We start from the raw sequence: 112,026 nt of genomic DNA on the forward strand, positions 1-112,026 counted from the left end.
AGTGGGTGGAGGAAGCAGGACTCACAGACTTTTCTATGACTAGCTGGGAAAAGCAAGACTCACAGGCTTACACTATGACTAGCTGGGAAAAGAAAGACTCACTGTCTTTCTCTATGAGTGGGTGTGGGAAGCAGGACTCGCAGGCTTTCTCTATGATTAGATTGGAAAAGCAGGACTCACAGGCTTTCTCTATGAGTGGGGGGAGGAAGCAGGACTAACAGGCTTTATGACTAGCTGTAAAAAACAAGACTCCCAGGCTTACACTCTGACTAGCTGGGAAAAGCAGGACTCACTGGCTTTCTCTATAAGTGAGTGTGGGAAGCAGGATTCATAGGCTTTTTTTATGATTAGCTCGGAAAAGCAGGACTCACAGGCTTTCTCTATGAGTGGGTGGAGGAAGCAGTACTCACAGGCTTTATGACTAGCTAGAAAAACAAGACTCACAGGCTTATACTCTGACTAGCTGGGAAAAGCAGGACTCAAATGCTTTCTCTATGAGTGGGTTTGGGAAGCAGGACTCACAGGCTTTCTCTATGAGTGGATGGGAAAAAGACGACTCACAGGATTTCTCTGTGAGTACGCAGGACTCACAGGCTTAGTGGGAAAAGCAGGACTCACATGCTTTCTCCCTGAGTGGGACTTAGTCGGTGGAACAAGACTCATAGGCTTTCTCTATGTGTGAGCAAGGGAAGCAGGACTCATAGGCTTTCTCTATGTAAGTGGATGGGAAAAGCATGACTCACAGGCAGAAAAGCAGGACCCAAAAGCCTTCTCTATGAGTTTTCGGTGGAAGCAGGACTTACAGAATTTCTCTATGAATGGGTTGGAAAAGTAGTACTAACAGGCTTTCTCTATGAGTGGGTGGGAAAAGCAGGACTTGCGTGCTTTCTTTATGAGTAAGTGTGGGAAGCAGGACTTACAGGCATTCTCTATGAGTGGGTGGAGGAAGCAGGACTCACAGGCCTTCTACAGGATTGGGGGAGAAATCTCTCTCTCTACGAGTGGATGGAAAAAGTGGGACAGGATTTCTCCATGAGTAGGTGGGAAAAGCAGGAATCTCAGGCTTACTGTATGAGTGGGTGGGGTAAGCAGCACTTACAGGCTTTCTCCCGGAGTTGGGGATAAATGTAGAACTCACAGGCTTTCTCTATGAATGGGTGGGGGAAGCAGGACTCACAGGATTTCTCTATGAGTGAGCGGGAAAAGCAGGACTCACTGGCCTTCTACAGGAGTGAGGGAGAAAAGCAGGACTCTCAGGCTTTCTGCATTAGTGCATGAGAAAGCAGGACTCTCAGGATTTCTCCATGAGTAGGTGGGAAAAGCAGGACTCAGAGGCTTTCTCTATGAGTAGCTGGGAAAAGCAGGACTCACAGGCTTTCTCTATGAGTAGGTGGGAAAAGCAGGACTCCCAGGTTTCTGTATGAGTGGGCAGGGGAAGCAGGACTCACAGGCTTTCTATATGAGTGGGTGAGGGAAACACGACTCTCTGGCTTTCTCTATGAGGGGGTAGGGGAAGCAGGACCCACAGGCTTTCTCTATGAGTGAGTGGAGGAAGAAGAACTCACAGACTTTTTCCATCAAGTAGCATTGATAGGCATTCCCGAAGGCTAGCTGGAAAAAGCAGGACTCACAGGCTTTCTCTATGTGTGAGTGGGGAAAGCAGTACTCACAGGCTTTCTCCATGAGTGAGAAAAGCAGGACTCACAGGTTTTCTCTAGGCATGGGCAGGGAAAGCAGGGCTCACAAGCTTTCTCTAGGAGTGGGTAGGAAAAGCAGGGCTCACAAGCTTTCTCTAGGAGTGGGTAGGAAAAGAGGGCTCACAAGCTTTCTCTAGGAGTGGGCAGGAAAAGCAGGACTGACAGGCTTTCTCCATGAGTGAGAAAAGCAGGACTCACAGGTTTTCTCTAGGAGTGGGTAGGAAAAGCAGGGCTCACAAGCTTTCTCTAGGAGTGGGTAGGAAAAGCAGGGTTCACAAGCTTTCTCTAGGAGTGGGTAGGAAAAGCAGGGCTCACAATCTTTCTCTAGGAGTGGGCAGGGAAAGCAGGGCTCACAAGCTTTCTCTAGGAGTGGGTGGGAAAAGCAGGGCTCACAAGCTTTCTCTAGGAGTGGGTAGGAAAAGCAGGGCTCACAAGCTTTCTCTAGGAGTGGGCAGGAAAAGCAGGACCCAAAAGCCTTCTCTATGAGTTTTCGGTGGAAGCAGGACTTACAGAATTTCTCTATGAATGGGTTGGAAAAGTAGTACTAACAGGCTTTCTCTATGAGTGGGTGGGAAAAGCAGGACTCACAAGCTTTCTCTAGGAGTGGGTAGGAAAAGCAGGGCTCACAAGCTTTTTCTAGGAGTGGGCAGGAAAAGCAGGACTGACAGGCTTTCTCCATGAGTGAGAAAAGCAGGACTCACAGGTTTTCTCTAGGAGTAGGTAGGAAAAGCAGGGCTCACAAGCTTTCTCTAGGAGTGGGTAGGAAAAGCAGGGCTCACAAGCTTTCTCTAGGAGTGTGCAGGAAAAGCAGGACTGACAGGCTTTCTCCATGAGTGAGAAAAGCAGGACTCACACGTTTTCTCTAGGAGTGGGTAGGAAAAGCAGGGCTCACAAGCTTTCTCTAGGAGTGGGTAGGAAAAGCAGGGCTCACAATCTTTCTCTAGGAGTGGGCAGGGAAAGCAGGGCTCACAAGCTTTCTCTAGGAGTGGGTAGGAAAAGCAGGGCTCACAAGCTTTCTGTAGGAGTGGGTAGGAAAAGCAGGGCTCACAAGCTTTCTCTAGGAGTGGGCAGGAAAAGCAGGACTCCCAGGCTTTCTCTAGGAGTGGGCAGGGAAAGCAGGGCTCACAAGCTTTTTCTAGGAGTGGGTAGGAAAAGAAGGGCTCACAAGCTTTCTCTAGGAGTGGGTAGGAAAAGCAGGACTCACAAGCTTTCTCTAGGAGTGGGTAGGAAAAGCAGGACTCGCAGGCTTTCTCTAGGAGTGGGTAGAAAAAGCAGGACTCACAGACTTTCTCTAGGAGTGGGCAGGGGAGCAGGACTCACAGACTTTCATTATGAATGAGCAGGAAAAGCAAGACTCATAGGCTTTCGTTATGAGTGGGCGAGAAAAGCAAGACTTTCAGGCTTTTCTATTAGTACAGTAAGTGGGGGAAACAGAACTCATGGGGAAGATTTACTGATCCTATAGATGGCATAAACTTTCTAGATATGCAACAGATTTGTCACAGTGCCCAGGGGCATACACAGATCTCCTAGAGCCGCATAGCAAAACTTAGTATGCCCCCCTGACCCACCCTGTTTCCCAGCATACATGTGTCAGACAGTCCCAGACAATGTGGAATGCTAAGTGTGACACCCTAGATTACTGACGAATTTTATATATTTTTTTATTAGGCAGAAGAAATTTTAATGAAGAAAAAAGTGATAAAAAAATATTGTCTTCTGTATAAAAAAAATGAAATAAGTGCTTCACAAATATGGCACTCATTCTGAACACCATATTTCTCAATCTATTTACATCAGACAACTGGCAAAAAATACATCGACAAATCTGCTTGCATTCACACAGTATATTATAAAACTGTCCGCCTGCAGCCACCACTAGGGGGAACCCAATGCATTTAATTTATACAGCTACCATTGACTGCAATGAAAGCTGTAAAATCTTAATTGCACTGAAATGCCATTTATGGAAGCTACATGAAAATTCTGTATTTTTATGGCGGGAACAGAAGAAGGAGTCCAGCGCTGGGCCCACCTTCCCCGGGCCTATGACAGTAGTATAGCCTGCCTCCATGAACTTTACAACACTGACATGTGGTGCATGGATGGACACTTTTGTCTATCTCTGTACCAACTATTATAGCACAATTAAATGTCACATATTAAGCCACACCCCTTTCCAATGAAGCTATTCCCCTTTTCTGGTAAGCCACACACCTTGTTGAGCTAGGTGCAGAGGATTTCTCAAGAACTACATGTGGCAAATGCCCCAGAGTGCACCAAATCACACCATATTTGGATGCAGTTTACAACAGTGTCTATATGCACTGACATTAGTGAATGGGGGAAGCAGGACTCACAGGCCTTCTCTATAAGTTGGTGGAGGAAGCAGGACTCAAAGCCTTCTCTCTATTACTAATACACTACACTCACAAAAAATATACCATTACTAATACACCGCAATGATAATAAATATACCATTACTAATATATTACACTCATGATAAATATACCATTACTAATACACTGCACTCATAATAAATATACCATTACTAATACACCGCACTGATAATAAATATACCATTACTAATACACTGCACTCATAATAAATATACCATTACTAATACACCGCAATGATAATAAATATACCATTACTAATACACTGCACTCATAATAAATATACAATTACTAATACACCGCACTTATAATAAATATACCATTACTAATACACCGCAATGATAATAAATATACCATTACTAATATATTACACTCATGATAAATATACCATTACTAATACACTACACTCATAATAAATATACCATTACTAATACACCGCACTGATAATAAATATACCATTACTAATACACTGCACTCATAATAAATATACAATTACTAATACACCGCACTTATAATAAATATACCATTACTAATACACTGCACTGATAATAAATATACCATTACTAATACACTGCACTCATAATAAATATACCATTACTAATACACTGCACTGATAATAAATATACCATTACTAATACACCGCACTTATAAAAAATATACCATTACTAATACACTACACTCATAATAAATATACCATTACTAATACACTGCACTCATAATAAATATACAATTACTAATACACCGCACTTATAATAAATATACCATTACTAATACACTACACTGATAATAAATATACCATTACTAATACACTGCACTGATAATAAATATACCATTACTAATACACTGCACTCATAATAAATATACCATTACTAATACACTGCACTGATAATAAATATACCATTACTAATACACCGCACTTATAAAAAATATACCATTACTAATACACTACACTCATAATAAATATACCATTACTAATACACTGCACTGATAATAAATATACCATTACTAATACACCGCGCTTATAAAAAATATACCATTACTAATACACTACACTCATAATAAATATACCATTACTAATACACTGCACTGATAATAAATATACCATTACTAATACACTGCACTCATAATAAATATACAATTACTAATACACCGCACTTATAATAAATATACCATTACTAATACACCGCACTGATAATAAATATACCATTACTAATACACTGCACTGATAATAAATATACCATTACTAATACACTGCACTCATAATAAATATACCATTACTAATACACCGCACTTATAATAAATATACCATTACTAATACACTACACTCATAATAAATATACAATTACTAAGACACTGAATTCACAGTAAATATACCATTACTAATACACCGCACTTATAATAAATATACCATTACTAATACACCGCACTTATAATAAATATACCATTACTAATACACTACACTCATAATAAATATACCATTACTAATACACTACACTGATAATAAATATACCATTACTAATACACCGCACTTATAATAAATATACCATTACTAATACACCGCACTGATAATAAATATACAATTACTAAGACACTGAATTCACAGTAAATATACCATTACTAATACACCGCACTTATAATAAATATACCATTACTAATACACTACACTCATAATAAATATACTATTACTAATACACCGCACTTATAATAAATATACCATTACTAATACACTGCACTGATAATAAATATACCATTACTAATACACTGCACTTATAATAAATATACCATTACTAATACACTACACTCATAATAAATATACCATTACTAATACACCGCACTTATAATAAATATACCATTACTAATACACTGCACTCACAGTAAATACACCATTACTAGCACACTGTTCTCACTGTAGATATATTCAGTACACTGCACTCAGAGTAAGTATAGCATTACTACTGTACAGTGTTGCTAAGGTCTCAAAAGATCTGGGGCCCAAACCCCAATAGATATGTGTCATATTCTCGAAGTATCCGCCCTAAATACACACAAGCTCGCCCTAGGACTAAAGACATATTTTACTTGCTGCATGGACACTACCAAACATACAGCACCACATACCTCTCACAGGTGATGTCTCCTCTGGCGTCGTTTTCTTTCCCCATCTTCTCCATTCGGGCCAAAGAACTTCTTTCAGCCGTCTCTTGTCTCTCAGAGTTTACCAAACAGACATCTTAGGTTCCTCACTTTTCTATTATCATCCTCCTCACCCTGCTACTGCCCCAACAGTATTATCCTGGTCCTGCCCGGAATACTGTGCCCACCTTGCTCTGAAATGCGCCTAAATACTATACCGCTAAATCATACTGCCATACAGATTAGTCCACCTAAAGTAATATACAAGTCCTACTAATAGCAATAATTCTCTCCCAGAGTGCCCTTATTAGTAATACTGACCCCTACAATGCACCCAATAATGATACTGCTCCCCAAGAGTGCCCCTGTTAGTGATAGTGCCCAATAACAATGGCCACCATAGTGCCCCAGCAGTAATAAGATTCTATATAATATTAATAAGGCCCCTTGTAGTACTTATACACCATTATAGGGTCCCCAGTAGTTAAGATGTTCCCTAAAAGACCCCCAGTGATTACTGTCTAATGCCCCCTATAGTTCCCCTGTATTTATAATGCCCCCCATAATGTTCTAGTAGTTAAAATGTCTGCTATAGTGTTCCACTAGTTATAGTTCTCCCCTGTAGTGCCGCAGTAGTTTAATGCCCTCTTGTGGTGCCCCAATAGGTATAATACCCTGCTGTAGTGCCCCAGCCGTAATAAGGCCCTTCTATGGTGCCACTATAGGTATAATCCCCTCCTGTAGTGTCCCAGTACTAATAAGGATCTCCAGTGGTGCCCCCAAATAGGTATAATACCCTCCTGTAGTGCACCAGTAGCAATATTGCCCATCTGTGGTGACCCCTATAGGTATAATGCCCCAGTAGTAATAAGGCTTTCCTGTGGTGCCCCTATAGCTATAATGCCCTCCTGTAGTGCCCCCTTATAGGTATAATGCCCCAGTAGTAATAAGGCTTTCCTGTGGTGCCCCTATAGCTATAATGCCCTCCTGTAGTGCCCCCTTATAGGTATAATGCCCCAGTAGTAATAAGGCTTTCCTGTGGTGCCCCTATAGGTATAATGCCCTCCCCAAATGAAAAAATAAAATAAAAACAAAAACAGTGCTGGCTACCTTCTCTTCCACCTACAACGCCACGTCCATTGCATCCTCGACCTCCAACTCCACTTGGACCTCTGCCTCCTGCTTCAAGTTTATCATTTATTTATTTTTCTATTTTATGTTATTTTAAGTCGTTTCCCTATTCACATTTGTTTGCAGGGCAGCTGTCCTGCTTTTATCCCCATTTTGCTTCCTTTTGCAGCCCTCTAGCCCTTACTAAGACTATTTTATAGCCATTTTACTGCACCAAAGGTCAGGTCCCCATTAACTTCTATGGGGTTCGGGGTCAAGTTCGGGTACCCGAACTAAACTTTCTCCCAAACTCGTCGAACCTGAACATCCACGGGTCCGCTCATCCCTAATCATTACTAATACACGGCACTCAGAGTACTCACAGTAAATATATTAGAATACATTTACGTACATGCGATGATACACGGTACTTCCCTTTGGCTCCTTTGCATTCAGCATTGCTCTTGAAATCAGATCAGATCAACACAAGTATGTGTAGTATGGAGAGGCAGTCTACTGTTTAGTGTTGCTCACCATCACATCAGAACTACCCTAGAAATACTCTCAGTCACGCATATCCCTATTTGTAATGACTTCCTTGAATATAAGAGTACCTTGCATCTCCAGCCCCGGAGGCAGGGGTAGCACCTCCAGTATCTTCTGGGACTTACATTGTATCAATACTAATTATGGATTACTTCTGTAATATTTTATACATGCGGCATGCTTACAGACAGCACCGTCCTCAACAAATCCTCAAAGATGGAAACCAGAGCAGGACCCCTGAGGTAAGTCATGTGACCGGGACCCCTGAGGCTAGCCATGTGTCCCCCTTGCAGGTAAACCTTTGACAGCACATTCCATGAATGCATTTTGCCGACATGAACATGAGGTGCCATGACTGATGCTTTTATGGCTTTGACACCTGGATAATGGACCTGTGAATTCCAGAGAACGATCCGTCACACTTCATTACTGAGTTTTCTTGGGATTATTAATAAGATCTTGTTTCTGAACTATAGAAATTATGTTTTTTACTTATTGAACCATCCACTTGGGCAGGAACGTATCTAGATGGGGTGCAAAGGCTAATTTCTTTCTCAGGTGCTGGTGCTTGAGGGGACCCTCTGTCACATAAGAAGTATTTGCACACTTGGAAGCGATCAGTAAGCTGATGTATTTAGTATTTTAACTGCAAAATGATGTCTTTAGTCAAAATAATTTATTGACATTTCGAAGCTGTCAGTGTCTGTGGAAATAAAGGAATTCCCAGGATCATTCACTGGCCTCACTGTATCAGATTTTGTATCCATTTATGAAATAAACAATGTTTCAAAATATAAACATATATAAAACAAACTGTTTATCTGCCATAACCCCCCCAAAATACCCCCTTGCTGTACAGATGTCCATACCGTCTTGCTATTATAAATTTCCCCCGGTAGTCCTGTCTTCCCAGCATGCACAGTAGGGCACCACCATTATACTGTCCGTTATAATGTGCGGCATCTCACTTTCTCCACTTGCACCGGGTGAGTATGCGCAGTCCACAGCACAAACCACCAAGTGCTTGTAGGAACTGTAGTATAATACTGCTCAATCACTGCATAAGTGGCGACCCACCTCAGTCTGTGGTCGGCTAAGGGGGCTTTAACTGGCATTTCCAGCATATTGAGACTAGCAGCAGAGACGAGAGCAGCTTTAGAACAGGGGCAGGGGAAATCAGTTGGGGGAAGTAATGATTTTATTTAGTTTTAACAGTTTCTTAGGGCTCATGCACACAAACGTATTTTTGGTCCGCATCTGATCCGCATTTTTTGCAGGTCGGATGCAGACTCATTCACTTCAATGGGACCGCAAAAGATGTGTGCTGTTTGCATCCGTATGTCCGTTCTGCAGCCCCGCAAAAAAAATAGAACATGTCCTATTCTTGTCTGTTTTACGGACAAGGATGGGACAGTTCTTTAGAGGGCAGGACGTTCCGTTCCACAAAATGTGGAATACACACAGCCGGTATCCGTGTTTTGCGTATCCTCAGTTTGTGGACCGGAAAACAGGCAACGGTCGTGTGCATGAGCTCTTGAAGGGATTGTCCAGGATTTTCTTACCTGCTGTCTAGGGATCGACCGATTATCGGTTTGGCCGATATTATCGGCCGATATTGAGGATTTTGAACGTTATCGGTATCGGCATCTATTTTGCCGATATTCCGATAACGTATTGGGAACACAGAACGCGCTGCTCTCAGCGCGTTCTGTGTTCCCTCCGCAGCACAGGGGAGAAGGAAGCAGTGTCTCCCTCCCCCTGTGATGCTGCTGCCGCTGCCGCCAATGAGAGGAAGAAGTACAAGAGAAGGGGAGGGGCTGTGGCCGCTGCGCCACCAATGAAGATGAGTCTTTCATTCATTCATACACAGGAGGCGGGAGCTGGCTGCAGAATCACATAGCCGTCTCCCGACCTCTATGAGCGGTAGCTGCGATCCGCGGCACCTGAGGAGTTAACTACCGCGGACCGCAGCTACTTGTCATAGAGGTCGGGAGCCGGCTATGTGATTCTGCAGCCAGCTCCCGCCTCCTGTGTATGAATGAATTAAAGACTCATCTTCATTGGTGGCGCAGTGCGCCCCCCCAAGCCCCCCAGTATTAATCATTGGTGGCGCAGTGCGCCCCCCACCCCAATCCCGGCCAATAGTAAAAACATTGGTGGCGCAGTGCGCCCCCCCCCCCCCACCCAGTATTACTCATTGGTGGCAGTGGCCACAGGATCCCCTCTCCCCTCCTCCTCCGATCGGAGCCCCAGCAGTGTAAGCCTGGGGCTCCGATCGGTTACCATGGCAGCCAGGACGCTATTGAAGCCCTGGCTGCCATGGTAAGCTCCATGCTGCTGTGTGCACAAAGCACAGAGCAGCAGGGACAGTGTGAGATCCTATTAACCCTGATAGAGATCTATCAGGGGGAATAGGACAAGGGTTCTAGTCCCTAAGGGGGCTAAAAGTTAGTAAAAAAAAAAAAAACACACAAAAATATTAAGTATAAATGAAAAAGATTTATAAAAAAAAATACACATTAACAATAAACAAAAAAATACACATTAACAATAAAGAAAAAAATACACATTAACAATAAACATATTAATTTTCAGCAGATTTGTGTAGGAATTTTTTTTTTCTCAAAAATGAAAATTCCCAGAATATCGGTATAAATTATCGGCTATCGGCCTGAAAGTTCACAAATTATCGGTATCGGTATCGGTCCTAAAAAATCAATATCGGTCGATCCCTACTGCTGTCCATCCATGGCTCCTGGCCTGTCTTCACCAGACTTCCGATCCCTGCATGGAAACATCTTGCATGGATTGGGTTACATGTGCCACTGCAGCCAATGATTGGCCTTACTGGTGATGTCTCCTCAAGCACCACATTACCCAGGTGCAGGTGACCTCATCCATGCAGTAGGCTTACATGCAGGGACCAGAAGTCCCATGTACACAGACCAGGGCCAAGGAGCACGAACGGAGCAGCAGGGAGCAGGAAACAACAGGTCTCTACACAGATGCTGCTGGGGAGAGAGAAAGGGGTTTAAAAAAAAAAATCCTGGATTTTAGACTGCAATATTTATTTGTTGAATTGTGTTTTGCTGATTTTATTTCCTGAACTTGCTTTTCTATGATGCTTATGAAGCTCAGAGATCAATGGCTGTTCCCTGCTTCTGAAGCTGCAAGTTCAGAGCTCAGTGGGTATTCCCAGTAAAGTTGTCCTTTCCTTTCCCCTCTTTTGCACTGTACCAGCTGTGATGTCTGAGGAAAGAAATTTAGCTCCTAAGGGTTATAATAACCTGTTGAGTGCAAATAGTACTAAGCAGGTCTGATCAGAGAGGCCAACACAGAGCTCAGGAGGAGGTCAGAGAGAAGCAGCATATGATTGCAGGATCAGACCACACACAGGGATTCTTTGTAGCCTGTCTCGGTGTTGCAGTAGCTGTATCCTCCTGCTGCACTCAGTACACACAAAAGCATGATTTTTTTTAATGCAAAATTTCACTGTCACTAGTGGAGTACCTTAGGGGTCAGTACTGGAGAGGTTACTGTCACTAGCGGGGTACCTCAGGGGTCAGTATTGGAGGGGTCACTGTCACTAGTGGGGTACCCCAAGTACAGTACTGGAGGGGTCACTGTCACTAGCGGGGTACCTCAGGGGTCAGTATTGGAGGGGTCACTGTCACTAGTGGGGTACCCCAGGGGTCAGTATTGGGCCCTATTCTCTTCAATATATTTATTAATGATCTTATAGAAGGCTTGCATAGTAAAGTATCAATTTTTACAGATGACACTAAACTGTGTAAAGTAATTAACACGGAAGAGCACAGTATACTGTATATATACTACAGAAGACAGTATACTGTATATATACTACAGAGGACAGTATACTGTATATATACTACAGAGGACAGTATACTGTGTATATACTACAGAGGACAGTATACTGTATATATACTACAGAGGACAGTATACTGTATATATACTACAGAGGACAATATACTGTATATATACTACAGAGGACAGTATACTGTATATATACTACAGAGGACAGTACACTGTATATATACTACAGAGAACAGTATACTGTATATATACACTACAGAGGACAGTATACTGTATATATACTACAGAGGACAGTATACTGTATATATACTACAGAGAACAGTTACTGTATATATACACTACAGAGGACAGTATACTGTATATTACTACAGGGACAGTATACTGTATATATACTACAGAGGACAGTATCACTGTAATATATACTACAGAAGACAGTATACTGTATATATACTACAGAGAACAGTATACTGTATATATACTACAGAGGACAGTATACTGTATATATACTACAGAGGACAGTATACTGTATATACACTACAGAGGACAATATACTGTATATATACTACAGAGGACAGTATACTGTATATATACTACAGAGGACAGTATACTGTATATATACTACAGAGAACAGTATACTGTATATATACTACAGAGGACAGTATACTGTATATATACTACAGAGGATAGTATAGTGTGTATATATACTACAGAGAACAGTATATTGTATATATACTACAGAGGACAGTATACTGTATATATACTACAGAGGACAGTATACTGTGTATATATACTACAGAGGACAGTATACTGTATATATACTACAGAGAACAGTATACTGTATATATACTACAGAGGACAGTATACTGTATATATACTACAGAGGATAGTATAGTGTGTATATATACTACAGAGAACAGTATATTGTATATATACTACAGAGGACAGTATACTGTATATATATACTACAGAGGACAGTATAGTGTATATATACTACATAGGACAGTATACTGTATATATACTACAGAGAACAGTATACTGTATATATACTACAGAGGACAGTATACTGTATATATACTACAGAGGATAGTATACTGTATATACACTACAGAGGACAATATACTGTATATATACTACAGAGGGCAGTATACTGTATATATACACTACAGAGGACAGTATACTGTGTACATACTACATAGGACAGTATACTGTATATATACTACAGAGGACAGTATACTGTATATATACTACAGAGGACAGTATACTGTGTATATATACTACAGAGGACAGTATACTGTATAGATATACTACAGAGGGCAGTATACTGTATATATACACTACAGAGGACAGTATACTGTATATATGTACCACAGAGGACAGTATGCTGTATATATACTACAGTGGACAGTATACTGTATATATACTACAGAGGACAGTATACTGTATATATATACTACAGAGGACAGTATACTGTATATATACTACAGAGGACAATATACTGTATATATACTACAGAGGACAGTATACTGTATATATACTACAGAGGACAGTATACTGTATATATACTACAGAGGACAGTATACTGTATATACACTACAGAGGACAATATACTGTATATATACTACAGAGGACAGTATACTGTATATATACTACAGAGGACAGTATACTGTGTATATATACTACAGAGGACAGTATACTGTATAGATATACTACAGAGGGCAGTATACTGTATATATACACTACAGAGGACAGTATACTGTATATATGTACCACAGAGGACAGTATGCTGTATATATACTACAGTGGACAGTATACTGTATATATACTACAGAGGACAGTATACTGTATATGTATACTACAGAGGACAGTATACTGTATATATACTACAGAGGACAATATACTGTATATATACTACAGAGGACAGTATACTGTATATATACTACAGAGGACAGTATACTGTGTATACACTACAGAGGACAATATACTGTATATATACTACAGAGGACAGTATACTGTATATATATACTACAGAGGACAGTATACTGTGTATACACTACAGAGGACAGTATACTGTGTATATACTACAGAGGACAGTATACTGTATATATACTACAGAGGACAGTATACTGTATATATACTACAGAGGACAGTATACTGTATATATATACTACAGAGGACAGTATACTGAATATATACTACAGAGGACAGTATACTGTATATATACTACAGAGGACAGTACACTGTACATATACTACAGAGGACAGTATACTGTATATACTACAGAGGACAGTATACTGTGTATATATATTACAGAGGACAGTATACTGTATATATACTACAGAGGACAGTATACTGTATATACTACAGAGGACTGTATACTGTATATATACTACAGAGGACAGTATACTGTGTATATATACTACAGAGGACAGTATACTGTATATATACAACAGAGGACAGTATACTGTGTATATATACTACAGAGGACAGTATATTGTATATATACTACAGAGGACAGTATACTGTGTATATATATATACACTTCAGAGGGCAGTATACTGTATATATACTACAGAGGACAGTATATGGTATATATACTACAGAGGACAGTATACTGTATATATACTACAGAGGACAGTATATGGTATATATACTACAGAGGACAGTATACTGTATATATACACTAAAGAGGACAGTATACTGTATATATACAACAGAGGACAGTATATTGTGTATATATACTACAGAGGACAGTATATTGTGTATATATACTACAGAGGACAGTATACTGAATATACACTACAGAGGACAGTATATTGTGTATATATACAAATCATTAGTCAGACCACACATGGAGTACTGTGTACAGTTCTGGGCTCCTGTGAACAAGGCAGACATAGCAGAGCTGGAGAGGGTCCAGAGGAGGGCAACTAAAGTAATAACTGGAATGGGGCAACTACAGTACCCTGAAAGATTATCAACATTAGGGTTATTCACTTTAGAAAAAGAGACGACTGAGGGGAGATCTAATTACTATGTATAAATATATCAGGGGTCAGTACAGAGATCACTCCCATCATCTATTTATCTCCAGGACTGTGACTGTGACGAGGGGACATCCTCTGCGTCTGGAGGAAAGAAGGTTTGTACACAAACATAGAAGAGGATTCTTTACGGTAAGAGCAGTGAGACTATGGAGCTCTCTGCCTGAGGAGGTGGTGATGGTGAGTACAATAAAGGAATTCAAGAGGGGCCTGGACGTATTTCTGGAGTGTAATAATATTACAGGCTATAGCAACTAGAGAGGGGTCGCTGATCCAGGGAGTTATTCTGATTGCCTGATTGGAGTCGGGAAGGAATTTTTTTCCCTTAAGTGAGGAAAATTGGCTTCTACCTCACAGGGTTCTTTTTACCTTCCTCTGGATCAACTTGCAGGATAACAGGCCGAACTAGATGGACAGAGGTTTTTTTCGGCCTTATAAACTATGGTACTAAAATTGCAGCATATTTTATTTCCTTTGGTCATTTTACTATGTATGATTAAATCCACTGCTGTTTTGCAGATTTTTCCAGTGAAAAACAAGCCTGGGTTCTTGACCTCTTGGTCTGAGCGTCCTCTGCAAGGTGTGCGATAACAGGATCCCTGTAGAGCGTACATACTTTATGATATCCGGTGTTACTATGTGGCCGTCCAGCCTCCTTCTCTCTCACCTAAGACTTTATTTTTACTATTAATTCTCAATCCCAGCCATTACAATTTCCTCTGTCGGTCTTTCATCTTTCTCCTTTCATCACACCATCACCGTCCACTTTCCAGCCGGCACAGTTTTCTCACCTTCTACTTTTCCCTCTTATTTTTCTGCCCTTGGACTATTTTCTCAGCTGTCTCCCTGCACACAGTCATTATCTTGCTTCGTTCAAAATAAAAAATTACATAACCGCTTCATTGCCTTAGTATCCAGTCCACTGGCTGGTGATTGGGAGAGATCGCACCTGGATCCGGTGGAACGTGAAATTCCAACACAAACCGCCATCTCAAGGGATACAAATAGCATCGCGCCTCATAGCGGCAATGTTAGGGAGCAGTGATGGGCCAACCTGGACTTTTTCACTGAAGTCCGGGTTCGGTGCTCAGGTGATTTTATTATTTTCCGTTATAACATGGTTAGGGTGGGTTCACACTAGCGCTATGGCTGTCCGTTATAACGGAACATAACAGAATCCATAGGATGGAATGCAAAACGGAAGCCTTTAAGAGGCATTCAGTTTGGCTCCGTCCTAATGGAAGTCTATGGGAAAACATAACGGATCCATCTGGGTCCCGTTATGCAAGACGGAAAACAAAGTCCTGTCGACAGGGAACCAGACGGATCCGTTTTGGTTCCCATAGACTTCTATTAGGACGGAGAGCAAACGAAATGCCTTTTAACGGCCCTTCCGTCTTATGTATCCCATTATGTTCCGTTATAACCCTGTTATAACGGACTCCATAACGCTAGTGTGAACCCACCCTAATATCGTTAAATAATAGCATTCTTAAGACAGAATGCAAAACAATATGGCTGTTTAGGGGTTAAAAAAAACTCCCCTCATCCACTTGATCGCGCTACAGCAGCTTCTTCTATCTTCCCTGAACAGGACCTGCCAAAGAACCTGCGATGTGCGCGATGACGTCACAGCGCTCTCCCACGTGACATTGAAGACAGAAGAAGCTGCTGTAGATGAGGTGAGGTTTTTTTTTAACCCCTAAATGGCCATATTGTTTTGCATTCTGTCTTAAGAATGCTATTATTTATCGATATAACCATGTTATAACGGAAAAAAATAATAAAGTTAAGTTCAGGTCCCCATTGACTTCAATGGGGTTCGGGTCCCGAACACGGCGAACCTGAACTTCCGCGGGTTCGCTCATCCCTATTAGGATCCCTGTTAGTTGTTGTCTTACAGTCCAAAGGATTGAAATATGTGTGCATCTATTTTCTGGCTGTTTGTACATTTTTAATGGCCGCTTTGCAGGCGGTTTAAATAAAATAAAAAAACGGCCATTAGCCAGTGTTAAATGCGGCCATGAAAAACAGATACATTTCCATTGATTAGTTTTTTTGTTGCAACCTCTGCAGTGCCCTCAGTACATTGCTCCCAGTATCTATAATGGCCCCTTGTTGTGCCCGCAGTGTCTATGCCCCCCATAGTAGACCCAGTATATATAAAGCACCCACACTGCCCTCTGTATATAAAATGCCCCCACAGTACCCCTGTATATAACATACAACCCAATAGTTAACACCCTGTATTAAAATCCCCCAATAGTGCTCCAGGTATATAAAACGTGCCCAAGTAGTGTTCCTACTAGTATAAAAAGCCCACAATAGTGCACCCAATATGAATAAGGCCACCCCATACTGGCATCCACTTGAACACGCTGACACTCCACTCTGCGTGGAAGGACCTGATGCTCCCAGCATCATGATGTCACCTTTGGCATCATATAGCCTGGTAACTTAAGGTCCTTCCAGTTCAGAGCTCCACTGCAGACAAGTGTTAGCGCTTGTAAGTTGATGAGATGAGTATTTTTTTATTTTAACCCCTGAAAGGTACTTCAACTGTTTCAGATGGGTGCACTCTTGTCTATATGGCCCATTACAAACGGGGTACATTGATTTAAGCCGGGGTCTGTCTGGTTGTACAAATGGCCAAAAATAGGAGGTCCTATTTTTTGCAAACATTTCTATTAATCCCTGTAGAATATGTTGTGACTTATAACAGGCACAGGAATTGACAGGGAAGATAACACAGCATGTTCCAGTGAGCTACATGTACTATAATGCATTGTTAACTTCTAAACAGCAACAGAGATGATGGAACTCATGACCCAGACTACTATTTACATGAGCAATGACATCACCAAGGATTGTTGGGTACCTGCTGTATAATAGCTGGTGGGGGGGATTTACAGTCGATACTTCCAAGGCTGCGTTTTATATCACCAACCCACATGTGTGTAGTAGAGGCCAAAAGGTTTACCAACATAGTGATTCTACATTAGGGAAATTGCAGTTTTGCGATTGTGTTTACACTGGGCAAGATAATAGAACAAACAGTCCAAAGATACATTGTTAAAGAATTATCTTTAAATAAGTTACTCTGTGAAAAATACTGACCACAGGAGGACTGGATAGCAACATAAAAACCCTGACACCAAGCAGATAATGGCTAACACTACTTCCTATACACTATAGTATTACTATAATACCACTCCTGTGTACAATGATATACTACTATAATACTACCTCATATGTACAAGAATATAACTACTATAATACTGCCTCCTATGTACAAGAATATAACTAATATAATACTGCTCCTATGTACAAGAATATAACTACTATAATACTGCTCCTATATACAAGAATATAACTACTATAATACCGCTCCTATGTACAATAATATAACTACTATAATACTTCCTCCTATGTACAAGAATATAACTAATATAATACTGCTCCTATGTACAAGAATATAACTACTATAATACTGCTCCTATATACAAGAATATAACTACTATAATACCGCTCCTATGTACAATAATATAACTACTATAATACTGCCTCCTTATGTATAAGAATATAACTACTATAATACCTGCTCCTCTGTACAAGAAATATAACTACTATAATACTGCTCCTATGTACAAGAATATAACTTAATGATTTTCCTATTTCATGACGTAAAGTCATAGTTTTATTAAAGACACGGAGGCGAGTATTGCTTACTCCCTTCTTTACTTCACCAATAGCAGCAAAGGAGAAATTTAACATAATCAAAACAATAAGGACCCTCCCCTAAACATATCCACTAATAAGCAGTGTCTCTTTATATCTTCCTCTTTCTTTGAATCCACGACACCAACTGCCAAACAATAACCGAAAACGAACCGAACTGGAACTGGTTCCGACACCGACCATTCTTGTCCCTCCAACTGAAGAACTCAAGCCAACATGGCTAACATCTCAGGAAACCTGGAACAACACGGAATTCCATCTGCCAAGGAGTTTTCAACCTGAAACAGAACAAATAATATAGCCAGTGTAAACACATGGGTACAAATACTCAATCTCGACTATAACGGTCGTACATTAAAAAGGTCGCTGAAACAGAACCATAATAAACCTTAATGGTAAAAACGTCATAAATAACCACAGAGACAGTGTAATAGTCAATAATAATACAATAACAGTATAATAATAATAGGTGGGGGCAGGAGAAAACCTAGGGCGGGCAATACTCGCCTCCGTGTCTTTAATAAAACTATGACTTTACGTCATGAAATAGGAAAATCATTAAGTTTTACATCAAGACACGTGAGGCTTCGTATGCAAGTTCAAAGCTGCTCAATAATAGCAGAAAACACATGAGGGGGCGGACGGAAATAAAACTCTTGGAACGTCGTGGCCCTAGACCAGTCAGCCAGACGCAGAATGTCCTCCAAACGAGCCCCCGAAACTGCAAGGGCAGTAGCAGCCCGCGCCCCTGGCGAGTGAGCGGTAAAGATTGTCGTATCAATCCGGAAAGGGACATGACCCACTTCATCCAACGCGCCAAAGTGGGACTGGTAAACCGGGCCAAAGGGATGGCGAATAGAGAGGAAAAGCTGCGGAATGTCCGCAGAACGGTCGAGACCGAGTGCGCAACTCATATTCCCGTAGACCAAGCTACAGGACAGAGTGCCGGCGAAGGGAACGGAAAACTGGGATAGGACACAGACCGAATATTGGTCTTGGTGCGCCGCGTGATGTTAAAAGTAACCCCCTCGGGAGTAAAGGATCTGGCATCATGATCCAGAGCCCTGACATCAGAGACCCTCTTACAGGAAATCAAGCAAAAAAGGGTCAGCAACTTGGCTGACAGTTGACGGAGGGAAAGAGCCGCGTTGTCGGGCCAGAAGAGAGGAAAGACAGGACCAGGGAAACATCCCACGTAGTGGTGAAACGTGGCCGAGGAGGACGAGCCAAGCGTGAGCCCCGTAAAAGTCGGGACACCAAAGGGTGTTGACCAGCAGGAAGCACCATCAAAGCCCTGATGAGCAGGAAATCGCAGAACGGAACAAATTGATGTCCGATAAGCTTTCCCTGCTTCAAAAAGAGATGTCAGGAATTGCAATAAATGGGTTACAGATGCCGAAACGGGATCCAGGTCCCGTTCCATGCACCAGCTAACCCAAGATCCCCAAGCTGCCCGGTAAGATTTTCGGGTGCCGGGCGCCCAAGCGTTGTCCAGGAGGCGTCTAGTTGCCTCCGAAATTCCCTTGACCTCTCCTGGAGTCCTGAGATTCGGCACGCAAGAAGTTGAAGGGAGCCTTCGACCAGCAGGGATGTGGGGCACCAGAGGGTCCTGGAGGAGATCCGTCCGCGTCGGGAGTAGAAGAGGCACATCGACCAGAGTTCTAGGAGGATCGGGTTAACCAGGCTTGAGATCCCCAAAGGGAATCACCACCACCAGTTCCGCCACCTGACGCTGAGTCTGTAGCAACATCCTCGAATCATGGCAAACGGAGGAGAAAAAGAGGAAAGCGTAATGTAGGGCTGAGGGACCAGTCCTGTAGAAAACGCATTCCACCGCTTCTGCTTCCCACCCCCCCCGGGTCCGCGCCAGCTGAAGAAACCTGGGCAGGTGAGTATTGAGCCGGGGAGGCAAAAAGGTCTATGGAGCAAGGACCCCAGATGTCCGAGATTGAGGAGAACATTTCCGGATTCAGCCCTCCAGTCGCTGCCGTCCGTGAAGCATCGGGAACTCGATCCGCTTTGTAGTTGTGGAAGACCCGGCAGGTACTCCGCTTGAATCATGATGTCCTGGACAGACAGTAGGACCAGAATTCCTTCGCCAGTCGGGCTAAGGTGGCCGATTGAGTGCCGCCTAGGTGATTGACGTAACGGACCGCCGACACATTGTCCATGCGTAGACGGATGCATGCATGAGCTATGCCCTTGGTGAAACTCCTGATGGCAAACGAACCCGCTAGAAGCTTCCAGAGCGTTGATGTGCAGATGGGTCTCGGACTCCGACCATCGATCCCCAGTGGAGATACCCTCGCAGTGGGCACCCCAGCCTTGGAGACTCGCGTCCGACTCTACCGTGAATTCCGGTTGGAATCCGAAGATTGCTCTGCCGTTCCAGGCTTCCAAATTGCTCAACCACCAACGAAGTTCTCTGAGCTTCCTGATCCAGAATCACCGCGTCTGCAAACGAGGCCCCGGCACGAGGTGGGCGATCTTCAGGGCTGTAAAGCCCGATAATGAGCGGAGCGGGGAAGACTGCCTGGATAGAGGAGGCTAGTAGCCCAATGATGCGAGCCAGGTGGCGTAGGGATAGGGAGGGAGTTGAGAGAGCATGTCTCAACTCCTTGCGTATCGTCCGCAATTTCTCTGAGGAAGACTGAGGAGATTCCGCAACAGAGTCCACCGTGAAGCCCAGAAACTCCATACGTCAAGTCGGTGAGAGGCAGGATTTTCTCGAGGTTGAGTAGAAACCCAGACCCGTCAGAAGATCCGAGGTCCACTGGAGGTGTTGTAGCAGGGACGACTGACATTGGTGCATAATGAGGATGTCGTCCAGGTAAATGACAAGACGAACCCCACGGCTCCGCAGCCAGGGCCATGACTGGGCGCAGTAACTTGGTGAAGCACCAAGGCGCTGAGGAAAGACCGAACGGTAGGCAAGTGAAGCGCCATACTTCGCCCTTCCACAGGAAACGAAGAAGATCCCTGGAGGAGGAGGCAATCGGGACCGTTAGATAGGCATCTTTGAGGTCCAGCTTCACCATCCAGTCCCCCGGAATCAGCAAGTCCCGAAGGAGGTGAATCCCCTCCATCTTGAAGTGGCGGTAGCGCACCACAGAGTTCAGTGCCCGGAGATTTATGACCGGACGAAATTGTCCCCCTTTTTTCTGGACTAGAAAAATGTGGCTGAGAACGCCCCTTTGGGTAGGAGGGGCCCTTTCTATCGCATCCTTGTGCAAGAGGGAAAAAAAAGTTCTACGTCCACTAGCTCCCTGTCCGGTAGTGCCAGGGGAGGGGGAGGAGGGACGAGATCTGGCGAACTCGTAAGTTCTATGTGGAACCCCTGCACAGTGTTCAGCACCCATGGATCTGATGTGATGCTGGACCAAACGTGGGAACATAGACGGAGTCTGCCCCCTACACAAGGAGTGAAATAAGTCCCCACTGGGGAAAGACTTACCGAAAGATTTTCTGTAGTTCGGATTTCCTCTAACCGACCTGGAACGCCATTGGCCGCCTCTGGCCGGGAAGAACGAGGGAGGATTCCTTTGGTCCTGGAAAGGAGGCCTCTGGTTGAAGGAGCCTCTGCCCGAGCTGCGGGCTTGATAACTGGAGCGGCCGGACAGACGGCCCCTACTACTGCCGGCCCTAGTGGAGACCCGTCCCTGAAATACCCTTTTCATGGGGGACTGGGCCTTGTTCCAAAGCGGAAATGCTCCAACGTACCTGCTGAGGTCCTTGATGAAGGAATCCCCGAACAGTTGACCCTGAGCATCCTTCCCTGTCTCAGTAAGTGCCAGGTTGGCCAATTTTGGGTCAAATTTTAAAGAGAATGGCTTTACGCCTTTCAATGGACAGGGAGGAATTGGTGCTGCCCGCAATGCAAATGGCTCTTTGTATCCAGCCAGTAAGCTCCTCCGGGTCAATCGAGAGCCGTCCACTCTGGCCGATTCGGCCATTTCAAAGATTTTGGCGAGGGGGCCAAAAATGTCGAGGAGCTTGTCCTGGCAGCTCTTAATTGCGGAATCTAACCCTTTACGGGGATTCCAGCCGGTTTTGGCCAAAAACTGCGTCATCTTTTGATCCACAGATGGCGTTTCACAGACCTTGTTTGGGATTAATGGTCTCGGGCATTCCGCACGGAGCTTGCTGCGCGCCTCTTTGCTGAGAGGACGACGCACCCAATGCTCCAAGTAGTCGCTCACATGAGCTACCGGCAACCACTCCGCCGACCTAGGGTGGTGGAGGGCATCAGGGTCAAATAGTGGGTTGCCAGAAGGATCCACCAGGGTAGAAGCCGTGTTAGGGGCGGTGGTGGATGCGCCCACGGACCCAGATGTGGAAGGCCTAGGGCCTGAAGTGCTTGGGAACTCAGGTTCCATCTCCAACTCTCCATCAGAGTGGTCACTTGCCTCCGCATAAGCCTCCATATCAGATTCATTATCAGAATCTATGTCATTAGTTTGTGCTCTAGCACATTTCCACGTTCGTGCCCTTTCTGCCTGGCGCGGTAAGGCTCTTTTGCGCGATCTAAGCGCGCTATCATGGGTGGCTTGGATCACACCAGTCAAAGTCTCCTGGGCAGGAGGTTCAATGGTAGGCTGCGGGTTATTGGGTGTAGGCATTAGAATAGAAGGGCCAGGAGTATGGGCAGATAAGGCCTGAGATATGGTCTGAGAGATCATTGAGGACATGGAGCCCATGGCCTCTATAATGGCACTAGACACTGAGCGTTGTAGCTCCAGGGCCTGTGCACTCATTACTGGCAGGCTGGGGTCCCCTGTGGGTGGGGGGGGATTAGGCCCAGAGGGAGAGCGGTCTGAGGACATGATCTCGTCTATATAGATAAAATATCTAAGTGCAGAGTGACTGATGGGGGTACCTAGTCTAATGAAGCCTAAACTGTGGCAGAAGACTAACCTAAGCAGGGGTTAATCACCCCAAGCGCCGCAGTGTAGCAGGAGCCGATCCGGAGCCGAGTGGAGCAGCAAGGCACTGGTGAGCGCTCCGAAATCCCGCGAGAGGACGGGCGGGAGCTCCCAAGATGGCCGCCGAGATCTCGCGAGATCTCGGAGCCGCGGGAGACGACAGAAAATATGCCGCCGAAAACCTATGCCGCCGGGGACCAGCGGGCAGGAATCAGAGCGGCGACGAAGGTAGTGGGAGAGAAGGGGGGTCAACGAATACACCCCAAAAGGAAAGGATTAAACAGGCAAGCGCCGCAGTGGGAAAAAACGCCGATGAAGTCAGGCAGAGGGGAAAGAGGGGGAGGGGGGAACGACCCCCAGATAAAGGCCGCAATAGGTGTATGGGGAATACAGAAGTGCTGTGATAAAATCTCCACAAATGCAGGGAACAGGGAGACCCTGTTAACGGTCAGAACAGTATAAAATGTACTAGGCAAGTCTTAAAACAGCATGCAAAGGCAAAATTGCTTCAAATCTAAATCACATAATCGAATATATAAATAACTTAGCTTTGGTGGAGCAGCAAAGAAAGAGGAAGATATAAAGAGGACACTGCTTATTATAGGATCTGTTAGGGGAGGGGCCTTTATTGTTTTGATTATGTTAATTTCTCCTTTGCTGCTATTGGTGGAAGTAAAGAAGGAGTAAGCAATACGAAGCCTCCGTGTCTTGATGTAAAACTACTATAATACTGCTCCTATGTGCAGGAATATAACTACTATAATACTGCTCCCATGTAGAAGAATATAACTACTATAATACTGCTCCTATGTACAAGAATATAACTACTATAATACTGCTCCTATGTACAAGAATATAACTACTATAATACTGCTCCTATGTACAAGAATATAACTACTATAATACTGCTCCTATGTACAAGAATATAACTACTATAATACTGCTCCTATGTACAAGAATATAACTTCTATAATACTGCTCCTATGTACAAGAATATAACTACTATAATACTGCTCCTATGTACAAGAATATAACTACTATAATACTGCTCCCATGTAGAAGAATATAACTACTATAATACTGCTCCTATGTACAAGACTATAACTACTATAATACTGCTCCTATGTACAAGAATATAACTACTATAATACTGCTCCTATGTACAATAATATAACTACTATAATACTGCCTCCTATGTACAAGAATATATCTACTATAATACTGCTTCTATGTACAAGAATATAACTACTATAATACTGCTCCTATGTACAAGAATATAACTACTATAATACTGCTCCTATGTACAAGAATATAACTACTATAATACTGCTCCTATGTACAAGAATATAACTTCTATAATACTGCTCCTATGTACAAGAATATAACTACTATAATACTGCTCCTATGTACAAGAATATAACTACTATAATACTGCTCCTATGTACAAGAATATAACTACTATAATACTGCTCCTATGTACAAGAATATAACTACTATAATACTGCTCCTATGTACAAGAATACAGGGAGTGCAGAATTATTAGGCAAGTTGTATTTTTTGAGGATTAATTTTATTATTGAACAACAACCATGTTCTCAATGAACCCAAAAAAACTCATTAATATCAAAGCTGAATATTTTTGGAAGTAGTTTTTAGTTTGTTTTTAGTTTTAGCTATTTTAGGGGGATATCTGTGTGTGCAGGTGACTATTACTGTGCATAATTATTAGGCAACTTAACAAAAAACAAATATATACCCATTTCAATTATTTATTTTTACCAGTGAAACCAATATAACATCTCAACATTCACAAATATACATTTCTGACATTCAAAAACAAAACAAAACAAATCAGTGACCAATATAGCCACCTTTCTTTGCAAGGACACTCAAAAGCCTGCCATCCATGGATTCTGTCAGTGTTTTGATCTGTTCACCATCAACATTGCGTGCAGCAGCAACCACAGCCTCCCAGACACTGTTCAGAGAGGTGTACTGTTTTCCCTCCTTGTAAATCTCACATTTGATGATGGACCACAGGTTCTCAATGGGGTTCAGATCAGGTGAACAAGGAGGCCATGTCATTAGATTTTCTTCTTTTATACCCTTTCTTGCCAGCCACGCTGTGGAGTACTTGGACGCGTGTGATGGAGCATTGTCCTGCATGAAAATCATGTTTTTCTTGAAGGATGCAGACTTCTTCCTGTACCACTGCTTGAAGAAGGTGTCTTCCAGAAACTGGCAGTAGGACTAGGAGTTGAGCTTGACTCCATCCTCAACCCGAAAAGGCCCCACAAGCTCATCTTTGATGATACCAGCCCAAACCAGTACTCCACCTCCACCTTGCTGGCGTCTGAGTCGGACTGGAGCTCTCTGCCCTTTACCATCTACTATCCAGCCACGGGCCCATCCATCTGGCCCATCAAGACTCACTCTCATTTCATCAGTCCATAAAACCTTAGAAAAATCAGTCTTGAGATATTTCTTGGCCCAGTCTTGACGTTTCAGCTTGTGTGTCTTGTTCAGTGGTGGTCGTCTTTCAGCCTTTCTTACCTTGGCCATGTCTCTGAGTATTGCACACCTTGTGCTTTTGGGCACTCCAGTGATGTTGCAGCTCTGAAATATGGCCAAACTGGTGGCAAGTGGCATCTTGGCAGCTGCACGCTTGACTTTTCTCAGTTCATGGGCAGTTATTTTGCGCCTTGGTTTTTCCACACGCTTCTTGCGACCCTGTTGACTATTTTGAATGAAACGCTTGATTGTACGAGGATCACGCTTCAGAAGCTTTGCAATTTTAAGAGTGCTGCATCCCTCTGCAAGATATCTCACTATTTTTGACTTTTCTGAGCCTGTCAAGTCCTTCTTTTGACCCATTTTGTCAAAGGAAAGGAAGTTGCCTAATAATTATGCACACCTAATATAGGGTGTTGATGTCATTAGACCACACCCCTTCTCATTACAGAGATGCACATCACCTAATATGCTTAATTGGTAGTAGGCTTTCGAGCCTATACAGCTTGGAGTAAGACAACATGCATAAAGAGGATGATGTGGTCAAAATACTAATTTGCCTAATAATTCTGCACGCAGTGTATAACTGCTATAATACTGCCTCCTATGTACAAGAATATAACTACTATAATACTGATCCTATGTACAAGAATATAACTACTATAATACTGCCTCCTATGTACAAGAATATAACTACTATAATACTGCCTTTTATGTACAAGAATATAATTACTATAATACTGCTCCTATGTACAAGAATATAACTACTATAATACTGCCTCCTATGTACAAGAATATAACTACTATAATACTGATCCTATGTACAAGAATATAACTACTATAATACTGCCTCCTATGTACAAGAATATAACTACTATAATACTGCCTTTTATGTACAAGAATATAATTACTATAATACTGCTCCTATGTACAAGAATATAACTACTATAATACTGCCTCCTATGTACAAGAATATAACTACTATAATACTGCCTCCTATGTACAAGAATATAACTACTATAATACTGCTCCTATGTATAAGAATATAACTACTATAATACTGCCTCCTATGTACAAGAATATAACTACTATAATACTGCTCCTATGTACAAGAATATAACTACTATAATACTGCTCCTATGTACAAGAATATAACTACTATAATGCTGCTCCTATGTACAAGAATATAACTACTATAATACTGCCTCCTATGTACAAGAATATAACTACTATAATACTGCTCCTATGTACAAGAATATAACTACTATAATACTGCTCGTATGTACAAGAATATAACTACTATAATACTGCTGCTATGTACAAGAATATAACTACTATAATACTGCTCTGCTATGTCTGCCTCCATGTGTGGTCTGACTAGCGATTTGTAAAGTGATAGGACTATGTTCTCATCACAGGCATCTATGCCCCTTCTGATGCAACCCATTATCTTATTGGCCTTGGCAGCAGCTGCCTGACACTGGTTTCTACAGCTTAGTTTGCTGTTTATTAAAATTCCTAGGTCCTTGACCATGTTAGTGTTACCCAGTGTTTTACAATTTAGTATGTACGGGTGACTTGCATTATTCCTTCCCATGTGCATACCCTTACATTTGTCAGTGTTAAACCTTATCTGCCACTTCTCTGCCCAAGCCTCCAATCTATTCAGATCCATCTGTAGCAGTATACTATCCTCTGTAGTATATATACAGTATACTGTCCTCTGTAGTATATATACAGTATACTGTCCTCTGTAGTATATATACAGTATACTGTCCTCTGTAGTATATATACAGTATACTGTCCTCTGTAGTGTATATATACACTATACTGTCCTCTGTAGTGTATATACACTATACTGTCCTCTGTAGTATATATTTACAGTGTACTGTCCTCTGTAGTATATATTTAAAGTATACTGTCCTCTGTAGTATATATACAGTATACTATCCTCTGTAGTATATATTTAAAGTATACTGTCCTCTGTAGTATATATACAGTATACTGTCCTCTGTAGTATATATACAGTATACTGTCCTCTGTAGTTTATATATACAGAATACTGTCCTCTGTAGTATATATACAATATACTGTCCTCTGTAGTGTATATAGACAGTATACTTTCCTCTGTAGTATATATACAATATACTGTCCTCTGTAGTATATATATACACAGTATACTGTCCTCTGTAGTATATATACAATATACTGTCCTCTGTAGTGTATATATACAGTATACTGTCCTCTGTAGTATATATTCAGTATACTGTCCTCTGTAGTATATATATACAGTATACTGTCCTCTGTAGTGTATATATACAGTATACTGCCCTCTGTAGTATATATATATATATATATATATATACCATATACTGTCCTCTGTAGTATATATACAGTATACTGTCCTCTGTAGTATATGTATATACAGTATACTGCCCTCTGTAGTATGTCTATACAGTATGCTGTCCTCTGTAGTATATACAGTATGCTCCCACATAGTAGTGCTCCCCCTTAATGCTTCCACATAGTAGTGCCCCAACTTAATGCTCCCACATAGTAGTGCTCCCCCTTAATGCTCCCACATAGTAGTGCCCCCCTTAATGCTCCCACATAGTAGTGCCCCCCCCTTAATGCTCCCACATAGTAGTGCCCCCCTTAATGCTCCCACATAGTAGTAACCCCCTTAATGCTCCCACATAGTAGTGCCCCCCTTAATGCTCTCACATAGTAGTAACCCCCTTAATGCTCCCACATAGTAGTGCCCCCCTTAATGCTCCCACACAGTAGTGCTCCCCCTTAATGCTCCCACATAGTAGTGCCCCCCCTTAATGCTCCCACATAGTAGTGCCCCGCTTAATGCTCCCACATAGTAGTGCTCCCCCTTAATGCTCCCACACAGTAGTGCTCCCCCTTAATGCTCTCACATAGTAGTGCTCCCCCTTAATGCTTCCACATAGTAGTGCTCCCCCTTAATGCTCCCACACAGTAGTGCTCCCCCTTAATGTCCCAACATTGTACTGCTCCCCCTTAATGCTTCCACATAGTAGTGCTCCCGTTTAATGCTCCCACACAGTAGTACTCCCCCTTAATTCTCCCACATAGTACTGCCCCCCCCTTAATGCTTCCACATAGTAGTGCCCCCCCTAATGCCCCCACATAATAGTGCCCCCCTTAATGCTCCCACATAGTAGTGCTCCCCCTAATGCTCCCACATAGTAGTGCCCCCCCTTAATGCTCCCACATAGTAGTGCCCCCCCTTAATGCTCCCACATAGTAGTGCTCCCCCTTAATGCTCCCACATAGTAGTGCCCCCTCTTAATGCTCCCACATAGTAGTGCCCCCCCCTAATGCTCCCACATAGTAGTGCCCCCCCTTAATGCTCCTACATAGTAGTGCCCCCCCTTAATGCTCCCACATAGTAGTGCCCCCCCCCTTAATGCTCCCACATAGTAGTGCCCCTCCTTAATGCTCCCACATAGTAGTAACCCCCTTAATGCTCCCACATAGTAGTGCCCCCCCTTAATGCTCCCACACAGTAGTGCTCCCCCTTAATGCTCCCACATTGTAGTGCCCCTCCTTAATGCTCCCACATAGTAGTGCTCCCCCTTAATGCTCCCACATAGTAGTGCCCCCTCTTAATGCTCCCACATAGTAGTGCCCCCCCCTAATGCTCCCACATAGTAGTGCCCCCCCTTAATGCTCCTAACATAGTAGTGCCCCCCCTAAATGCTCCCACATAGTAGTGCCCCCCCTTAATGCTCCCACATAGTAGTGCCCCTCCTTAATGCTCCCACATAGTAGTAACCCCCTTAATGCTCCCACATAGTAGTGCCCCCCCTTAATGCTCCCACACAGTAGTGCTCCCCCTTAATGCTCCCACATAGTAGTGCCCCCCCTTAATGCTCCCACATAGTAGTCCTCCCCCTTAATGCTCCCACATAGTAGTGCCCCAACTTAATGCTCCCACATAGTAGTGCCCCCCTTAATGCTCCCACATAGTAGTGCCCCCCTTAATTCTCCCACATAGTACTGCCCCCCTTAATGCTCCCACATAGTACTGCCCCCCTTAATGCTCCCACATAGTAGTGCTCCCCCTTAATGCTCCCGCATAGTAGTGCCCCCTTTAATGCTCCCACATAGTAGTGCTCCCCTTAATGCTCACACATAGTAGTGCTCCCCCTTAATGCTCCCACATAGTAGTGCCCCCCTTAATGCTCTCACATAGTAGTGCCCCCCTTAATGCTCCCACATAGTAGTGCCCCCTTAATGCTCCCACATAGTAGTGCCCCCCTTAATTCTCCCACATAGTAGTGCCCCCCCTTAATTCTCCCACATAGTAGTGCCCCCCTTAATGCTCCTACATAGTAGTGCTCCCCCTTAATGCTCCCACATAGTAGTGCCCCCCCTTAATGCTCCCACATAGTAGTGCCCCCCTTAATGCTCCCACATAGTAGTGCTTTCCCTTAATGCTCCCACATAGTAGTGCCCCCCCTTAATGCTCCCACATTGTAGTGCCCCTCCTTAATGCTCCCACATAGTAGTGCTCCCCCTTAATGCTCCCACATAGTAGTGCCCCCCCTTAATGCTCCCACATAGTAGTGCTCCCCCTTAATGCTCCCACATAGTAGTGCCCCCCCTTAATGCTCCCACATAGTAGTGCTCCCCCTTAGTGCTTCCACATAGTAGTGCTCCCCCTTAATGCTCCCACATAGTAGTGCACCCTGTTAATGCTCCCACATAGTAGTGCCCCTCCTTAATGCTCCCACATAGTAGTGCCCCCCTTAATGCTCCCACATAGTAGTGCTCCCCCTTAATGCTCCCACTATAATACTGCTCCTATGTACAAGAATATAACTACTATAATACTGCTCCTATGTACAAGAATATAACTACTATAATACTGCTCCCATGTACAAGAATATAACTACTATAATACTGCTCCTATGTACAAGAATATAACTACTATAATACTGCCTCCTATGTACAAGAATATAACTACTATAATACTGCTCCTATGTACAATAATATAACTACTATAATACTGCTCCTATGTACAAGAATATAACTGCTATAATACTGCCTCCTATGTACAAGAATATAACTGCTATAATACTGCTCCTATATACAAGAATATAACTACTATAATACTGCTCCTATGTACAAGAATATAGCTACTATAATACTGCTCCTATGTACAAGAATATAACTACTATAATACTGCCTACTATGTACAAGAATATAACTACTATAATACTGCTCCTATGTACAAGAATATAACTACTATAATACTGCTTCTATGTATAAGAATATAACTGCTATAATACTGTCTCCTATGTACAGAAATATATTTTCTCCAAAAAGAAGTTATATTTTTAGCATTTTGGTTCCTATAAAATATAAGTTGCAGTAAAGGTATTTGTGTTGTAAAAAAAAATGAAGGAAAATTGCGGAAATGGATTCCCCACCCTAATAGCCTGCAGCCGGTTTGGTTCCACGGCCAAAGTAAAAATTCCCTTTAACCGGGGGCCATAAATATTTTAAATAAACCACAAAATCCAGTGGAGTCTAGAACCTCAGACTGGATCCTCCTTCTTAATGTGGATTCCACACAGGAGAATTCAGCAGCGACTTCATGCTATGAAATGAAACCCCTCGTGTTTTGCCCGCAGCGGGCCCGCAAAATGTTGGCATGAAGGAGGGGAGGACTCCACCTCGGGTAACGCCCAGTGTCCATGGCATGGCCTGAATGTTTAGATACAGGAGGCACGAGGCTTTGGGAATGTATTTTCTAACACTAGCGTCCTGCCCAGACTCACATAACTCCAGCATTAAGTTTCAGGTGGGACGCCAGGCTCATCGCACCCGGTCTGCCCCTTCCTATCTCCTCTATGGACTTTTTTTTATTTTCTGCCCTGCAGTGGTCGGTGCCAAGAGCGTTGCCCTCGCCCCTTCTCCTTTTCGCCTCTGTGCTCCTGAGCAGGTGTTTCGAATCATCAGAATTAACTTGGGCTTTCACTGAATTCTTGTAAAATGTATCAACTAAAAGGGTCTTTTATGATGTGCAGCTATGTACACTTCCCTCCGCGGCAGGAATGTTGGCTACAATGTAACCGGGGACTATAATTAGCCCCAGTGCAGATTGCAGGAGGCGCTGACACCTTGTAACTTCCCCTCAGGGCTCTTCTGCTGCAGAACCTTCCTCTTTTTCGGATTTAGATCCAATGTCGTCAGTGAAGGGATTTTTGGGAGATTTTTATTACCCTGGAGGACGCTCACAATGGTTCCTGCAGAAGTTGTAGCCTCCGGCAGTTTTACTGCACTGTGAGCTCCTGCTCTGGGGTGAGAGACGATGGAAGTGAATGGATGACAGCGGCCACTAATAACGAGGGGGGCGAAAAGACATTAAGGGTTAAACCTGAGGAAGGGAGAAGGTCAGGAATGGGAAAGCAGGTGCAGGCAGTGTCGGACTGGGGTACCTGGGGGCCACCGTACGGATACACTCATATATAATAAATAGTTTAACAAGTTTTTTATATGAACATAGGCTGGTTGTGGGGCTGTACATTGAATATATATATGTAGTGCAGAAAGTCTAATGTGTTCTGTGCTACTTGTGCAGGGGGTGGGAGACAAGGGGCCCATCTTGCTCAGGGGCCGACCGGGGGATTCCCCTGTACCCCTGTGGGCCAGTCCGAGCCTGGGTGCAGGGATTCCACGAAAATATCCAGGGATGGATGGACTAATGGACAGAAGTGTGGATAGATAGATAGATAGATAGATAGATAGATAGATAGATAGATAGATAATAGATAGATAGATAGATAGATAGATAATAGATAGATAGATAGATAGATAATAGATATGAGATAGATAGATAGATAGATAGATAGATAGATAGATAGATAGATAGATAGATAGATAGATAGATAGATAGATATGAGATAGATAGATATGAGATAGATAGATAGATAGATAGATAGATAGATAGATAGATAGATAGATAATAGATAGATAGATAGAGAGATAGATAGATAGATAGATAGATAGATAGATAGATAATAGATAGATAGATAGATAGGAGATAGAATGACGGTATGACAGATATATAAATTAATGAATGGATGGACAGACAGACAATCAGACAGATAGATGGATATGAGATCGATAGATAGATAGTTCCTTCCTTCTGGAGTATAGAGGCCATTCAGTATGAGGTAGGAGGCATCATGGCACCTCGTGGTGTGGAAATGGTTAATATAAGATTGTAGGGTAATGGTTCCCACATGGCCTCAGCAGTGACCACACGTTGCACAGGTTTCTGGGGCTTCTCTCCTGGTATTTTAATGAGTGTGACCGGCCTCAGCCCTTTTATTGCTGAATTCTGGATTTTGTTGGAGATTTTACAGGTATTTCCAGAGTATTGAACATTTCATGATCTGGGTCTAATACAGAGCAGATAGCGGCAGAAAAATCTAGGCTAAAAGTCATCGAGCCGGGATCCCCCTGTGACCATTCCACGACCCTGCACAAATCCGGCAGAAACTGGAGGCAGCGGATCAGGAGATAAGGGGCATACATGTCATGTGGGTGCTTTGGGGGCTCTTGGAGACGGGGGCCAAGACCCCATTATTTGCATCCCCTTTGCTTCTGATTTGGCAAGAAGGTATTGGATCCTTCTTTCTAGAGTTACTACCTTTCTTGAAAAGAAGGTGAGAAATTAGTCCAAGGATTATTAGGGGGAGCACTACTATGTGGGAGCATTAAGGGGGGGCACTACTATGTGGGAGCATTAAGGGGGAGCACTACTATGTGGGAGCATTAAGGGGGGCACTACTATGTGGGAGCATTAAGGGGGAGCACTACTATGTGGGAGCATTAAGGGGGGGGGGCAGTACTATGTGGGAGCATTAAGGGGGGGCACTACTATGTGGGAGCATAAGGGGAGCACTACTATGTGGGAGCATTAAGGGGGGGGCAGTACTATGTGGGAGCATTAAGGGGGAGCACTACTATGTGGGAGCATTAAGGGGGGGCACTACTATGTGGGAGCATTAAGGGGGAGCACTACTATGTGGGAGCATTAAGGGGGGCACTACTATGTGGGAGCATTAAGGGGGAGCACTACTATATGGGAGCATTAAGGGGGGGGCAGTACTATGTGGGAGCATTAAGGGGGGCACTACTATGTGGGAGCATTAAGGAGGGGCACTACTATGTGGGAGCATTAAGGGGGGGGGCAGTACTATGTGGGAGCATTAAGGGGGGGGCACTACTATGTGGGAGCATTAAGGGGGAGCACTACTATGTGGGAGCATTAAGGGGAGCACTACTATGTGGGAGCATTAATGGGGGCACTACTATGTGGGAGCATTAAGGGGAGCACTACTATGTGGGAGCATTAAGGGGGAGCACTACTATGTGGGAGCATTAAGGGGGGGGCAGTACTATGTGGGAGCATTAAGGGGGGCACTACTATGTGGGAGCATTAAGGAGGGGCACTACTATGTGGGAGCATTAAGGGGGGGGCAGTACTATGTGGGAGCATTAAGGGGGGGCACTACTATGTGGGAGCATTAAGGGGGGGCACTACTATGTGGGAGCATTAAGGGGGAGCACTACTATGTAGGAGCATTAAGGGGGGCACTACTATGTGGGAGAATTAAGGGGGGGCACTACTATGTGGGAGCATTAAGGGGGAGCACTACTATGTGGGAGCATTAAGGGGGGCACTACTATGTGGGAGCATTAAGGGGAGCACTACTATGTGGGAGCATTAATGGGGGCACTACTATGTGGGAGCATTAAGGGGAGCACTACTATGTGGGAGCATTAAGGGGGGCAGTACTATGTGGGAGCATTAAGGGGGGGCACTACTATGTGGGAGCATTAAGGGGGAGCACTACTATGTGGGAGCATTAAGGGGGGCACTACTATGTGGGAGCATTAAGGGGGGGCAGTACTATGTGGAAGCATTAAGGGGGGGCACTACTATGTGGGAGCATTAAGGGGGAGCACTACTATGTGGGAGCATTAAGGGGGGCACTACTATGTGGGAGCATTAAGGGGGGCACTACTATGTGGGAGCATTAAGGAGGGGCACTACTATGTGGGAGCATTAAGGGGGGGCACTACTATGTGGGAGCATTAAGGGGGAGCACTACTATGTGGGAGCATTAAGGGGGAGCACTACTATGTGGGAGCATTAAGGGGGGCACTACTATGTGGGAGCATTAAGGGGAGCACTACTATGTGGGAGCATTAAGGGGGGCACTACTATGTGGGAGCATTAAGGGGAGCACTACTATGTGGGAGCATTAAGGGGGAGCACTACTATGTGGGAGCATTAAGGGGGAGCAGTACAATGTCGGAGCATTAGGGGGAGCACTACTGTGTGGGAACATTAAGGGGGAGCACTACTATGTGGGAGAATTAAGGGGGGGGGCACTACTATGTGGGAGCATTAAGGGGGAGCACTACTATGTGGGATCATTAAGGGGGAGCACTACTATGTGGGAGCATTAGGGGAGCACTACTATGTGGGAGCATTAAGGGGGAGCACTACTATGTGGGAGCATTAAGGGGGAGCACTACTATGTGGGAGCATTAAGGGGGGGCACTACTATGTGGGAGCATTAAGGGGGAGCACTACTATGTGGGAGCATTAAGGGGAGCACTACTATGTGGGAGCATTAAGGGGGAGCACTACTATGTGGGAGCATTAAGGGGGAGCACTACTATGTGGGAGCATTAAGGGGGGGCACTACTATGTGGGAGCATTAAGGGGGGCACTACTATGTGGGAGCATTAAGGGGGAGCACTACAATGGGAGCATTAAGGGAGTTACTACTATGTGGGAGCATTAAGGGGGTGCACTACTATGTGGGAGCATTAAGGGGGACACTACTATGTGGGAGAATTAAGGGGGGCACTACTATGTGGGAGCATTAAGGGGGAGCACTACTATGTGGGAGCATTAAGGGGGGTACTACTATGTGGGAGCATTAGGGGGAGCACTACTATGTGGGAGCATTAAGAGGGGCACTACTATGTGGGAGCATTAATGGGGCACTACTATGTGGGAGCATTAAGGGGGCACTACTATGTGGGAGCATTAAGGGGGCACTACTATGTGAGCGCATTAAGGGGGAGCAGTACTATGTGAGAGCATTAAGGGGGAGCACCACTATGTGGGAGCATTAAGGGGGGCACTACTAAGGGGGAGCATTAAGGGGGTGCACTACTATGTGGATAGACTAAGGGGGCATAACTAATGTGTGGGGGCACTAAGAAGGCATAACTGCTGTGTGGGGGGTTTTGAACCCAGATGGGTGTTACCATGTGAGGGTGTGTCCCCGCACAGTCGGACAATATTCAATCAGTGCTGGGAGGAAGTTACTTGGAGAAAATGACTCTAGTTACGCCTCTGCCTGTCACCTCTTCTGGCATCTATTCCTATCTGACCCCTGATTTCCTGTTCCCATGTGTCCATCTATGATGACTTGGATACAATGTAGAGTGTGTGTAAAATATCTCCATCATCCTGGGACCTCTCCCTCTCCTGACCTGCAAATTCCCCACATAATAACAATTCTGGAGCTTCTAATCTTATGACTCCATGTTGTGCAATTCCCCTGTCATTCCTACTAGAGGTTTATGAATGAATTGCCAACAGTTTACAATAAAAATCCAGATGGGTGTTACCATGTGAGGGTGTGTCTGACAATATCCAATCAGGCACTCCCACCTGGTAACATCCATCTGGACCTTCACTACAAACTGCCAATAGTAGAGGACTTGGGCTGGGACCCCCACCGATCACCAGAATGTAGGACCCCATTCTTCCTCAACCACCATTAGAACTGAGCCTCTCTGAGGCATTCCCCATGTTGTAGGGATTCTGGAGCATCTGTTCTTATTACTCTATGTTGTGCCATTCCGTTATTATTCTTGCTAGAAATTACGAATCAATTACTAGAAGTTTTCAATGAAGGTGCAGATGGGTGTTACCAGTTGTGGAAGGGGGAGGGGTGTCCCTGCAGTGCTTGCAGCACTGATTGGATAGTGCAGTGACACACCCCTAACTGGTAACACCCAGCTGGACCTTCACTGCAAATTGCTAGAAATTCATTCAACACTTCTAGCAGGAATAACAGGGGAATAGCACAACAGAGAGTCATAAGAATAGAAGCTCCAGGAGAGGGAGAGGTCCCACGGATGATGGAGATATTTTACACACACTCTACATTGTATCCAAGTCATCATAGATGGACACATGGGAACAGGAAATCAGGGGTCAGTCGGTCTCTCGTTCACCATTACTGGGTCAGGGGAGGGGGGTCACGTCGTCCCCTTTTCCAGCATCACTACTATTATTTCTCAAAGGAGACTTTAAAGGAGAATTTCTCAATTTCAGAAGTTTTCCTGGTAATTAGTTAAATGAAACCAAGATTTCCCCGTTTTTCGTCCCCCCGCTGAATCCTTCTTCCCAGAAGCGCGTTATCACAAATCCTCCATATCGGGAAGAAAAACACAAATTACCGAAAAGAAGGTTATTGTGCGGATCACGGTCACCTGGAATGTGTCAGCGAGGATGTGGCGGGCGCGGCCAGTCTCCAGATGTTGCAGAGGTATCCATTGTTCGCTCTTGGACGCCATGTTTGAGTCATTTTAGAAGGAAGGGACGGAAGACGAGGCAGTAAAAGAAGATTAATGGTTGTTTTACTTGAGCAGCGGAGGGCGGGGGTCAGTGCAGTGTGTAAAGGTGCGCTGCGTCCCTCGCGGTGGCCTCCCGGTTGGGATGTTCTTGCCATAGAAGAGGAAAGTAACAACACGTTATGCAACAGTAGAGCATTACAAAGCTGGGAGGTCAAGCGCAGGTCATCGCGTCCAAATGACCTCTCGCCTGCGGACCAGTTCACACTCGTACTAATAACACACGCTCCACCCCTATTACAGGAAAATGTTCTGAACGTGAACGAACATCAGTACATAATACTGCTGCTTCTAGAGGCAGTATCTGCTCCTTTTCCCCTTTGGAACCACTGGGTCTGTTCCCCGTTCTCTGCTTACATTGTAGAGTCTGAGGGGTCCCAGCGAGGGTCTGAACATTCATGGGCACACAAAAGTCTGAGTCTTGCAGACACCATAATGTAGATGTTCCAGGTACTCTCCTGTTCATGGTTAAGATACCAACCATATGTCCCGTAAGACTCCTGGACAGTCCAGAAAATCTATTGCGTGCCCCATGTACCCACCTCTCCCTGTTTCTGCACTTCCTTCCATTCTTGGGCACAGACACAGAATACATCCTGGCACCAAGTGGCATCAGACAATGTCTGTGGTAGAATAGAGCCTGGGCTGGTCTAAGGTCTGTAAACGGGGGTCTGTACGTATAGGAGGGGTTCTGGTCTGGGGTCTGTATATATAGGAGGAGTTCTGTTCTGGGGTTCTGTATATATAGGAGGGTTCTGGTCCGGGGTCTGTATATATAAGAGGGTTCTGGTCTGGGTATATAGGAGGGTTCTGGTCTGGGGTCTGTATATATAGGAGGGTTCTGGTCTGGGGTCTGGGTATATAGGAGGGTTCTGGTCCGGGGTCTGTATATATAAGAGGGTTCTGGTCTGGGGTCTGTATATATAGGAGGATTCTGTTCTGGGGTTCTGTATATATAGGAGGGTTCTAGTCTGGGGTCTGTGTATATAGGAGGGTTCTGGTCCGGGGTCTGTATATATAAGAGGGTTCTGGTCTGGGTATATAGGAGGGTTCTGGTCTGGGGTCTGTATATATAGGAGGATTCTGTTCTGAGGTCTATATATTTGAGAGGGTTCTGTAAATATAGAAAAGTTCTAGTCTGGGGTCTGTATATATAGGTTTCTGATCTGGGGTCTGTATATATAGGAGGATTCTAGTCTGAAGTCTGTACGTATAGGAGGGGTTCTGATCTGGGGTCTGCATATATAGGAGGGTTCTAGTCTGGAGTCTGTATATATAGGAGGGTTCTAGTCTGGAGTCTGTATATATAGGAGGGTTCTGATCTGGGGTCTGCATATATAGGAGGGTTCTAGTCTGGAGTCTGTATATATAGGAGGGTTCTGATCTGGGGTCTGCATATATAGGAGGGTTCTAGTCTGGAGTCTGTATATATAGGAGGGTTCTGATCCGAGGTCTGTAAATATAAGAGGGTTCTGGTCTTGGGTCTGTATATATAGAGTCTTTATTCTGGGGGTCTAGCCTGTGGTGTGTATTTTTAAGGGGTTTGTAAACAGGGGGCTTCTGGCCCATGGTCTGGTCTGTTGTCGGTAAACTGGAGGCTTGGTAATGAGTCTGCATATAAAGGGTTATGGTCTGGGGCCTGTGTTAGTTGGTGGGCCTGATATTCCTTTAGGGAGTCTGGTCTAGAGCCTTCATATAAAAGGTTCTGGTCTGGGACCTGTGTTATTTATGCTCTGGGATTTGTATATACAGGGGGTGGTCTGGGGTCAGTATTTCTTTAGGGGGTCTGGGTTCTCTATTAGTTTAGGGGATCTACTCTAGGGTCTTCTGTGTGATCTATATTTATTTTGGGGGCCCTGAAGTCGGTCATGTCCTATTTGTGACCCAAATCCCATAGGTTGAGGGGGGGGGGGGGGGGGGCCAATATAAATGGACAAAAATATGAGGTTTCTCTGATGTTCCTCGGTCCAGCAGGCCAGAAGTGGGGTGCAGCGAACCCCCTCTAGCAGGAGGATGCAGCCACCGATTTTCTTTTCTTACTGAGCTAGCACTTTGGAAATGTTTTTTAACATGTTTATACTTTTTGATTGAAGAATGCAAAAAAAAAAGTAACGTGTGCATCCGCGGTATGTGCGACAGTGCGCTGCCGTGTGGAGTGTGAGGGTTTCTCATCATCAGGGACTCCACTATGACAGGTAACATCTGCAGCCTCTCAGGGTCTTCTGCTTGCAAAGGGGTCAAAATAATTTTCCACTTTAATAAATAAAATAAAAACTCATCAGTCCCCGGATCTTTTGATATTCTGTGCAGTCGTCTTTTAGTGTCTCATTTCCTACCCAGGCAGCAGATGATGGGTGCAGCAGATGATGGGTGCAGCAGATGATGGGTGCAGCAGATGATGGGTGCTCATGCAGGTTGGATGCGGACCTATTCACTTCAATGCGGTCACCCGTGTCTTGTCCGCATCTGCACGCCTGTTCTGTGCCGTCCGCAAAATTATAGAACATGTCCTATTCTTGCCCGCATTACGGACAGGGATAGAACTGTTCTATTAGGGGATGATCGTTCCGTTTCACAATGCTGTCCGCTTGACGAAACTGAGCCAAACGGATCCGTCCTGACACACAATATAAGTCAATGGGGACGGATCCGTTTTCTCTGACACAATCTGGCACAATAGAAAAAGGATCCGTCCCCAATTGACTTTCAGTGGAGTTTATGACGGATCCGTCTTGGCTATGTTACAGATAATACAACCGGATCCGTTCATGACGAATGCATGCGGTTGTATTATTGTAACGGATCCGTTTTTGCAGATCCATGACGGATCCGCCCAAAACGCGAGTGTGAAAGTAGCCTGATCTTCTGATCCAACAACTGATGCAACAGGATCATTATTTTTTACTGGATCCTGTAAAAAAACGGATCCTATGCAATCCTATGTAGAAGGGTACTTTCACACTAGCATTTTTCTTTTCTGGTATTGAGTTCCATCCTAGGGGCTCAATACCGGAAAAAAAACTGATCAGTTTTATCCTAATGCATTCTGTATGGAGAGCGATCCGTTCAGGATGCATCGGTTCAGTTCCTCTTCCTTGCTGGAATGCTGGATCCGGCATTAATTTCCATTGAAATGTATTATTAAAATTGCCTCATTGACGGATCCGTTCTTCCTGTTGCGCATGCCTTTAAATCTGTGAAAAAAATATATACCGGATCCGTTTTTCTGGATTACACCAGAGAGACGGATCCGGGATTTCAATGCATTTGTCAGACAGATCCGCATCTGGAACTGTCATGCCGGAATCCTCTGATGCAAATGTGAAAGTAGCACACTAGTGTTTGTTGCGGTTCCGTCATGGATGAAACGCTTCCGTTACAATAATATAACCGCATGCATCCGTCCTGAACGGATCCGGTTGTATTATGTCTTCTATAGCCATGACGGATCATCTTGAACACCATTGAAAGGCAATGGGGGACGGATCCGTTTTCTATTGTGTCAGAGAAAACGGATCCGTCTTGCTCCGCACCACATCGCGGACAGAAAAATGCGGCTTGCAGCGTTATTCTGTCCGCAATGGGAGTGCAACCAAACGGAACGGAATGCATTTTGGAGCATTCCGTTTAGTTCAGTTATGTCCCCATTGACAATGAATGGGGACAAAACTGTAGCTTTTTCATCCGCTATTAAGATCCTATGACGGATATCAATAGCGGAATTGAAAACGCAGGTGTCCTGTTTTTTTTCTCTCTCTTCTTCTGACGGATCAGAAGAATGGAAAGCTAAACGGTGATGTGAATGCACCCTTACTATGTTTTCCCAGTCAGTTCTCCCACATTTCCATCCACTACTGCCCATTTCCATGAGCCTACCTAGAAATAACCCCGTACATCCAGAGCTCCCTGGTTCATATATATAATTCCAGAATGGCAGTAAAGACTGACACACAGGAATTGCTAATTATAAGCTTGGATGCAGCAGACATTACAGCTCCAACCCTGGTGTGTTGTAAAATTGCCCTGAGATCTGGCACATTTCGGGTCCATCCTTCCTGAGTCGACTGTATAAGGTCCTGAGTATGAAGGGGAAAACTCTGTGTACACAGCCCCTGGGCAGAGCTATGTGTCTCAGTGGATTATCTATCAAATAATACATTATTAGGCATAAATTTATGCTGAGTCTATCGGTGGCCCTCTATACCGATCGGTGGCCCTCTATACCTATCGGTGGCCCTCTATACCTATCGGTGGCCCTCTATACCGATCGGTGGCCCTCTATACCTATCGGTGGCCCTCTATACCGATCGGTGGCCCTCTATACCGATCGGTGGCCCTCTATACCTATCGGTGGCCCTCTATACCTATCGGTGGCCCTCTATACCGATCGGTGGCCCTCTATACCTATCGGTGGCCCTCTATACCTATCGGTGGCCCTCTATACCGATCGGTGGCCCTCTACCTATCGGTAGCCCTCTATACTTATCTATAGTCTGTACCCCCAGATCACAGTTCTTGGGGAACATCTTTGCTATCACTCTTCTGGTATTTCTCATTTAAAGGGATGCTCCGTCTTTCATTACCTTCTGCCCTATAGCCCACACATGTGAAGTGCACTAAATTTCAAGGTATCTTTATTATCTGTTACACAGTTTCTTTTATGTTTTAGCTCCGTTTTAGGCCTCATGCACACGACCGTGGTGTGTTTTGCGGTCCGCAAATCGCGGATCCGCAAAACCCGGATGGGGTCCGTGCGCGTTCCGCAATTTGCGGAAAGGCACGGACAGCCTTTAATATAAATGCCTATTCTTGTCCGCAAAGCGCGGACAAGAATAGGACATCTTATATTTTTTTAGCTGGGCCACGGAACGGAGCAACGGATGCGGACAGCACACAGAGTGCTGTCCGCCTCTTTTGCGGCCCAATTGAAGTGAATAGGTTCGCATCCGAGCCGCCAAAACGGCGGCTCGGATGCGGACCAAAACAACGGCCGTGTGCATGAGGCCTTAATCTGTCGAACAATCTCTTATTGGAAACCATCAGCAATGGAATGAATGCTCAGTGTTTGTAATATTGAGAGGACCTTGGGTTTTAGAATCATTGATCTTGGAGGGGGTTCACATCCATTTAAGGCTACTTTCACACTAGCGTTAATATTTTCCAGTATTGAGATCCGTCATAGGGTCTCAATAACGGGAAAAAAAACTTGCCGTTTTGTCCCCAGTCATTGTCAATCGGGAGAAAACGTAACAGAACGGAATGCTCCAAAATGCATTCTGTTCCGTTTGGCTGCGTTCCCATACCGGAGAGCAAACCACAGAATTCCGTCATGGGATGCGGAGCAAATAATAGAAAACAGATCCGTCCCCCATTGACTTTCAATGGAGTTCATGACGGATCCGTCTTGGCTATGTTTTTTGCTGAGCCCTGCCGGATCCAGCAAAAACGCTAGTGTCAAAGTAACCTGGGTTGTTACTTAATATGTCCCACAAAGCGGATGCACAAAAATCATCCTCGGAACCAACATTAAATAAAGGCCATTTTCAGATCACGGATTGTGGGGGTCCGGCTGTTGGGACAGTTTTCGGTTTTGTCCCAGGGGTTTCCATAAATTCCATTCATGTCGGGGGAGACTGATCACACACGTCTTTGCTCCTTTATTTAGAAACCTGCTCAGGGTCTGTGCCTCAGGGTGAATAATAAAGCTGATACAATTTTAAAAAACTTGGGTCTATTATTCTCCAGCAGTTACAGTGAATTCAGAAAATCTTCAGACCCTAAGACTTTCCTCAGGTTTTGTTATGTTCCCCCCTCATTCTGCACTCAGCCCCCCATAATGAGAACAGAAGGTTAGAAATCATTACTAATTTATTGAAAAGGAAAAACGATTATCTCTCATTGACCTAAGTCTTCAGCCCCTTTACTCAGGACTTAGTTGAAGCCCCTTTGGTGATTCCAGCCTCCAGTCTTCTTGGAGATGATGCCACAAGGTTTTCACACCTGGATTTGGGGATTTTCTGCCATTCTTCTCTGCAGATCCTCTCCATCTCTGTCAGGTTGGATGGGAGCCAACAGTGGACAGCCATTTTCAGGTCTCTCCAGAGATGTTCCATTGGGTTCAGAGCTCTGGCTGGGCCGCTCAAGAACATTGACAGAATTGTCCCTAAGCCACTCCTGTCTTGTCTTGCTTAGGGTCATTGTCTTGTTGGAAGGAGAACCTTCGGCCCAGTCTGAGGTCCAGAGCTCTGGAACAGTTTTCATTAAGAATATCTCTGTACTTTGCGCCATTCAGCTTTCCGTCCACCCTGACCCCAGTCTGATGCTGCCACCACCATGCTTCACTGTAGGGATGGTACTGTGCAGGTGATGAGCGGCGCCTGGTTTCCTACAGACATGATGCTTAGAACTGAGACCAAAAACTTCCATCTTCGTTTTATCAAAGCAGATAATCTTGTTTCTCACAGTCTGAGAGTCTTTTACGTTATTTATTTTTTGAAACATTCATCTGTCTTCTACTGGGAAAAGGCTTTTTTCTGCCAGACTGGTGGAGGCTGCAGTGATGACTGACCTTCTGGAAGTTTCTCCCATCTGCACAAAGGATCTTTGGAGCTTAGCCAGTGACCATTGGGTTCTTGGTCACCTCTCTTACCAAGTCCCTTCCTCCGATTACTTAGTTTGGTGGGGCGGCCAACTCCAGGAAGAGTCCTAGTTATTCCAAACTCCTTCAGCTTAAGAAGGTTCTTGTCCTCTTCTCCAGATCTGTTTCCCCACACAATCCTGTCTCTGAGCTCTACAGGCAGCTGTTTCCTTCTCATTCTTCTTGGTTTTGGCTCTGATGCATTGTCAGCTGTGATACCTGATATAGACAGGGCTGTGTCTTTCCAAATCGTGTCCAATCCGCTGAATTTACCATAGGTGACTCCAATCAAGGTGCAGAAACATCTTAGAGATGGTCCAGAGAAATGGCAGACCCCAGAGCGAAATGTCAAGTGTCATAGTAAAGGGTCTGAATACTTATGCCCCGGCAAAATGATTCTTTTTATTTTTAATATATTTGCCAAAATTTCTAAAATTCTGTTTTCATTTTCTCATTTTGGAGGATTGAGAGCAGAATGATTGGGGAAAGCTTTTTATTTCATCAAGAAGAAACATAACAAAATGTGAAAAAAGTGAAAAGGTCTGAAGACTTTCTGAATGCAGTGCATGTCCAAGTTATATTAATTTCCATTCAATTCCGAATAGGAGAAGTTAGCTATGACAGGCAAACAACCTCCACCCTCTGAGTCAAGTATGTGTCTAGTAAGAGGACTGAAAAGAGGAGGACTGATTTCCAGGAAGAGCTGAGGAAGGAGAAGACTAGACTTATATGCCCCAGAGAACTTATATGGCTTAGCTCTAGGATAGGAGGAGGTAGTAACCTCTGGATGACCAGGTGATTGGAAGAACAAACACATGAAAGCTAATATGGCCGACATTGCTAGGTCAAAGATGTGGAACTGAGGAAAGAAGGTGCGAGGAACATGTGGGTGACCAGGAGACACTAAAAAGAGCTCCATGAAAGCTTATATAGCTGAAAACAGGCATATAAAGACAGCTGCTTCCTGTAACAGGGACATCCACCCTTATTGTTTCTCCACAATGTCCTGTCTTCCTTCTAGGTCTTCAAGCTTCTCTGATGGCATCTTAACATTTCTGGTGATTTCATTTATTCATCTTGGTCTTCAGTCATGACTGTTTTTCCACTTTAGCTTTATCTTATGTTGAGGGCATTGGTCCTTCAAGAAGATCATAGTTTGTCTTGGAGCCATGTTTCTCCGCCATACTCAGGATTCTCAAGTCTTCACTAAGCCCAGACTCTGGAGGACTTTGTCTGTCCTGATTCCTTATTTCCAGCCAGAAGGAGGAGTCTTATCTTAGGTTTATAGATTTATTATCTTGGACATGACTGGATGATGACAACAGTGATGAGTGGTCTTATGGGGTGCAGTAGATCCTGGTCAGAGATGTTCCTCGCACCTCCTTTCCTCAGTTCCACATCTTTGACCTAGCAATGTCGGCCATATTAGCTTTCATGTGTTTGTTCTTCCAATCACCTGGTCATCCAGAGGTTACTACCTCCTCCTCCTATCCTAGAGCTAAGCCATCTGGGTTGTCCCTTTATGAAATATCCTTATTTTAAAGATCTCCTTATCTTGCTGTTGATGTGATGCTTCCAGGATATAAATCCATATCTGCTTCCAAAAAATATCAAATCACAGGGTATGAGGTTCATCTTTGGAATGTTAACAGGAATATGGTGGCTCCCGGCACCCCATAAATCACTCCCAACCCCCCATTTCCCAAGACTTTTGCCCCCATTGACTGGAACATGCTCTGTCACTTCCTAAATCTCCCCTTTGTCTACACGGGACATGTAATGTGAGGCCGGAGCTTGGAAGGTGCCCGTGAGGGGCAATGTGTGGGGAAGTGAGAGCTGCAGGAGGATCATAAAATCTGCAGATGTTTTGGCGACATGAGGCACTTTGTAAACCCCAGAATAAGCCGTTTATTCCGTGGAGCCATAGAACGCATTTGCTGGAGAGGACAAAACCCCATCAGTGGAGGATTCTGCTGAGCCTTTAATAACATATCCTTAAGGGGATACTGGAATAGATGGAAACCCGTTAAATATCCGCCCCCGCTACAGTTTAGAGATTCACCTTTCTACCAGACTTGCCTTAAAAGTGTTCTGGATTTGAAGGGATTGTCTACGACAAGCAACTTGCTCCTTTGCAATAACTTTTTTTTGGCCACAAACATAAAGAATAAGTAACTTTGTAAATAATCTAGATTAAGTAAATGTGCACACAGCTCCTAAGCAGACCTATGTGTCTCCATGGTTACAGGCTACAAACAGTAGGTAGTTTGACCTGCAGTCATGCGTCACTCCCCTCCCTCTGCCCCCTGATCAGTAGGATATGAAGAAGGATCAAAAGATGTCAAACAAATCAAGTGTTCAATATAAATATGCAAAGGTCAGTTCGATAACCCAAAATATTCCGACAATACAGAGGCTTCTAGTTCATTTGAATTGTGGACTACATGTATCAGAAGGAATTTACAATTCTGCAGGCTTCAAAGATGATGATATCTCCCAGCATTCCCTTCTTGTTCAGGGTCTGCTCACAGCTCGCTCTGATGCTCTGTATTCTGAGACTTCTGTACATGCGGCTCAGTACAGTCATCTGATCTAGGAAACACAAAGTGATCCCCTGATTATAGGAGCTGGCTGGCTGTGAACAGTGAGTGCAGCTCTGGATTTTCATACACAATATAATTCCTGAACAGCACTGTATGTACACAGTGACTGCACCAGCAGAATAGTGAGTGCAGCTCTGGAGTATAATACAAGATGTAACTGAGGATCAGTACAGGATAAGTAATGTAATGTATGTACACAGTGACACCACCAGCAGAATAGTGAGTGCAGCTCTGGAGTATAATACAGGATGTAACTCAGGATCAGTACAGGATAAGTAATGTAATGTATGTACACAGTGACTGCACCAGCAGAATAGTGAGTGCAGCTCTGGAGTATAACACAGGATGTAACTCAGGATCAGTACAGGATAAGTAATGTATGTACACAGTGACTGCACCAGCAGAATAGTGAGTGCAGCTCTGGAGTATAATACAAGATGTAACTGAGGATCAGTACAGGATAAGTAATGTAATGTATGTACACAGTGACTGCACCAGCAGAATAGTGAGTGCAGCTCTGGAGTATAATACAGGATGTAACTCAGGATCAGTACAGGATAAGTAATGTAATGTATGTACACAGTGACTCCACCAGCAGAATAGTAAGTGCAGCTCTGGAGTATAATACAGGATGTAACTCAGGATCAGTACAGGATAAGTAATGTAATGTATGTACACAGTGACTGCACCAGCAGAATAGTGAGTGCAGCTCTGGAGTATAACACAGGATGTAACTCAGGATAAGTAATGTATGTACACAGCGACTGCACCAGCAGAATAGTGAGTGCAGCTCTGGAGTATAATACAGGATGTAACTCAGGATCAGTACAGGATAAGTAATGTATGTACACAGTGACTTCACTAGCAGAATAGTGAGTGCAGCTCTGGAGTATAATATAGGATGTAACTCAGGATCAGTACAGGATAAGTAATGTATGTACACAGTGACTGCACCAGCAGAATAGTGAGTGCAGCTCTGGAGTATAACACAGGTTGTAACTCAGGATCAGTACAGGATAAGTAATGTATGTACACAGTGACTTTACTAGCAGAATAGTGCATGCAGCTCTGGAGTATAATACAGGATGCAACTCAGGATCAGTACAGGATAAGTAATGTATGTACACAGTGACTCCACCAGCAGAATAGTGAGTGCAGCTCTGGAGTATAATACAGGATGTAACTCAGGATCAGTACAGGATAAGTAATGTATGTACACAGTGACTGCACCAGCAGAATAGTGAGTGCAGCTCTGGAGTATAATACAGGATGTAACTCAGGATCAGTACAGGATAAGTAATGTAATGTATGTACACAGTGACTGCACCAGCAGAATAGTGAGTGCAGCTCTGGAGTATAATACAGGATGTAACTCAGGATCAGTACAGAATAAGTAATGTATGTACACAGTGACTGCACCAGCAGAATAGTGAATGCAGCTCTGGAGTATAATACAGGATGTAACTCAGGATCAGTACAGAATAAGTAATGTATGTACACAGTGACTGCACCAGCAGAATAGTGAGTGCAGCTCTGGAGTATAATACAGGATGTAACTCAGGATCAGTACAGGATAAGTAATGTATGTACACAGTGACTGCACCAGCAGAATAGTGAGTGCAGCTCTGGAGTATAATACAGGATGTAACTCAGGATCAGTACAGGATAAGTAATGTAATGTATGTACACAGTGACTGCACCAGCAGAATAGTGAGTGCAGCTCTGGAGTATAATACAGGATGTAACTCAGGATCAGTACAGAATAAGTAATGTATGTACACAGTGACTGCACCAGCAGAATAGTGAATGCAGCTCTGGAGTATAATACAGGATGTAACTCAGGATCAGTACAGAATAAGTAATGTATGTACACAGTGACTGCACCAGCAGAATAGTGAGTGCAGCTCTGGAGTCTAATACAGGATGTAACTCAGGATCAGTACAGGATAAGTAATGTATGTATGTACACAGTGACTGCACCAGCAGAATAGTAAGTGCAGCTCTGGAGCATAATACAGGATGTAACTCAGGATCAGTACAAGACAAGTGTAATTAACTCAACATATATAAATATTGATCATACTTGAAAATACTGTGTATAAAGGATTTTATATGGTTGCTCCTCTTTAAGGCCCAGGACTTGGCAGGCTTCCCTCAATGCGTACACACCAGTCTCTGCAAGCATTGAGCGCAGTCAGCGCAATGCGTTCCCCGTTAATGTATAAATCTGGATTCAATATTTAAACCAAGTTTCCTGTTGATTATTTACTTAATTATTGAACCGTTTTGCCCTGGAATCCTGGACTGGGCGGCTCAGGTCTCTGCAACCTGGGGCCCCACACCAGTCAGCCTGCCAATGGTGACACTAACAAGTCCACAATGGATCCAGCCCTGATAATCCACAAGGTTGTCAAGTCAGAGCACACACAGCAGCCATTGTGGTGCGCATCAGGGTTGTCACCCATCTTTTCTCACCACCTGAATGGTGCACATTGGAGGGCGTAAATACAGCTGATCCTCTCTCTCCAGCTACCCTGTCTCCGTGTCAGTTTTCACTGTACCTCTGACATTCTATTCATGAACAGAGCTGCCAAATAAATCCTGCACTAAAGACACACAGGGTTTTTTCTTTGGTGGCGTTCTTTTCTTAACACATTTTTTGCATGCATTTTTTTCTGCAAATGAGCAGTTAAGTGCACGAAGGGGGGCGGTATCGAGACACTGTGTGCCCCCTTACTCCTGCCAACCCATCCCTGATTGACAGGACCAGGTGAATGACTATGCAGGAACATAGCCCTGTTAATCAAGAAAGAGAGGGAGGGGCTGGAAGAGGAACCAGGAGGAGCAGGGGTGCACCGAGTGCCTTGCCTCTCCCCTTGGTGCACTTAACCTCCCCTTGGTGCACTTAACTTCTCATTTGCATATGGATTAAAAAGTACCTTTTCTTGCCCATTTCCTTTAGCTGGGCTCGCTAGGGTGTGACAGTGAATTTCCTGAGGACAGTTCCTTGCAGTTTTTTATGATACCAGCCGCAGAATAGACTGCCCGCCGTCCCCGTAATGTGATATCTGTTCTCAGAGAACACGACCTCGTGAGACATGTCACAACGGCTGACACATTGTAACAAACCTTCATCTGTGAGAAGTGTTAGATCTTCACAGGTTTTAACCCACTGAATATAAACAAGGTGGTTCCTATTCACCGACAGGAAACAGAGATCTTAAAAATGACGAGGAATTGAAACCCAAAGCACGTATTTATTGTACGGTGAAATGTTCTCAATTCCTCACGATAGTCGAGATATCTGCTTGCTGTCAAGTTAATGGGGGCATTCCTGTTCACATCCAAAGGCTACAAACCTGTACAGACCTAATGCTTCTCACATCTGGTGGTTTATCACAATGTATTCATTAGAAAAGCCATTAGTCCACACAGTGGTGCGCATACCAAGATGTAGCAGAGCTGAAATTGTGATTGAACTGTTCCTTCTGTGCCGTGTGGTAAGTAGGTAATGCCGTAAGTGTACTGACATCTCTGGTCCTTGGACTTTCCAATGGATTTTGGGATTCACTTCTACTCTTGCCAGGCATGTGGAACCTGCAAACAATCTCAAGATCTAAGCAGAGCCTCTGAATCCATGATCAGGACATCTCCTGAAACCCTCTGTGCTGCTAGACATGATATACTACCCTAGTCACAAACCATCCTGACCCAAGCACAGGTCACTGCTGCCCACAGGATCCCTATCCTGATATCCTCTGTGCTGCTGGGATACCGTCCTTCTCTGACCCCCTATGTAGTTTATAGTCTGTGTGCTTCTGATCAGTCCAATCATCTCCTGAAACACTCTGTGTTGCTGGGAACCCTGTATGTAATACACAGCCTATGGAATTGTCACGAGATCAGCGACCCCCCTACACCCCCCAAAAAAAAATACTCTGTGCTGCTTTGTAGATTCCAAAAGCCATAAGCATTATCTACAGAATGGTAATCAGATGTTTCGTTTTTGCTGACTACACCCCTCATCATCCACTTTCTGGGTGACAGAAGATCCTCAGATTCCTCTAGAGATTAGATGTGATTGAGAGTGACATTTCATTTCCTTCGCTCCCCCGTGCAGGTGTTGGCCTACGGCCGCAGACGTCTCAGCCCGGTTTATATTCTGTATCACGCATAGCAACAGGCCGTGCAAAAATATTACCCTTCGTTACAATGCTTTGCTATGGGTCATACACGTTCTCAGCAGAGGAGAAGCTTTCCTGGACTCCTGAACGGCAGATCTGTGCAGTGACTCATCCTTTGTTCCGGTCCCTGGAAAGCTGAGTGACGCCTGCAGAAGCAGGGAAGGCAGCCGTACTGGTCACTCTTCAACGATCCCAGAAAGAGATGGCGGCGTCAGCACCACCACCCAGATATGGACGCATATAGCCCTTTTATCATTCCTCTGAACACTGTCAAAGTCGCTGCTTGCTGTCAGTGAATGGGAACACTCTTGTTCTCACCAAGAGCTTGTGAAAACCCATCCAGACCTACTTCTTCCTATACCGTTACAACTGTATCCAGTCCTCTGTGAGCTGAATATCCAGGACTGCAGACGGATACATTGCATCAGCGCGGGTAAAAAGGTATCAGTCTAGAGCAGGGGCACTCTAGGTGTTGGGAAACTACAACTCCCAGCATGCATACTTGCTCTGCTCTTCTCATAACCCCAATAGAAATAAATGGAGCATGGTGGGAATTGTAGTTTCACAACAGCTGGAGTGCCGAAGGTTGCTGACCCCTGGCCTCAGATGATGCTCCCACATTAGATTGTCAGGACTGGACGCAAGTATTCGGTTTGGATGGGTTTTCAACTCGTCACAAACCATGTAGCCATGAGTGTTCCCATCCACTGACAGCAAGCAGACATCCTGAAAGTGGAAGAGCTTACCAGCTGAATAAGCTTTATGTACATAAAACGTGACAAGCTTTTCAAAATGCTGGCGCTCGCTGCCCTGTGCCCTCGTAACTGGTGGAATACGCCGCTGACCAGTTTACCCAGGATAGCCGTGTTTACTGCTGAGGACAATGACCGCACATTTCTGAGTAAAACGCTTCATAAATAAACTGTTCTGGTCTGAGCTGGCGGCGGCAGTGACCGACTCATGGTCCTCGGGGACAGTCCAGCCGCGACTTCAGCCACCACAGAATGTGAAATGACCAAAGGCTGAAAAAATGTCTCAGAAAAACAATGTGCAATAAAAAAAAAAAAAGCTCAGACGCTCAGTTATAACATTAAAGGGGCTAGCCACCATCGGGGTTAGGACTCATGCACACGACATCACGGATGCGGACCCATTCACGGGACCCCACAGAAGCACTACGGACCACTTTCTGTCTGTGCCTCCGCACTACAAAAAAATAGAACTTGCTCTATATTTTTTTTGAAGTGCGGGCGGATCACGGACCCATTCAATTGCGGCCCCCAATGCACAGAACGGCCGAACATCGGTCATGTGCATGAGGCCTTAGGTTGGCAAACCTGCAAAGAAAAGCCTACTTACTATCACCCTCTACTTTGACACCGCTGCAGCCAACTGCTGGCTGCAGCGGTGACCTGACCCCTCTCCTCCCCTCTCTTGCGTCAGGTCAACTAGCACAAGGGGAACAGGTCACTGCTGAGGCCGGCATTTGGCTGCAGCGGTGTCAAAGTCGATGTTGACATCGGGGGATCCAAGCGAGGCAGCAAAGGAGCCGGGACCCAGCACTGAAAGCAGGTAAGTATGCTTGACTTTGAAGGTCTGCACAGAAGGGTGGGTTTGCCAAAAGACCCCCCCCCCCCCCCTCACCGAAAGGTGGCTAATAAGTAGTCACCAAAACAGAGGACTCGTCAAGTCATAAACTCCATAAGATCTGGGAAGGTGTCCTGTGGTAGACGGCACCAAGACAGGTTGGTGTTCGCACATACTGTACCTGTAGGGGAGCTGTCCTTGCCTTGTCAGCACTGATTGGACAGTGACAGACTGAGTAGGGACCCCCCCCAACCGGTAACACCCGGGTGCCAACCTATTCATAAATGTCTAGGAGGAATAACAGAGGAACGGCAGATCAATATTATAAAAATCAATGTCTGTCTGCCATTTGTCCTCTATAGGTTTCCAAACGCCTGAACCCTTGGACACCACATTTGGCCCATAGGTACATGGGGGGTCTGGGAAGGTTTTCGTAAAGGTCTCAGCTCTCTAGGATGCACTATTCTTGAGATATTCTCAAAAAATGCAAATATAGCTCCATCACATGACTCGTATTAGCCAATAGAAGCTTCAGGATAGGTCATCAGTATCTGATCTCTGGGGGTCCGACAACCAGGACCCCCGCCAATCAGCTGTTTGAGGAGGCAGCAGCCGTCGCCGTGCTCGCTATGCACAGCGCTGCACATTGTATAGTGGCCGTGCTTGGTATCGCAGCTCAGTCCTAGGGCTGCAGTAAACAATTATTTTAGTAATAGAGTATTCTACCGATTATTTTTACGATTAAATCAAGTAATCTAATAAGAAAAAATGAATTAATGGACTGTTTTCCTTTATAAAAACTCATCAGACCCCAACACCCTTCGTTCCCCCCTGTGCAATCAGCCCAAATGCATCAGTTCTCCCGAGTGCCTTCAGTTCCGTTCCCCCAGTGCCTTCAGCTCTCCCCCCACCTTCAGCTCTCCCCCACCCCCATCAGCTCCACTCCCCCAGTGCCTTCAGCTCTCCCCCCACCCCCATCAGCTCCACTCCCCCAGTGCCTTCAGCTCTCCCCCCACCAGCTCCACTCCCCCAGTGCCTTCAGCTCTCCCCCCACCCCCATCAGCTCCACTCCCCCAGTGCCTTCAGCTCTCCCGCACCCCCATCAGCTCCACTCCCCCAGTGCCTTCAGCTCTCCCGCACCCCCATCAGCTCCACTCCCCCAGTGCCTTCAGCTCTCCCGCACCCCCATCAGCTCCACTCCCCCAGTGCCTTCAGCTCTCCCCCCACCAGCTCCACTCCCCCAGTGCCTTCAGCTCTCCCCCCACCCCCATCAGCTCCACTCCCCCAGTGCCTTCAGCTCTCCCGCACCCCCATCAGCTCCACTCCCCCAGTGCCTTCAGCTCTCCCGCACCCCCATCAGCTCCACTCCCCCAGTGCCTTCAGCTCTCCCGCACCCCCATCAGCTCCACTCCCCCAGTGCCTTCAGCTCTCCCGCACCCCCATCAGCTCCACTCCCCCAGTGCCTTCAGCTCTCCCCCCACCCCCATCAGCTCCACTCCCCCAGCGCCTTCAGCTCTCCCCCACCCCCATCAGCTCCACTCCCCCAGTGCCTTCAGCTTCAGGGGCAGGGCGCTGTGAAAGTCACTGTTAAGGGGGCGAGGAGCTGTGGAGGTCACTTGTAACAGATCTCCTGGCACCCCGACTGGGTACCTCCGTTGATAAATGCTCCCAGTGCTTCCCGAGGACTCCAAGCACTCCGCTCGACACCGTACCCACCACAGGAACAGGAACAGCTCTTACAAGAGCTAGGGGTTATAGCCAGGGGAGTATACAGCGTATAGCAATCCCCACACACATGGGACGAGGCTCTATGTTGAATGTAAAACAGGAACTCTTTATTGACCACACAAGCATTGACTTTTATATACATTTTCCAACAAGGGTACCAGCCCGTGGACCTGATTGGGAACTGAGGACATAACATAGCAGCCAATCATTTACAGCAGGCATCTCAAACTCGCGGCCCTCCAGCTGTTGTAAAACTACAACTCCCACAATGCCTGCTGTAGGCTGATACCTGTAGACTGTCCGGGCATGCTGGGAGTTGTAGTTTTGCAACAGCTGGAGGGCCGCAGTTTGAGATGCCGGATTTACAGTTTTACAGTTTAAAAACAAAAACTATACATTCAACAAACACAATGGCATTGTCTGTGACGCAATCAATAACAGAATAGGCATTGTCTGTGATGCAATTAACAGCACAATGGACTCTGCCTGTGATATATTTAACAAACACAATGGACTTAATTACTCACAGGCATAAAATACACATTTTTCCCAACCACAGAAAACACCACATATCCCCATAAAAGTTACATCCCCTGATAGCCTAGATCTGGGTGAACAACCTATCCAAAAATCACCCAGATTGGTTCAGGAATTTCCTGGAAGTCTTATTTTTGCCCCACCGTGCACATAATCACATGCCCCAAATAGTTCCAGTAAAAAGTCCATGGGGCCATAGTTACAGGGCAAGAGGCTGGCAAGCAGACCTCTCCAACTCCCAGTGACAAAGGTGCTTTCGTCACATCACTTAAGGGGGGCGAAGCGCTGTGGAGGTCACTGTTAAGGGGGAGAGGCGGTGTCGAGGTCACTGTTAAGGGGGCGGCAATTAAAAATAAAAAACAGTGTGTAACTGCCAGGGTATAGAGGGCTACTAGCGATTTCCCTATAATAAAAAATATATAAATAATCATGGGCATGGATGGCCCTTCTGGGCACCCTTGGAATGAATCCAATAGACACACAAACAGACCAACACTTCGCACTTGGCCGGACAGATGACGGAACCTCTTGAACAGGAAGTGAAAGCGACTAGAAACCCCGTCTCACTCTGGAGCACCCGCTGCATCCATGTGCTACACAGAGCGGCTATTCATTAACAATTGTGTAATACTTCATTTCTCCTGTGGTGGCGCTGCAGGAATACCGAACACTTGCCGCCCAGTTCTTCCTCATCACTGGAGTATCCCTTTAAATAAAACCCCGGATTTATGGCTAATTTATGTAAAGAGCTAATTTGCATTAAAAGGGCCAGGCTCTCTTTTTTAGGTCTATTGGCTATAACTATGTATGCTACGTGGGCACTAGAAGTGTCAATCTGGGCTCCAAATATAGTGGGTCATGTAACCCCCCCCCCTTCCCTTGGCTGATTGGCTACAAGGACTCGTCCCTACTATAAAGGAGTCAGGAAGGCGGGGCTTACTTTCTCTCCCGTGATTAGTACAGCTCTGAATGAAAAATATTTAATTATACAAAGAATTGACAGAAAGACGGTCACGGTGAGAGGACCCCTTTAATCATGACATCACGCTAAGATACAACAATGGTAAATGATCAAATGTACACGGAGATCAGGTGGGCACTACAGAAAGGTCCTATGTGATTTCCCACACCTCCATGCACTGCAGCATTTTTCAACCACAGATGGACCTATAGCCCCCCCCCCCAATACTTTATACTGCAGCTCTGCTTTTTGATAAAAAATTTAGTATAAGACAAGAGCGATGCCTTAACAAAAGACACAGAAAGCTTGTACAGCGCTTCGATACGTCATTTTACAAAACATTTGACGCATTACTCAAAAACAGTGTCCCACGGCGATCATCCAGATGACAGAAGACATGACGAGAGATAGAAATGGCTCCAGGCTTTAGCATCAATTCCTTCATGCTACTGAAATAAATTAATTTGGCACCATACGCCCCCTGCAGGAGAGTTCCAGGACTGCACGAAGATTTGGCCTATGATTCACAGTCCTCATGTTTTTACACTGATCACGGAAGTTTCCCTTGAAATTAACGGAAAAAAAACAAATTCAACAAAAAATTCGGAGGAATCCGGTGGCAGAAATAATGTAGGAAGCCACCGATTTGGCCGGAGACAAGACAGGGAAAAAATAATGTCAGTAAAAGGAGTAAAGCCGGGTTCACACAGTTTGGTTGGGAAATTCACCAGTTATTAGAGGTGGTCTCACAACTACAAGGAAAGGGACGCAATACGTTACCCCACAAAAATCAATGGGCAGAGGGTCACTGCAGACGTCCTCCATTATGCAGCTCATCTAAAGACGATGGGAGAACCCCCTCCCCCAGGACCTACTTATAGTGGGCATCTAACAGGAGACGCCTTATACATATTTATATGAGACAGACGCTCCCCCTCCTCGTACCTTCTGGTCAGCATCGAGGTGAATCTCATTTTTTGCGCAGCTTTCCTGGTATAACATTCTGCAAGCCCATTTCCTCTATACATGCGCTGAGCACCAGGGCGGCTTCACCATGTGCCAGGCGGCTCTGGGCAGAGAGAGTGTTCTGCAGAGCAAGCAGCTCCGTCTCCACTGTAAGGATGAAAGATCCGGCGTCACCAAGGACTCAACCATGACTATACTTGGCTCTGGCGTCATCACCTCATGTACCTAACCTGCCTGACGCCCTGCCACCCTCACCTCGTGCACCTCACCTGCCTGACGCCCTCATCTCGTGTACCTCATCTGATGCACCTCACCTGCCTGCCTGACGCCCTGCCACCCTCACCTCGTGTACCTCATCTGGTGCACCTCACCTGCCTGCCTGACGCTCTGCCGCCCTCACCTCATGTACCTCAACTGCCGGACAATCTGCCGCCTTCACCTCGAACATCTCACCTGCCTGACGCTCTGCCGCCCTCACCTCGTGCACCTCACCTGCCTGACGCCCTCATCTCGTGTACCTCCCCTGCCTGACGCTCTGCCGTCTCGTGTACCTCAACTGTCCAATGCTCTGCCACCCTCACCTCGTGTACCTCACCTGCCTGACGCTCTGCCACCCTCACCTCGTGTACCTCACCCGGTACACCTCACCTGCCTGACGCTCTGCCGCCCTCACCTCATGCACCTCACCTGCCTGACGCTCTGCCGCCCTCACCTGCCTGACGCTCTGCCGCCCTCACCTGCCTGACGCTCTGCCGCCCTCACCTCACGCACCTCACCTGCCTGACGCTCTGCCACCCTCACCTCGTGTACCTCACCCGGTACACCTCACCTGCCTGACGCTCTGCCGCCCTCACCTCATGCACCTCACCTGCCTGACGCTCTGCCGCCCTCACCTCGCGCACCTCACCTGGCTGACGCTCTGCCGCCCTCACCTCGCGCACCTCACCTGCCTGACGTTCTGCCGCCCTCACCTCACCTGCCTGACGCTCTGCCGCCCTCACCTGCCTGACGCTCTGCCGCCCTCACCTCGTGCACCTCACTTGCCTGACGCTCTGCCGCCCTCATCTCGTGCACCTCAGCTGCCTGACGCTCTGCCATCCTCATCTCGTGCACCTCACCTGCCTGATGCTATGCTGCCCTCACCTCACCTGCCTGACGCTCTGCCACCCTTACCTCGTGTACCTCACCTGCCTGACGCTCTGCCGCCCTCACCTCATGCACCTCACCTGCCTGACTCTCTGCCGCCCTCACCTCACCTGCCTGACGCTCTGCCGCCCTCACCTCGCGCACCTCACCTGGCTGACGCTCTGCCGCCCTCACCTTGTGCACCTCACCTGCCTGACGCTCTGCCGCCCTCATCTCGTGCACCTCAGCTGCCTGACGCTCTGCCGCCCTCATCTCGTGCACCTCACCTGCCTGACGCTCTGCCGCCCTCATCTCGTGCACCTCAGCTGCCTGACGCTCTGCCGCCCTCATCTCGTGCACCTCAGCTGCCTGACGCTCTGCCGCCCTCATCTCGTGCACCTCAGCTGCCTGACGCTCTGCCGCCCTCATCTCGTGCACCTCAGCTGCCTGACGCTCTGCCGCCCTCACCTCACCTGCCTGACGCTCTGCCCCCCTCACCTCACCTGCCTGACGCTCTGCCGCCCTCACCTCATGCACCTCACCTGCCTGACGCTCTGCCGCCCTCACCTCACCTGCCTGACGCTCTGCCGCCCTCACCTCGTGCACCTCACCTGCCTGACGCTCTGCCGCCCTCATCTCGTGCACCTCAGCTGCCTGACGCTATGCCGCCCTCACCTCGTGCACCTCACCTGCCTGACGCTCTGCCGCCCTCACCTGCCTGACGCTCTGCCGCCCTCATCTCGTGCACCTCACCTGCCTGACGCTCTGCCGCCCTCATCTCGTGCACCTCACCTGCCTGACGCTCTGCCGCCCTCATCTTGTGCACCTCACCTGCCTGATGCTATGCCGCCCTCACCTCGTGCACCTCACCTGCCTGACGCTCGGACGCCGTCTGTCCCAGTGTAGCTTGTGATTTCTCCAGCGACGTCTTCAGAATTTCTACTTCAGCCAGAAGCGCCTTTTCCTGCTGACAGCAAGTGGACAAGAAGTCTTCAGCTTCCTTAATTCGCATTTCCAAGGCGTCACTGCAGAACAGAAAGACTGACGGATGCAACTCTCTGACAGACTGATGGATGTTACAACATGTCAACTATGATTAGTGAGCTCAACTTAGCTGCAAATTCTACTGGAGTAAGAAGTCATCTAAAATACACCTCTGCTGGTCTCATCAGAGGCTCAGATTGCTGCACGGTACTTCCCCCATGCTTTACACTACAGCTGTACTTGTTCTTACACACTTCAGCTAACCTAGACAGGAATCTCCTCAGGATATTAATACATGTAGAGAGAACTAGAAAGATTATAAACTACAGGAATCTAAGCCAGCACCGAGAAGGTGATGATAAAGGCCATCCTATATTATCTCCATTCACATCCACAGCTGCTATCATAGCAGCTTAAAAGAGTTGTCCACTTTTCACTATTGAGGACCTACCTGCTATGAGTGCTGCCTTCTGTTCAAACAGCTGATCGGCGGGGTGCCGGAAGTCGGACCACTGTCGATCGGCTATTGAGGACCTATCCTGAGGATAGGTCATCAATAGTAAAAAGCGGAAAACCCCTTTAACGCCTCCCCACCATCATGTGACCTAAATGCTCAGCTCTAACGTTCGCCTAAACTCCCACAATTCAAAAGAGAAACCGGAAGAATTCTGAAATCAGCTTTAGATGTGAACAGAGAATAAGACATAACTTCTCATCAGTTAAGAGTTCAGAAAGTTACTGAACGTTCTATACAGACTGCAGCCATGGATATACGGCACGGCACACGTCAGTTCACTACAAGGTGATGAAATTCACTCCAGCAATGTATTAATCCAATAAGAGCGAAGGAAAGAAGCAAGCGGATTACCAGGACTCTGAGCCCCGAGCTTCACTAAATCTTTCCATTTCATGTGTCACCGCCTGGAGCTGCTGCTGCATTTTCTCTTCTTCTTCCAGAGCTTCCTGCAGATCCATAATCTGAGCCAACTGGGAGACGAGAAACTCTCTGCTCAAACTTCTGAAGAAAGGAAGAATTAGGAGACTTATTATACACCACTCTAAGTAGAAGTCAGCTGGAGGCAAATTTATAAGGAGAACACGAGCATCTGAAATCTAATTTAAGGTGTAAATGATCTTAAATGTGTCAAATCAAAAAGTCCCTGCCCCTTTTTCGGAAAAGTGCTGTTAGTTGCACATTTTTGCAAAAACTGGCATAAAGCCTTGTACATGTGCACCGCTATACACATACATTACTTATCCTGTACTGATCCTGAGTTACATCCTGTATTCTACTCCAGAGCTGCACTCACTATTCTGCTGGTGCAGTCACTGTGTACATACATTACTTATCCTGTACTGATCCTGAGTTACATCCTGTATTATACTCCAGAGCTGCACTCACTATTCTGCTGGTGCAGTCACTGTGTACATACATTACTTATCCTGTACTGATCCTGAGTTACATCCTGTATTCTACTCCAGAGCTGCACTCACTATTCTGCTGGTGCAGTCACTGTGTACATACATTACTTATCCTGTACTGATCCTGAGTTACATCCTGTATTATACTCCAGAGCTGCACTCACTATTCTGCTGGTGCAGTCACTGTGTACATACATTACTTATCCTGGACTGATCCTGAGTTACATCCTGTATTATACTCCAGAGCTGCACTCACTATTCTGCTGGTGCAGTCACTGTGTACATACATTACTTATTCTGTACAGATCCTGAGTTACATCCTGTATTATACTCCAGAGCTGCACTCACTATTCTGCTGGTGCAGTCACTGTGTCCATAATGACTTGTATGTCATGTATAAAATCTCCCAGCATTCCCTGCTTGTTCAGCAGTTCTTAGCTTGTTCTATATATTGCTTGCTCTGGTAATCTGCATTCTGGGTGGTGTCATGTTTACACCAGGCACTGTACAGCCTCTTACTACCCCTCCATCCCCGGTGACATGATTGTAGGTGATGACGCCCGGTGTTCGTACCTTTTAGCGGTCTCGGCCTCCTGGTTCTGCACCTCGGCTTTGGTCTTGCACAATTCCTCTCGTTTTGACCGGACCTGATCGGCTAAGAGCTGGACAATTTTCTGCAGAAAACATTAACACAAGAAATGCATTAAGATGATCATCCTGCTTTCCTGAAATCCTCTGTGCTGATAGAATCCTACATCACGTATAGCAGATAAGAAATCTGCTACACGTGACCTAAACCCAGAAGGGGCTGAAGACAAACCTTGAGTTCCTCCAAAGCGCAGGAGCAAAGATTTTCTTCATCCCCAGCGAGAAACTGCTCTAACAGATCCATCTGAAAGAAAGAATGAGAAGCATCATGTGACCGCGGCGCCGCCTACGGTCCTGCTCACACAGCTGAGGCTTGGAACTGTGCAGGTGCCTGGTGTCCAGGACATGGATTCCTGCGGCATGCGGTGCGGAGATGGTGAACGAACTCAGAGACCATAAAAAAAATAATAATAATAATTAAAAAAAAGCCGCCTTCATACAGGTGCAAACAAATTAAAAAAAGCTAGGGGGCTCAAAAAGAGAGCATGAAAAAAATAAACTGCTCCCTCCTAAGGACCTGCAAATAGTCAGCATCCTAAAAAGGGGCTCTTAGGGACCAGGAAGGCTGAGTGCAAGGGTTAAACTGGCAGGATCATCCCTAGGAAACCACTCTTTAGCAGGGAGAAAAGAGATCCCTTTCTTGCAGCAATCCGATGCTTAGTTTTTGAGAAATCCCAATTTTTATATTCATAGAATGTGTCGGCAGATAAGAACCATTTGGCCCATCTAGTCTGCCCAATATAATGAGTACTATGGATAGCCCCGGCCCTATCTTATATGAAGGATGGCCTTATGCCTATCCCATGCATGCTTAAACTCCTCCACTGTATTTGCAGCTACCACTTCTGCAGGAAGGCTATTCCATGCATCCACTACTCTCTCAGTAAAGTAATACTTCCTGATATTACTGTTAAACCTTTGTCCCTCTAATTTAACACTGTGTCCTCTTGAAGCAGTTTTTCTTCTTGTAAATCTTCTCTCCCCTTTTACCTTGTTGATTCCCTTTATGTATTTAGCAGTTTCTCTCATCTCCCCTCTGTCTCGTCTTTCTTCCAAGCTCTACATGTTAAGGTCCTTTAATCTTTCCTGGTAAGTTTTATCCTGCAATCCATGTACCAGTTTAGTAGCTCTTCTCTGAACTCTCTCCAAAGTATCAGTATCCTTCTGGAGATATGGTCTCCAGTACTGAGCACAATACTCCAGATGAGGTCTCACTAGTGCTCTGTAGAGCGGCATGAGCGCCCCCCTCTGTCTACTGGTAATGCCTCTCCCTATACACCCCAGCATTCTGCTAGCATTTCCTGCTGCTCCATGACATGGTCTGCCTACCTTTAAGTCTTCTGAAATAATGACCCCTAAATCCCTTTCCTCAGATACTGAGGTTAGGACTGTATCACTGGTTGTATATTCTGCTCTTGGGTTTTTACGCCCCAGGTGCATTATCTTGCACTTATCAACATTAAATTTTAGTTGCCAGATTTTTGACCATTCCTCTAGTTTTCCTAAATCCTTTTCCATTTGGTGTATTCCTCCAGGAACATCAACCCTGTTACAAATCTTTGTGTCATCAGCAAAAAGACACACCTTACCATCGAGGCATTCTGCAATTTCGCTGATAAAGATATTAAACAATATGGGTCCCAGAACAGATCCCTGAGGTACCCCACTGGTAACAAGACCATGGTCTGAATATACTCCATTGACTACAACCCTCTGTTGTCTGTCCCTCAGCCACTGCTTAATCCACTCAACAATATGGGAGTCCAAGCCCAAAGACTGCAATTTATTGATAAGCTTTCTATGTGGGACAGTATCAAAAGCCTTACTGAAGTCCAGATAAGCGATGTCTACTGCACCTCCGCCATCTATTATTTTAGTCACCTAATCAAAAAAAATCAATAAGATTAGTTTGACATGATCTCCCTGAAGTAAACCCATGCTGTTTTTCATCTTTCAATCCATGGGATTTTAGATGTTCCACAATCCTCTGCTTAAAGAGGACCTTTCACCTGTATAAACTATATGAACTGAGTATGCTGCCATATAGAGCGGCGCCCGGGGATCTCACTGCACTTACTATTATCCCCGGGCGCCGCTCCGTTCTCCCGTTATAGGCTCCGGTACCTTTGCTTCTTAAGTTATAGTAGGCGGTGTCTTCCCTTGTCCTGTGGGCATCTCCTTCTCCTAGGCTGCAGCTCTGGCCAATCGCAGCGCACAGCTCACAGCCTGGGAGAAAAAAACCTCCCAGGCTGTGAGCTGTGCGCTGCGATTGGCCAGCGCTGCAGCCAGGAGACAAGGGAAGACACCGCCTACTATAACTTAAGAAGCAAAGGTACCGGAGCCTATAACGGGAGAACGGAGCGGCGCCCGGGGATAATAGTAAGTGCAGTGAGATCCCCGGGCGCCGCTCTACATGTCAGCATACTCAGTTACCATAGTTTATACAGGTGAAAGGTCCTCTTTAAGTATGGTTTCCATTAATTTCCCCACTATTGATGTCAGGCTTACTGGCCTATAGTTGCCCGATTCCTCCCTACTACCTTTCTTGTGAATGGGCACATTTGCTAATTTCCAATCTTCTGGGACGACTCCTGTTGCCAGTGATTGGTTAAATAAATCTGTTAATGGTTTTGCTAGTTCACCGCTGAGCTTTTCTAAGGCCTCTTTCACACTTGCGTTGTCCGGATCCGGCGTGTACTCCATTTGCCGGAATTACACGCCGGATCCGGAAAAACGCAAGTGAACTGAAACCATTTGAAGACGGATCCGTCTTCAAAATGCTTTCAGTGTTACTATGGCACCCAGGACGCTATTAAAGTCCTGGTTGCCATAGTAGTAGTGGGGAACGGGGGAGCGGTATACTTACCGTCCGTGCGGCTCCCGGGGCGCTCCAGAATGACGTCAGAGCGCCCCATGCGCATGGATGACGTGTCCATGTGATCACGTCATCCATGCGCGTGGGGCGCCCTGACGTCACTCTGGAGCGCCCGGGGAGCCGCACGGACGGTAAGTATGCTGCTCCCCCGCTCCCCGCAACACTTTACCATGGCAAACAGGACTTTAGCGTCTTGGCAGCCATGGTAACCACTCTAAAAAAGCTAAACGTCGGAAACGACATTTAGCTTAAGGCCGGATCCGGATTAATACCTTTCAATGGGCATTAATTCCGGATCCGGCCTTGCGGTAAGTGTTCAGGATTTTTGGCCGGAGCAAAAAGCGCAGCATGCTGCGGTATTTTCTCCGGCCAAAAAACATTCCGGTCCGGAACTGAAGACATCCTGATGCATCCTGAACGGATTTCACTCCATTCAGAATGCATTAGGATAAAACTGATCAGGATTCTTCCGGCATAGAGCCCCGACGACGGAACTCTATGCCGGAAGAAAAGAACAACGCAAGTGTGAAAGAGCCCTTATAGCTTTGGGTGTTTCCCATCAGGCCCCTGTGACTTATTTGTATTATTTTTAGACAGCTGACTCAGAACCTCTTCCTCTGTAAAGACACATGCATCAAAAGATTCATTAGTCTCCCTTCCTGAGGTCCTTTGCCTTCATTTTCCTTTGTAAAAACTGAACAGAAGTATTCATTGAGGCAGTCAGCTAGTTCTTTATCTTCTTCCATATACCTTCCTTCTAGGGATCGACCGATTATCGGTTTTACCGATATTATCGGCCGATATTCAGGATTTTGACAGTTATCGGTATCGGCATCTATTTTGCCGATATACCGATAACGTATTGGGAGCACAGAACGCGCTGCTCTCCGTGTTCCCTCCGCAGCACAGGGGAGAAGGAAGCAGTGTCTCCTCCCCCTGTGATGCCGCTGCCGCCAATTAGAGGAGGGAGGACAAGAGGAGGGGCTGTGGCCACCGCTCCACCAATGAAGATGAGTCTTTCATTAATTCATACACAGGAGGCGGGAGCTGGCTGCAGAATCACATAGCCGGCTCCCGACCTCTATGACAAGTAGCTGCGGTCTGCGGTAGTTAACCCCTTAGGTGCCGCGGATCGCAGCTACCGCTCATAGAGGTCGGGAGCCGTCTATGTGATTCTGCAGCCAGCTCCCGCCTCCTGTATATGAATGATTGAGAGATTTATCTTCATTGGTGGTGCAGTGCGCCCCCCCAAGCCCCCCAGGAATAATCATTGGTGGCGCAGTGCGCCCCCCACCCCCAGTATTAATCATTGGTGGCCACAGGATCCCCTCTCCCCTCCGATCGGAGCCCCAGCAGTGTAAGCCTGGGGCTCCGATCGGTTACCATGGCAGCCAGGACGCTACTGAAGCCCTGGCTGCCATGTTCAGCTCCATGCTGCTGTGTGCACAAAGCAGGGAGAGTGTGAGATCCTATTCACCCTGATAGAGATCTATGAGGGTGAATAGGACAAGGGTTCTAGTCCCTAAGGGGGCTAAAAGTTAGTAAAAAAAAACAAAACAAACAAAAAATATTAAGTATAAATGAAAAAGAAAGATTTACAAAAAAGTAATACACGTTAACAATAAACATAAATTTTCAGCAGATTTGTGTAGGAATTTTTTTTTTTTCAAAAATGAAAATTCGCAGAATATCGGTATAAATTATCGGCTATCGGCCTGAAAGTTCACAAATTATCGGTATCGGCCCTAAAAAAATCAATATCGGTCGATCCCTACTTCCTTCTTTTGTTTAATTTGGTAATTCCTTGTTTTAGTTTCCTTTTTTCATTTATGTATCTGAAGAATGCCTTATCACCTTTTTTCCCTGACTGAGCTAATTTCTCTTCTGCCTGTGCTTTAGAAGCTCTTATAACTTGCTTGGCCTCTCTCTGCCTAATCTTATACATTTGCCTGTCATCCTCGTTTTTTTTTTTTTATAATTCCTAAATGCTATCTTTTTGTTTTTAATGATTTTGGCCACTTCTGCTGAGTACCACAATGGTCTCTTCCTTTTACTGACAAGCCTAATGCAATTTTCTGTTGCCTTCTTACCTTATGCTAATGAGGTGCTCGGAGCAGCGTTCCAACCTCCACCATCCCTCTCCTTCACTGATTACAGAGATGGGTATCCTCGCTGTTACGATACCTGGCCTTTAAATATAGCGCACGCGCTGGCAAGAGTGCAGTCAGCCCAGTTCGGATCTCAGAGCAGGGACAGCCAAATGAGATCCACTGCGCAGGCGCCGACAGTACTCTCGCAGGTGCATGCACCAGATTTCAGAGTCAGGCATCCAAACAGTGAGGAGGCCCAGACCTGTCAAATCCGTGGGGGAATAAGGAGAGGCGAAGGGTGAAAACAGGGCGGCTGGTTGGAACGCTGCTCCGAAAAACCTCATCAGCAGGAATCTCTCAAATAGGACACATCGGATTGCTGCGAGAGAGGGGTCATGGCATTCAGCAGGATCGACCGCATCCGGCAGTGTGATTTGCTAGGGTTGATCCTGCCACCAGGTGCCCTAGACTCCCCTGTCACCAACACTCAGGCTCCCTCTCCTGCGCAGTGTGACGCTCCGCCTACGTGCAGGTCACCGCTGTGGCAGTCACACGCCTGAGGGTGGTGGAGGTGACATGCGTGTAGATGGCGTGTCACGCTGCCGGTCCAGCAGAGTAGGGAGCTCAGTGCTGGGGTCGTCAGCAGCAGCTTGCTGATGGTTTCCATTATGCAGTTTGAGATTTTTTTTTTCTTCTGCACAAAAAGGCAACAGGAAACAAACACTCCCATCATGTCACATCTGCTGAGAGTACGAATTCAGACTAGATGTGGGGGTCCCTTTAATTTTAGAGGGGTCTGCCTCTAGTGTCCTCTCACCCCGCCCCCACAGTCCTGGGTCACACTGTGACAGACCCTCAGTAATGAGCAGCAGGCGCTGTCATCCCAGGCGCCCATTCATAAGAGCACTTACCGCTGGCGGCAGTCACGTGACCGTCCTCACAGCTGTGCGGCAGCGCGCCTGATTTCAAATGCACAGAACACAAACTTCCGGCCCCTGGACCATCGAGTCCTGATCTCACCGGAAATGAGGGGATAGTCCGGCTACTGCCCGAGCGTCACCAGAAAGATGTCGACATCCGGTGAGGCCGGCGGTTGCTATGGTTACAGAAAAGCGTCCTACACCTTGTTTACAGGATGTTACCTAGAATAAAGTGCGTGTTCCCGTGTGACAAGTCATAACGCATGGCGTGCACGGGGAGGATGAAACCAGGGGGCAAACAACCTGGCTGTATTGATTTTAGGCAGCCCCCCAATCATCTGCCTTACTTTTTTAAGCCGTCAAATGGGGTGTCCCCTAGGTCAGGGGTCAGTAACCAGGGGCACTCCAGCTTTTGTTAAACTACAACTCCCAGCAGGCTCCATTCACTTCTGTATGAGTTCTGAGAACAGCCAAGCAAGTGTACAGCTGGCGTGCCAGAGGTTAGCCATCACAAGCCTAGGAAGTGTGTATGCTGGGAGTTGTAGTCAATGTGGCAGATTGCTGACCCCTGGGTCATGGGGTGCCGCTTCCTGCGCTTAAAAGGGTTTTCTGAGATTTTAATATGGACGACCTATCCTCAGGACTGTAAGTCATCAGTATCTGAAGGGTGAGGGTCCGACGCCCGGGATTCAGCCACTTCCCTCAGGTTCTCCAGATCCGGTTGAGCTGGAGAGGAGCGCGTCCATTCCATAGTTAAGCTCCTTAGGCTTTCTAAAAGTTGGGTGGTAAGTGTGTATATACACTGCTCAAAAAAATAAAGGGAACACAAAAATAACACATCCTAGATCTGAGTTAATTAAATATTCTTCTGAAATACTTTGTTCTTTACATAGTTGAATGTGCTGACAACAAAATCACACAAAAATAAAAAAAACGGAAATCAAATTTTTTAACCCATGGAGGTCTGGATTTGGAGTCACACTCAAAATTAAAGTGGAAAAACACACTACAGGCTGATCCAACTTCGATGTAATGTCCTTAAAACAAGTCAAAATGAGGCTCAGTAGTGTGTGTGGCCTCCACGTGCCTGTATGACCTCCCTACAACGCCTGTGCATGCTCCTGATGAGGTGGCGGACGGTCTCCTGAGGGATCTCCTCCCAGACCTGGACTAAAGCATCTGCCAACTCCTGGACAGTCTGTGGTACAACGTGACGTTGGTGGATAGAGCGAGACATGATGTCCCAGATGTGCTCAATTGGATTCAGGTCTGGAGAACGGGCGGGCCGGTCCATAACATCAATGCCTTCGTCTTGCAGGAACTGCTGACACACTTCAGCCACATGAGGTCTAGCATTGTCTTGCATTAGGAGGAACCCAGGGCCAACCGCACCAGCATATGGTCTCACAAGGGGCCTGAGGATCTCATCTCGGTACCTAATGGCAGTCAGGCTACCTCTGGCGAGCACATGGAGGGCTGTGCGGCCCTCCAAAGAAATGCCACCCCACACCATTACTGACCCAATGCCAAACCGGTCATGCTGGAGGATGTTGCAGGCAGCAGAACGTTCTCCACGGCGTCTCAAGACTCTGTCACATGTGCTCAGTGTGAACCTGCTTTCATCTGTGAAGAGCACAGGGCGCCAGTGGCGAATTTGCCAATATTGGTGTTCTCTGGCAACTGCCAAACGTTCTGCACGGTGTTGGGCTGTAAGCACAACCCCCACCTGTGGACGTCGGGCCCTCATAGAGTCTGTTTCTGACCGTTTGAGCAGACACATGCACATTTGTGGCCTGCTGGAGGTCATTTTGCAGGGCACTGGCAGTGCTCCTCCTGTTCCTCCTTGCACAAAGGCGGAGGTAGCGGTCCTGCTGCTGGGTTGTTGCCCTCCTACGGCCTCCTCCACGTCTCCTGATGTACTGGCCTGTCTCCTGGTAGCGCCTCCATGCTCTGGACACTGCGCTGACAGACACCGCAAACCTTCTTGCCACAGCTCGCATTGATGTGCCATCCTGGATAAGCTGCACTACCTGAGCCACTTGTGTGGGTTGTAGACTCCGTCTCATGCTACCACTAGAGTGAAAGCACTGCCAGCATTCAAAAGTGACCAAAACATCAGCCAGGAAGCATAGGAACTGAGAAGTGGTCTGTGGTCACCACCTGCAGAACCACTCCTTTATTGGGGGTGTCTTGCTAATTGCCTATAATTTCCACCTGTTGTCTATCCCATTTGCACAACAGCATGTGAAATTGATTGTCACTCAGTGTTGCTTCCTAAGTGGACAGTTTGATTTCACAGAAGTGTGATTGACTTGGAGTTACATTGTGTTGTTTAAGTGTTCCCTTTATTTTTTTTGAGCAGTGTATGTGTGTGTGTGTATATATAGTCAGGTCCATAAATATTGGGACATTGACACAATTCTAACATGTTTGGCTCTATTCACCACCACAATGGATCTGAAATGAAACGAACAAGATGTGCTTTACCTGCAGACTGTCAGCTGTAATTTGAGGGTATTTACATCCAGATCAGGTGAACGGTGCAGGAATTACAGCAGTTTGCATATGTGCCTCCTACTTGTTAAGGAACCAAAAGTAATGGGACAGAATAATAATCATAAATAAAACTTTCACTTTTTTATACTTGGTTGCAAATCCTTTGCAGTCAATTACAGCCTGAAGTCTGGAACGCGTAGACATCACCAGACGCTGGGTTTCATCCCTGGTGATGCTCTGCCAGGCCTCTACTGCAACTGTCTTCAGTTCCTGCTTGTTCTTGGGGCATTTTCCCTTCAGTTTTGTCTTCAGCAAGTGAAATGCAGCTCAATCGGATTCAGGTCCGGGGATTGACTTGGCCATTGCAGAACATTCCACTTCTTTCCCTTAAAAAACTCTTTGGTTGCTTTTGCAGTATGCTTTGGGTCATTGTCCATCTGCACTGTGAAGCGCCGTCCAATGAGTTCTGAAGCATTTGGGTTCTGTATATGTGTGTGTGTACCGTGTACATGGTGTATATGTGTGTGTGGTGTGTACCGTGTACAGGTGAAACTCAAAAAATTAGAATGTCATGCAAAAGTTCATTCACTTCAGTAATGCAAATTAAAATTGGAATTTTGTGAAAAGGTTCAATATTCTCGGCTCAAAGTGTCACCCTCTAGTCAGCTAATTAATCCATACCCCCTGCGCAAAGGGGACCTCAAAACATCATAAGCCATAATCATCCAAATTATAACAAATGAAGGCTTGAAATATCTCGCTTCGCCTGTAATGAGTCTCATGTGTTAGTTTCACCTTTTAAAGAGGACCTTTCACTAGAATAGAAAATCTAAACTAAGCATACATACATGGAGAGCGGCGCCAAGGGATCCCCCTGCACTTACTGTTATCCCCGGGCGCCGCTCCGTTCTCCCGGTATACGCTCCAGTATCTTCATATGTTTGGCTCCACCCAGGGGAACCTGCCGGCGTCTCATTCAGCGATTGGCCAGCGCTACAGCATGGGAGAAAGAGACGCCGGCAGGTTCCCCTGGGTGGAGCCGAACATATGAAGATACTGGAGCGTATACCGGGAGAACGGAGCGGCGCCCGGGGATAACAGTAAGTGCAGGGGGATCCCTCGGCGCCGCTCTCCATGGCTGTATGCTTAGTTTAGATTTTCCTTTCTAGTGAAAGGTCCTCTTTAAGGGCTCTTTCACACTTGCGTTGTCCGGATCCGGCGTGTACTCCATTTGCCGGAGGTGCCCGCCGGATCCGTAACACCACAAGTGAACTGAAAGCATTTGAAGACGTTATTAAGGTCCTGGTTGCCATAGAAGGAGCGGGGAGCGGGGGAGCAGTATACTTACAGTCCGTGCGGCTCCCGGGGCGCTCCAGAATGACGTCAGAGCGCCCCATGTGCATGGATGACGTGATCCATGCGACACGTCATCCATGAGCGTGGGGCGCCCTGACGTCACTCTGGAGCGCCCGGGGAGCCGCACGGACGGCAAGTATACTGCTCCTCCGCTCCCCACTACACTTTACCATGGCTGCCAGGTCTTTAGCGTCCTGGAAGCCATGGTAACCATTCAGAAAAAGCTAAACGTCGGATCCGGTAATGCGCCGAAACGACGTTTAGCTTAAGGCCGGATCCGGATTAATGCCTTTCAATGGGCATTAATTCCGGATCCGGCCTTGCGGCAAGTCTTCAGGATTTTTGGCCGGAGCAAAAAGCGCAGCATGCTGCGGTATTTTCTCCGGCCAAAAAACGTTCCGTTCCGGAACTGAAGACGTCCTGATGCATCCTGAACAGATTTCTCTCCATTCAGAATGCATTAGGATAATCCTGATCAGGATTCTTCCGGCATAGAGTCCCGACGACGGAACTCTATGCCGGAAGAAAAGAACGCAGGTGTGAAAGAGCCCTAAGTTGCATTACTGAAATAAATGAACTTTACACTATTAAAATTTTTCGAGTTTCACCTGTATATGGTGTATTTATGTGCGTGTACTGTGTATGTATATGTAAACATGCGCTGTGACGCCGCGTGTCCGCCGATGAGTAGGAAACCCACCCCTGCCCGGGACCCGTCTGATCAGCTGTTTAGCGCCACAGCACTCTCTGCTTTCCCTAGGCTGAGTGACGACACGTTCATCGGTCACATGACCTAGACGCAGCACTACACAATGTACGGCGCTGTGCGCGGCCCACACAGGAGCACCAAACAGCTGATCAGCGGGGGCCCTGGGTGTCGGACCCCCACCCATCAGATACTGATGACCTATCCTGAATAAAGGCCTTCTGTTGAAAAGTTTCAGAAAATCCCTTTAAACTAAAACTGAAAGCAAAATCTCTGTCGCACTTGCTGTGGAAATCGGAGGCGGCTCCTGGCGTTCCTGCTGCGGTCTATTCTCATGACATCAGGCTGATCCGTGCGTCGCTAAGTTCGTGCACTTCAATTTCACACGCAAATAAAAAACTGCTATATACACTAGTGCAAGTTCTCCATTTACGCCGATGGGTCGGGCTCGTCTTTTGCAGGATGAGTTCTATTTTTCATGCCACCAACTGGGGCACTTCTAATTTATTAACTTTTTGGGCGGGAATAAGAGAAAATAATGACACCTTTTTTTAAATGTGCGGCCAGAATAATGAGTTCTGAGGTTCCTACACCCTAAGGCCTCCTGCACACGACCGTATGGCTTTTTCAGGGTTTTGCGAAACGTTTTTCACGGATCCGTTTTTTTTGTTTCCGTTCCGTTTTTCCGTATGGCATATACAGTATACAGTAATTATAATTACATAGAAAAATTTGGGCTGGGTATAACATTTTCAATAGATGGTTCTGCAAAAACGAAACGGATACGGAAGACATACGGAGTACATTCCGTATGTGTTCCGTTTTTTTTTCTCGGACCCATTGACTTTAAGGAAGCCACGGAACGTGATTTGTGGGCAATAATAGGACATGTTCTATCTTTCAACAGAACGGAAATACGGAAATGGAATGTGTACAGAGTACATTGTTTGGTTCCGTATACGTAACGCAAAAAAACAGCACGTAAACAGAAAGAAAAACAAACGGTCGTGTGCAGGAGGCCTAAGGCTGTGGGATTACGGCAGCAACAGGTTTCTCCATTTTACTTCTCCCACACAATAAAAACACATTAAAAAATATATATATCATTTTTCGCCATATTCTGGCAGAGCTGTAGAAGGCATTGTTTTAGCAGGATGAAGAAAACCAGCAATTCTGTTAATGTTTTTATTAACAATTTTCTTTCTGCAGTAAAAATCTGAGAATTAAAAAAGACAAAGGGCGAGGTACTGAACGAGAAGTCCGAGACCATGAAAGGTAAAAAAAAACGGGCGTAGTAAAGTGCCTGGTATAAAGATGGCAACACTAAAAATACAAATCACCCGAGCAAGCAATGTACAGACACTGAACAAGCAGGGGATGCAGAGAGATTTTATACAAGACCAACAAGTCATCTGTGTACACAGCTCTGGAGTATAATACAGGATGTAACTCAGGATCAGTACAGGATAAGTAATGTATGTACACAGTGACTGCACCAGCAGAATAGTGAGTGCAGCTCTGGAGTATAATACAGGATGTAACTCAGGATCAGTACAGGATAAGTAATGTATGTACACAGTGACTGCACCAGCAGAATAGTGAGTGCAGCTCTGGAGTATAATACAGGATGTAACTCAGGATCAGTACAGGATCAGTAATGTATGTACACAGTGACTGCACCAGCAGAATAGTGAGTGCAGCTCTGGAGTATAATACAGGATGTAACTCAGGATCAGTAATGTATGTACACAGTGACTGCAGCAGCAGAATAGTGAATGCAGCTCTGGAGTATAATGCAGGATGTAACTCAGGATCAGTACAGGATAAGTAATGTATGTACACAGTGACTCCACCAGCAGAATAGTGAGTACAGCTCTGGAGTATAATACAGGATGTAACTCAGGATCAGTACAGGATAAGTAATGTATGTACACAGTGACTGCACCAGCAGAATAGTGAGTGCAGCTCTGGAGTATAATACAGGATGTAACTCAGGATCAGTACAGGATAAGTAATGTATGTACACAGTGACTGCACCAGCAGAATAGTGAGTGCAGCTCTGGAGTATAATACAGGATGTAACTCAGGATCAGTACAGGATCAGTAATGTATGTACACAGTGACTGCACCAGCAGAATAGTGAGTGCAGCTCTGGAGTATAATACAGGATGTAACTCAGGATCAGTAATGTATGTACACAGTGACTGCAGCAGCAGAATAGTGAATGCAGCTCTGGAGTATAATGCAGGATGTAACTCAGGATCAGTACAGGATAAGTAATGTATGTACACAGTGACTCCACCAGCAGAATAGTGAGTACAGCTCTGGAGTATAATACAGGATGTAACTCAGGATCAGTACAGGATAAGTAATGTATGTACACAGTGACTGCACCAGCAGAATAGAGAGTGCAGCTCTGGCGTATAATACAGGATGTAACTCAGGATCAGTACAGGATAAGTAATGTATGTACACAGTGACTGCACCAGCAGAATAGTGAGTGCAGCTCTGGAGTATAATACAGGATGTAACTCAGGATCAGTACAGGATAAGTATTGTATGTATGTACACAGTGACTTCACCAGCAGAATAGTGAGTGCAGCTCTGGAGGATAATATAGGATGTAACTCAGGATCAGTACAGGATAAGTAATGTATGTACACAGTGACTCCACCAGCAGAATAGTGAGTGCAGCTCTGGAGTATAATACAGGATGTAACTCAGGATCAGTACAGGATAAGTAATGTAATGTATGTACACAGTGACTCCACCAGCAGAATAGTGAGTGCAGCTCTGGAGTATAATACAGGATGTAACTCGGGATCAGTACAGGATAACTAATGTATGTACACAGTGACTGCACCAGCAGAATAGTGAGTGCAGCTCTGGAGTATAATACAGGATGTAACTCCGGTTCAGTACAGGATAAGTAATGTATGGACACAGTGACTGCACCAGCAGAATAGTGAGTGCAGCTCTGGAGTATAATACAGGATGTAACTCAGCATCAGTACAGGATAAGTAATGTATGTACACAGTGACTGCACCAGCAGAATAGTGAGTGCAGCTCTGGAGTATAATACCGGATGTAACTCAGCATCAGTACAGGATAAGTAATGTATGTACACAGTGACTGCACCAGCAGAATAGTGAGTGCAGCTCTGGAGTATAATACAGGATGTAACTCAGCATCAGTACAGGATAAGTAATGTATGTACACAGTGACTGCACCAGCAGAATAGTGAGTGCAGCTCTGGAATATAATGCAGGATGTAACTCAGGGTCAGTACAGGATAAGTAATGTAATGTATGTACACAGTGACTGCACCAGCAGAATAGTGAGTGCAGCTCTGGAGTATAATACTGGATGTAACTCAGGATCAGTACAGGATAAGTAATGTAATGTATGTACACAGTGACTGCACCAGCAGAATAGTGAGTGCAGCTCTGGAGTATAATACAGGATGTAACTCAGGATCAGTACAGGATAAGTAATGTAATGTATGTACACAGTGACTGCACCAGCAGAATAGTGAGTGCAGCTCTGGAGTATAATACAGGATGTAACTTAGGATCGGTACAGGATAAGTAATGTAATGTATGTACACAGTGACTGCACCAGCAGAATAGTGAGTGCAGCTCTGGAGTATAATACAGGATGTAACTCAGGATCAGTACAGGATAAGTAATGTAATGTATGTACACAGTGACTGCACCAGCAGAATAGTGAGTGCAGCTCTGGAGTATAATACAGGATGTAACTCAGCATCAGTACAGGATAAGTAATGTATGTATGTACACAATAACGCCACTTTTTATATAATCTGGAAAACGTTGTTCAGAGGCGGATATACCCTGCAGTTATTTGCAGTATACTGGACGTGTGGTGTTTTTAGTACCAGAACTCAGTAATATGTAAATGAGAGGATAAAAGGGTAATTATTTATCTTTAATTATGAAATATTAACAAAATAAGACTACAAAAATAACATTTCATGTCGCTGTACAGTGAAGCTTCCAGGTTCAGAAGTAGTCCTCTATTTTCCTTTTCTTACACAGATTTCCTTCTTGAATTTCTTGGTCAAACTCTTCACAGGCCTCGAGCAGCAGAGCTTCATCTGCGTCATCCGCCGCCCCGTCCCCTGAAAACGACCTCTGGAATAGGTCATATATGGTCTTCTGTTTGGGGTCCTGTAGTAAATACCACATTAGGTGAGAATTAGGGTGCATTCACACAACCGTAAGTGTTTTGAAGTCCACAAATTTGCGGATCCGCAAAACACAGATACCGGCCGCGTGCGTTCCGCATTTTGCGGACTGCACATGGCCGGTGCTATATAGAGAATGCCTATATAGACAAGAATAGGACACGCTCCGTATTTTTTGCGGTGCCGCGGTACGGAGCAACGGATGCGGACAGCACACGGTGTGCTGTCCGCATCTTTTGTGGCCCCATTGAAATGAATGGGTCCGCACCCGTTCCACAAAATTGCGAAACGGATGCGGATCCATTTATACGGTCGTGTGAATGCACCCTAAAACGATATACATAAAGCATGTAGCATACCGACATACAGACAAAAAGATCCTAGAGTCTGACATAGGGTTGTCACGATACCAAAATTTTGATTAGATTTCGATACCATAAAAAAGTATTGCGATACTCGATACCATTTGATACCACGCGAAAAAAATAAAACACACCAAAAAAGCCGCGTGCATTCCATTATTTATGGAACGTCTGGCTAATAGAACAGTCCTATGCTATTTTTTGTGGGGGACAAGGTGACAAAAAATTGCAAATAGTTTTTTTGTTTTTTTTCTGTTAGGGTGTTCACCGCAGAGGAAATATTTTTTAATATTTTAATAGTTCACACTTTTTCGGGCGTGGCGATATGTAATATGTTAATTTTTTTTATTGTTTTGGTGGTTTTTTTTACTTTTTATTTAATAACTAGGGCTTCAGTAGCTTCCTGGCTGCCATGGTAACCGATTGGAGCCCCAGCAGTGTAATCTGCCACTGCGACTAATGAAGAGGAGGGGAGGGGACCCTGTGGCCACTGCCACCAATGAATATAACAACAAGGGGGGCGCCACCAATGATACTAATACTGAGGGGGGGGGGGGGAAGAGGAGGGAGGGCGCACTGCACCACCAATGGTTTATAATTTATAATACTGGGGGGGGGGGGGGGCAGACTGCACCACCAATGATACTGATACTGGGGGGTGGGGGCACACTGCGCCACCAATGATACTGATACTGGGGGTGGGGAGGGAGCACTGCGCCACCAATGGTTTGTAATTTATAATACTAAGGGGAGAGGAGGGAGGGCGCACTGCGCCACCAATGATACTGATACTAGGGGGAGGGAGGGCGCACTGCTCCATCAATGGTTTATAATTTATCGGTCTCCCTCTGTCTCCCACCGGCAGGTGAAGGCTGCCTGGGGTCTGATGTAGGCCCCAGACCAGCCTTCAGTAATTTCCAGCAGGCTGCGCCTCTCTGGCGCAGCCTGCTGGTCAATGTTAGAATAGCATTGCCATTAAAATGCAATGCACTATAGGGATAGAGCATTGCATTTTAAAAGCAATCAAAAAGCTGTCCGTTATAGTCCCCTTGTGGGACTATTAAGTAGCAAAAAAAAAGTAAAAAAAACAAAACATTTATTCAATAAAAAAAATCCCATTAAAAAAAATGCAAAAAATACGCTTTTCAATGAAAAAAAAATTGCAAAAAATAAATAAATCTTCTCCATATGTTTGGCATTGCCGAGTCCGTAACGGCCTGGACTACATAAATATCATGTAAATTATCCACTATGGTAAACGCCGTAAAAAAAAATAATAATAAAAAAGACAGAATTGCTAATTTATTCTTAGTTGCCACCGAAAAAAACGTAATAACAAGCGATCAAGAAGCGCCATTTACTCCAAAATGATACCAATGAAAAATACAAGTCGTCCCGCAAGAATCAAGACCTCACACAACTCCATAGAAAGAAAAATTAAAAAGTTATGGGTCTTGGGAAGCAGTAATGCAAAAACATTTTTTTCTTTTAAAATAAAGGGGTTTTATTGCAAAAAAGTAGTAAAATGTAAAAAAAACAAAAAAACTACATCTATTTGGTATGTCAGTAATCGTACTGACCTAGAGAATAAAGATATTATGTTATTTATACCAAAAAATGAACGCTGTAAAATTTATAACGTAAAAATGCAGTGGCAGGATTGCTGTTTTTCCCCATCTCCCTCCCAGAAATAGTTAATAAAAGCTAATCAGAAAGTTATGTGTACCCCAAAATGGCGCCATTAAAAACTACAACTTGTCCCGCAAAAAACAAGCCCTATATAGATGAAAAAAAGAAAAAAAAGTTATAGCTCTTGGAACGCGACGATGAAAAAAAGGAAGAAAAACGCTGTCAGTAAGGCTCAAAACAAGCAGGCAGGTACGATGGAAGAAAATACTATGGGGGTCATTTATCAAACTGGTGCAAAGTAGAACTGGCTGAGATGCCCACAGCAACCAATCAGATTGCACCTTTTATTTTCCAAAGGAGCTGTCAAAAATGAAAGGTGGAATCTGATTGGTTGCTATGGGGCAAATAAACCAGTTCTACTTTACACCAGTTTGATAAATGTTTGGCAGTACTAAACTGCGCTACTCGGACATCCCGCGTCATATAAGTCCCCAACACAGGGAAGGAAGAGCTCTCTACCAGCTGAAACACAAAACTGCTGCTGCCAGTTTACGCTGTATACGACTAAGGGCTCTTTCACACCTGCGTTATTGTCTTCCGGCATAGAGTTCAGTCGTCGGGACTCTATGCCGGAAGAATCCTGATCAGGATTATCCTAATGCATTCTGAATGGAGAGAAATCCGTTCAGGATGCATCAGGATGTCTTCAGTTCCGGACCGGAACGTTTTTTGGCCGGAGAAAATACTGCAGCATGCTGCGCTTTTTGCTCCGGCCAAAAATCCTGAACACTTGCCGCAAGGCCGGATCCGGAATTAATGCCCATTGGAAGGCATTGATCCGGATCCGGCCTTAAGCTAAACGTCGTTTCGGCGCATTGCCGGAGCCGACATTTAGCTTTTTCAGAGTGGTTACCATGGCTGTCGGGACGCTAAAGTCCTGACAGCCATGGTAAGTGTAGCGGGGAGCGGGGGAGCAGTGTACTTACCGTCCGTGCGGCTCCCCGGGCGCTCCAGAGTGACGTCAGGGCGCCCCAAGCGCATGGATCACGTGATCGCATAGACACGTCATCCATGCGCATGGGGCGCTCTGACGTCATTCTGGAGCGCCCCGGGAGCCGCACGGACTGTAAGTATACCGCTCCCCGCTCCTACTATGGCAACCAGGACTTTAATAGCGTCCTGGGTGCCATAGTAACACTGAAAGCATTTGGAAGACGGTTCCGTCTTCAAATGCTTTCAGTACACTTGCGTTTTTCCGGATCCGGAGTGTAATTCCGGCAAGTGGAGTACATGCCGGATCCGGACAACGCAAGTGTGAAAGAGCCCTAAAACTTTTATTTTACACCTGCGAAACAACAGTTCTCCTTTTGTCTGACGACCCCTTTCCGGTTAGCTGCAGTGTAGACCCCTTTCCGGTTAGCTGCAAACACTGCTTTTATTATTGCAGAATCCGCATGTACAGAATGCAGACTTTTCTGCAGATTTTTCCTGTCTATATTGAAAGGGGTGAAATTCACAGGTTTCAGATTTAAGAATCTGCAGTACAGGTCAATTTTTGTGCAGGAAAATGTCTGCATCATGTAGGGGAGATTTGTTAAAGGGGGTGCCAGGAGGAAACCGAACAACACAAGGGATCCTTACGCAGAAAGAACTGAGCATTCCTTATCTGATACCGCCACCGCTCCACTTCTCCCAGCCAGGCTCTGTTTACCTGGCTGCAGAGGTGACATCACATTGACAACACGTGAGGTCACTGCTGCAGCCGATCATTGGCCTCTTTGGTACACTGCCGAGGCAAGTGATTGGCTGCAGCAGACGCGTGTTGTCGTCATGACAACAGCGCAGCCCGCTTAACAGAGTCCAGCTGCAAATAAAAAAAAATATATATTTTTCATCAGACCCCCAATCTTTCTCAAACCGCAGATCAGATCACCCCATCTTTATCAGACCTCTCCTGCTCCAGACGGCACACTCTTCCTGTACTCTCCGCTCCCCGATTTCGTAAAGAGTGTCAGCTCATAGCGCACGCCTACATGCACTACGTTCTGACCCTATACGCAGTCAGGATACAGCACAGACCAGGGAGCGGCGAGTACAGCCAGGGCTAGTGGTGCGATACTCACCGCTCCCTGCACCTCCTGCACACTAAAGAGTGTCTCCATAATGAAAGCGCTCATTACTATCCACTTTATAAGACGTACTGCTTTTTTTCCACCACTTTCGGAGAGAAAAAAGTGCATCTTAAAAAGCGAAAGATACGGTAATTCTCAGTTCTTTTTGCAGAAGGACCCCATGTTTTGTCCGGTTTCTTCCTGAAAGCAGACAACCCCTTTTATATCACATGTACATAGCTGGTCCTGTAATACAAGGTCCTCAGGACTGCTGACAGATCGGACACAGTATAGTCATGTGTAGATGGGAGCTCTCTTCTGACCTTATAGAAAAAGTCAGCGGCTTCTGTTGTTTCTGAGAAGTTCGCCTCCGACAGACCCGCCTGGCCCAAGATCTTGATCTTTTCCTGAATCATCGGCCTGTTGAAAAGCAGGAAAATCAGAGCTCAGTCTAAAGCAACATCATACTATAACTATCGGTAACAATGGAGATGGCTACGACAAAAAGTGATTGTAGCCCTGAAAATAATAACGGATCTGGCCTTTTATTTTTATCCATAGATTTTTTTTTTACGCCTTTTTACCACAAGTAGTCGTCCGCTGTTCCTTTTGCCACCAGGTAGTGAATATTCACGGAGCTGGTCTGTCCTATTCTGTGGACCCGATCTTCTGCTTGAATCAAAACCTACAAAAAAAGATTTATAAAGTTCGAAAAACATTGAGTATACAGTCAGTATTTTTAATCTGATTATCCATAAATTCTTTTATCTACGGGAGCTTCCAGATAAGCAATGATCACTTGCTTACTGTAGCTGGATCTCATGCGTTTCCTCCTGAAACCGGAATACCCCTTTATCGGATTATAGTAACATCCCTGAGCTCTAGGGCAGTAAAGAAGTTAGACACAAGCCCTGGAGGTCTAGGGCAGTGAAATAGTTAATATCTGCATGCTTGGTGGTTTAGGGCAGAGAAGGTTAATGTCCACATCCCTGTGGTCTAGCGCAAAGAAGGGTTCAACTCCAGTTTCTCTGGGGTCTAGGGCGGAGAAATGGTTATTTCTCAAATCTGTGGTGGTCTAGGGAAGGGAAAGGGTTAATTTCCAAATGCCTGGTAGCATCCTCGGGGTTCTTGTGCAAAGAAGGGGCTATTACCAGTATCCCTGGCGTGGCAGACAAGGTGTTAATGCCCAAATCCTTGCTGCTATGGGGTTAAAAAAAAAAAAAGTCTAATGCAAAAAAGGTTATAATGTCAGTATCCCTGATGGTCTAGGGCAGATAAATAGTTCATGCCAAAATACCTGGTGGTCTAGGACAGAAAAGGGTTAATGTCAAACTCCTGATGGTCTAGGGCGACGTAACTGCCTGTAGGAATCCTCTGCCGCAAGTGTGAAAGTAGCCTAATTCTTCATATGGGGGTCTAGTGGTCCCTCTCCAGCGCAAGCAGTGATCGTTCAGCTTCCCGTCACTTACGGTAAGGGAGCACACCGTCACTGCGCAGGGCGTGGCCTCCATGCTGCATAAATGTCGTGCAACTTTACTTGGACTGTGGCTGCTGGGAAAGCTGGGTGACAACCCCTTCAGGGCAGTCACATTGCATACCACCCAACTTTCTTCCAGCCGGATATAAGAGTCTGACTGAAGGGGACAACTCAAGGACTTGACATTTTCGGCTTCTCTCTACCTAAGCCTCTTCATATCTAAGTTCAGCATCCGCCTACAGGAAATGTGTGGGTTACAAGGGGACCGGATTTTGGAAATGTAAAATTCTTGGAACGACTGTGAGATGGATTACCGGGAGAGAACACCCCACCCCCGCACTCTTCAGACAGGTGAAAGGAGGTGAAGAGCCGACGCGAGACGCAATTTACAACAACATGAGGCTGATTGGTTCTGCACCACAGCGAGTAGAGGCGAGGACGCGGCCACGATTCCTGGAAGTCGCCAGGCTTACGAATAATTAGGTGCTGATTTACTGGCCTTCCCCTTCAGCAGCGGGAGCTCATTTTATTGCTGCCCAAGGACAGAGGTGCGATTCTGTTTTATCTGTAGTTTTAACCTCTTAATGACCAGTGCTTCCGCCATAAAGGGCACAACACTCTTTAGCAATTTTTGACACAGGATATGTATGGTGTTGGGTGGACAGGGAAGACCACCCCCGTGGTGTCAGAACCGCCGATCAGGGTCTGCCGTGGAACACCCGTTATTCACAGGATGGCCGGGCCCAATGGAGGCAGCGACATAACTGCTAACACTATTCACTATGAAGTGGTTGTCTCCTCGGGTCCCTGGCTGTCTCTGCCTGGCCCTTGATGGACTGCAGGAGCGTTAAAGGGGTTTTCCGAGACTTAAAGGGGTTGTCTGGGCTCAGAGCTGAACCCAATCTGCACCCATTTACCATGAATGAGTGGCGCATAGGAGCTTTTTACGCTGTGATGCTCCCCCTTGCCCTGAGCTGAATCGCTTGCGATCTGGTGACGTACTGGGCTCTGCATGGGTAAGCTAGGCGCAGGCTTCCGCCTAGCAGTGAGCCTGATGACATCACTGGCGCTAATGGGTGGTCCTTGGCACTGCCCTGTTTACAGGCTAAGGCAGCGTTAAAGACCGCACATTAGGGCCGTTGTCCCGCGCGATTCAGCTCAGGGCAAGGGGGCGCATCAGAGAGTAAAAAGCTCCGATGCGCCACTCATTCATGGCGAATGAGTGCAGATCGGATTGTGTCCGGGTTCAGCTCTGAACCTGGACAACCCATTTAAATACTGATGACCTATCCTCACACCCGGGGCCCCCGCGCTCCTGTGAGTGCCGCAGCCTTCTCCCTGCTTACCAATCACAGCGCCGTACATTGTATAGTGGCTGTACTTAGTATGGCGCTCAGCCATATTCACTTCAAGGGGGCAGAGCTGCTCCTAGGCCACGTGACAAATGAAGTGTCGTCACCGGCCTAGGGAAAGCTGGAGAAGGCCGCGGTGCTACTGTTAGTACAGAAGCCTTCTCAAAAAGCTAATCGGCAGGGGTCTCGTGTGTCGGACCCCCACCGATCAGAATTTAAAGGGGTTCTGCAGTTTGTTTTAACTGATGATCTGTCCTCTGAATAGATCATCAGCATCTGATCGGCGGGGGTCTGACCCCCGGGACCCCCGCCGATCAGCTGTTTGAGAAGGCAGCGGCGCTCTAGTAGCGCCGCGGCCTTCTCACTGTTTACCGCCGGCCCACTGACGTCACCACTTGTATTAACTGGCCTGGGCGGGGCTAAGCTCTGTTCACTTGAATGGAGCTTAGCCCCGCCCACACTAGTTGATACTAGTCGTGACGTCACTGGGCCGGCGGTAAACGGTAAGAAGGCCGCGGCGCTGCTGGAGCGCCGCTGCCTTCTCAAACAGCTGATCGGCGGGGGTCCCGCACCCCCGCCGATCAGAAGCTGATGATCCATCCAGAGGATAGATCATCAGTTAAAACAAAGTGGAAAACCCCTGTAAAGCAGAAATGTCAGAAGACGTTACTGCAGACTTGTGCGCCTTCAGAAGAAGGTGGGTGGTCATTAAGGGATTAAAGACAAATCCTGACCAACTGAAAAAAACGTTCGACCAGAACAGCGGAGCTCAACATTATTAATAATATATTCTTGTATACTGGCCGATGTAGACCAAGCAGACACTCGCATGTAACATGTATGTCAGGGGCTTTCTCCGCATACATGCTAAACGTGAGCACTGGCAAAGTATAGTCGGGGGGAGAGCAGTCAGGCCGCACAGTACAGCAAGGGTTAATAGTTTCAGGTTGCAGGAAAGCTCCACTATATTACACAGAAAGTCAGGCAAACGCTGATACCTCCTGAGAAGTGGGATGTCGTGTTCCCTTATCCCAGCCATATGTGCCCGGTCACTCCCCAAGGTAGTCCGTAGGAGATGAGGAAAGTCAGCCATTCCCCCACAGACTCTAGTGGCGAATTCTTAGGATTGGTTGGACCCCCGTCGATCAGGCATCTATGCAATCTTAATAGATACTTCACATTTTACTCATAGGAAATAGCGCAAAGTCGCGTGCACAGGCCCATGGTCCGGGGTTCTCCAGCCGCCCCATCCACTGCAATTCTACAAAAAATAAAAGGACGAGGCTCACCCCCGGGTTCCAGAACAGCTCTGCAAACACCACCAAGTCTGCTGAGGACAGGGTCAGCCCCATGTTGGCAGCCGTGATGGACAATACAGCGACACAGCTCTTCTCTGAAAACTGGAATTTTTGGCAGAGAGCTTGGCGATCGGCTGAGGGGGTGGTTCCATCGATACGGATAAATCCAACGTTCTACAAGAAATGAACATGTGGCCGGGATTAGTGCAGAACTGGAACGTACGGCTCGTAACGGTGCAGACCGTTCATTCACATACAGACAAATCTGGACATTCCATAAGGTAAAACTTTATTTCTGCACTGACGAGTGAGGCCTTGTTCTCAGTATGTTGTATTTTACACGTAGGGCAACTGAAAATCATGGGTCACTATACAAGTCCCAGAAATAATGCCATGCCTGCACGCCGACTAACAGAACAGAGCAGAGACTCGGGTCACCTTTTTCCCCAGCTCTTCACAGACATTGTCCAGGACCAACTTGTGATGAGCAAACACCAGGAACTTCTCTCGGCCGCTCTCCAGCAGATCCAGGATGTATTCTCTGCAGATGTCCAAGGAAGACAATAATTATCCCCAGATATCCACAAGATGTACCACAGGTTACATACACAATTAATCTGCATTACATCCTATATTATACTCCAGAGCTGCACTCACTATTCTGCTGGTGCAGTCACTGTGTACATACATTACTTATCCTGTACTGATCCTGAGCTACATCCTGTATTATACTCCAGAGCTGCACTCACTATTCTGCTGGTGCAGTCACTGTGTACAGACATTACTTATCCTGTACTGATCCCGAGTTACATCCTGTATTATACTCCAGAGCTGTACTCACTATTCTGCTGGTGCAGTCACTGTGTATATACATTACTTATCCTGTACTGATCCTGAGTTACAACCTGTATTATACTCCAGAGCTGCACTCACTATTCTGCTGGTGCAGTCACTGTGTACATACATTACTTATCCTGTACTGATCCTGAGCTACATCCTGTATTATACTCCAGAGCTGCACTCACTATTCTGCTGGTGGAGTCACTGTGTACATACATTACAGTACTTATCCTGTACTGATCCTGAGTTACATTCTGTATTATACTCCAGAGCTGCACTCACTATTCTGCTGGTGCAGTCACTGTGTACATACATTACTTATCCTGTACTGATCCTGAGTTACATCCTGTATTATACTCCAGAGCTGCACTCACTATTCTGCTGGTGCAATCACTGTGTACATACATTACATTACTTATCCTGTACTGATCCTGAGTTACATCCTGCATTATACTCCAGAGCTGCACTCACTATTCTGCTGGTGGAGTCACTGTGTACATACATTACATTACTTATCCTGTAATGATCCTGAGTTACATCCTGTATTATACTCCAGAGCTGCACTCACTATTCTGCTGATGGAGTCACTGTGTACATACATTACATTACTTATCCTGTAATGATCCTGAGTTACATCCTGTATTATACTCCAGAGCTGTACTCACTATTCTGCTGGTGGAGTCACTGTGTACATACATTACTTATCCTGAGTTACATCCTGTATTATACTCCAGAGCTGCACTCACTATTCTGCTGGTGGAGTCACTGCATACACACGTTACTTATCCTGGGTAGTGCTATCCTTTCACCAGGGTCTGTATGTTAATCTGATGTAGAGAAATGTATCTGTCCCCTCCTCCCTTGCATTAGATACAGCGCCCGCTGAAAAGTCACTCACATTACAGATCGGATCTTGGCTTCGGCAGTTCTGTTGTAGAACAGGAGAAGAGCTTCTTTCTCTTGGACTTTCTGTAATAAGGAACATATAACAGACATTACTGGGGAGCTGCTGTAATCTCTGCGATATATATAAAAAAAAAAAAGTCAATACCGTCTCAGGTGGAGAGCTGCCGACAGGGGGTGCCCCCTCCTGATGCGCCACTTCCCAGGAAGAAGCAGGAGATGTGTAGACTATACTGCAGGCACATACACTACTCACAAAAAGTAAGGGATATTTAGCTTGTGGGTGAAATTTAAGGAGGAACCTAAAATGCCCTCTGACCTTTACAGGTGAACTTAATGTGACCTTCTCTAAACTTCTGAATGCACATGTCCAACTCTTCAATGTTTCAGTACTTTTTGCACAACTTGCTGTTTTCTAACAAGGAGCTTAACGGCAAATTTACAACAGGTGTTTTATCCACGAATCGCCCAATAAATGTCCTGGTTCAATTAGAATTGGTATTTAAACAGTCCTCCTCATCATGCCGTTCACATTTTGACATCATGAGACCAAGACAACACCTAACAATTGATGAACAGTAAGTACTTCGCCATTGCGAGGTTTCATCAAGCGGGATGTTCTCAGAGGGAAGTGGCCACTGAGCTGAGAGTGTCACAGAATGTCATCAGCAGGTTGTATCAGAGATACAGAGAGACTGGAAGAGTCACAGAAGGGCAGAGAAGTGGACGTCCTCTGCTCACATCGCACACTGATGACCGCTTCATTGTGTGCAATGCCCTGCGGGACCGGATCATGAATGTCACACAACTCCAGGCACATTTAAAGGAAGGTGAGAGGCACCCAAGTGTCATGTCAGACCATTCGAAAACGTTTACATCAGCGTGGTCCGCGAGCTAGATGACCTGCTAAGGTCCCTGACCGCACCACCAGGCACAGGCGTCATCGTCTTGCACGTGCCAGGGAGCGTCTACGTCGTCCAGCTGTAATTGATGCTCAAGGCAACATGACAAGTTCTTGAGACACTGACATTTTGTGGCGGTATACCCAGCACTGGGGTCAGTTTTTGTTTCGATACATTGTTTCAGATGAGGAAATCACCATTGCTGCTTCTACTTTCATGAAATCATAATCACTGGAGCAGGAACTTTTTACATTTTGCATAAATTTCACCCGAAGGCTAAACATCCGTAACTTTTTGCGAGTAGTGTATAAAAGTGGAAGTCCACTAGTTCGGCATGTGGTAGTCTACCTTTTTCTGTATACAGCTCCAACGCAGAGCTAGGTGTCTCCGCACAGCAAACAGACCCTGCGTAGTTTGATCTTGTGTCCTCCCATTATATCTCTCCCCTACTGCATAACCAGTGAATGTAGAAGTGCAGGAGAGATGAAAAAAGAAGGGAGTTGGCTGCCGGATTTGACTACACAGGGCCTGTTTGTAGTCTGTTACCATGGAGACAGTGAGATCTGCATAGGTTTTAAAGCACTTTCTATACCGTTCCACATTTTGTAGCACATGTTGCGGACTGGACGCTTGGTGTATCAGTCGTAACTCACGCTTTTGAAGCCTTGCGCCATCTCTTTAGCCGCTGCAGCTAACGCGGCTTTCGTCTTCGCATTGATGCCCTCGGGCGCGATGACCACCATTTTGCGCTGTTTGGCGGGCAGCTGGGAGAGGACCTCAGACTTGAGTCGTCTAATCATTAGGGATTCTTCCAGCAGGAGCTTCAGCTCATTCATATTCGAGGACCCGGAGTAATCCCAGCCCCACGGCATCTGGATAGGAGAAGACATTTTACATTCCCCGATCACAGATATCCGCACTTTTACCGGGTCACATGACACTTACCTGTTTAGCGTCACAGTAACGGACTCCAAAGTCGTGGAAACGGGGGAAAGAGTTGGGTCTAACAGCGGCGATCTGGGTGTACAGCTCGGCGGGCCTGGACATGGCCGGAGTGCCCGACAGCAGGATGACTCTCTTCGCATTCTGCCACAAACAAGACAGTGTTGACCCAACCCGCTGGAGAAGGGGTTAATATTAACCCTCGCAGTGTCCTCTTCTGCCAGTCAGGAGTGTTGGGGCAGTAATGGCAGCCATACTGGTCGTCACTCAGCTTTTCCAGACACATATTGTACAAACTAAAGAAGGCAGCAGGCTCCGTATTGTAGGAAAGCTGACAGGCGACAACCCCTTTAACAGTGGCAATGGCGGCCATATTGGTTTCTCACCCAGCTTTACCAGAAACAGATATACATTTCAGTTTAAGTGTCAGAGGTTTTGTGATTTACGCAATTTTGAAACCGTAGACTATGGGGGTCAATTATTAAGACTGACGTTTTAGACGCTGGTCTTAATAAAGCCTTATAGCTGGCGGTGGATCTGCCATAGTTATGAAGAGTTGCCGGCCTCTACATAGCTTTGGCGGTTCCACCGCCGCAAGCCAGCTTCCGAGCCGTCTTACATTTAACCCTTTTTCTAGGCCGGCTCGTCCCCTTCCCCACCCACGCCCCCTTTTTTTTTAGACCTGGCGTGAGCGGGGAGAAGCCTCAATCTGCACCTGAAATGTGCCTAATTTAGCAGGATTTCAGCTTGATAAATGACCCTCTTTGGGTTTCATTTCCTGGCCGGTTTTAAAATCTCTGCTAGCAAACCCTCAGCCACTATTTGCGTTCTCCTGTTTTCTGTGTGAGCGGGCAGATGTAAACAAGAAGGTGCCTATTCACTAGTGGCAAGCAGAGCTCTTGAAAAAGGTTGAGAAATGGAGTATATCAGGAAGTTGCTGAACTCTCCACTCTACAATGATGTGATAAATGGCCCCAGTGACAACCATCTGCTTTTCATGGAAATAAAGGTAATGTGTTAGGCCCCTTGCAGACGCGTGTGTCCGGATCAGGGAAAATTGTGCGAGACAGTTTAGACTGCGATTGCGTTCCGATGTTCAGTTTTTATCGCGCGGTTGCAATGCGTTTTGCACTCGCGTGGTACCCAGACCCGAACCCGGACTTCTTCACTGAAGTTTGGGTTTGGGTTAGGTATTCTGTATATTTTAGTATTTTCCATTATAACATGGTTAGAAGGGAAAATAATAGCATTCTTTAATACAGAATGCATAGTACAATAGGGCTGGAGGGGTTAAAAAATTTTTTAAAATTAACTTACCTGTTCCAATTGATCGCGCAGCCGGCATCAAATCTGCCACATTCACTGTATTCTTTTACCTTGTAACATGGTTACAATGGAAAATAATAGCATTCTGAATACAGAATACTTACTAAAATGTAGACTGAGGGGTTAAAAAATAAACAAAATTAACTTGCCTGTTCCAATTGATCGCGCAGCCGGCATCGTCTTCTTGCTTCTTCTTTCAGGACCTGCAAAAGGACCTTTGGTGACGTAATCGCACTCACCACGTGGTGATCCTTCTATCTTCATTCAGCAGGACCTGCGCTGACGTCACCACGTGGTGAGCGCTATTACGTCACCAAAAGGTCCTTTTGCAGGTCCTGAAAGAAGAAGCAAGACGATGCCGGCTGCGCGATCAATTGGAACAGGCAAGTTAATTTTGTTTGTTTTTTAACCCCTCAGTCTACATTTTAGTAAGTATTCTGTATTCAGAATGCTATTATTTTCCATTATAACCATGTTACAAGGTAAAAGAATACAGTGAATGTGGCAGATTTGATGCCGGCTGCGCGATCAATTGGAACAGGTAAGTTAATTTTGAATTTAATTTTAACCCCTCCAGCCCTATTGTACTATGCATTCTGTATTAAAGAATGCTATTATTTTCCATTGTAACCATGTTATAAGGTAAAAGAATAGAGTGAATAAACTTTAATGGGGTCCGGGGTTGCTTTCATTCCTATCATCTCCTAGCAACCATGCGTGAAAAATCGCTCCGCATCCGCACTTGCTTGCGATTTTTGCCTGCGTTGCGTGAAAAAACACAGAATATAGAACATTCTGCGATTTTCACACAAGTGATGCGTGAAAATCACCGCTAATCTGCACAGCCCCACTGAAGTGAATAAGTCCGGATTCAGTGCGGGTGCAATGTGTTCAGCTCACGTATTGCACCCGCGCGGAATACTTGTCCGTGTGAAAGGAGCCTTATTGGAGAATGACCTATTGTTTAAAGGGGGTTTCAGAGACTTAAATACCGATGACGCATCTTCAGGATAGGTCATCAGTATCTGATCAGTGGGGTCCAACACCTGGAAATTGAAGTGAATCGGGCTGAGCTGCAATACCAAGAACGGCCACAATACAATGTAGGGTGCTGTGCTTGGTGAGCAGGCCGGAGCACTCACATGAGCTGATTGGCAGGGGTCCCGGGTGTGAAACCCCCTCCGATCAGATACACTCATGACCTTTTTCCTGAGGATAGGTCATGAGTTACAAAATATTTGAAAACACTTTTTTATATTTAACATCTTTGCACACGTCAGAGGAGGACACCGAAAGTGACATGGGGCAGGAAGCGGCACAATTAGCAGCATGGGCCGGACGTAACAGATATCAATAGGGATACCCTCTATATTAGTCCGCCACACGTGGTAGTATACAGGGTCGGTGGCAGAAGCTGTGGCTGTCACCCCAGGCTGCTCGCTGCAGCATTACATTGGATTACATTACCCCCTGTCCCCTGATGACTCTGAGGGACAAAACGCGTTGGCACAATTAGTGTATACTTTTTTTTCTAACCAATCAGGACCCCTTCATCATCCCTGTCAGGTGTTGGGACTTCCAGGGCCTTGATAACATGGAACGGATCCGAGCAGGGCTGCCCTCGTCGGGGTGAAGACTTCATATTAGGAGGTAATTTTAGGGTGGACTATCCACAGGATAGGGGATAACTATTAGATCGGTGGGGGTCCTACTGCTGGGACCCCCACCGATCATGAGGACTGGTCCCCGTACCCCCTGCGGGCCCCGTGCTGCTCCCCTGAAATGACCGGAGCAGCTGGATGTTCCATTCATTTGTATGGGAGTTCCGGAGGTAGGTGAGCGCTGTCATCTCAGGGACTCCCATACAAATGGATGGAGCCGCCAAGCAGGTGTGTGACTGGCTGCTCCATTCTTTTCAGGGGGGCTGCAGGGGTATCGTGATCAGTGAGGGTCCCAGCGATCTAATAGGGGATAACGTGCAATACCCCTTTAAGTTTTAACTGATATCCTAAACTACCCTTTTTTGATATCCACACCAGAGATGGCTCAGTAATATTTGGGGGGTACTGTCCACAGATCCCCCCCATTTTTCTGCAGTCTATTTTTGTAAATTGGCGGAAGTTATTTTCAGTTCTCCATGTAAATACCTATATTAAAAATACATAAATTCCTGCAGTTTTCTCACTGGCCAATAAAGCTAATAAATAGGCGCCACTTCTTGGTCTGTACAGATAACTATCATTACATGCAGGATTACAATGACAGATATCACCTATAGATAGATGATATCACAGCTCATCTGCGCCCTCCTGACCTCTGCACAGGTCACAGCCATGCCTAGAAAACTCTCCCATAGAAGTCAATGAAGTCCTTTCCTGACCATTGTGTCTATGGCCCATGGGGGCTGCCATAAAGCGTATCTCTAAATGCTGTTAAGAACAGCTCAGGCAAAATGGCCGCCCCATAATCATGTTCTGGAAATAGAATGAAATTTAATTCAAATTGAATGAATGAAAATAAGAACAGATTAGGAAAAAATAAAAATAAAATAAAAAAGGATGTGTGCCGCCACTAACTGGTATTAACTTGCAGGGAAAAAAAATTCAGGAACACATGCTTTTTAAGGGGTTGTCACAGCTCCGCCCCTTTCAGCAGAATACACTGTAAGACCCCATGCACACGACCGTGTTCATTTTGTAGTCCGCAAAATACGGATGCGGTCTGTGTGCTTTCCGCATTTTTGATGGGTCTGTATTTTGCGGACATGTTCTATCGTTTTGTGGAATGGACATATGGATGCGGAAATCACGCAGATGATCCGCATTCCACAAAAAGATAGAACATGTCCTATACTTGGTTTGAAGTAAGTGGGTCCCTAAAAAAAAATGCAGATGCAACACAGACCGCATCTGCATTTAGCAGATACGCAATTTGCCGACTTCGATACGGATACGGTCATGTGCGTGGGGCCCAACACAAATCCTCCGCCATTTTTTTCTGAGCAGCTTTACCTGGAAACCATATGTATTTACTATATACATCCAGTACAGCAGAGCTATATGCTCGGGTCATGGTGGCGAGTACCTTTAACAAGGGCATGGCGGACTTACATCTGGCCGTCTTCACGTTCTTCAGAAAATGAGATTCATCCTTGAAAGAAAAAAAGAAAAATTCAGGACTAGTGACCAAGCCAAAAATCCCCATCAGAAGGGTCGGCCGTGACGAGCACTCACTATAATAATGACTTTGAAGCTGGAGGTGATGCTCTTGTCCATCTTCCCGAGGAGGTCGAAGCTGATGATGTTGACGAGGCCGGCGGAATGGCTGTCACGACCTGTGACTATGACATTGATGCTATCTGACCTGACGGACGGCAGCCATCTGTTGAAAGCCTATGGAGGGGGTGAAGTTTGAGCACGGGGACAAGGTCTCAGACCTGCACATGTGGAATTAGATAATGCCCTGATGATTCCCGCGTCATCAGTGATTATATACAGAGTCCGGCCAATCACAGGCTGCAGATTGACACCCGAGGCCATGCTGAGAGTTCTGGCTGGGAGAAGGGGCACAAATCTGCCACATTCACAGACGGGACACAGAGATCATCTTCACAACATGTAATACTGAACAGTCCTTACCTCAGCCCAGGTAAACCGGACCGACGAAGGCGCCACCACCAGCAGCGGCCACTCCTTTCTGTAATAAGCAGCGATGCAGATGGCCTGGATGGTCTTCCCCAGGCCCATGTCGTCAGCAAGGAGCAGGCGGCCCTCCCGAGAGATGGCAAAGCTGGAAATGAGAAGGATTAGGAAACCATTAGATCTACTCAAACCATGAACTTGGGGAAAATGTAAGCAGGTTGTCAGAGAATTAAAGGGGTTGTCAGAGTTGCAATTTCTTTTAGGGGCAACTGCAAGGATATAGTCAGAATACCACCTTCCAGAAGCTCCCCTGATCCAGCCTTTCTGCCAGGGTGCAGTGGTGACATCCCGTCTATACTGCTGCAGCCAATCGCTGACCTCAGCCGGGCACGGCTCCCGGCCTAGATATTTATATATATCCAGGGCAGTGAGAGTGCAGCTGGTGGCGCCCTCCATGGAGCTCCTAACTGCTCAACTTCATGCCAGACAAGTCTTCTGGGATCAGTGAGGCTATTACGGTTGCAGACTTGTCTTCTCCAGACCTGATCGGTGACTGCAAAGATCGGCAGAGGAAGTGATGGCTGCAATAAAGTGGCTGCTGATTGGTTGCCTCACTGTGCTGCCAGTACCAGCGTGGCAGCAGAGAGGGCACAGGGTCCGCCTGCTGCTGGACTGTGTAGCACAAGGGTATCTGGATCTCAGAAAGGAGGCGGACTCCACTAAACAACCAAGTTGCACACTTACTGGCACTTACCTCACCCCCTCCCTCTGGAAGAGCATCAGGCTGCTGACTAGCTTGGAATCCACTGCAGACAGGTCTACGTCTGGGACCTCCGGGCGACTTACAGAGGTCTTCTCAAACTGAGAGGCAAATGCTTGTACCACGGGTCTGGGGAGCGGCTCCACCTCCACCTGCTGGATCCTTAGTGAGGCCTCCACTGCAAGAAATCATAGGAGAAGGTTCATCTCCGCCGCCGCACCCAGAACAGACAATACTGTAATCTAAAGGGGCTGTTCACCTACATATATATGAAGCAACATCTCATTACGGAGTCTAACATGGGGTCTGGCATACCACGGCCGCTGCCAAAATACTTTCCCCCTCTCAGGTGCCAGACCGGAGATGAGCAGCGAAGTCGTGTCTGACAGACTGGCGACCATGTGCAAAACACAGCCTGACAACCGCAGTGGGGTTGTCAAGCAGTTCACATCTAGAAAACAATCTGGTCTTAATCCCAAGGGTTAAAGGGCACCAAGATGACCAATGCAGAGAAGGAGCAGGAGGCTTGTCAAGACTAAACTGCACCATTAACTACAGACCTGATTTCATTCTGGATAGATTAATCTTATAATATATTTTTATAGGTTTTGCAGTTTTTCAGATAAGGAGCACCAAATCTGGTGTTCTTCACACAGCCCCACTAGAGAGCGCACTATGTGTACAGGTTTATACAGCCGCCACTAGAGGGAGCTCACTACATACAGATTATACAGCCGCCACTAGAGGGAGCTCACTACATACAGATTATACAGCCGCCACTAGAGGGAGCTCACTACATACAGATTATACAGTCGCCACTAGAGGGAGCTCGCTACATACAGATCATACAGCCGCCACTAGAGGGAGCTCGCTACATACAGATCATACAGCCGCCACTAGAGGGAGCTCGCCACATACAGATCATACAGCCGCCACTAGAGGGAGCTCACTACATACAGATCATACAGCCGCCACTAGAGGGAGCTCACTACATACAGATCATATAGCCGCCACTAGAGGGAGCTCACTACATACAGATCATACAGCCGCCACTAGAGGGAGCTCACTACATACAGATTATAAAGCTGCCACTAGAGGGAGCTCACTACATACAGATTATACAGTCGCCACTAGAGGGAGCTCACTATGTGTACAGGTTTATACAGCCGCCACTAGAGGGAGCTCACTACATACAGATCATACAGCCGCCACTAGAGGGAGCTCACTACATACAGATCATACAGCCGCCACTAGAGGGAGCTCACTACATACAGATCATACAGCCGCCACTAGAGGGAGCTCACTACATACAGATCATACAGCCGCCACTAGAGGGAGCTCACTACATACAGATTATGCAGTCACCACTAGAGGGAGCTCACTACATACAGATCATACAGCCGCCACTAGAGAGCGCACTGTGTGTACAGGTTTATACAGCGACCACTAGAGGGAGCTCACTACATACAGATTATACAGCCGCCACTAGAGGGAGCTCACTACATACAGATCATACAACCACCACTAGAGGGAGCTCACTACATACAGATCATACAGCCGCCACTAGAGGGAGCTCACTACATAAAGATTATACAGCCGCCACTAGAGGGAGCTCGCTACATACAGATCATACAGCCGCCACTAGAGGGAGCTCACTACATACATATTATACAGCGACCACTAGAGGGAGCTCGCTACATACAGATCATACAGCCGCCACTAGAGGGAGCTCACTACATACAGATCATACAGCCGCCACTAGAGGGAGCTCGCTACATACAGATCATACAGCCGCCACTAGAGGGAGCTCGCTACATACAGATCATACAGCCGCCACTAGAGGGAGCTCACTACATACAGATCATACAGCCGCCACTAGAGGGAGCTCGCTACATACAGATTATACAGCCGCCACTAGAGGGAGCTCACTACATACAGATTATACAGCCGCCACTAGAGGGAGCTCACTACATACAGATTATACAGCCGCCACTAGAGGGAGCTCACTACATACAGATTATACAGCCACCACTAGAGGGAGCTCACAACATACAGATTATACAGCCGCCACTAGAGGGAGCTCACAACATACAGATTATACAGCCGCCACTAGAGGGAGCTCACTACATACAGATTATACAGCCACCACTAGAGGGAGCTCATTACATACAGATTATACAGCCACCACTAGAGGGAGCTCATTACATACAGATTATACAGTCACCACTGGGGGAGCTCATTACATACAGATTATACAGTCACCACTGGGGGGAGCTCATTACATACAGATTATACAACACTAGTCACTTCCTCATAACATCACATGGAGGCGCTAAAGGATAAAAAAAATGGATTACAGTGTGTTACTACTACATTTGGCTGATATCCCGACTCATATTTAAAGGGTCTTTAATGGGTGGGACACTGATTTACAGCATAGCTACCTATAGGTGGCACTAGAGAGACAGTTTTCTTTCTCTTGGGGTTCAACTAATGTGCATACCATCTCCCAGGATGCACTGCCTGTAAGTCTCTCTGGACATCTGGCTCCGATCTGTGGTGTTTTATTACCAGCTGAGGTCAACTCCACCGCGCCAAGTCCCCTCTACTACTTCTAACATCAGGCATTCAATGTACTTTTATATTAAAGCTTTTTATCATTTTCAAGAGCTCTGCTTGCTTACATTAACTGATACAATCTGCTATCCTGCCTAGACAAGTGTCAGTCTTCACTGCAGTTCTAGCATTCTATTTTTGGACAAACCTGAAGTCCTATCCGGATAAATCTAGGCAGCTAAGCACAATCCTCCTTCATTCCTGGATTTTCCCTGTTATTCTATTCTCATGAACCCGGAGGGTCAGGATGAGCGGTACTACAGCTCCTGCCAGGCGCATCTGGAATGGCTGTTATAACACAACGGAGCTATAATCACTCCCATCGTTGGCTAACCCCGGAGAAATATGCGGTGAAACATCCTTCTCATTGGCCGCTCGGGTTTTTGCATCAAGCACAGCAAGTGCTGAGCAATGGCCGCCTTCTCCCCGCTTATCGCAGCGCCGCTTGTTCCTTTTACAACCTGAAGGCTGAAGCGCGTCAGTCACAAAAATCCTAAAACAGCAGCGCGAAACGTCCAGCTCCAGAAACAATAACTCAATCCCTCAGCAGAGAGAACGTCCGTCTCTGCAGCCAAATTCAGACTGCTAGTCGGGTACTTAAAGGGATATTACACCTGAAGTCAACCAACATGACCACCTTCTCACCCAGCGGCCTCAGCACCCTAAATGGTTACTGCAGGTGATGGGGCTCTTCTGCTCTCTGGTATCAGCTTGAGGATGACTATAATTGCAATCTATCATTCCCTGGTACCGGCCATGTCAATCTCGGGTGATGCTCTCTATAGGACAGCACAAGGCAATCTATTGCTCCCCGGTATCAGCCACTGCAGGCTAGCGCTGTTCAATGGGAACACCCTGCCCCCCATTAACACTACTCTATTGCCAGGATCCTACGTATATATATGGCCGACACCCGCCGCCCCTTTTATAACGCTCCCGCACTATTATAAGCTACTGACACTGGGTGTGACGCTCCTCCACAGGATGACTCTGTTGTCACTGCCCTTTCAGATCAGCATGGACGTCCGCGGCAGCGCCCCCCCCCCCCCCCTCACCATTATAACCGTTCTCCATCTTCTATCACATTGTGATTGTGCTGTAAGCCGCTAATTAGCTAATTGGACACCGTCACACTGTGGCCCTGGAGGGGCATGCTCCCCATATCCAGACCTGACAGGACCTCGGGCTCCTTGAGGACGTTCTTCATTACATTACTTGGCAACTGGGACAAGAGCTGCGACATCTGCCCGCCATGTTTTACGAGGGTCGCAGCTTCTAGCTATTTAAAGGGGTACTGCCGCCATGACAGACAGATTGGTATTGCATCGGGTCTATGTACTATTCATTTTTGCTATATACACTGATCAGCCGTAACAGTAGCTCACTGGCCGAATACTGTGCAGCTCCTTCTCTGACCCGCGAGGCGTGGACTCCACAAGACCTCGCAGGTATCCGGTGGGATCGCATCCTGTAACTCGCTCAGTGCGTCCTCCATGGATCCCACGAATGATCGTTTGGAGATCTGAGAATCTGGAGACATCATCACCTTCATCTCTTTGTCATGTTCCTCATTCCTGGACAGTTTTTGCAGTTTGGCAGGGGTATTATCCCGCTGAAAGTGGGCGCTGCCATTAGGGGGCGCCGCTACCATGAAGGAGGGGTGATTGTCTGTACAGTGGTCAGGTAGGTGGTACATGTCACATCCACATGATGCCAGGACCCAAGGTTTCCAGCAGAACATGGCCTCCATTTTCTCCCCTTAGTGCACCTGGTGCCATCTCTTCCTCAGGTAAGTGATGTATGACGTAACATGATAGATCAGACCAGACCGCCTTCATCCCATAGTGCACCTGGTGCCATCTCTTCTCCAGGTAAGTGATGTATGACGTAACATGATAGATCAGACCAGACCGCCTTCATCCCATAGTGGACCTGGTGCCATCTCTTCTCCAGGTAAGTGATGTATGACGTAACATGATAGATCAGACCAGACCGCCTTCATCCCATAGTGCACCTGGTGCCATCTCTTCTCCAGGTAAGTGATGTATGACGTAACATGATAGATCAGACCAGACCACCTTCATCCCATAGTGCACCTGGTGCCATCTCTTCTCCAGGTAAGTGATGTATGACGTAACATGATAGATCAGACCAGACCACCTTCATCCCATAGTGCACCTGGTGCCATCTCTTCCTCAGGTAAGTGATGTATGACGTAACATGATAGATCAGACCAGACCGCCTTCATCCCATAGTGTACCTGGTGCCATCTCTTCTCCAGGTAAGTGATGTATGACGTAACATGATAGATCAGACCAGACCGCCTTCATCCCATAGTGCACCTGGTGCCATCTCTTCTCCAGGTAAGTGATGTATGACGTAACATGATAGATCAGACCAGACCGCCTTCATCCCATAGTGCACCTGGTGCCATCTCTTCTCCAGGTAAGTGATGTATGACGTAACATGATAGATCAGACCAGACCACCTTCATCCCATAGTGCACCTGGTGCCATCTCTTCCTCAGGTAAGTGATGTATGACGTAACATGATAGATCAGACCAGACCGCCTTCATCCCATAGTGTACCTGGTGCCATCTCTTCTCCAGGTAAGTGATGTATGACGTAACATGATAGATCAGACCAGACCGCCTTCATCCCATAGTGCACCTGGTGCCATCTCTTCTCCAGGTAAGTGATGTATGACGTAACATGATAGATCAGACCAGACCGCCTTCATCCCATAGTGCACCTGGTGCCATCTCTTCTCCAGGTAAGTGATGTATGACGTAACATGATAGATCAGACCAGACCGCCTTCATCCCATAGTGCACCTGGTGCCATCTCTTCTCCAGGTAAGTGATGTATGACGTAACATGATAGATCAGACCAGACCGCCTTCATCCCATAGTGCACCTGGTGCCATCTCTTCCTCAGGTAAGTGATGTATGACGTAACATGATAGATCAGACCAGGCCGCCTTCATCCCATAGTGCACCAGATTTCTAGCAGATCATTACCTGTGCTGCTTTGTCTTCTTCCCATAGTGCACCTGGTGCCATCTCTTCCTCCGGTAAATGACGCACACGCACCAGGCTGTCCACATGACGTAACATGATTCATCAGACCAGGGCGCCTTGTTCCATTGCTCCAGCGCCCATTGTAGGTGCCTTTGGAGTGGACAAGAGTCAGCATGGGCACTATGACTGGTCGGTGGGTATGCAGCAGCTATGTATCTAGACACCTTCCTACCATCACCAGCAGTGAGGTCAGCAATCTGCTCTACAGCAGCCCTACTAACGGGCAGATGGGTAACCTGCACCTTGGGCTGTCAGGACCCGCTCTCATACGGTCTCCTCTCGGACTTATTTTGGTAGGTACTAACGACTACATACCATGACCCCCCCACAAGGCCGCCCTGGAGATGCTCTGACCCAGTCATCTAGCCCTCACAATTTGCCTCTTGTCTCTCAGATCCTTACATTTGCCTTGTTCACATGGTGCATAATACAGCGTTTCCTGCCCTCTGAAAGGCACCGCTGTCGCCCCATTCTCAATGTTATCTACTTCACCATTAATGCTATGGCTGATCAGTGTAGATACGTCTGAGCTTCAGATTCCCTGCCCTCAGTGTGCTGGGTATGATTTACTGTGACTCTGAAGACGACCACCACGAAAACCCATAGGCCACATTCATTTCATCCCTGGTAAAGAGTCGGCCATGTCTCAGTCCTTACAGTGAGCACAGCGATTCCCCACCTGCTTCTTATAAACCTGAGATTAGACCGGTCTATGGCTGTAAGGCGCCTAGCTTCAGCAGGAGCTCTCCCCCGCTGCACAGCAAGCACTGCTCATGAAGCCCCGTACATGCAGAAATAGAAGGGATCAGGAGGAAGCGGACCTTCTGCATGAAGACTGACCAGCACTGTACCTCCGGTTACTTAAAGGGGTATTCCCATCTTAGACAATGGGGGCGGATATGCCATTGTCTGATCGGTGCAGGTCCCGCACCTACAAGCAGAACGGAGCGGAGAAAGTTGGAGGGCGCACTGCGCATGCGCAGCCGTCCTCTATTCATTTCTATGGAGCCGACAAAAATAGACAAGCACTGGCTCGGCTATTTCCTTCGGCCCCATAGAAATGTACAGGAGCAGTGGCCCCGCATGCGCGGTGCGCTCCTATTCGCTTCGGTGGGGGAGGCGGGGAGCTGTGCCTGGTGGTGGATGGACCCCGGGAAACTCTCCCCGGCTCTGTTCTCCTCGTAGGTGTGGGTCCCAGATTCATCAGACCAGACCCCTATCCCAACCGCGCCAGGGCCCTGAGGTCTAACATGGCCGGCAATGGGAAGCGTCAGACGCCTTTCAATCCACAATTCCTACAGAAAGGCACCAGATGATGATATAAACAGAAGTCGTCTCATAAGCAGGAATTGTGCCTTTTACCAGGGATCACAGACAAAAGATCTGCAGAAGAGGCACCTCTGAGGTCCCCCCGAGCAGAAGTCATCTCCGGGTGGAGCAGCGTGCAAAGAAAACAGATGGTTAATAATTAGAGCGAGCGCTTACTCAGTTGCTGGTAGTCCTCCAGTAGAAAGCTCCATTTTCTGGTTTTCGTGTCTGTAATGAAATAAGAATTTTAGAGAAAAATAGGACAAAATCCAAAATATCAAACCCATAAAAATGAGCATCGACACAAGCTGGTGGCAGAGGAGCCATCACGTCCTAAAATTATCTAACAGACTGCTCCGCTCCTGAGGAAATGAAGCTTAAGAGGGTTGTCCAGAACGTGGACGGCTTATCCTCGGGATGACCCCCTCCCTCCACCCGCTGACCAGCAGTAGAGCAGGAACTACAGCACCACTCACAGAGCTGGTACCATTCACTTCAATGGAAGCTGCTGCAGTTATCGGACTCGACCACTACACAAACAGCCGATCGGTGGGGTGCGGAGTGTCACGCCCCCACTCATCCGATATTGATGGCCTATCCTGAGGATAGACTATCAGCATCAAAATCCTGGACAACCCCTTAAAGGCAACGTCTACCTTTGCAGTTATTTTTTTTTAATGAACTGTTGTTAGAGTGACACTTTAGAAAACGTTTTGACAACTCATAGCAACAAAAGGTTTTAAATCGGTGAGTGTCCAAGTGATGAGACCCCCGGCAATTGCTAAAAATAAGGTATTGGGAGTGCTGCTCTTCCTTGCTGCAGAATATTGAGGCCATATTTATCTCCTTCCCCCTCTGGCAGCTGACAATATCGTCCCTTCTTACTTCTTGTGGAGAAGGGATCTGCTCAGCTGTACGGAGCTGTAAGGAGAGTGACTGAGCACGTGCGACCACCACTCGGCTCATTGCTATACACAGTGTACACCAGGTGGCGCCATAGTTTTGCATCTTTATTTATTATTATTTTTTTAATTTATGCCACTTTTGAAAATGTGGGCAACTGTAGGATCTGTTAATTAGGTGCGTGACAGGTTTATAAAAGAGTCACAAAAACAGGCGCGATATTACTCCAGTAACATTTCTAAAGTCTAAAGATGCGCCAAATTTGTCAAAGTGCAACCTACAGATTTGGCGCAAATTATAACAACATGGACTCAAGCAAAAGCAACTTCAAAATCCCCCTTGTAATATAATACGATGGGACCTAATTTGCATAAACCGCTTTCGGGGTATTTTACCGCTATTTGTATAAACTCACTGACCCCTCACTGACATTTCTCTTCCGTTTCGCTGCTCCGTCTTGTCCGCTGCTTTTCTTGACATTTACACGCAGGTTTTTTTTTATTCTTTCTGAAAGATGAAGCATCTGAATTTCCCGCTGTCTGACAGGTCTCCTCTAACCGCGGCACAAAGGCTCCAGACGAGACGCGGCTGAAATGTAAAGTGCGGCCGCTTCACCCCTGGTCTCGGGTCACGTCTCGGCTGTTCGCCGCCGTCTCGGGAGACTCGCCTTCTTTTCTGCATACATGGCATTCCTCCGTCTCATACATTATTCCTCTGACCTGACAAGGCTTTTAAAATGGACAAAACCAGAATTCCCTGAGCTGTTTAAGTCGGTGGAGCTCCGAGCGAACATCTATTGGGGGAGGGGAACTCATAGACCTCAATGGTCTGGAGACAAATGATGAAAGGCACTCGGGGGGTCTGATCCAAAGGGGCGGGGCTTGCCTAAATTACTGCCGGTATGACCTTTTACAGCAGTCATAAAGGGGTTAAAGAGAGAACCAAAAATACTGTTTCTGTCCCCCCCCCCCCCCCCCCCCCCGATCGTGCTACAAACACAGCTGCCGCCATTGCTCCGGGATCGCAGGTCACATGACCATGCTGCTGGGCGCAACTAGACCGGCACCGCCCTGACCGTCCTGTGTTCGGCCGGTAGAAGTAATAAAAAAATCTTAAAAATTATACTGGTGCTCTTAGTTATATCTGTTTCTGGAAAAGATGGGTGCCAGATATGTCCGCCATGACAGCGTAACCACGGTAATCACCCACCTTTCCTGGAGTCCTTGGTCTTCGGCAGCAGGACGTGCAAGGAGATTGGAATAGGTGAGGACGAACCAATATAGCAGTAAGGGCTCATTCAGACGGCTGTAAGTGTTTAGCGGTGCGCAAATTGCAGATCCGCGCCGCATGCGTTTTGTATTTTGCGGAACGCACAGGGCCAACGCTGTATAGAAATGCCCAAGAATAGGCTGTGCTGTATATTATTTGCGGGGTCGCGGAAAGGAACTACGGTGTGCTGTCCGCATCTTTTGCGGCCCCATTCATTCCACAAAATTGCAGAACGGATGCAGACCCAGTTATATGGTCGTGTGAATGAGCCCTAAGGCCGCCATCCAGCTTTCCCAAACATTCTCTTTTCTGTGCAGTGAGGTGGATGACAACCCCCATCGGAGCCGTTATTAATCACACCTACACTTGTCATATTCCTTGAAAGTTGACTCACACAGTGGGTGTTGTCATCCAGCTTTCCCGGACTCCTGATATCCTGGTCTGGAGTCCTAGGCTTATTGCACACGACCGTGTGCGCTCAGTGGCCGTATTGCGGATCCGCAATACACGGGCACCGGTCCGTGTGCATTCCGCATCACAGATGCGGACCCATTCACTTCAATGGGTCCGCAAATCCGGAGATGCGGAATGGAAGCACGGAACGGAACCCTACGGAGGCACTACGGAGTGCTTCTGTGGGGTTTCATGCCGTACTTCCGTTCCGCAAAAAGATAGAACATGTCCTATGTTTTTGCGGAACAGCCGGATCGCGGACCCATTAAAGTGAACGGGTCCGTGATCCGCTGCGGCTTCCCCGCTGTGGGTGTTCGTGCGGGCCCAGCACGGTCACGGGGCGCACATGTTCGCCTTCACATGCCGCAGATTTTTGTTGCAGGACGTCCCACTGTTGTAATCCATGCGTTTTCGGCCCCATTCAAATGACTGAACTGATTTTCAGGCACAGATTTTTTTTGCAGCAAAATCGGCAGCGTGTGAGGGCGACCTAAGAAGGTTGGTGACCGTCCCTGCTGGTGACATAATGTCGACTACATTGGTTCCCACCCACCTGAAACACTGCAGAACTAGTGATTATGCAGGACTCTGGGAAAGTTGGGTAGTAGTCCCTGTGGCCACAAGAACCCAATCACCTCCTTACCGTAGTTGCGGGAGCTCATCTGCTTGAACAGGCCGATGACCTCTAGGTGATACCCGATGTCCACCTCAAAGCGGGAGCGAGACACCAGCAGGCACTTGCCCTTTAAGGTGGCGCTCGGTCTCTGCCAGCTGTTGCACATGGCCAAAAGAGCACCGACGGTGGCGCCCCCACTGGCTGTGGAGATAAGTGCCGGGATATCGATGTCCTCCATTCCTTCCAGGGGTTTTAGGGCGACGTTCTGCAGCCTCTGGACCTCGCTCACTGCAGACAAACAGGACGGCCGTGTAAGACTGTGTTCACACCACGCATATACACCGCAGCAACACAAGTATCACTGACCGAGCCGACAGCTGAAGCCGGGAGACATTGCCGTGCAGCTTTGGATGTGACTGGAGTATATGGTACGGCAAGTACACCTACTTACTCAGACTCGGGTAATCTTCTATCCCGAAATTCCACATTTTAGTTGCAGGATCTAAAAGAAGAACAGAGCGGCCATTATAAACACGACTGGACTGCGGACGCGGGCGTGTGACGGGCGGCAGCGGGGACGCGGGCGTGTGACGGGCGGCAGCGGGGACGCGGGCGTGTGACGGGCGGCAGCGGGGACGCGGGCGTGTGACGGGCGGCAGCGGGGACGCGGGCGTGTGACGGGCGGCAGCGGGGACGCGGGCGTGTGACGGGCGGCAGCGGGGACGCGGGCGTGTGACGGGCGGCAGCGGGGACGCGGGCGTGTGACGGGCGGCAGCGGGGACGCGGGCGTGTGACGGGCGGCAGCGGGGACGCGGGCGTGTGACGGGCGGCAGCGGGGACGCGGGCGTGTGACGGGCGGCAGCGGGGACGCGGGCGTGTGACGGGCGGCAGCGGGGACGCGGGCGTGTGACGGGCGGCAGCGGGGACGCGGGCGTGTGACGGGCGGCAGCGGGGACGCGGGCGTGTGACGGGCGGCAGCGGGGACGCGGGCGTGTGACGGGCGGCAGCGGGGACGCGGGCGTGTGACGGGCGGCAGCGGGGACGCGGGCGTGTGACGGGCGGCAGCGGGGACGCGGGCGTGTGACGGGCGGCAGAGGGGACGCGGTCGTGTGACGGGCGGCAGCGGGGACGCGGGCGTGTGACGGGCGGCAGCGGGGACGCGGGCGTGTGACGGGCGGCAGCGGGGACGCGGGCGTGTGACGGGCGGCAGCGGGGACGCGGGCGTGTGACGGGCGGCAGCGGGGACGCGGGCGTGTGACGGGCGGCAGCGGGGACGCGGGCGTGTGACGGGCGGCAGCGGGGACGCGGGCGTGTGACGGGCGGCAGCGGGGACGCGGGCGTGTGACGGGCGGCAGCGATGGTGGGGGGCGGGGAGGGGTCTACACTTTCTATTAGTCCTTCCAGTGGAGAAGACTACAGCCTGGCTCTAGTCCGAAAGGGCTGACAACAGAGGACAACAGTTTGCATCCGCTGCAAATTAGGTAAAAGTGAAGCTTTCCTGCAATGTCTACTAAATTACCAGACTTTAAAGGGGTTCTCCAGGACTATCATCAATAAGCGATGGGTGGAGTCCAATTCCCGGCACACCCACCAAATAGCTGTTTGAAGGGGCCGTGTCCCTCAGATGAGCGCTGCGGCCCCTTCATACTGTACCAGGCACAGCGCCATTCACTGTATAGTGGCTGTACCTGGTACTGCAGCTCAATCCCAATCACTTGCACATGTGAACGATGGACGTGACGTCATTGACTGAGGAAGAGGCCACAGCCATAACCTCAATACCACAGCCCCTTCCAAAAGCTGATTGGTAGGGGGACCAGGAGCCGGACCCCCGCTGATTAGATATTGATGACCGATTCTGCGGACAGGTAATCAATATTTAACCAATGGAAAACCCCTTTAATAGGACACTACCCACAGACAGGATGCACTGAGGGGCTACATCACTGACGGGGAGTCCGGGCCTCATTAGGTGCAGCGTTGAAGTCAGTGAATAATGCTAATTTTCAAGATCACTGCTTGCTGTCAGTAAATTACAACATTTTTGTTCACAGCCAGTACCCAGTCCACAGAGTGTGCATGTACCCGGGTGTGCCGGAGTATTAGATCTCCTAGACTATCGGATGCCAGAAGATGACCACCCGCCATGTGGCGCACTCACCGTAATTTTTGCTGGGGATCCCTTTGAAGAGGCAGATGAGTTCTGCGTTATATCCGACCTCGACCCGGAACCTCTCGTCGCCATGTTTGACGCATCTCCCTTTAATGGCGGCTGCAGCTTTTTTGACAGGAGCGGCCTCTGAGCTACTAGCGCTGCCCATCATCTCCCTCCCGTTTGTCCGTGGCACTGGCCCCGCGGCCTTCCCACCGGAGGTTGTTGTCCCCAATCCATAAAACTTAGAAGCGGTACTTGGGCTCTTCACCGTCTCCGCCCCAGCTTTCCCGGATCCTGAATGGATATCGTACATCTGGGGGGAAGCACCGTGAGGTTTGGAGGAGCCTTGGGGAAAGTTTTTGGTCCCCTCAGGCTGAAATGTCCAGCCAGCAGTTATACTAGAGACGGCTGCGGTATAATCCACCCGTACTGTAGCGGTGGTCTGCAGTTTATTACCCGCCGTGTACTCCTGGGCGGGGCCGGCTGCGGTATAATCCACCCGTACTGGAGCGGTGGTCTGCGGTTTATAACCCGCCGTGTACTCCTGGGCGGGGCCGGCTGCGGTATAATCCACCCGTACTGGAGCCGTGGTCTGCGGTTTATTACCCGCCGTGTACTCCTGGGCGGGGCCTGCTGCGGTATAATCCACCCGTACTGGAGCGGTGGTCTGTGGTTTATAACCCGCCGTGTACTCCTGGGCGGGGCCGGCTGCGGTATAATCCACCCTTGCTGGAGCGGTGGTCTGCAGTTTATAACCCGTCGTGTACTCCTGGGCGGGGCCGGCTGCGGTATAATCCACCCTTACTGGAGCGGTGGTCTGCGGTTTATTACCCGCCGTGTACTCCTGGGCGGGGCCGGCTGCGGTATAATCCACCCGTACTGGAGCGGTGGTCTGCGGTTTATAACCCGCCGTGTACTCCTGGGCGGGGCCGGCTGCGGTGTAATTCACCCTTGCTGGAGCGGTGGTCTGCGGTTTATTACCCGCCGTGTACTCCTGGGCAGGGCCGGCTGCGGTATAATCCACCCTTGCTGGAGCGGTGGTCTGCGGTTTATTACCCGCCGTGTACTCCTGGGCGGGGCCGGCTGCGGTATAATCCACCCTTGCTGGAGCGGTGGTCTGCAGTTTATAACCCGCCGTGTACTCCTGGGCGGGGCCGGCTGCGGTATAATCCACCCTTGCTGGAGCGGTGGTCTGCGGTTTATAACCCGCCGTGTACTCCTGGGCGGCAGCAGCGGTTTGCATAGTTGGCGGATTCTTGACATTATTAGAAGCGTTTCCAGTTGTACCGTATTTAAAACTATCGACCTTCCCGGCTTCTTTGGCGGTCGGCTGCACATTCTGCAGGTGGTTGCCCCCGGTTGGCTGAGGCTTGGTATTATAGATGGCGGATGCGTTCTGATTAATTCCGTTTTTCTGGATGGCGAGTCTCTCTGCTCTCCGCGCCAAAGCCTTCTGCCGGTTCTCCTCGATCCTCCTCTTCTGCTCCTCGGTCAGACAGGTGGACATTGTCATGGATTTGACCCCCGTCTAAAATCACCTGCCAGAAAACAGAGAACGGTCAGTCACCGCGCACGGAGGGGTTGCTGTCATTAGGCCCTGGGTCTATGGCGGCTTTATGCCCCACCATTGTCACACTTTGTATTCGGAATAGATTAGAGCTTGAAGCTGGATGAGAGTGGGTGGAGCTACCAGCGGCAGCACACTGTGTGGGCGGGGCCATGTGCCTCCACTGGCGGCGTAATATTGTGACAGATCAATATCAGCCACCAATTAAACCGCCGCCGCTATTCATTTAAAGGGCCATGCACTACTAAATACTGAGCCGATGAATAGTATTAGTTGCAGACGGATTTCCACATAATCTATAAAGAAAACTCTGATGGAAATCCCCGCTTGTCCCATCGTTATATATACGGTAGCTGCTTATATGTGGCGCAATGGCGGACAGCTGACGTCACCATCCCGCCCAGCCAATCAGGACACACCAACTAGTAAGACACAAGCCTATGTTACAGCAGGAACAGTAACACACAAGCCCATGTTACAGCAGGCACAGTAAGACACAAGCCCATGTTACTGCAGGAACAGTAAGACACAAGCCCATGTTACAGGGGGAACAGTAAGACACAAGCCCATGTTACAGGGGGAACAGTAAGACACAAGCCCATGTTACAGGGGGAACAGTAAGACACAAGCCCATGTTACAGGGGGAACAGTAAGACACAAGCCCATGATACAGGGGGAACAGTAAGACACAAGCCCATGATACAGGGGGAACAGTAAGACACAAGCCCATGTTACAGGGGGAACAGTAAGACACAAGCCCATGTTACAGGGGGAACAGTAAGACACAAGCCCATGTTACAGGGGGAACAGTAAGACACAAGCCCATGTTACAGGGGGAACAGTAAGACACAAGCCCATGTTACAGGGGGAACAGTAAGACACAAGCCCATGTTACAGGGGGAACAGTAAGACACAAGCCCATGTTACAGGGGGAACAGTAAGACACAAGCCCATGTTACAGCAGGCACAGTAAGACACAAGCCCATGTTACTGCAGGAACAGTAAGACACAAGCCCATGTTACAGGGGGAACAGTAAGACACAAGCCCATGTTACAGGGGGAACAGTAAGACACAAGCCCATGTTACAGGGGGAACAGTAAGACACAAGCCCATGTTACAGGGGGAACAGTAAGACACAAGCCCATGATACAGGGGGAACAGTAAGACACAAGCCCATGTTACAGGGGGAACAGTAAGACACAAGCCCATGTTACAGGGGGAACAGTAAGACACAAGCCCATGTTACAGGGGGAACAGTAAGACACAAGCCCATGTTACAGGGGGAACAGTAAGACACAAGCCCATGTTACAGGGGGAACAGTAAGACACAAGCCCATGTTACAGGGGGAACAGTAAGACACAAGCCCATGTTACAGGGGGAACAGTAAGACACAAGCCCATGTTACAGGGGGAACAGTAAGACACAAGCCCATGTTACAGGGGGAACAGTAAGACACAAGCCTATGTTACAGCAGGAACAGTAAGACACAAGCCTATGTTACAGCAGGCACAGTAAGACACAAGCCCATGTTACTGCAGGAACAGTAAGACACAAGCCCATGTTACAGGGGGAACAGTAAGACACAAGCCCATGTTACAGGGGGAACAGTAAGACACAAGCCCATGTTACAGGGGGAACAGTAAGACACAAGCCCATGTTACAGGGGGAACAGTAAGACACAAGCCTATGTTACAGCAGGAACAGTAAGACACAAGCCTATGTTACAGCAGGCACAGTAAGACACAAGCCCATGTTACTGCAGGAACAGTAAGACACAAGCCCATGTTACAGGGGGAACAGTAAGACACAAGCCCATGTTACAGGGGGAACAGTAAGACACAAGCCCATGTTACAGGGGGAACAGTAAGACACAAGCCCATGTTACAGGGGGAACAGTAAGACACAAGCCCATGATACAGGGGGAACAGTAAGACACAAGCCCATGATACAGGGGGAACAGTAAGACACAAGCCCATGTTACAGGGGGAACAGTAAGACACAAGCCCATGTTACAGGGGGAACAGTAAGACACAAGCCCATGTTACAGGGGGAACAGTAAGACACAAGCCCATGTTACAGGGGGAACAGTAAGACACAAGCCCATGTTACAGGGGGAACAGTAAGACACAAGCCCATGTTACAGGGGGAACAGTAAGACACAAGCCCATGTTACAGGGGGAACAGTAAGACACAAGCCCATGTTACAGCAGGCACAGTAAGACACAAGCCCATGTTACTGCAGGAACAGTAAGACACAAGCCCATGTTACAGGGGGAACAGTAAGACACAAGCCCATGTTACAGGGGGAACAGTAAGACACAAGCCCATGTTACAGGGGGAACAGTAAGACACAAGCCCATGTTACAGGGGGAACAGTAAGACACAAGCCCATGATACAGGGGGAACAGTAAGACACAAGCCCATGTTACAGGGGGAACAGTAAGACACAAGCCCATGTTACAGGGGGAACAGTAAGACACAAGCCCATGTTACAGGGGGAACAGTAAGACACAAGCCCATGTTACAGGGGGAACAGTAAGACACAAGCCCATGTTACAGGGGGAACAGTAAGACACAAGCCCATGTTACAGGGGGAACAGTAAGACACAAGCCCATGTTACAGGGGGAACAGTAAGACACAAGCCCATGTTACAGGGGGAACAGTAAGACACAAGCCCATGTTACAGGGGGAACAGTAAGACACAAGCCTATGTTACAGCAGGAACAGTAAGACACAAGCCTATGTTACAGCAGGCACAGTAAGACACAAGCCCATGTTACTGCAGGAACAGTAAGACACAAGCCCATGTTACTGCAGGCACAGTAAGACACAAGCCCATGTTACTGCAGGCACAGTAAGACACAAGCCCATGTTACTGCAGGAACAGTAAGACACAAGCCCATGTTACTGCAGGAACAGTAAGACACAAGCCCATGTTACTGCAGGAACAGTAAGACACAAGCCCATGTTACTGCAGGAACAGTAAGACACAAGCCCATGTTACTGCAGGAACAGTAAGACACAAGCCCATGTTACTGCAGGAACAGTAAGACACAAGCCCATGTTACTGCAGGAACAGTAAGACACAAGCCCATGTTACTGCAGGAACAGTAAGACACAAGCCCATGTTACTGCAGGAACAGTAAGACACAAGCCCATGTTACTGCAGGAACAGTAAGACACAAGCCCATGTTACTGCAGGAACAGTAAGACACAAGCCCATGTTACTGCAGGAACAGTAAGACACAAGCCCATGTTACTGCAGGAACAGTAAGACACAAGCCCATGTTACTGCAGGAACAGTAAGACACAAGCCCATGTTACTGCAGGAACAGTAAGACACAAGCCCATGTTACTGCAGGAACAGTAAGACACAAGCCCATGTTACTGCAGGAACAGTAAGACACAAGCCCATGTTACTGCAGGAACAGTAAGACACAAGCCCATGTTACAGCAGGAACAGTAAGATACAATCCTATGTTACAGGGGGAACAGTAAGACACAATCCTATGTTACAGGGGGAACAGTAAGACACAATCCTATGTTACAGGGGGAACAGTAAGACACAAGCCCATGTTACTGCAGGAACAGTAAGACACAAGCCTATGTTACAGCAGGAACAGTAAGACACAAGCCCATGTTACTGCAGGAACAGTAAAACACAAGCCCATGTTACTGCAGGAACAGTAAGACACAAGCCCATGTTACTGCAGGAACAGTAAGACACAAGCCCATGTTACTGCAGGAACAGTAAGACACAAGCCCATGTTACTGCAGGAACAGTAAGACACAAGCCCATGTTACTGCAGGAACAGTAAAACACAAGCCCATGTTACTGCAGGAACAGTAAGACACAAGCCCATGTTACTGCAGGAACAGTAAGACACAAGCCTATGTTAGAGCAGGAACAGTAAGACACAAGCCTATGTTACAGCAGGAACAGTAAGACACAAGCCTATGTTACAGGGGGAACAGTAAGACACAAGCCTATGTTACAGGGGGAACAGTAAGACACAAGCCCATGTTACAGCAGGAACAGTAAGACACAAGCCTATGTTACAGCAGGAACAGTAAGACACAAGCCTATGTTACTGCAGGAACAGTAAGACACAAGCCCATGTTACTGCAGGAACAGTAAGACACAAGCCCATGTTACAGGGGGAACAGTAAGACACAAGCCTATGTTACTGCAGGAACAGTAAGACACAAGCCCATGTTACTGCAGGAACAGTAAGACACAAGCCTATGTTACAGCTGGAAAGGATTAGCAGCCATTACTGTATATTCCCCATCACACAGGACAGTCACATCTGTATCCTGCAGTTTAAACATTATCCCCATATACACAGTACTACTACTCCCAGCAGGCGGGCAGGTGACCAGCACTGCACCTCACTGTAACTTACCCGCCATCCCCCATGACATAACATCAACGGCGCTGCGAATCCGTAACCATGACGTCATCGTCCCGCGACCGCAGAAGTCTAGAGGCGCCTGAGTGACGTCACCGAGACACCGGGCGCCATGATAGCTGCTGGCAACTGCTGCAAGTACCAGAGGAGAAGAGGGCAAGTCTATGTGATGGGTGTCCGTGGGAGAGCGTCATTATACGGGGCGCATGGAGATGGCTGAGCAGCGCGGTATCACAGCCAGATACCTGGGCTCAGCAGACGTCCATGGTGGTCGGAGATACAGCCTCTCAACTGCACAGTATCACACCATAGGATTACATACAACAGCTCCAGAGACAGGGGATTAGATACTCAGCTCAGGGGACGGTGTCGCACGATTGGATTAGATACACCAGTCCGGCAGACGGTATCATACATGATAGGATTAG

The 112,026-nt window shown here is 46.8% G+C and overlaps 2 protein-coding genes across 3 annotated transcripts; both read right to left on the reverse strand.

The window, feature by feature from the left end:
- Positions 1-56,145: 56,145 nt before the first annotated feature.
- Positions 56,146-67,051, reverse strand: LOC121007484. 2 transcript variants are annotated; one of them, XR_005780425.1, is made up of 7 exons: positions 66,899-67,051; positions 61,195-61,266; positions 60,948-61,048; positions 59,821-59,970; positions 58,825-58,993; positions 56,823-56,990; positions 56,146-56,441 (listed from the first exon to the last, which is right to left on the reverse strand). XR_005780425.1 is itself a non-coding variant. In XM_040439429.1 (7 exons), exons 2-6 carry the CDS (start codon positions 61,264-61,266, stop codon positions 56,848-56,850), a joined length of 621 nt encoding a protein of 206 aa, XP_040295363.1. In that variant the 5' UTR covers positions 66,899-67,001; the 3' UTR covers positions 56,146-56,441; positions 56,823-56,847. The 2 variants fall into 2 exon arrangements, 1 of the variants encoding a protein (XP_040295363.1); XM_040439429.1 differs by having other exon boundaries at positions 58,839-58,993; positions 66,899-67,001.
- An 8,223-nt stretch (positions 67,052-75,274) lies between these two features.
- Positions 75,275-111,681, reverse strand: SMARCAL1 (SWI/SNF related, matrix associated, actin dependent regulator of chromatin, subfamily a like 1). Its single transcript, XM_040439428.1, has 18 exons — positions 111,593-111,681; positions 106,638-107,154; positions 105,623-106,022; positions 103,913-103,963; positions 103,489-103,749; positions 100,398-100,448; positions 93,211-93,394; positions 92,454-92,604; positions 92,049-92,207; positions 91,900-91,965; positions 87,493-87,633; positions 87,201-87,419; positions 85,641-85,711; positions 84,341-84,443; positions 83,894-84,076; positions 80,360-80,460; positions 80,099-80,195; positions 75,275-75,656 (listed from the first exon to the last, which is right to left on the reverse strand). The coding sequence occupies exons 2-18, from the start codon at positions 107,127-107,129 to the stop codon at positions 75,489-75,491; spliced, it is 2,898 nt and encodes a 965-aa protein (XP_040295362.1). The 5' UTR covers positions 107,130-107,154; positions 111,593-111,681; the 3' UTR covers positions 75,275-75,488.
- Between the last annotated feature and the right edge of the window lie 345 nt (positions 111,682-112,026).

The sequence above is a fragment of the Bufo bufo genome, chromosome 7, assembly GCF_905171765.1.
Source record: "Bufo bufo chromosome 7, aBufBuf1.1, whole genome shotgun sequence".
Lineage (NCBI taxonomy): Eukaryota > Metazoa > Chordata > Amphibia > Anura > Bufonidae > Bufo > Bufo bufo.

Coding starts and splice junctions, on each gene's coding strand:
- LOC121007484 (XM_040439429.1), bottom strand. CDS start 61,266: ATGGATCTGTTAGAGCAGTTTCTCGCTGGGGATGAAGAAAATCTTTGC. Junction 61,049..61,194: donor GCGCTTTGGAGGAACTCAAG/GTTTGTCTTCAG, acceptor TGTTTTCTGCAG/AAAATTGTCCAGCTCTTAGC. Junction 59,971..60,947: donor GAGGCCGAGACCGCTAAAAG/GTACGAACACCG, acceptor TCCTTTCTTCAG/AAGTTTGAGCAGAGAGTTTC.
- SMARCAL1 (XM_040439428.1), bottom strand. CDS start 107,129: ATGACAATGTCCACCTGTCTGACCGAGGAGCAGAAGAGGAGGATCGAG. Junction 106,023..106,637: donor CCACCGCTCCAGCAAGGGTG/GATTATACCGCA, acceptor TATACCGCAGCC/GTCTCTAGTATAACTGCTGG. Junction 87,634..91,899: donor CCGCCATGCCCTTGTTAAAG/GTACTCGCCACC, acceptor TGTTTGTGGCAG/AATGCGAAGAGAGTCATCCT.